Source organism: Stegodyphus dumicola, chromosome 11 (assembly GCF_044657685.1).
Source record: "Stegodyphus dumicola isolate Sdum_Otavi_A_Nest chromosome 11, ASM4465768v1".
In the NCBI taxonomy this organism is placed as follows: Eukaryota; Metazoa; Arthropoda; class Arachnida; order Araneae; family Eresidae; genus Stegodyphus; species Stegodyphus dumicola.
The window spans coordinates 89,689,212-89,833,390 of NC_140778.1; the positions used below are offsets into that span (position 1 = coordinate 89,689,212).

General features: G+C 33.8%; 1 protein-coding gene across 2 annotated transcripts; it reads right to left on the reverse strand.

The window, feature by feature from the left end:
- Positions 1-8,983: 8,983 nt before the first annotated feature.
- Positions 8,984-108,375, reverse strand: LOC118205913 (apoptosis regulator R11-like). 2 transcript variants are annotated; one of them, XR_015044065.1, is made up of 6 exons: positions 108,187-108,375; positions 87,256-87,455; positions 76,871-76,982; positions 69,412-69,636; positions 12,318-12,658; positions 8,984-10,394 (listed from the first exon to the last, which is right to left on the reverse strand). XR_015044065.1 is itself a non-coding variant. In XM_085826982.1 (5 exons), the coding sequence occupies exons 2-5, from the start codon at positions 87,357-87,359 to the stop codon at positions 12,584-12,586; spliced, it is 516 nt and encodes a 171-aa protein (XP_085683108.1). In that variant the 5' UTR covers positions 87,360-87,455; positions 108,187-108,375; the 3' UTR covers positions 12,267-12,583. The 2 variants fall into 2 exon arrangements, 1 of the variants encoding a protein (XP_085683108.1); XM_085826982.1 differs by lacking the exon at positions 8,984-10,394 and having other exon boundaries at positions 12,267-12,658.
- Positions 108,376-144,179: the final 35,804 nt, after the last annotated feature.

The following is a 144,179-nucleotide window of genomic DNA, read 5'->3' on the forward strand; positions in this document are numbered from 1 at the left end:
CATTTGCTCTAAATTCGAGGTTGGGATGGATAATTTCGGGTACTACAAATTTTGAATCTACAAATTTTGAGCCAGTATATGTAAATCATTTGAATACAAACACAGATGAGTTAGTAAATTCTTTCTGGGAGTTAGAAAAGTTTCCAAATGTACAACCTTTAAAAAATGAAGAAAAACTTTGTGAAGAACATTTTAAAAACTCGCATTTTAGAGACACATCAGGTCGTTATTCAGTTGCATTACCATTCAAACATAATAGAGATATTCTAGGTGACTCCCGTGAAGTGGCGTACAGAAGATTTCAATACTTGGAGAAGAGGCTGTTATCTATGAAAGAAATTTACAACCAGTATATTCAGTTTATGAAAGAGTACTTTTCACTAGAACACGTAGAATTAGTGCCAGACACAGATTATGAATTAGAGAATAAGAGTTGTTTTCGATGCGAGCGCTAAAACAACCACAGGTGTTTCTTTAAATGATACACTAATGATAGGCCCAAAAATACAAGATGACTTAATTTGTATTTTACTAAGATTTAGACTTCATAACATTGCAATAACCGCTGATATTAAAATGATGTACAGACAGATAAAGGTTCATGAAAAAGATAGAGATTTTCAGAGAATATTATGGAGAGATAGCCCGTATAAGCAAATACAAGTTTGTCGTTTGAAAACAGTTACATGTGGAACTGCAGCTGCTCCATATCTTGCAACCAAAGTTTTGAGTCAGTTAGCGATTGATGAAGGATTGAACTTTCCAAAGGCAGAGAATATAGTTTTAAGAGATTTTTATGTTGATGATATGTTAACTGGTGTAAAAGATAGTTCGGAAGGTATTGCTTTGATAGACGAATTGCAACAACTGCTAAAAAGTGGTGGCTTTGAGCTTCACAAATGGTCGACAAGTGAACCGTCGTTGTTAAAAACCTCTGGCTTAACAAACAAAGATAGTGACAATATTCATCGTGTAATAGAAGACAAACCATTGAAAGTTCTGGGATTGGAATGGCATCCGGCAATGATGAATTCAAATGTAATGTCGGTGTAATAGAGTATCAAAGTGTTTCGACTAAAAGAATTATTTTGTCATTCTTAGCAAAACTATTCGATCCGTTGGGGTGGATAGCTCCGTTTGTAATTCTCGCTAAAATGATCCTTCAGCAATTGTGGAAATTACAGTTATCATGGGATGATCCTGTAACAGAAGAGATTGATCGAAATTGGAGAAATCTATGTAGAGAAGTTAAACTTTTGAATTCCATAAATATACCTAGGAAAATTCTGCTACCTGATTATTTTCGATGTGAACTTCACGGATTTTGTGATGCGTCTGAAAGAGGTTATGCAGCAGTTATTTATATCAAAACTTGAAATAACTCTGACATTAATGTTAAACTCGTAACAGCTAACACTCGTGTAGCACCATTAAAATCTATTACGATTCCAAGACTGGAATTATGTGCAGCAGTGTTATTGGCACACTTGATTCAGTCTGTAAAAGCTGCATTAGTTATAAATTTTGATTTAGTGCAAGCTTGGAGTGATTCACAAATCGTGTTGTCATGGCTAAGGTCAGATCCTAAAAAATGGCAAGTATTCGTATCCAATAGAGTTTCTGAAATACAATCCATCTTACCACCTGAGAACTGGAGTCATGTTGATGGAAAGGAAAATCCAGCTGATTGTGCTTCACGTGGATTATTTCCTGCAGAACTATTATCTCATCAATTGTGGTGGAATGGTCCTTCTTGGTTAAAGTGCAGTGAGATTGCCTTATCTAAAAATATTCTTATAGATGAAGAGGCATTACCAGATGCACGTAAAACAGTCTCATTTGTAGTTTCTGAACCTGTACAGGAACTTGCTATTATATCAAATATATCTTCATTTCCAAAGTTACAACGCATATTTGCTTGGATATTAAGATTCATATCGAATTCTAAAGTAGCATATCTAGAAAGAAATACGTCTTTTTTATCTAGTAATGAAATTCGAGCTGCAACTTTCTGTATTGTCCGAATAATACAGCGATTTCACTTTTTTAAAGAAATTCAATGTTTGGAGTTGGGAAAGGACTTACCTACAAACAGCAACCTCCTTAGCTTGTGTCCAATTTTAGATGACAACAAAGTGTTACGTGTAGGAGGAAGACTGAAAAATGCGCAACTATCAGAAAATGAAAAACATCCAATCTTATTACCTTCAAAACACAATCTGACAGAAATCATAATTAGACACTTTCATGTCAAGTATCTGCATGCAGCACCGGAACTTCTTCTATCTTTAATTAGACAGCAATTTTGGATCATAGCTGCTAGATCTGCTATCCGAAAAGTAGTAAGATCTTGTATCACGTGTTGCAAACTTAGAGCTAAAACTGCAAGTCAAATAATGGCTGATCTACCGGAATCTAGAGTAACACAATCGCGACCATTTCATCGAACTGGAATATATTTTTCTGGACCGTTCATGATTAAACATCGTGCAGGACGTGGACAAAAATCATTTAAATATTACGTATGCTTATTTGTGTGTTTTGTAATCAAGGCAGTACATCTTGAAGTGGTAGAAGATTTGTCAACAAAGGCATTTTTAAGTGCATTGAAACGATTTATTGCAAGAAGAGGGAAACCATTTGAGATTTATAGTGACTGCGGTACTAACTTTAAAGGTGCAGACGAAGAAATCAGAAAATGTTTTTTGCAATGTAAGCAAAATCAAGAAATTCGCAAATTTTTGTTTTTAGAGGAAATAAAATGGATATTCAACCCGCCATCATCTCCCCATTTTGGTGGACTATGGGAATCGGCAGTAAAGTCAATGAAATTACATCTAAAAAGGACTGTTGGTGATACTGTGCTGACCTATCCGGAATTTCAGACCTTGATAGCGCAGGTTGAGGCTTGTCTCAACTCTAGGCCATTGTGTCCAACGGCTGATCCAAATGATTTAACTGCATTAACACCTGGTCATTTCCTAATAGGAACGTCTTTAACTGCCATACCTGAACCAGACCTAAATTATAGTTCCTTCAATCACATTGACAGATGGCATGTGAGACAGTTTATTTTTCAGCACTTCTGGAAAAGATGGAGTCGAGAATACCTGTCTCAGCTTCAACAAAGACCTAAATGGCAAAAATGTCAAAACAATTTAGAAGTCAATGACTTAGTCCTCATCAAAGAAGACAACCTTCCGCCTCTTAAATGGAGGTTAGGGAGAATAATTGCTGTTCATCCGGGCTCAGATCAAAGAGTCAGAGTTGCTAGTATTAAAACTGGTCATGGTGTCATTAAAAGACCAGTCGTGTAATTGTGTCCTCTTCCTATTCAGACTAAAAAACTATGAACTGCTTCGCATATAATATTTTGTATTATTTTTTCTTATGTTTATCTTTATTACAGACTAAGAAGTTTCAAAATGCTCCAACTGTTGAAATCCCCTGGGATTTCAACGAGGGCCAGGATGTTTATGTGAGTATCGTTTGCTTCATTTTATTGTTGCAAACAGCGTAAATTCCTTTTGTTTTTCTTCTTTTAGTTTTGAACTTTATGTGTGGCAACAAGATAATTGATTGATAGAATTGTGTTTGTGACAGCCATGTAGAATGGCTCGCTTATTTTGTATCAATTATTTTGCATCGCTGACAAGTGTAATTTAATAAAAGTGTAGGAATACAGTCCATTTGTTGATTGATTATAGTTTGTGAAACATATTAAGTTTAATAGAACAGCATGTTTTCGAACTTTGCTCCTGCAAGCTGCAAGGCCGTTGATCGCAACATCCTGACCACCTGCAGATCGCTAGATTGCTGTTTTATTCTCAAGAGAGCAGTTTTCGTGTATTGTACGCATCATGTATAAGGATATTATTTGGGAGTTGGCAAGCCCCGCCCCCCGTCACCTCCGGATTAGAGGTCATCTTGAAGAAAGCGTCATTGCTGTTCCTTCAAATGCCAGGGCGATCTTCGTGACTTTATTCCAGACCTGGTAAGAGTAGGAAAAGACAGCCCCTGCTTTAGACCAGTATAAAAATGAAGTATGGACAAAATGAAATATTGCGCATATTGAAGTATATATAGTGTTATAATTATTTTCGATCACTTATAGGACATCTTTAATATTTGATAAATAAATTATTGAATATATGAAACATGATCAGTTTCAATGAGTGTATGAATTGGAAACTGGATTTTGGGTTTTCATCCGCAGAGAACCCGTTGGCTTTCATTAATTTTGTTTTGTAAGAGATTATAAACGTTCACGTGTATTAGCAGATATCTTTCCGAGTACTATTATTCTCATAACCATGTGTTTTATTCCAAGTTTGTAAAAGTATATTATTAACGATACAAAATTTTCATATATATCATACACAGGTTATTATGGAAGTGGCTTCGCCTTGCGTTGATTTCTCCGTGACGTTTTCGGCTGTAACCAGTAAATATAGAGTGGGATGAAGTCTTCAAATTTTTCTGTTGATGAAGTATAAATTGGAAGAGAAACATGCTAGTTAAAAATTTCAAGATTAATTTCAAGATTCAAGACACATTTCAAGATTAATTTACCGTAGATTTTGAATAAACACATCTGATTTTAAGGTCGATCAGAGATAGATTCTTCTTTCCCATCAACAACAACAACAAAAAAAAAAACTCTTCAAACTCTGCACCAAACAAAGGTTACCCTTTTTGCTTAATTTTAGAAGTATAGAATGCCAGTGTCTACCAAAGAAGAAGCTCAACTGCGGGCTAACATCTATAGCCAACTCCAGGTTTTTTAAAAATTCTGTAATCATGACGGTAAACGTACTTTGGACACCCTTAGAATATTCTGATGGCCTATATCTCTGTTCGAATGCTTTTAATTACCACCTGCGATAGTATGATAATAAATCAGACAATTCTATTTTGTATTTAATTACTCAAGAATTCGTTTCCTTTTTCAATTTCAAATCTAAAAAACTGCGCAACATTTACTGGCAGTTTAGTTCATGTAATAATTAGATATGTTTTTGATTTGATCGTTTTCGATGTCGAGGATGCTTGCAACGTGTGACAAAAATTTTATTAGCATTGCTTATACACTGGTGTGCAAAACTTAAGCAACAGGTGTTCTTTTTGACATAAATCCACGAGATATCATCTGAGAGACATGAAATTCAGAAATAAGAGACAGCATTTTGTATTTAAACGATGACGAAAGCATAATTGAGCAAAAATGAATACAATGCATACAGTATGGAATTAAACAAAAAACAGGCTTTATTGAACTCATAGTATCGTTACACATGATTGTCTGTATAAGAGGAAGAACAACAAGCAGATGTTCCTTAGTATGGGATATGCCCTCCCCTTACAGCAGTGGTTGCTTCTCACCGTCTCCCCACACTCAGTACCGGATTGTCCAACAGATCTTGAGGTGAGAGTGCCCATTCCTCAATCAACATCTGTTTCAGTTGTTGGGTGTTCACCGGAGGATGTAATCGTGCTTCAAGGCGTCTTCCCAAAGCATCCCATACATGTTCTATGAGATTTAAATCAGGGGAGTACGCTGGCCAATCCATTCGAGTGATATCTTCACTTTTCAGTAGCTTCAGAACAGAAGGAGTCCGGTGTGGCCGTGCATTGTCATCCATAAAAACGAAGTCTGGTCCAATTGCACCTCGGAACAGACGCACATAGGGAAGGATCACCTCCTGACAATAGTCATCTCCGGTTACAGAGCTTCTGTCGAAAACGTGGAGCTCTTTCCGCCCGTTCAGCGTAATGCCTCCCCAGACGACATCTCCAGGACACCGTAATGGTCTCTTTCCGTGATGTTACTGAGATTAAACCGTGTCCTTACCTCTTTCCAAATAAGTTGGCGTTGAGAATCGCTTGGGGCTCTAAAACGACTCTCATCCGTAAGGAGGACACGACTCCATTGATGAGATGCCTAGTTTTTGCGCTCCTTGCACCACTCTAAACGGTGGCGCCGATGGCCAACTTTCAAAGGGATGCAGCTTTCAGGACGGCGGGCGAATAAGCCATCTTTGTGAAGGTGTCTGGACACAGTAAACCACGACAATTGTCGCCAGTTGCAGAGCTGTGGAACTTACTGACTGATTTTGGGCTCTTTTCGACTGTAGGACGATACATCGGTTATCTACTGCAGTTGGTGTCCTGGAGCGGCCACCACCAAACTTTCTAATAGCTGTACCTATGGTTTGGAAGACTTTTCAAGCCCGCGAAACGACACTTTTGTTGACTTCGAAATCTTCAGCCACACTGGTCACACTACGCCGCAGTTGGTGTCCTGGAGCAGCCACCACCAACCTTTCTAATAGCTGTACCTATGGTTTGGAAGACTTTCCAAGCCCGCGAAACGACACTATTGTTGACTTCGAAATCTTCAGCCACACTGGTCACACTACGCCCCTCCTCCAGCTTTCCGATCATTCTTCCACTCGTGAAGTCATCCAGGCATGAACCTTATAAGAGATAGTCCAACCCAGAGGGCGGGGCGCGCGTCACCGACATGTCCGCATGAAAGAGTAGGGACGATCTGGTTTACTTTAACACTGAAACCTATGGCGTTTGTACCACATAACTGTTTTTAATTATTAAATGTGACACGTTGTATAGTGATGAGATTATGAAAGTCACAGTTTTTTTCCAAATAGGATGTAATAAATCTCATTAAAGCACTTTTTACTGCATTTCGCGCATTTTTTACACGCGTAATTTTTGTACAAACATCTTTACATTGGTAAAACGGTAAAAACTCTAAGCACAATATTTATGAACTTAATTTTGCGTACAAATAACGTAAAATTAAATAAGATTGATAGTACGTGATGCTTTGAAATAAATAAGGTAAAATTAAAACAAGATTTGATAATTTTTTTTTTTTTAAATTTAATGGCCATTTTCAGGCAGTGATTTTCAAAATTATAATAACATTAGAAAACAATCATTTATTTCATTATATCATCATTAACTTATTATAGTGCAATATTTATTTTAGTAATTTATAAAATTCGGAGCATAAACTTTTCTGAGTGTAATGAAGGAAAAAAAAGATAAAATAAAATCTAGACGCACTGAGATTTTATATTACGCCCAAAAGGAACCTTTTTTTTTAACGTTTTGTGTTACCTATATTTATTGAATATCATGTTCTTCGCTCGTAAACCACATATATTTGAAAGCAGCATACCTTTAGAAATTTCCGCACTGGAGATAAAAATGTTATTTTCTGTACAGTGTTACGATTACTCACTTTGAACTCGTTGAGTTTATTAATCAAAAATTCGTTAAAGTTTTACAAAATATGAAATAGATTAAAAGAAATTCGAAATTCGACCGTAAAGATGCCCATGTTCGGGTGGAGGATTGCATTATTCAAAATTTGATGACTCTAGATTCCGCCGTTTTGTCACAGGGCGAGAAACTGTGACAAACATGAATACATGTTGCATACATGTATTCATGCAGATTTTTCATTATTTAATTTCTTTAAATATAATACAGGGCGATAATATTTGGTAACAACAATTTGCAAGGAGACACAGGCATTTATAGTGAAACAGCGCAAAATGCCGCTTCGAGCTAATACATTAAATTAACAGTAAATAAAAAATATTTTATGCAGAACTAAAAATAAATTTAAAAAAATAATCACTATAAAATACAAGCAAAATTAATTATTACTGTTAAATAAAATTTTAATATTAAGTGTATAAAAATTAAGGAGTTAAAAGTGTTTATCACTATGATGTATTATGAAATATGATTGAAATAAAATTCCTTTATAGAAATTGTGCTATAATACTCATCCATAATTTTAAAAAAGCAGCACAATTTAGAATTTTAAACAAAACTGTCAAAAATTCGTTTTTAAATATTTTAGTATTTTTAACTTATTTACAAAAATAAAAAGCATAAAAATTGCAAGAGAAAAATGCTTGTTTGAAATTTTATATTAGTTCAGATTTAAAATATTATTTTCTAAAGGAAGTAGTAACAAATTTCCTTACAGCATAGGAAATGCTAAAAAAATATGCAGCCCTGAAAGCATGCAATAGCTTTATAATTATCTCGAACGCTAATAATGCTCGATAAATATGCTAAATTTTTAAAAATCAATCTCAGTTTCAAAAATAAAAATATGTAGAAATTCTAATTTGTGAAATGTGGCGCTACAACCAGCTTTTTCTTGACAATTATACACGCTGCAATAGGTAACCACTGTTAAATTTCTGCAAGTCGTCCCTTACTCCTCCGTATGTGATCAAGGTGACAGCTGGAAACGCGTCAGACAAGGGGGAAAACCAACGACTTCTTAACAGCATTCTGTGTTTAGGTTTTTATATATTTAAAATTTTTTAATAACGATGCTTTGAGTTTTATGAATTTTTTCTTTGCCGCAAAGTGAGAAATGAATTAACTGAATGAGAATATATCTCTAATGAAATTCGAGGAAATAAGTTTTAATTAAGTGCAGCAAAAAATGTGTATAAGTTAATAATACATACAAAGAAGTCATGAGGTGTCCACATCAGATATTTTAATAAATGAGTATGTAAGATCTATTTCTTAAAAAACTGGCAAACTTTCAAAGATAGGTTGTCCTGTAAAACTCACAGCCAAATAAATGTCCATTCTAGCATATGTATAAACCAACCCTAACCCAAACAAGATTTTTCCTTAGTTTTAAATTTGTATTTGTCATTTTTGCCGTACATTATTTCCTTTTGTTCCAGCGACGGCAAAACATTGCAGAACAGCAGGGATAAATTATGCAGTCTCAGAGCCAGTATGAACTCAGTAAACTGTTGCATGATTTTGGCCTTAAGTTCTTCAGAAATAAAGAAAACATAAAATTTTGAAACTATTTCATTCAAATGTTTGCATCAAATTTCAAATGTAAGTTTCATTCAAATGTATGTATGTATTCAAATGTATGAAATAAAAGTAAATAATACTGTAACAAAAATTTTAAAAAATCCTTATTTAATTCAAACTTACATGAAAGTTCATTACAGTAGAAACAATGAACAATAATATTAACTGATAGAGGTTACAAATTATCTCCTTTACATTTGCAAGCTTCTAATATTAATCTACGCATAATGGAGGACAAATGTCTCCATGAGAAAATGAAAAGGATTTTAAAGCAAACAATGGCAACGTTGTACAGAAAAAACATTTTTATCTCCAGCATGTGAGAATCTGAATTTATTAAAAATTTATTAAGAATTTATTAAAAAGTGACCCTTATCAAAATATAACACGCATACGTCAATTCTGATGCAAAAATATGGAGAAAAGATGGTATTTTTACTCGATAATTTTATATATGGCATTAATACGTATGTAAAGGTATATAAAATTTATGGTACGAATATACTCGGTTATAAAAATCAAAGGCATGTCATAAAGAAACTCAAAAATGTTTTACATATGTAGATGATTTTAGTGAAATTATATGTGACACTGTCGTATTTTTTGTATGAAATGTTTGAAACAGACGTAATATGAAACATGAAATGCTCAGAAGAGACGAAGCTCTGCCGGAAAATGAAGAAAACAGGGGCAAATCCTTTTAACATTGAATAAATGGCTATCTCGCTATATTGGCGAGTATTGGCAAATTTGCGATGGTTTTGGTGACTAATTTTCCTCAGCAGATTTGGCGAGAAATAGTCAAAGTCGTCAAATTTGGCGACCTTTTCGGCCCTTATATGTCTTCCAGTAATTTCCAGAAGTGGAAGGTACTAGAGATTTCTCGGCGGCCGGGGGAAACCTATATAGACAGGAAAGAGCATCAGCTCTTAGTTTTTCCTTAGTTCTTTAGTTCAGCGCTGAGTTCCGAGTATTGAGAGATCTCCGCAGTAGATTTGCCTTTTTAGATGTGCTTTGCATTCCGTTGTGTTTAACGTTCTCAGCAGTTTGAAGTGTAAGTACTGGTTTTAGTCTGTGATATAGAAAAGAGCTGTATGAGTATTTTTGTGAAAGTGCCAGAACTCTAAAGTGTTTCTTTGGGTAAAAATATATTTTATAAAGTTATCATGGGTTCTGTGTGCATTCAATCTATTACGAACCCGTAAGCATTACGATTAGCATAAAAATGGTAAAGAGATGATTAAAATTTACAGATTTATTCAAGGCACTTCATTAATTAATCAGAAATATGGTTACACATTCGATCACATTGTATCCAGACAGTATCATGGCTACGGAAAGTAAGATAGTGTTACTGGAAAGTAAGTTTTTTAGGCTGAAGATCAAGAATGCAAAACATATTGAATTTATTGCTTTTTCGGCAGGAAACTGCTTCCGCTATCATCATAGGTATGACTTTCTAGGATGTTCCCTGTTGCAAGAAGTCATTTTCTTCCCTTTTCCTAGAATCAAAGGCAAAAAAAGAATGCTACATCAAAATCACATTTAGGGAGTCTCAGGGCGTCATGATTATTCTAGTATGCAACTGTCCATGCTGTAACAATTATTAGCTTCTGCATAATCAGCGCCATTTTGGTCAATGATAAACGCTCGTGTGTGTGTAAATTGAAATGAAAAATATGAATTTTGGTCTACTATTTTCTTTTCCTCTCAAAAAATACAGTAAGATAATATACTTAAATGTGTAGCCATGTTTCTGTTTCACCCTATAGTTCAATATTTCTCAAAGTTTTTGCGTTTAGAATGTGCATGAGATAATATTGAAATTTCGCAGAAATTAGAAGTTCCCAATATGTTTAATACTATAATTGGCAATTCTGTTTCAAACAGATTTACATCGTCCCATTGATTCGTTTAATAGGTTAGTCTTGTTTAATATATTTTCAATTTAATAGGTTAATAATTTTTATGGCACTTTCACATAAAGTCAGATAAAAGAAAAAACAATCCTAATCCTAGTACCTGTAGAAGAAGAAGGAAATTTACTAATGAAAAATTTGTACTATTGAATTTGTACTAGTAAAATTTGTACTTTGTTTTAGTTTTAATTTCATACCTTTAAACCTTCTCTATGTAGTCTAAAATCTTATCACTGATTTCTAGCTGATATGATTACAAGTAGAAGTGGAACAATCTTAATGTTTATTAAATTTCATTCCTAAAAGCTTTTCGAAACTTTAGAATCTCGAATCCTTCATATGAGAATGATAAGAGAAGAGGTTTTAAAAGATTTTGTACAGCTAAATTTCAAATCTGCATGGAAAAAAAAAAAAAAAAAAGTAAAAATAGAATTTCTTAAAATAAATCTATATTTGTTAAGAAGTTAGAAATGAAATTTATTTTGAAGTTAATTTTCTCAATATAATCTCTCTATCTCTCACATTCATACACAAACAAACAAACAGGAGAAGGTGAGTTAAATGATGTAGAGATTATAAAATTTATTTTAAGTATCAAAATAAGCACTAAACAGGGAATGCTAAAACTCTTTTCAGAAAAACACATGTGATATTCAGGGTGGCCACAACGTGATACTGATAATCCAAGCCCAAAGAAATTTCAATAGTTGGTTTCTTTTCTTGAGATATCTAGAACTAGATACAAAAAATATCTACGTTTCCAAAATTTTCAACTAAAACTTTTAACTTAAGACTCTCGAGATTCCAAAGATGGAAAAAAATGCGAACATTTGTGTACTTGTTTTGGATTATTCGCAAGATGCGAGGAATTCGAGGATTCTAATATCTCATCTTTAAGTATGAGCCATACTCTAAATACTCAAAATCCAGAGCCTGTTGCATCCTCCATTTGGAAAGTACATTATTGCATTGTGGAGACATTATCGCATTTCTAAATGGAGTATTTTGTATGTTCAAATATTTAAATTTTGCTTATGGGAACCCCTAGTTTCTTTATTTATAATTTTTTAAAACATTTAAAGGCATAATAAATAATGGTACCAAACTGAAGTCACTTTTTTCAAATGCAAGTTCATAGGAAATAATTCAGTTCTCAGTTATGGTTGCAGAACCTTCAACGACACCTGACAGACCTCAGGAATTCTGAGGAATCGTGGATGGGAAACTGTGATTTTAATTATGCAAATGCTTTAAAATAAGAAAAATAACAATAAAAATGCCTTATTAGCTATTGCAATAATTAAAGCATTTGCGAATTTTGGGGAATGAAAAATTAATATTAAACATATTAAAATTCTCACAAATGCATAACTTTTATTACGTTGTGTATTTGTGAAAATTTTTAAATGAGCTAAAAGAGGACTAAAATGGAGATGATAAAGTAGTACAAAAATATAAAAATAGAAATAAGGATATATTTCTACCTAGTAGGCACATTATACATACTCATACTAAAGTCTTTGATTTTCAATGATGGGCACCACCCGTTATACGTGCTGTCCACTACTAAGGCCGGAAGTGGTGGTCTACTTATTACGGAGGCACTTGATTGGTGGACCACCATTGCCTCCTGTGAAGGGACAAAAAATTTACATCCATGCTTTGTCCGGCATTAAATATTAGGCACAACTGTTTAGTTACCAAAGACTGATGATAGCAAATTTTTGATATGGCACAGATTATTTCTTTCACGACAGACAGGAAAATGGAAACTAAATCAAAAAAAGAAATATTCCGACTAAAGCAGCTAATCCCAACGCTCCAGCTATCATTCCTAATACTTTTCCCTGCAAATGAAAAAATAAATAAATAAATAAATAAGAATCAAAAATGAATATTTTATCAAGTTTAAAAATTTAATACAATAATGCAAATAAACAGAACATTATAAATTTATGAACTTTTAAACTGTATAGTTAAGTAATACTAAGAGAACTGTTAAATTTAGAGTTATAATTTTCCCATGTAATCTTTTATCTATGTTTTTATGTGAAGATTATACATTTAATGATGCAAGCAATGCCTATCTAAGGGGAAATTTAATCAGTAGTTTAACTTTGAATTGAAATTTTTGATAAACACAAACACAGATGCATCTTGATATTCGTCTGATCTCAAGGCAGAGACAATGCAACACTGTGAAAAAATCGGGTCCGTGCCGTGACACTTAGCCGACCGGACACTTAACCGACACCATTTAGCCTACATGACATTTAGCCGACAAGGACACTTAACCGACAGTTCATTTAGCCGACACGGACATTTAGCCGACAGGACATTTAGCTGATACACGGAATTCGGCGTCAGTACATTTAGCTACGGCAAAGTTAACTGTCTAGACATTTAGTCAACGGGACACTAAGCTGACAGTGACGTTTAGCTGACGCATGCCTAATGATTATTTAAATTTATTATTATAAATTACAAAATTTCTCGACTTCTCCATAAGTTCAATATTTAGGTTATTTTTTTAGCTTATCAGTAAAATTCAGTTTTCGATTCTTGAAGATCTGATATGTGCTTTTAATTATTGTGTTAATTTAGCATTGTTTGATGTGTATCGTGCTGTTTGGTGTATATTGGCCAAATTGAAAAAGCGCTGAAATTTCTCATCAGCGAATATGAATCAAATTTCGAAAGGAAAAAGAATTTTTTTAGCTAGGTCTCTTAATTACATTTTAATATGGGATCTTCAAAAATTATCCGTAAAACTTTTTCATTTAATCAACTTTCACATCATTAATAATTTTTCTTGTAATTTTCCAATCTCGCTCTTTTAAAATGCTTTCAAATTTCCAATATCTTTACGTTTCATTACTTGTATTGTTCATCACATCATGTTACATTCCTTCCCTTAAAAAAATCGTTTGGCTCCTCCCACTAATGAAATTTCCTTTCCCTGTCAAGAAAATTCTGAATAATGCAATAAAAATTTTTGTTATTCTTGAATTATACTTTTTTATAGAAACGTATGACAGTGAGGGTTAGTTCAACAAATAAATATATTTTGTTATTAAAACTAATTAAAAAAAGTGAATTTTTAAGACCAGCAAAGGTATAAATTATTTGTGACCTCTATAATTTGCAGTTCATTCATACGTGAAGGTTGTCTGTCTTCGACGCTTCTCGCGTTATCAGTGGCGTAGCAAGCATAACTGGCGCCCGGGGCAAAATATCTTTTTAGTGCCCCCTCCAAAAAAACACTTTCAGTAATATAATGTATAGAATATATTCGTAATAAGAAAATAATGCAAATAATAATAAAATGCTGAATCTGCCATAAAATACTCAAAAATATATTAAGAATAGTCACTACCTAACTACATTATCCTTGAATTTGGAAATACATCTGTGTCGGCGAAAAAATCAGACATACGATGATCTAGAATTAGTTAAAAAGGTGTTATTTATTTTACATATTTATATAAGTGTTTTTAAACAATTAAAAGTTTAATATACATTATAGATAAATAAATAGATATGTAGCAACTTTCCTACTACAACTCAACTCTGCCAGTCTGGTAACCCATAGCAACCAAAAACAAAATAATATTTATTCTATTCAATTGTTATAATTATTTAACGATCAGTCTCAAAAAATTGTACTACCATAATTGGTGACCCGTATTTATTATGAATAGCTATCTTCAATGTTGCACGAATATGGAGTTTATATATCAAAATTCTGAACAGCAGTAAGTTACCCAGTGTGATAGGATTCAAATAAGACATTTCACATGTGATTTGAAGCGTTGTGCCATATTCCAATGAGTCAACATATTTTTGTCATAATTTCAGCGGATATATGTATCGTCTGCTGCATTTGAGCCGCCAGTTTCTCTGATTCAAGAAACTGTGTCACTGTATACATATTGATTATTTTTTAATACATATTATTACTGTGCATATTTGATTGATCTAAAGCGCTTGACAACGATGCTGCTTCACAATTGTCGCGAGTGGCAGTTAAGCCACCACCTTTTTGTCGCCGAGACCCATCGTTATGGTTCATTCAATTGGATGCGCAGTTTAAATTGAGTCACATTACTGCCAACGAAACTCGATTTTATACAGCGATCGCCGTGTTAGCATCAGAGGTACTTCAATCAGCTTGTGAAATAATTTTGAATCCACCGACGACGGACAAATATACATCTTTAAAAAAATTAATTTCTGTTTATGAAGAATCCGAGACAGTTAAAATCCAGCAGCTGTTGCACGATTTACAGTTGGGTGATATAAGGCCTTCTCAATTGCTGTCTAAAATGTCAGACTTAGTCGCCGGTAACCTAATGGATAACATTCTTAAAACATTATGGATGAATAGACTCCCATCTAATATGCAAACCATTTTAGCGGCCAGTAGCTAGCCACTTAAAAATCTTCCCGAAATCGCTGATAAAATTCACAAGCTGGCCATTCCTGCGCAAATACACGCAGTGCAGGCTCCTGGGTCAGGTATTGTGGCGTTACAGGCTCAAATTGATGACTTTTTCAAACAGGTTGCTCAGTTAGTGGCCATTCAAGCTGAAGCTTTTCGCGCAACCACTCCACATCACGTGGTCGAAATACACGTCGTAGCCCACCGAGCAAACGTTATGAAATCCCTCTTCCGGGTATTTGTTTTTACTACCACAAATTCGGAAACAAGGCAAATAAATGCCACCCACCGTGTGTCGTTATAACGACCAGGGAAACGAGAAGGGCCGTTGCTCGAAGTCATATATGACAGCGACCGGAATCTTGCACGCCTTTTCGTCATAGGAGAGAATTTCGTGCTTAAGGTTTCTTCTAGACACCGGGGCTGATGTTTCTGTCATTTCACCACATTTTCAGGAACAAAAGCGCCTTACCAAGTTACAACTTTATGTAGCAAATGGAACACCTATTCAAACTTTTGGTGAACGCCTATCTGTTGATTTAGGATTGCGCTGCAACTTCCAAATAGCCATTCATTATTGGCTACTGTTCTATTATTAGTGCTTACTTTTTACAAAAATTTTCTTTGCTTGTCGATCTTAAGAATCGCCGTTTGATAGATTCCGCAACCAACTTAACTTATCCGGGAGTAATTCGCAATAGTCAATATTTGAGCATTAAACTGATTTCGAGTAACTCCCCATGGCATCAACTTCTCAGAGAATTCCCTACAATCACGCGCACAGTTATGGGTATTTCCGAACCCAAGAACGATGTACTACATTATGTTGAAACTAACGGATCGCCAATTGCCGCTAAACCTAGACGCTTACCTCCGGACAAGCTTAAAGCCTCGAAAGAGGAATTTTAATACATGATGGAACAGGGAATTTGCCGTCCTTCAAAAAGTTCATGGGCCAGTCCGCTCCATCTAAATGGTAAGTGGCGATTATCGCCGGTTAAATGCAGCTACCATTCCTGATCGTTACCCAGTCCCGCACATTCAAAACTGTATGCAAGTTTTAGAGGGAAAAGCTATTTTTACAACCCTTGATCTTGAGCGGGCGTATCACCAAGTGCCTGTTAACCCAGCTGAAACTGGGGTTATTACGCTTTTTGGACTATTTGAGTTTCCGGTCATGACTTTCGGCTTATGCAATGCTGCTCAAACGTTACATCGCTTCATGAATCAGGTGTTAATCGGCCTCGACTTTCGTGTACCTTATTTTGATGACGTCTTAATCGCCTTGTCTTCAGAGCAAGAACACATCACATTTGAGAACAGTTTTTGAAGGTTTTCAAAGGTACGGTGTCAGTCTTAATCCTTACAATTGCGTTTTTGGCCAATCAAGAGTATCCTTTCTTGGGCATGAAATTTCCGCTGATGGCGTTCAACCCGTTCCAGAGTCACCGCTATCCGCGATATGTCCGAACCATCTACAATGAAGGACTTAAGATTATTTCTTGCTATGCTCAATTTTTATCGACGTTTCTTACCTCATGCAGCAACCATACAATCACCTCTGAATTCTTTTTCGGTTGGAAGCAAGAAAAGCGATAAACGCTTTATAACCTGGACCACAGAATCTCGCGAAGCGTTCCAAAAATGCAAAAAGGATTTAATTTCGGCAATAAATCTGCAGTATCCTTCCGCATCTAAACCATTATCACTCTACGTTTATAAGGTATTTCTTCCGCTTTCGTAGCGTGCCTTCGTGGTGTAGTAGTTCTGCACGCTGTGCCGGTACTCCAGAGGTTCGAGATTCGATTCCCGGCGAAGGCGGTTGCTAATTTTTCAATCTCTTTTGCTCCCAAAAGTCCTAATGTCACTACAGTGACGCCCGAACTGAAAGGGGTGTTGGATGAGGATTCTCCACACCTAGGATTTGGCGATTGGGTTCCCTAAAAACACCAGTCGCATTATACACGATATATTATATACATTATAAGCTATTTTTACCACTTCCCTAGCGTGCCTTCGTGGTGTAACGGTAGCACGCTGGGCCGGTATTCCAGAGGTCCGCGTTTTGATTCCCGGCGAAGGAATTGCATATTTTTCATCTCTTCTGCTTCCAAAAAATAACCTAATGTCTCTACACGTTGACGCATCAACAACAGGTATAGGAGCAGTTTTACAACAGAAAGATGAAGAATTATGGAGACTCATATTTTTCTAAAAAACTCTCACCAGCACAAACCAGATATAGCACTCACGATTGCGAATTATGAGCAATTTATGAAGCTATCAAATATTTTCAACATATGCTAGAGGGACGCGTTTTCATGATCTTCACAGATCACAAACCCTTAACCTATGCGTTTCAACAGAATAAAACTTCTCGTCAAATGAGACACCTAGAATTCATAGGGCAATTTTCAACAGCTATCCGTTATATTGAGGGTTTGCAGAATATTGTTGCAGACACCTTGTCTCGTATTGAAGAACTAACCGTTCCTTCGCCAGTAAAGTTTGCTGCCCTTGCGGATGAACAACACCGAGATTCAAAACTGCAAACCCTCTTGAAAAGCAAATCTTCCACCAATCTCAACTTGCAGCCTGAGCAGCTGTCGACTGGAAAATCACTTTATTGTGAAGTTCAGGATTCAAGATTTCAACGTTATGTTCCCTCCGGATTTCGCCATGCCATTTTTAGTCAGTTACATCTTCTGTCACATCCTGGCATCAAGGCTTCGAGGAAACTGATACAGAAACGTTTCGTATGACCTAGCATGCAAAAGGACATAGCCAACTGGACACATTCGTGATTGGAGGGCCAAAGATCTAAAATTGTCAGACACACAACCAGCCAACTTAAAAATTTTAATTTGCCCTCATCTCGCTTCAATCACGTGCACCTCGACTTGGTCGGGCACTTATATTTATTAATAATAATATAATACATGGATACAATTAATTATTATGTATACATTTTTCTTACCTTGGATGAAGCAAATTTATCATTTACTTCATCAAAGTAGACCCTTTCTAATTTTTCTCTTTCCACACTTAAAAATGCTAGATGACTTAGGGGATCTTGTCCCATCGCTGAATGTAAATATGTGAAAATTTATTTTAATTTGCTGAACGAACGTTCATTGTTAGCATTTGATAATGAAGTAGTAAGTAGTATTTGAAGTGCGACTCTTAGGCTTAGAAAAACATTTACTCTATAGATCTGTAGTGGAGTTTTAAGTTCCGTTTCTTTTCTACTGCGGAGTAACGTCATGAATTCATATTCACTGCTCAAAACAGTTAGGGGATTACGGGTTAGGATTATTCAATTATGGCAAAGCACACGAGGGCTATCTACCTAAAGGGAGTGATGTCTTCGTGGAGGACTTTCTAAGGGAAACTGGCTCGTATACACGTTACACATGGGGAAAACCACGAAAACGCCCATGGGATTCGAACCTCGGACCGAACTACCAGTGTTCTGCGTCTGTACCGCTCGGCCGCTGGTGGGCACAATTAGGGGATATTGTGGGTTCGGTATGAAATAACCATATAATCGACAACCTTTTTGAACAAAAGGAAATAGAAGAGCTTATAAAGGAAAATTATAACGTTTACAAGTTGGGAATATGCGAATTCAGTCTGTGACATCGAAATCTATGAGTTTTAGATAAGGAGTAAGGAGCGACCTGCAGTATTCCTTTTGTAGTAGGAGATTAAAAACAATTGACATGCGTTGAATGCTTCGTAGCAGTGAATATATGATGTCTCAGCAAGATGACTTAGTTGAATCGGTAGCCAGGAAGGCCATCAGTCGTTTACAGGAGAGTCAAACGCAATCCATTGTAGCGGAAGCGTTAAAATTTTCCCAAAATGTCATTTCCAGACTATGGAATCGATTTTGGAAAGTGGATATGTTTGAGAAATCGTTTTAAAATAAAAAGCGGAACATATACGTGCATTTCGTTTAAAAAAAATATATCTCTACTTTGGAGAAATAAAGTGGTCAGGAAAAACGTTTTGGTTGATGTACTGCAAAGATTTTATTACACATTTTATCAGACAAATAATTAATTATAATAGTTATTAATTTTAAATATATTTTCCAGAAATCGATCAAAATTAAAACTGAAATTTTCCGGAAAATCTTGTTTGGAGACCATTTGGCGCCCCTGTACGAGCGGCGCTCGGGGCATCATGCACCCCCTTGCCCCCCCCTCGCTACGCCACTGCGCGTTATGTGAGTGAACTCTCCTCGGATATACCTAAGGATACTCGGATCTTACTACAAAAAATCAGGGATGACATCGATCTTGCAAGGGAATGTGTCACTTCATTACAAGGTAAGTGCGCAGTTATGATATCGAATAGATCTGATATTAAGCAAAAAAGCTCTATTAATGCTCTTTCCAATTCTAATCTCAATAAGAGAAAAAAATGATGGTAACCTCCATGATTCTAGTGTAGAGGATGTTTCATTTAAAAAACCTACTAAAACTAGTAAAGGGCTCAAAAGAGTTACCTCTAAAAGTAATATTGTATTGCAAAATAGATTTGCTGAACTAGCTGTCAATGATAATGTAAATTCTAATGTTTTGTGTGATAATAATGAAATTTCTATGCATATTAATAATGCTGATACTAATATGTTACTTGCTAATGCTAATAATAATGATGATAGTACTGTAAATATTAATTGTGATTCTAATGTTGCTCCAGCAGGAGTGCAGCAGCAGCCTAGGGCCCCCCCTATCATGGTCAAACCTAAAGAAGGGGTTAATTACTATGAATTTCTCAAAGATCTTAAAACTCAGTTACCTAATTGTACTTTTTATGGCCGTATTAGCGGTGAATTTCTAAAAGTTGAGCCAGGCACACCAGACGACCACCGCAGTCTTAGTGCTTATTTCATTAGAAAAAAGGTGGAGCACTACGTTGTTAATGCCAAAAACAAAAAGCCCATCAAAGTCTTAATCCGTGGCTTACCAATTGATGCTGACATTAATATTATAAAAAGCTCACTTGAGGACTATGGATATAGTGTATCTAAAGTTGTGCAATTGTCACGTTTTAAGACGAAAGCACCTATGCCACTTTATCAGGCCCAGATTTTGCCATGTGAAAATTTTGAAAAAATCTACGATATCAGATATATGATGTTTTTCCATGTTAAAGTAGAAAAATATGTTTAAAAAATCAAGTCCTTCAATGCCACAATTGCCAGAAATGGCATCACTCCTCTGAAAATTGTTATGTCGCCCCCAGATGTGTCAAATGTGCCGGATTTCATAAAAGTGGTGATTGTGACATTCTGGGACGTTTAGAGACACCCAAGTGTGCTAATTGCCTAGGCCCGCATACAGCGTCTTATAGGGGGTGCCCGAAATTTCCTGCTTATAAGAAAAAACAAAATAGTAATTTTCAAAAAAATTTTACTGTCAGACCTGGACTCAGTTTTGCCCAGGCCTTAAAGCCTACTCAGGCACCTGTACCACCTAGTAGCATAATGTGCCTACGACGAGTAGCATAATGTGCCTACGACTACTGTTTCAGAAGGCAATCTGTCGAATGCTGGTAATTCGTTTACAGTCACCACTGCTGCTGCACCTGCTCATGTTAATCCAATCCCGAGACCTCCTATGCCCAATTTTAATAGACAGTTGAATGATATGCAATCACTCTTCTCAGTTATGAACGAGTTCCAAAGCGAAATTGGTACTAATATACCCACTTTAATTCAAATTTTCAGTAAACACCTGCCATAACTTAGAAGTGCAAATACGTACATGGAGAAGATATACATTTTGTATATAGTAATGAAGGAGGTCAACGGGTTAGGTAAACATGCTAATAATGGATAGTTTGCTTACTATTGTGACATGGAATGCAAATGGCCTAATGCTTAAGTTACATGAATTTCAACTGTTTATAGATCAGTACAGCCCTGATGTCTTACTCCTAGAGGAACACAAGCTTAGTCCTACCTTTTCTTTCAGCATACCTAATTATACTCAGTACAGACTGGACAGAGTGAGGCGTAGTAATCGCAGCCTTGGAGGGGGACTCATCATACTAATTAAGCGCTCCATCGCTCACCACCACACTACATTACCATAGCTTTTAGCACATGAGGCCTTAGCTATCACAATCACTCCACTCACTTCACCACCAATCACTCTTATCTCCTCCTATGTACCAAGCACACACAGATCACGAAGGATAATTTCGCAAGATTTTGATGCCTTATCCAGACTCAATAACAGAATTATCTTTGGAGGAGATTATAATGCACACCACCGCGAGTGGAACTGCAGAAATGACACATTCCTTGGACGTGTAATACTCCAATTTGCCGAAACAGCTGGGTTTACCATTGCAGCTCCACACACCCCAACACGTTACGATCATACTTCAGCTTTAGTACTGGATTTCTTCATGTTGAAGGGCTGTGCCTCTAGACATGTTGAAACTCTGAACGAGCTCTCTTCAGACCACAATCCAGTCCTTATTGACCTGGACGTCTCTGTTCGTAACTCACCGCCCAAGAAGGCCTTTATTACTAATTGGACTGGTTATACCAAAGCCTTAAACAACACCTCATTTTTCATTCCAACACCTCAGATGAGAGATGAGTTAAATGACTTAATTAGCACTTTTACTGATGAGTTGCAAACTGCTCTGCAAAGCAATAGTACCTGCACCACCAACCGACCTAAGAAATGTAACAGGCTGCTAATAAACCTCATCAAAAGAAGAAATGCTGCAAGGAAACAGTGGCAGAGATCACGCTACCCTCCAGACAAGACTCTGCTCAATCAACTAAATCGACAAGTCAGATTCCTAACACAACAGATCGCAGACGAAGACTGGGCTACCTACTTATCCTCTGTTTCTAACGAGGATAATTCAGTTTGGAAGACTACCTCCAAACTGAAAAGATGCCACACCAACATTCCGCCCTTAACTGGCCATGCAGGAATCGCATACACAGAGACTGAGAAAGCTGAGTCGCTTGCCGATCACTATGCTACTCAGTTCTGCACGAACAACATTTCACACCCTTACACAGACAATCTAGTCATGCAAACACTCTCCAATTTCTCAACACAACCCCACACTACCAACATCTCCCCTGTACTGCTTGAGGAGGTCTTTGACTACATCGAGAAGCTGAAAACCAGGAAAACTCCTGGCCTGGACCAAATATCTAATAAAATGATCAAGAACATGGGACTGCACATGCTGCTGAAGCTTACGAAGATCCTTAATCACATGCTCAGGCTGGAGCATTTTCCTACGCTTTGGAAAACGGCAGTCATCACTCCGTTACTCAAACCTGGCAAGCTATCTGAAGATCCTGGGTCGTATAGGCCTATCAGCCTTCTTCCTGCGCTCAGCAAGGTTGCTGAACATGTAATAATGAATAGGCTGCTGACCCATGTTGAAGAACACAACCTGTTGATTGACGAACAGCATGGATTCCGCCGGAAGCACACGACCATCCATCAGTTATTTCGAGTGACGGAACTTATCTCCAAAGGCCTGAATGATAAATCCATTACAGCAGCATTGTTTCTCGATGTAGCCAAGGCCTTTGATCGTGTCTGGCACGGGGGCCTACTCTACAAACTCATCAACCTGGTTATACCAGGGCACATCACTCACATCCTTCACTCTTACCTAAAAGGTCGTCAATTTGTCGTTCGTATTAATAACACAATCTCAACCCCCAGGCCCATCAGGGCTGGGGTCCCCCAGGGGTCCCTTTTCGGTCCCCTATTATTCAACCTTTACACGAACGACATCCCACAAACACCCAATACCACTCTTGCACTCTATGCAGATGATACTGCGATTCTCTCTCAAAGTGCATCTTTTAGCTCAGTCATTACAACATTACAAACTCGCATACATGCACTGGAATCATGGCTTGTCACATGGAAAATCCAAATTAATGTCCAGAAATCTGATGCCATCCTTTTCACCAGACTAAGAAAGGACATCGACAGAAGTATCAAGCTCCATATGTATGGAGAACCAATCCCTTGGACTAAGCAGACCCTTTACCTAGGTGTCATTTTAGACGACCAACTCACTTGGACCCCCCACATTACACATATTCTTTCCAAGTTCCGAGCACGTAAAATTACATTTACCCCCTTAATTGCTCGGAGCTCAGCGTTCTCTCTTGAATGTAAGTTACTGATCTATAAGGCTATTTTGCGTCCTGTGTTTACCTATGCGTGCTCTGTATGGGGATATGCCAGCCCCACTGCCATCAAACGGATACAAACTACGCAAAATGTTGTACTAAGAGAATTGACAAAGAGCCGCTGGTTCATTCGTAATAAAGCTATTCATCAAGAAACTAACATCTTAGAAATCCAAACTTATTTTGCCAAACTGGCGAAAAGATTTTTTGATAACATCAATAAAGTCAATAACCCTACAATTCCCATCTTATATTATGACCCAACGAGTAATATCAACAAAAAGAGACCTCGAGCGGTGCTTCGGCACCTCCTCTAGGCCTTGTGTTACTTCATAGTTATACACACACACACAAAAAAAAAGTGTATATGTTTTCATATTTTTTTTCTAATGCATTGTTTCCCATGTATGTAATTGTATTTAATTGTATTACTTATCCCTGTAAAATGTATGTTCTCAAACTTCTTCGGAAGCAATATCAGGCACTTCTTTTACTCGATATCATTCTGCGCACATTACTTGCACTTCTCTCTCTTCAAGCGTGCTACCCTCAGGGGTAGCAAGGATATCCTCGGTTCTTCAGATGTTCGGAAACTCCCATGCCATTATGCCGGTCTACTAATTACGTCACATACTTCCAAGGACTGTTATGGAACTTTGTTTACATTCCTTTCCACGTGTTAGAAAATCGGACATTGTGCTATTCACGGGGTAACGCTCCTGCGTAGGTACCCGAACTGCAGGACCCCAGCCTTGCCTGAACCGACCCTTCTCTGATTTTAAGCGCGGGATTATCTCGAAGTACGTCCCTTGCCTGGTGCATTTTTGAAGGAGGGGCTGTGTGATCACCGAGGCAAGCGGCAGCACGATCGCTGCGCTCGGTAAAAAAGTGAAAATTTTTTCTTTCCTCTTGGTGATTATCAATTAAATTTCTTTGAAAAATATTTATTTTTCCCCTACAAAACCTATATCATTCCAATGAATTTCGGCTCCGATGTTGACGAGAATAAAACAGCGGACAATGTAAGGATATACTCCAAAAGCCTGGAATTTTAAGATAAGTACTTTTCTTTCATCTAAACTAAATCAAATTTCTATAAATAAGTGCCTTTAAATCAATAAATCTTAATTTTTCATCAGTTTAAAGCATTAAAAAATACTTGAAATTGCCATTGCTTGTGGCTTCCTTTGTGTATCAACTCGAAACAGACGCCAGCGTTATCAGTTCACGTCTGTCAACACTTACAAAGCCCTTAAGGAATCTCGAGAGAGGGAAAATTTGGGGATGAGAGGGATAACTTGGGCATCGCGCTATTTCCCTCTCGGATCTTCTGGATTCTCTTTTCTTTCTAGATCGCTTGAATATAGTTTCGCCTTTAAATAATATTATACCTCACCGATTTTTTCTCATACTGTTCTTTGCTATCTGTTAAATGTCCATATGTAAGGGATGGTTTATTCTTCACCGCCATAAATGAATTTTTAGAACTATGAGCTTATATAAATAACAGTGTGCCTCATTGTGTTATATTAACATTATTTAACTAGTAATAAATTATGATAGTAAAATAATTAATCTTGTAATAAATTATGATAGTTAAATTAATAAATACTGTTTAATTTGTGTTTTTAATACATATACTCAGTAATTTACACACATAAATATATATATATATATATATATAATTTTATTTATTTATTTATTTTTTTGGGTGTATGCGGTTGTGGTCTTGTATTGTATATGGTTCTATGTTGTTAGTCTGCTGCTGCTGCTTTTTGAAAAATGTATGAAAATGTTGAGAATGAAAGTAGCATAAGTTACTTTGGTTAAATTAATATATACTTTTGTTTGATGACCTTTGTTGATATCTCAGTATGCAAGCGTACATGTTACTTTATATTCCATGCTAAATACCTTGATACGAAGCATTTTAACACCGTCAATATTTGTTTTTTCCCCAGTAACACATCTATTCACCATTACCAAACACACTCACTACACAAACACACCTGTGAGACACTATTTATTGTAAATGAAGACAGTTTCTTCTCCTTTTAACTACACTCATGGACACAATCGTATTTTAGGATATTTTCTACTTCTTTTCCTTTTCTTTCTATAGGCTCTTCTTTTTTTTTTTTTTTTTCTTTTTCCCTCTATTATTTTTGGGCCATTTATTTTAAATTTTATTTTGTCCCATCTTTTCTTCCTGGCCTTTTGAACTCGTACAAGATGTACGAATTTCCTTTTTACTCTCCTCAAATATGAAATTGCCCCTCTTTCTATATACCTTTCCTTCGCACCTATGCTTGATTTTTCGCCTATCGGTGCAGAAAGACTTAGCGGGTGCAAAACAAGACATCTGTCTACTTTGTCTGTCTGTCCTGGTGCATTTTCGCTATGCCTAATGAACATCATTCGATCCTTGTGGACCGTTCGATCCTTGTGGATCCTTGTGGATAGATTAAAACGAATTCGAAATTCGGCCGTCCGTTCGGGTGGAGGATTACATTATTCAGAATTTGATGGCTCTAGATACTGTCCTTTTTGTCACAGTGTGAGAAACATACATGTATTCATGAAGATTCTTCATTATTTAATTTCTTTACATATAATAGAGAGCGATAATATTTGGTATCAACAATTTGCAATGAGACACTGACATTTATAGTAAAACAGCGCAAAATGCCGCTTCGAAACTAACAGCCTTTCTAGGCTACCGCCCCCTTGGGCTAATAAATTAAATTAACAGTAAATAAAAAAAAATCTTATGCAGAACTAAAAATAAAATAAAAAAAAAAATAATAATCACTATAAAATACAAGCAAAATTCATTAGTATGGTTAAGTACAATTTTAATATTAGAATTAAATGTATAAAATGTTTAAGGAGTCAAAAGTGTTTATCACTAGATGTACAGTCAAAAGTCGTTAATTCGGAATCCCATAATCCGGAATGATCTATAATCTGGACCTCGAAGCTAAAAACTTTCTGCGCATGCGCCGCGTTGGCACATGGCGTTTTACGCGTGCGCGTAAGACCTTGACTACTGCGCATATGCGTGTGCGCAACTGCAGAATACGTTTTCGCCTGCGCGTTTAATGTATAACGGACGGTGTAAGCTAAAATTATCTAATAATATATTTCAGTTAATGTTAATGATTGCATTGTTCCTTAATCTTCGAATTGGATCCCGCTTATTATTTTTTACAGACTGTAAGAGCAATTTTATAAAAGTAAACTTGAACTTTCGATTATGTCAAATAGAATTTCCGATGCTGGAACTTCCAAAGGATCTACAAAACGAAAGTATGTTTCGATGTCCAACAAACAAAATGTGGAATTGCTGCAAAAAATGGATAAAGACATGACGAATGTGACAGAGAGGTTAGTGAAAACGAAAAAATTTCGACTGACAAGTTAGTCGGTATTCTCGGCACAGCAATTAACGGGACTTGAACAGCGGAATTTTGTAACTGAACAAGAAATTATGTCTTTTTATAGAATTAAAGAGAAAGTATTATCACATAAAACGAAGCAACTTAAACAACTTACATTGAGAGAAATGTTTAATAAAGTAAGCAAATAAATATTAAGCTTTTTTTTTTTTTTTTTTGGTAAATTTTGATACCGTTAGATCATAATTGTTCTTTATTTCATAAATTACGGTTTCATATTTCATTTTTAATTTTAGAATTTCTGCATGCCATCTTACGAGATTTAAACTGATGATCTATAATCCGGAAAAATCGATAATCCGGAATCGCCGAAGTCCCGACGAGTCCGGATTAACGACTTTTGACTGTATAATGAAATATAATTGAAACAAAATTCCTTTATAGTAATTGTGTTATAATACTCATCTATAATTTTAAAAAGGCAGCATAATTTAGAATTTTAAACAAAACCTTCAACAATTCATTTTAAAATATTTTAGTATTTTTTACTTACCAATAAAAAGCATAAAAATTGCTTGTTTGAAATTTTCTATTAGTTCAGATTTAAAATATTATTTTCTAAAAGAAGTAGTTACAAATTTCCTTTCAGCACTGGAAAAGCTAAAATATATCTAGCCCTGAAAGCATGTAATAGCTTTATAATTATTTGGAACGGTAATTATGCTTGATAAATATGTTAAATTTTTAAAAATCAATCTCAATTTCAAAAATAAAAATATGTAGAAATTCTAATTTGCAAAGAAATGAAGTGCTACAACCAGCTTTTTCTTGAACAATTATACACGCTGCATTAGGCAACCACTGTTAAATTTCTGCAAGTCGTCCGTACTCCTCCGCGTGTGATCAAGGTGACAGCTGGGAACGCCTCAGACGAGGGAGAAAATCCATTTGGGTTAGTCTATTTCTTATAAGGAAAAGTGAACGACTTCCTCCGATTTTCTGCCCACTACCGGATGTGAAATGGAGCGAATTGCAAGCATGGACCTTATAAGAAATACACTAACCCAAATGGATTTTCTCCCTCGTCTGAGGCGTTCCCGGCTGTCACCTTGATCACACACGTAGGGTTCTCAGACAAAAGCCCACTGGACGAAAGCGCACGCAACAAAAGCCCACTGCGATAATTGCCCACACGACTATTACCCACACCGATGAAAGCGCACATTGATAAAAGCCCACACAGATAAAAGCCCACATTGATAAAAGCCCATATAGATAAAAACCCACACCGATATATATGCTACGTTAAAATTAATATATTTTCCCTTTTTCTTCAGCTTCACAAAGCAAATTCATGAATAAAGATAAAATTTAAAATAAATTAAATTAAAAACAAGTAATTGAACAATAAATTTAAATAGCGGAACACATTTCATTTTGCGCTCCGGCTGACTTAAAATCCTATATGTATATAGAACAGAGAGTCAATCAAAATACAGTCAAAAGTCGTTAATTCGGACACCCATAATCCAGAATGATCTATAATCCGGACCTCAAAGCTACAAACTTTCTGCGCATCAGTCGCGTTCACGCATGCGCACAGGCGTTTACGAGAGCGCGTGAGACCCTTACGGCTGCGAATATGTTTGTGCGCATGCGCGTTTAATATGTAACGGAGTTATACGCTAAGCTAAAGTTATCTAATTCAGTTAATGTTGCTGATTGCGTTGTTCCTTAATCTTCGAATTGGATCCGGCTTATTATTTTTTGCAGACTGTTAGAGCAATTTTATAAAAGTAAGCTTGAACTTTCGATTATGTCAAATAGAATTTCCAATATATATTTACTACAAAGCGAAAGTATGTTTCGAAATCCGAAATCTGTTTATCAATTTCACGCTGCTCTGCGGTAGAGGGGGGGGGCGCAGAAACGTCATTATTAGATTATGATAGATTAGAAAGATTATGTCAAATAGAATTTCCGATATATATTTACTAATATGTAATTTGTATCTACAAAGCGAAACTATCTTTTGAAATCCGAAATCTGTTTATCAATTTCACGCTGCGGATTGGAAGTTGATCTGTCAGCACTATCCTTATCTTCAGGGCAGATGTTTTTATTTTATTTGGTTTATAATTCCGTACTAAGTGTAGTATTTCATCTCGATATACTCCGTCTTTGATATGATTTAAAGTTCCTCGTCATTATAATTCGCTTCCGATAGTGAAGAAAGTGACCCAGAGGTTATTGAAAACGAAAACATTTCGATTGACTAATTAGTCGGTATTCTCAACACAGCAATTATAGGACTTGAACAGCGGAACTTTGTAACTAAACAAGAAATTATGTCTGTTTAATAGAATTAAAGAGAAAGTATTATCACATGAAACGAAGCAAAATTTAAACAACTTACATTGAAAGAAATGTTTAATAAAGTAAACAAATAAATATTAAGCTTTTTTTTTGGTAAACTTTGATACCCTTTAGATCATAATTGTTCTTTATTTCATGAATTACGGTTTCATATTTTTAATTTTAGAATTTCTGCATGCCATCTTACGAGATTTAAACTGATGATCTATAATCCGGAAAAATCTATAATCCGGAATCGCCGAAGTCCCGACGAGTCCGGATTAACGAGTTTTGACTGTAATAGAATTAAAAACACATACATGTATGTATAACTTTGTGCAATTTCTCTACTTAATTTATTACCTTTAAATGTTATTATTAGTTGTGCTGATACTTTAGCAACTCAATATTTTGTTGATTGAGTTGTTAAAATATCAACGCAACAATTTAAGTATTGTTGTATGGTTATACTGATACTTTAGCAACTCATTCCTCAATACTGAGAAACTAAAGTATCAGCACATCTACACAACAATATTTAAATGTAAGCAGTAAGCATAAATATGCAGAATGAGTAAGCATTGTAAACAATTTTATAGTGCTAACTTAATTTTGATAGTAAACACTGATGTGAACAGATCATGTGTGCAAACACGCCCTGAAAGAACACCATCTACATCACGCCTTTATCTATTGCAATATGTAATGTCCTGAAACATGATGTCTGTACCCATTTCAATAAATAACGCCATAAAACATGCACCTGTACAACTATGTATCGCTATATATATATATATATATATATCATGTAATGTAATGCATTTTACTTGATCTAATTTAACCCCGGCGGTGGCACAACATGCAGTGTTGGCTGGAGTCACAATTTCATCATGACTTGAAGACACCGGAAGGTTGTTGTTTTTCTAGTCAGCGTGTAGAGCTTTTGTCTACTTACTTCAAGTAAATATTATGTGGCTCCCTTCACTTCTATTTAATATAACATCACAAGCAGTGGTCTATATTTTAAGCACAAGGTGGACTCTTGTAAATAGTTAAAAAATAAAGGATAAAAGGTTTCAACCTTTATACTTATTCTGTTGTTACTGAACATCAAGTTGATTAGTGAGTTTGGTTTGGTTTGGTGTATGTGAGCACGGCAAAGCCTCGAGGGCTATCTGCCAGGGGGAGAGGGATGCCATCGTGGAACACTTTCTAAGAGAAACTGACTCATACATATGTTACACATGGGAAAACCCATGAAAATCTCCATACAACCAGCTCATTTGCGGGACTCTTACCTCAGACTGAAGTACCAGTGTTTAGTGATTAACTATTTTTAAGGTAATATGGCTGAGATTATGGTATTTTTAAGGTAATATGGTCGTCAATAGATATAATTCACTGTAATTATCTTCTGATGGATAATGGAATTAATTTAATCTAATGCCAATTAGAAAACGGCTATTTACAATAGGGAGATTTAAAAGCACTATAACTGTAATTAAGAGCACTGTAATTTTTCTTCCACAATCAGCTGTTATGTAAGATCAGCTGCTTTCTGTGTATTTTTCATGTTATCTAACTGATTATCCATACGTCTTGAACAAATATACAGCAAATGCAAGACAAATTATTAAAAATTACAATTTGAAACATTAATCTAATTTTCTATTACTATACATAATACTATTAAGAATTTATACTATAATATGCATACTTAGAATCTAAATACGATAAACATTGAATCTGATGACTAGATAAACGATAAATAAATATTTATGTAGTTACAAAATTTTACTAGATGTTATTTATATGCATAGTTCTTTGTAATCTTTACAATCTCTAATAAAATGCTACATATTTATTACTATAGTTTGAGATGATTGTACTTAAATTTGTAGATATGTTGACTTCTAAGAGTTGTTTCATTCCACCCCCTCCCAAATAAATAAATAAATAAATAAAATGAAAATTAAAAACAGTATTCCAAATTGCTGTAGTTGAAAGATTAAGAGGTTACATTTGGAATTCATTTTCTGACAGGGTGTCAGCTGACAGTTTTAATTTATTCAGAAATCTAAAAGAAAATATGCTTAGAAAATCGCCAAGTTATAATTGTTACATTCAAAAAAGCTTTCAATGAGAAACATGTTTAAACTTTGATAATAAGCTCAGTCTAAAGTAAAGAATAAAATATCTCTTTGCCAAGTTTTCATTAAGCTTAACTGTTTTAATATTCCTGAACTAAAAAGGAACTAAAGGAAAAATTAAAAAGAAATAAAATAAAATTCAAGTGTTTTTAGTTAAAAAGTTAATAGTTTTAATAATGAAACATATTTATATTTAATCTCAGCCATATTACCTTAACAATAGCAGAGAAACTCCACAATGATATTTTTCATTTTCACATACACATACCAAAGTTAAATAAGTAAATAAATAATAAAATGCAATTTCAGATTTATCATCGAAACGTTATAGCTAATCACTTAATCAGAGAGTATAAAGTTTGCTTTCAACCTAGTAGTGATAAAATATACAAACAGACATAAATCTGAGACATTAAAATTCAGATTTGAATACTCCATTTATTATAATTAAAATTATAAATACACGGATTAGTAATAAAAAAACCATAACGCCCTTTTGATTATGTTATGCTTTTAACAGTGTGGGATTTCATCAGCGTAGGCTTGTATCTATGTGGGCTTTTATCTGTGTGGGTTTTTATCAATGTGCGCTTTCATCGCTGTGGGTATTTGTCGCGTGGGCAATTATCGTAGTGGGCTTTTGTAGCGTGCGCTTTCGTCCAGTGGGCTTTTGTCTGGGAACCCTCTGTGCATGATCAAGGTGACAGCCGGGAACGCCTCAGACGAGGGAGAAAATCCATTTGGGTTAGTCTATTTCTTATAAGGTCCATGCTTGCAATTCGCTCCATTTCACATCCGGTCGTGGGCAGAAAATCGGAGGAAGTCGTTCACTTTTCCTTATAAGAAATAGACTAACCCGAATGCATTTTCTCCCTCGTCTGAGGCATTCCCGGCTGTCACCTTGATCACACGCAGAGGAGTACGGACGACTTGCAGAAATTTAACAGTGGTTGCCTAATGCAGCATGTATAATTGTTCAAGAAAAAGTTGGTTGTAGAGCTTCATTTCTTCGCAAATTAGAATTTCTACATATTTTTATTTTTGAAATTGAGATTGATTTTTAAAAATTTAACATATTTATCAAGCATAATTACCGTTCCAAATAATTATAAAGCTATTACATGCTTTCAGGGCTAGATATATTTTAGCTTTTCCAGTGCTGCAAGGAAATTTGTAACTACTTCTTTTAGAAAATAATATTTTAAATCTGAACTAATAGAAAATTTCAAACAAGCAATTTTTATGCTTTTTATTGGTAAGTAAAAAAATACTAAAATATTTAAAAATGAATTTTTGAAAGTTTTGTTTAAAATTCTAAATTATGCTGCCTTTTTAAAATTATAGATGAGTATTATAACACAATTTCAATAAAGGAATTTTGTTTCAATTATATTTCATAATACATCTAGTGATAAACACTTTTGACACCTTAAACATTTTATACATTTAATTCTAATATTAAAATTGTATTTAACCATAATAATGAATTTTGCTTGTATTTTATAGTGATTATTTTTAGTTCTGCATAAGATTTTTTTATTTACTGTTAATTTAATTATTAGCCCAAAGGGGCGGTAGCCTAGAAAGGCTGTTAGTTTCGAAGAGGCATTTTGCGCTGTTTTACTATAAATGTCTGTGTCTCATTGGAAATTGTTGTTACCAAATATTATCGCACTGTATTATATGTAAAGAAATTAAATAATGAAGAATCTGCATGAATACATGTATGTTTCTCACACTGTGACAAAAAGAACAGTATCTAGAGCCATAAAATTTTGAATAATGTAATCCGGCACCCGAACATGGGCATCTGGACGGCCGAATTTCGAATTTGTTTTAATCTATTTCTTATTTTGTAAAATTTTAACAAGTTTTTGATTATCAAACTCAACGAGTTCAGAGCGACCACTGTACAGAAAATAACAATTCTATCTCCAGTGCGGAAATTCTAAAGATATGCTGTTTTCAAATGTATGTGGTTTACGTGTGAAGAACATGACATTCAATAAATATAGATAACACACAAAACGATAAAAAAAAGGTTCCTTTTGAGCGTAATATAAAGTCTGAGTGCTTCTAGATTTTATTTTATCATTTTTTTCCCCCTTCATTACACTCAGAAAATTTTATGCTCCGAATTTTATAAATTACTGAAATAAGTATTCCACTTTAATGTTAATAAGTCAATGATGATATAATCAAATAAATTATTGTTTTGTAATCTTATTATAGTTTCGAAAATCACTGCCTGAAAACGGCCATTAAATTAAAAAAAAATATCAGATCTTGTTTAATTTTACCTTATTTATTTCAAAGCATCACGTACTATCAATTTTATTTAATTTTACATTATTTGTACGCAAAATTAAGTTCAGAAATTTTGTGCTTAAAGTTTTTACCGTTTTACCAAAGTAAAGATGTTTGTACAAGAATTACGAGTGAAAAATTGAGCAAAATGCAGTAAAATGTGCTTTAATAAGATATATTAAAACCTATTTGGAAAAAATTGTGGCTTTCATAATCTCATCACTATACAAAGATTAATTTAATAATATTTTAATTTAATTTATACATTTAATAATTAAAATGAGTTTCGAAGATACAAACGCCATATGTGATACAAACGCCATATGTTTCAGTGTTAAAGTAAACCCGATCGTCCCTACTCTTTCTTGTTGACACAGAGGCGTAGCTAGGGTTTTCAGCGCTCCGGGACAACTGAAGATTTTACGCCCCCTTTCTCTGTGCCAAGAACGGAAAGCATTTCATTCTAAAATTTCGTAACATCAATTTGGCGCCCCCTGAATGATGCGACCGGCGACAGATGTCCCCCTTTGCCCCACCCTAGCTACGCCACTGTGCTGACATGTCGGTGACGCGCGCCCCGCCCACTGGGTTATTCTATCTCATAAAGTCCATGAATGTTTCAGATGTACGGACAGTAGAGTCCTTAGAAAATAGGGCGTGGCTTATGTTTCGATAAACATAAGCCACGCCCTATTTTCTAAGTGTGTCGCCCCAAAATCTAAGTCTGTCGCCCCAAAATCAGAAATTAGGTTACGAATTTCATGAAATTTTATTTCAAAAGCTATTTTACGCTCTGTAAAATGATGCAAACTTAAAAATTTTGAGATTTTTAGTTTATTCTTAAATGGAAATATGCTCAAAATATTTAAGTCCTTAGAAAATAGGGCGTGGCTTATGTTTCGATAAACATAAGCCACGCCCTATTTTCTAAGGACTCTACTGTCCGTACATCTGAAACATTTATGGACTTTATAAGAGATAGAATAACCCAGTACAATTTATTGTACTGTAATTTGTAATTTGTATTGTATTGTAATTTGTATTGTAAATTGTACAATTTATTACATTCCCTGTAATACATTGTATAATTTTACTGATGTCGATCTACTCAACTGTATCGAAATTTATTTATGACTCCACTTACTTGAAATATAGCAAATAATTTGGGACATAACTTTTGACCTAAGTGTAGCAACTAGTTTGGGACGGAGGGAATATAAAATTTTGAGAATGCTATATATATATATACGACATGAATCTCTAATACTTCAAGTACAACCACAAAACACTCAACCAGGTAAACACAAGTTCATGCGCAACCATACTAATATATCAAACTAGTTAAAATGAGAGATGCACTTTAAGCTTTTAAAGCTAGTACTAACAGTATTCAAATGTTTCTGGATAAAAGATAACAAATAGGAGAGCAAAAGTATATAAATTTCGAAAAAAATATAAAGGTTATCAAATTAACATTTCTCATAAAATATATACGTGAATGCATTCTTAAATTTTAACCCATTAACGGTTTGGCCCGGATTTTCTCGTTCTTTTATGCAGGTCTCTTAACGGTTCGTTACGGATTATTGTTAGTTTAAATGTACCCTCGAAAACGGACAGTCCCGTGTTTTTGTATTATCTAAAAAACACGCTAAAAAGGACTAGCCCGTATTTTTGTATGTTTTCCAACCCCCAATGCCTAAGGGGACAAGGGTCCATGCAATTCTGATGACAATGGGTAATGGCTGTCATTAGCGTGGGGAGAAATCTTCTTGATGTTTTGGGATAAAGGCCTTACACTGACTCTAAATAAACAAATTTATTACCAGTTACAAAGTGGATGCATATATAAAGGGATTTAAGAATTTCCGTTTTAGAGCAGTTATTGAATAAAAAATAGAATTTTTTACAAAATGAACGTTTACCTATAAGAGCATTAATGAATTAAAACGAGAAAAATAAAAGTAATAAATGCAAACATAAAAATCTGAAAATGCAAATCTTTCAGATTTTACATTAGGCCAAAAGGGCGTTTTTTTAACGGTTTGTGGGTTACCTTTATTTTTAAATATCATGTTCTTCGCACTTAAACCATAAAACTTCAGTTAAACAGCAATACCGCAAAATAAATTTTAAATGAGCATATCTTTGGAATTTCCGATACACAGTCTCGCTCGTTTAAGATAATTTTTTATATTATTATTTTCATACAGTGTTGCCTTTGCTCGCTTTAAAATCGTTGAGTTTCTTAATTAAAAATTCATTGAAGTTTTACGAAATATGAAACATATAATAAAACAAATTCCAAATCTCGGCTTCGAGATGCCCATATTCAGGTGGAAATGTACATTATTCAAAATTGGATGGGTCTAGGTACCATTGTTTTATCACAATGCGAGAAACATACATATATTTATGCAGATTATTCATTATTTAATTTCAAGGCAGATAGCCTCGAGTGCTTTGCCGTAATCTAATAAACCAAAACCATTATTTAATTTCTTTAAATATAATACAGGGATGTAATATGTGGTAGCACCAGTTTGAAAAGTGAACTGACATAGTTTTCAACGGAAAATTTAAAAAAATGAAGTTAATAGACCTTCTCGGCTAACGCCCTTTGTTTTAAAAATAATGTATCGTGTAATTTAATGGGAATACGAGATTAAATAATTCTCTTTAAGAAATTTATCTACAAATTCATATCACGAATAACAAAAACGTGAGGCTGTCTTGATAAATTTATAAATATTATGCATCTGACAATGCGATTCAATTATTTGATTTCGTAATTTAAGAACCTATGATTCTTCTTATAAAACTGTACAGGAATTTAGCAAAGAAGTTATTAAGTAATCTCTTATTACCATTAATCTATGCGATAAATTATTATTATTATTATTACTATTGGTTCAGTCTTTTACTTCCAAGTATCCTTTTACCTCAAATAATCGAAAAGATATATAAATTTAAAACAAAATTCGCCCCAAAATCAGAAATTAGGTTACGAATTTCATGAAATTTTATTTCAAAAGCTATTTTACGCTCTGTAAAATGATGCAAACTTAAAAATTTTGAGATTTTTAGTTTATTCTTAAATGGAAATATGCGCAAAATATTTCTTCGACATTAAATTTTAAAAACTCTAAATCGAATTATTATCATTCGTAAACGGTGTGTGTACAAAATTTGAATTCAATAGCTTATCGATAAGTAGTTCAAAAATCGACGACGAGCTTTTGATTAAACACTGTGAATGAACTGAATACAATTTTTGGAACAGCTCTATTTTTAAGCACTTTGGAAAGATCGGTAAGTTGTTGATATAGCATAACCGTTATTTTTATAACATTCTTGGCATTATGAAACGTGTAAGTGACATTCATAAGCGATTCCCGACAGTTCTGTTCATTTGTCAAAGTGGCTGCTTTTGAAAATATTGTGAAGCTCACTCGATGTGCTCCACTATCTATGATACTCATTAAAGATATTTAATTATGTTTTATTTCTATACAGAAATACTGGTAAAATTAAGAGGTCAAATATTTAATTATTTGAGTTATATAACTACTTATACTGTCTCAAGAAATTTTGAGTCATTTTGTAAAAATAATCTTTTCTTTAAAATTCCTTTTTCCCCCTTACACCCTATGCTTCATAACTTTATTACTATTCTGATGAATGAAAGGTTTGTAGAGACATTACATTTTTTTTTAACAGCAAGAGACATGAAAAATGAGCAATGCCTTACCCGGGACGCGAACCACGGACTTCTCGAATGCGCGCCGAGCGTACTGAGACCACGAAGGCATGCTAAAAGGGCGGGAGAAAATACCGTATATACTCCCCCTTTTAAAGGGCGACTGGGGATTAGGGGACCGAATCGCCAAATCCTTGCGGCGGAGAATCATGATCCACCACCTTTTTTGGTTTGGGTGCCACTATAGAATCATTAGGTTATTTCGAAGCAGGACATGTGAAATAGGAGCAATGCCTTCTCCGGGACTCGAACCACCAACCTCTCGAATACACGCCGTGCGTGCTGACCATTACACCACGAAGGTATGCTAAGAAGGCGGGAGAAAATATCTTATAGGTTATGAAAACCAAAAGTTGAGTAGGTAGTCACAAATCTAACTAATAAATGCTCTACAAATACAACTTTTAATATTTTAGCAGAATTTTTTGGAAACGTATTTATATAGATTGTTGTAGAAATTGACACAGTTTGATGCCAATTTAGAGGAGGGGTTGTTTATGAGCGTATTAAAAATGCTTTTCCCACTCAAAATATTAACTACTTTAAAATAATAATTCATAATCGCACTGAATCTGATGTTTACAATTATTTCCCCCGAGATTTCTTTAAAAAGAAAGAATTACAATTGTGTTTAATGCAGAAAATTTAATGGAATTGGCATCTGCGCAAGAGGACGGAAACTATCAGGGAGTACTTTCTAAGGAAAACTAGATTTCCTTCACAGTGAACGTAGAAAACCTTCACCGAACAAGCGTGTTCACCAGGATTTGAACTTATGTAGGATTACCAGTACTCAGCGTTTTTAGCGCTTGGCCACTGGAGCCCACAGACCGATTAAAAATCTTGTTTAGAAACCTTTTATCTTGATTTAGTGTGACAGGTGCCGTAGTTTGAAGGTTAGGATTACTTGAATACAGCAAAACACACGAGGACTATCTGCTTTTAAGGAAAGAGATGCCTTCATAGAGGTCTTTTTAACGAGAAAAGTCTCGTATTCATGTTATACATAGGAAAAAACATGGGAAAATACCATTCAGCCATCGTATTCGTTATTCAGGGTGTAAATCTAAGTCGAACTACCAGTATTTACCGGCCACTAATATGGCCGTATTTTAATAGGGGGAATAACTGTTGGATTGTAAGGCATCTAAATTAAGAAATAAAAAAAATTCACTTCTGAGGTAATCTTAAACCCAAATTAAGTTTTTTATTATAATTATGAAAGAGTTCAACTCATTTGTTAATTTTCAGATCGTTAAAATTAGTGTGGCTGTAATGAATGATTATTTAGACCTGTTACAGGAAACAAATACATCAAAAGTTTCCTTTAAAATATCAGGAATTATTGAAAAATCTTCTGTAATTTATAAACGAGAAAACGTATTTAACCAGATTTTACATGTGTGAAAAAATAATGAATTTTGATCTCCCCTAGTAGAGACATTTGTAATTATATTTCTAGTTCCAAATTCAAAGTGAAAAATCTAGGTGGCTGAAGCCAGACAACACTATCGATTCTTCTTGGCTTCTATTTTCAGCGATGAAATAGATCAACTGCATGGAATTTTTATGATTTTTCTCAACATGTAAACTAAATGCTTCTAAGTGTTTCTTAGAAAGCTCGTCGGAAGTAGAATATCTCTATCTTGGTAGATAGATATCGTGTGCTTTAGTAAATTTAGCAAATCTAAACACAGAGCCGACAGTACTATGTTTGAGGCCTTTCTCTAACATAGTTGAATAGTGTATCGAATAGTCGAACAGTGAAATTACTCTACATCGCCCTCTTTTACTTACTTTTATACTTTTATCTCAATATTATATATTGCATCCACAAAAATTTCTCTAAATTAATGTCATTTGGATTCGAAAACCATTTTATGCTTAAATACATTTTTCCAGATGTTTGTCTTTTACTCACTGAGTGTCAATGCTTCTTGAAGATGTCAATTCATGAATGAAAAATTATTTCTTGCTTTTCCGGTTTCCCCTAACCGTTCCCACAAAAGCCGAACATTTGGGCAAAAACAGCCCTCCTATCATGTTAATTCCTTAGTAAAAGAGAAAGCACTGAACGGGGTAAAGTAGTAGAAATCTTGACTTTCCTTTTCACTCAAAATTCAAGCATTCCCAAAATCTACTATAAAAGATATACTCCCTAAGGTATAAAATTTTTGTGTAATGAAATTATAAAATGAAATATATATATATATATGCATTCTAATATATACATATGCTAAAATATGAATGCATATATATATCATTGATTATATATATATATCAATTAAACCATTAGACACACTCACACACATACATATACAGATATAGAATCACATAGTATCAGTAGGTGAAAGAAGAAAATAAATCCTACTGGTGAAAGATTGCTGAAGAAATTCAAAGCATAATGAAAGTTTCTTTTATCTTGGAATCAAAGAACTTTTTTATCGCTTTAGTTTTTGGGAGACTATTAGATTAAAATGTAATAAATAAATAAGTATATGGAAGAAAAATAAATCTTTAAAGGAAAAAAAACGAAAAAAGAACCAAACAATCAAATCATTTTCAGCATTAAAACCAATTTTAAATGCGACAGTATATTTTTCTGCGACACGAAAACTTAAGAAAATAGACAGAAATCTGCATTGTTTCACCTATCAATATACGACAAATGGAAAAATGATACATGAAAAAGTAAATTTGAAAAATTTGCGAAAGCGGAAAAATTTCGAATGCTGCACAAACAGAAAGATACCATGCAGAGACATTGGATTTTTTTCGAAGCTATCTTCTTGCGAAAATTCAGCAGTGCCCTCATTGTGCTTCTAATAAGGAGGTCTTCCAAATTCTAGCTGGAAGGACTTCCATTTATAACAAGATAGTGAGAATGACATAATTCCTTTATTATTTGTTTCATTTAAAGGGCGAGAGAGAAGAAGCACGAGGCACTGTCGGAATAATTCATGTGTTAACGAATTATCGTCTGACATGTTTTCGTTGGGGTGCCATTGAAGAGACATAGCGTTTTAACGAGGAAAAAAAAAAAAAAAAAAAAAAAAAAACACCACAGGCATTCCGACTGATAGTCCGATCTACTATCACTTACACCCCGAGTTCAAATTCTAGCTGGAAGAAGCTCCATTGAGCAATTTCCAGCTCAAAGAAGAATGGGATAATTTCTCATAATCAATACGGATATATAACTGATGCTTCTAAAATTTTATTATCATTAAGACTGGAAAAAATACAAGATTTAATTCATTTTCATACATTTTAAAAGAAGTTAAATTTTTCAGAGAGTTACTATAAAATATTTGTTAGAATGTCAAATTTAAGCATTTCAATTATTTATATAATAAAGGATAAATTTTATATTCATATAATAAAGAAAAATCGTTGATAATATCACTCTTATTTTAGTGGAGATATTTTAAGAAGTAAATAAGTGAAAGCTGGAGGAAGAAAAACTATTTCAAGTTATATGTTTATCTTAAATGTAACGAGAGAAAAACTATGTTAAAAGAAAAGGCACGCATATCGAAATTGTTTCCTGTACTGCTGACAAATTGTTATATGGCATGCATACTATAATGTTCATGAATAATTGATTGCTACTAGATTAATACAGGCATAGCATATTTCTAGGGACTGATTTGCTGCAATTTCCAATTTGATTTTTACATACTTTTATATTTAGGACACTAATTACATCACACTGAAGATTACTCAATGCAATAATTCCATTGCAGTTTTATAGAAAATTATAAAATTTTCAGTTTCAATAAAAAAATATATAATATTTCGATGACTCAGCAGGTAACATAATTTATTATCTTTCAAGTTTTTTTCGAAAACAACTCGGCAGATATAGAATCAGCCGCAGACTGTACTAACTTTAACAAGCGCAGTATCTGAGTGTTTACATTTCTGTTTATAACTGCAATAAGAACAAGTATAAGTTTGAAAAGTTTACCAATGGCTATGTGGATAAAAGAGATGATCATAAGTATTTTGACCTGGTTTTGGTTTCTGGTCAATACGTTGGCTGTAAGGAAGATTTCGTGATTTTTTTCATGTGAACTAGTTTTCTTTATAAATTCCTCTAAGTCTTTCGTTAAGTACATACAAAGTTGCTACATTAAACATTAGTAAGCGTTTACATAGGTAAACATTTTAAAAGCGACTAGCGTAAAGAAAGATTATTTAAATTATGTTTTTAAAATGCAAATTCAGAACACTGAAAACCATGCAGTAAACATTATAAGACTAATTTAATAATCTTTGGTTTGGTTTACTTGAAATCTTTACTTAAAAAAACGTTGAAATTTACAATGTTTACAAAAAACTATTATTCTGCCATATTCATCGATTGCGTTAATCAAAATCTAAAATTATTTAACGTAAAATGTAATTATCCGAAAATTATGTAAAATGAGAATTTTTTCCCACTATATCTGTAGCTTACAATGGCTAGAAAAAAAGATAGCTCTAGATAATGAGTATTTCTACAATGAAAAAACTCTATTGACTAGAAATAGTCTTTGGAGACCTTAGTGTCAGTTAGCCTGCGGAGATCAGGTTCCCTTCCAAGTCGTTTTCTTTTCCCAGGAGGCAGGGGTAGAAAGGATTCTTCACGATTATTATTACTTTTAGCAAAGACGTTTACAATTATCTTTTTAATTTTTGCTAAACAGACGAATTTGAGAAGAAAGGGAAAGTTGTAGATAAATTTTGCTTCATCCAGTGTCAGTTACAAATCGTACAGTTGTTCAATAACATTTGAACTATATCATTAACGTTGCATATTACTAAAATGTACTTGTTCTTTAAAGTCCTTGATCTGTTCTAAAAATAATACAGCAGAAGTTTCAGAAGTGAAGTACAATTTAAAGCTACTTAACATTTGTATGCATATAAAAAAGTAAAACTGTTTAAAATGCATATAGTTTAACGCTTCCTGTTTTATTTGGAATAATATTTCAAAAATAAAACTCGTGTTGGTTACGACCCAAGCAATACTTAACGGGATAAAGAGCCGTACTTTGATAATGCATTCAGTTTTCGTCGTTTTAATAAAATCCATTATGATACTTATGCTGGTAATTATAAACTGCATTTACGGATACAGAAGTATGATTAATATACTAATATCACAGAATATACGCTTTTTATGCTCTGACAAGTTTTGTCAAGATACCAATTTTTAGTTCATATACAAGTCGTAAATTCCCTAGCCAGATTCCTTTTTTATATAAATAGATGCATAGAGGACAAAATGGAACAGTTAATTATATTTTTTATTCTTTTACAAAATTTAATTCTTTTAGATATAATTTTTAACGGTAAACGATATTCTGCTAAGTTATAATACAAAAATTATTACTAATAATAATTTATATCCTAATATTTATATCCTAATTTAATAATATTTATATCCTCATTTATATCACTCAAAACAGAATTGGGAAACTTATTCAAATCATATTTAATCAAAACATTTTACGAAGTTTTGGGAAAAAGGAATTTTGGGGTTTGTTTGATTTTTAACGGTGAATTCAATCATTAAAACATTTTTACCGTGTTTCATCATTCATATAACATTAGCAAAATAATTTACTAAATAATTCTTAGATGTAATAGTATTCTTGTTTATCTTTTGTTATATGACTAAAAATAAATAAAAAAGCGGCTGGTATTCAATATTTATTTTTATTTAATTACAAATACTTGGCTATTGGTACTTAAGACATAGTCTTTCCATATTATCACTTTTCTATTCGGCCTTGAAATTATGTTAACGACCTAATAGAATTCGGAAAATCCTATGATTGCATAAAACTGCGGGAGGTGCTAATAATGACAAATTTTAAATGAAAATAGAAATTTATTTAAATAAATTTATTTAAATTCTATTTGTGCGTGTCTGCTTTATGCATTTAATCTATCAAATGCAGAAAAGTGAGAAAAATCCATCCAACACAGAGAAATAATTCTTCTAGTCTGTGCTAAGATTGTATCAAATTCATTTAAACTTCCGTTTAAATTCGAAATGCGATCTCTCAAATCAACGAAGGAATACATTTTTGGCTTTAAATTCCACATTAGTAGCAACTGTATAATAGCTAAACGTACCCAAAATATTTGTAGAAAACCGCCAAAATTTTAGAAATTGCTATAAAATCCCGAAAAATATTAGGAAGATTATTGCTTACCATTTCCATGCTGAAAAGATCAAGCGTTTACGAGGATGAGCTCGACTGTTAACGAACAACTTGTGGAAAAAATTCAACGCTAAAATATAAATATGTATGCCAAATTTTCCAAAAATTCCTGATAAATATTGTACTCTCATCGTAAATATATATGGACTTATAATGTGATGAACACAGTCGGTAAAAGAATGGATTAAAATTTAATTTCCAAAAATAAATTGGCCTACTAAAACTAAATAAAATAGATTAGTAAATAGTAAAAAATTGTGTAACAAAATAAATAATGATCTTTCTTAAAATACTGCCCAATAAAACATGTCGAATAATTGAAAATTTACAAGCTTGGAAGCTAAAATTCTAAAAAGATTTCGGAAAATTCAGCCGTCACATGTTAAAAGAAACAAGTCTACAGGCTACTAGTACAAAGAAAGAGGAGGGAGACGAAACGAAACGCAAGCCATTCAATACCGGGGAGGCAATTTTATGGCTTATCCATCACACTAAGGGGAAGAAAACATACTGCCTTAGGCTGGGCCATCTTAGAGAGATTTCAGAAAACGAAAGCGATTTTTTTGGAGGGGTTTGTTGTCTGACAACGCGGCCGTTTTCAAAGCATTTCGTTCCGAGAGGCGGGCTCGTTGATGGGTTAATTGCATTAAATTCATATATATACTACAGTCAAAAGTCAATAATCCGGACTCATCGGGGCTTCGGCGATTTCGGATTATAGATTTTTCCGGATTATAGATCATCAGTTTAAATCTCGTAAGATGGCATGCAGAAATTCTAAAATTAAAAATATGAAACCGTAATTTATGAAATAAAGAACAATTATGATCTAAAGGGTATCAAAATTTGCAAAAAGAAAAAGCTTAATATTTATTTGTTTACTTTATTAAACATTTCTTTCAATGTAAGTTGTTTAAGTTTTGCTTCGTTTCATGTGATAATACTTTCTCTTTAATTCTATTGAACAGACATAATTTCTTGTTCAGTTACAAAGTTCCGCTGTTCAAGTCCTATAATTGCTGTGTCGAGAACACCGACTAATTTGTCAATCGAAATTTTTTCGTTTTCAATAACCTCTGTCACTTTTCTTCGCTATCGGAAGTGAATTATAATGAGGAGGAATTTGTTTTAAATCATATCAAAGAGGGAGCATATCGACCATATCGAGCATAATACTACATTTGGTAAGGAATTATAAGCCAAATAAAATAAAAACATCTGCGCTGAAGATAAGGATAGTGCTGACAGATCAACTTCCAATTCATTACGCGCCCGCCGCGGCGTTCCCTTCGCCGAGCAGCGTGAAATTGATAAACAGATTTCGGATTTCAAAACATACTTTCGCTTTAGATCCTTTACATATTAACAAATATATATCAGAAATTCTATTTGATATAATCGAAAGTTTAAACTTACTTTTATAAAATTGCTCTTACAGTCTGCAAAAAATAATAAGCCGGATCCAATTCGAAAATTAAGGAACAACGCAATCATCAACATTAATTGAAATAGATAATTAGATAATTTTGGCTTTTACGTCCATTATACATAAAACGCGCACGCGAAAACGTATTCTGCACCTGCGCAGTCGTAAAAGGTCTTACGAGCATGCGTAAACGCCTATGCGCATGTGTCAACGCGGCGCATGCGCAGAAAGTTTTTAGTTTTGAGGTCCGGATTATAGATCATTCCGAATTATGGGTGTCCGAATTAACGACTTTTGACTGTATATATGATAAGTTAAAATATCATTTACACAGAAAACAGAGATATCTCCAATATGATAAAAAAGCATTTTATGATAATTTTATTTCATGAAGACGAAAAAATGACATGAAGCTGAACACACGTACACACACATATCAAGAAGCTCTTTTATGTACAAAAGCTGAGGGGGGCAAACATATCAAAAGAATTTTAAAGCTTTAAAATTTTGCGTGATGATGACTTTTGTTTATAAGATTTTGTATTATATATTTGTATTAAATTTATATTACATATAACAGTTATATATTGCGAATAATTATTTAAATACAATCGGATACTTTTTAACAAAATACACTTTTTGCTAGTTATGAGCTACGTTACAAAAGTTGAATGTATAATGGTTTCCGAGCAGCGGAATTTCGTCCTTGATTCTAAAGGCCCAACAGCGGCCGAGCAGTAAAGACGTTGAACACTGGTAGTTAATTTAATTATTAGCCCAAAGGGGCGGTAGCCTAGAAAGGCTGTTAGTTTCGAAGCGGCATTTTGCGCTGTTTTACTATAAATGTTCGTGTCTGATCGCAAATTGTTGTTACCAAATATTATCGCCCTGTATTATATGTAAAGAAATTAAATAATGAAGAATCTGCATGAATACATGTATGTTTCTCACAGTGTGACAAAAAGAACAGTATCTAGAGCCATAAAATTTTGAATAATGTAGCCACCGAACATGGGCATCTGGACGGCCGAATTTCGAATTTGTTTTAATCTATTTCTTATTTTGTAAAATTTTAACGAGTTTTTGATTATCAAACTCAACGAGTTCAGAGCGACCACTGTACAGAAAATAACAATTTTAACTCCAGTGCGGAAATTCTAAAGATATGCTGTTTTCAAATGTATGTGGTTTACGTGTGAAGAACATGATATTCATTAAATATAGATAACACACAAAACGTTAAAAAAAAGGTTCCTTTTGGGCGTAATATAAAATCTGAGTGCTTCTAGATTTTATTTTATCGTTTTTTTCCCCCTTCATTACACTCAGAAAATTTTATGCTCCGAATTTTATAAATTACGGAAATAAGTATTCCACTTTAATCTTAATAAGTTAATGATGATATAATCAAATTAATGATTGTTTTGTAATGTTATTATACGAGTAGTTTGGAAAATCACTGCCTGAAAATGTTCATTAAATTAAAAAAAAAATATCAGATCTTGTTTAATTTTACTTTATTTATTTCAAAGCATCACGTACTATCAATCTTATTTAATTTTACATTATTTGTACGCAAAATTAAGTTCAGAAATTTTGTGCTTAATACTAATATTCATGTGTAGCATGTGGTAATATATAAATCGTACAATATGTGGGAATTGCTAACAACTTGTCCGAACAGACTTGCAGGTCTTACTGTCAGTTGGCACACATGTTATTATCAGTGGAGACCTTAACGTTAGACACCGCACGTGGAACTACTACAATTCAAATGACATAAGACGTGTAGTATTATACTTGGCCAAATTGCGAACCTACACATAGCAGCTCCTAAAACCCCAACACGGTATACTGCCCGTTCTACAGGAATCTTAGACTTCTTCCAGCTCAGAAATACCAGCGTTCCGCGAATGTTTTTGTGCTTGATGAACTCTCTTCCTACCATAATCCGGTCAGAATGATTCTGAACGTCAACAGTTATACCCCACTAGACACAAGAGACTTTCGCACTGACTGGCGTGCTTTTGCCAAAACTCTAAACAACATGCACTATACAATCTCCACAGTACACTCGAGGGATGACATTGATAGTTTGATCCAGTCATTTACAGCTGATGTTAGGGATGCCTACACTGCAGCACGTAAGCCTGTGCCGAAGGGGCACATCAATAGAAGCAACGAGCTAAAACTTCTCATCAAGCAACGTAATGCTGCTTGATGCCAGTTCCAAAAGGTCCCGCAACCGCGAGGAGAAACAAAGATTCAACAGACTCTTCGGAGAGGTCAGATCTCTACTCAATGCACAAGCACAACACAGCTGGACCAGGTACCTTCAAAACCTTTCCACAGATGATAACTCGCTGTGGAATAGATATGCTATAATTTTCACAAAAATTAAAAATCAGAGTTGTAATACAGTAGAAGTCCATTAATCCGGCATCCAACAGTCCGGAATGCCTGATAGTCCGGCATCGCTCCGGAAAATTGTAAAAATTTTGGTTTTCTCCAAAAGTGTGTCTTTAAAGCAAATAAAACCGCTCGAGAGCTATTCGGAAGTTTTCGGGGTAGTTCGAGATCATCCGGAAGCGCTCGGTATTATTCGGAAACAATTAGCAGCCGGCTAGTCTCAGCTGTCACAACAAATTCAGGTGCAGTGCAGCTCCGTTAATCAATCACGAAGCGTCTTCGCCATATTTTTGTGCGTTGTTTTTTTGTGTCCTTTCACATCGCAGTAAACGTAACTTTTGAAACTGTTTATAAAAAAAGTGATTTTCGTTCTAACTGTACAGTGACCATGTTTTCAAAACCTAAGCCTTCGAGTTCAAAAGGAGAGAAACGAAAACACGTAACACTGACTCTCAATCAGAAACTAGAAATCATCAAACGGCTAGAAAAAGGCGAGAATAGAAATGTTTTAATGAATGAGTTTAATATTGGCTCATCAACTATTTATGACATTAAAAAACAAAAAGATGAACTAATGAAGTTTGCTTCTCAATCGGTAACAACTGAAAAATTGGCTTCTAGACAAACATTAAAAAAACCAAAACTGGAACAACTAGATAGTGTATTGTTCAAATGGTTTAGTGCAGTACGTTCTGAAGGAAAGCCGGTAACAGGGCCAATGATTGTTGGACAGGCAAAGAAATTCGGCCAAGATTTAGGAATTGCTAAAAGTGAATGTAATTATTCTGATGGTTGGCTCAGAAACTTTAAGTTTCGGCATGGAATTCGAAGACTTGATGTAACTGGAGAAACCCTTTCAGCAAACCAAAACTCTGCAGAAAAATACAAAGACGAGTTTGAGAAAATTATATGAAATGTAAAATAAACTTTGTTGTATGTATTTGCATACTGTATTTTTAGTATTAATCATTAACCTAATTGTTCTTATAATCACCGCCCGATAAACCGGAATTTTTGGTAGTCCGGCACCGAGCCGGTCCCGAACGTGCCGGATTATCGGACTTCTACTGTACTTAAGAATGGAACTAAGAACTTTACCCATAAGTTAGAAAATGGCCTGAAATTTGAAGTTTTGGAGAATCTGAGGAACGTTTTAACTTACAAATCGATGAGAACGGTATGATGGCTATGCTGTAAGGACCATTTCTATTAGCGAAATATCTTTTATGATTATAAGAGGAATTCTTTAAAAGCTTTATTAATAATTATGGCAGAAACATTTCCAAACCTGTTTCAAATAACTGAATTCCTAAGAAAGCAAATATTCTGAAGAATAATTTACAGCTCGGAAAAGGAAATGCAGCTGCCATATTTGTATCTCACCATTGTTAAACAGCAATATTTTCTCTCTTTAATAGTAAATCTTCTAAAATATTTTCTATTGATCCATTATCCATTTTAGCATGAGTACAAAATTTTAAACAATTTTTAAATTAGAAAGCATAATAAAAATATGAGCATCTGATGTAATTTCTATTCCTTACTTGGAACGTACTTTTATGGCAATCAGATTATATAAAAATTTTATTTTCCTGCTTCTGTACGTAACTCATGCATACATTCTATAAAATGCAATACTAAGAATCGAAGTTATAGTGTTTTGAGAGAGATTACGCCATGACAGTTTTTTAGGGGAGTGGGGGGAGATAAATATTACATTGCTTTCTTTTTTCAAATGAATGTCTTTAATGTCAAAGCTACCATTTTAAAAAATTGAATAATATAAAACTAAAAAGGTCTATTATTAAAAAATCTAGCTAACAAAATACAGTTTAAACAGGAATGTTCATGGGCTGATCCTTCAACAGCTGCACTACTTATAGGCGTGGACTTTATAAAAAATAGACTAACCCAAATGGATTTTCTCCCTCGTCTGAGCCGTTCCCGGCTGCCACCTTGATCACATCCGGAGGAGTAGGGACGACTTGCAGAAATTTAACAGTGGTTGCCTAATGCAGCGTGTTTATTGTTCTAGAAAAAGCTGGTTGTAGCGGTTCATTTCTTCGCAAATTAGAATTTCTACATATTTTTATTTTTGAAATTGAGATTGATTCTCAAAAATTTAGCATATTTATCAAGCATAATTAACGTTCCAAATAATTATAAAGCTATTACATGCTTTCAGGGCTGGATATTTATTTAGCTTTTCCAGTGCTGTAAGGAAATTTGTAACTACTTGTTTTAGAAAATAATATTTTAAATCTGAACTAATAGAAAATTTCAAACAAGCAATTTTTATGCTTTTTATTGGTAAGTAAAAAATAGAAAAATATTTAAAAACGAATTTTTGAAAGTTTTGTTTAAAATTCTACATTATGCTGCCTTTTTAAAATTATAGATGAATATTATAACACAATTTCTATAAAGGAATTTTGTTTCAATTATATTTCATAATACATCTAGTGATAAACACTTTTGACTCTTTAAACATTTTTATACATTTAATTCTAATATTAAAATTGTACTTAACCATAATAATGAATTTTGCTTGTATTTTATAGTGATTATTTTTAGTTCTGCATAAGATTTTTTTATTTACTGTTAATTTAATTATTAGCCCAAAGGGGCGGTAGCCTAGAAAGGCTGTTAGTTTCGAAGAGGCATTTTGCGCTGTTTTACTATAAATGTCCGTGTCTCATTGGAAATTGTTGTTACCAAATATTATCGCACTGTATTATATGTAAAGAAATTAAATAATGAAGAATCTGTATGAGTACATGTATGTTTCTCACACTGTGACCAAAAGAACAGTGTCTAGAGCCATCAAATTTTGAATAATGTAATCCTCCACCCGAACATGGGCATCTGGACGGCCGAATTTCGAATTTGTTTTAATCTAATTCATATTTAGTAAAACTTTAATGAATTTTTGATTAACAAAATCAATGAGTTCAGAGCAAGCGCTGTACGGAAAATAAAAGTTTTATCTCAAGTGCGGAAATTATGAAGATATGCTGTTTTCAAATATATGTGGTTTACTGGCGAAGAACATGATCTTGAATAAATATAGGTAGCACACAAAACGTTAAAAAAGGTTCTTTTTGGGCGTAATTTAAAATCTGAGTGCTTCGAAATTTTATTTTGTTTTTTTCCTTCATTACATTCAAAAAATTTTATGCTCCGAATTTTATAAATCACTAAAATAAATAATCCATTTTAATTTTACTAATTTAATGATGATATAATCAAATAGATAATCGTTTTGTAATGTTATTATAGTTTGGAAAATCACTGCCTGTAAATGTTCATAAAAAAAAATATCAGATCTTGTTTAATTTTACCTTATTTATTCCAAAGCATCACGTACTATCAATCTTATTTAATTTTACTTTATTTTTACGCAAAATTAAGTTCATAAATTTTTTGCTTAGAGTTTTTACTGTTTTACCACAGTAAAGATGTTTGTACAAGAATTACGCGTGAAAAAAAATGCATAAAATGCAGTAAAAAGTGTTTAATGAGATATATCAAATCCTAGGCTAAATCGCAGAATAGGCTGCATCAGTCGATGCTGTGTTTACTTCTCTTATGCTTGGACACACCTTTTTATGACGTAATATTGGTTACGCCTCTACTTCAAAACAAGTTGTAAGTATGCTATAGCTTCCTATTTAAAGAAAACTTAAATTATATTTTAACTGAGTTGAAATGGTAGGTTTATAATGTTCTGTGCAAGATGTTTTAAATTATAAATCTTCTTTTGTGTGTTGTGTGGTATTGTTAGCATTTAACGCAACGAATTATATCTCACAAATGTATTTTTAAGATACCAAACGATTGAAAACGATCATTAGCAAACGATTGAAAATATTGAATGCATGAATTAAAAATTATAACCGTAACTTCTGAAAATACAGAAAAGAATTCTTTTGCTTAAAGAATGTTTTGATTATTCATGAGTGTGTCTAATTCGGTGCTTACTGCAGAATGGATGAGTTTCTGAATCGGGATTTCTTTTATCAGTTGGAGCGAAGAGATAAAAAATATGTTATTGAGTGGTGTATGGAGAAAGGTTTGATTGCAATATCGTATAAGTGCCCGATTTGTGGAACAAATATGAAACTAGTAGAGCGAAAAATCCGTATAGACGGTTTTGAGTGGATGTGCAGAGTTACTGGAGGCGAATGTAGGCATCGAATTTCAAAGTCAGTTCGAAAGAACACCTGGTTTGCGAAGAGTAAATTGAGCATGTGTGATGTTTTGCGAGTTACCTATATGTGGTTGGGGTAAGTGCGGGAATGATTTTATACGAACGGAATTACGTATTGCTTAAAATACGGTGACAGATTGGAAAAGTTTTTGTAGAGAAGTATGCATGGAGTTATGTTTGAAGGAGAATGTTAAGTTGGGTGGGGAAGGTGTCATTGTCGAAATCGACGAAAGCAAGTTTGGCAAGCAAAAGTATCATAGAGGGAAAAGAGTCAAAGGAAAATGGGTTTTTGGTTTGGTTGAGAGAGGAACAGATAAATGCATCTTTAGAGTTGTTGAAAACAGAGGTGCCGAAACATTGCTAGAAATCATTAAAGAGAATGTTCTACCAGGATCGATTATTATATCTGATTGTTGGAAAGCGTACGACTGTCTCGAGTTCGAAGGGTATGCTCACTTGAAAGTCAATCATAACTTGAGTTTTAAAGATCCAGAAACAGGTGCGCATACCAATAGTATTGAAGGAACTTGGGCGGCAATCAAAAGAAGTTTCCGTGGCTCTAGTAAGGTAAAAGGACAGTTTGATTCCTATCTTGCGGAATATATTTGGAGAAGGAAACACAAGAAATCCGACGCCAGCCAACTGATGCGTATATTTCTCAGTGAGATCACAGCCATATATTCTGCAAAAGGAGAGGACTGAAGTTAAGTTTCATTTATTATTATTGACTTAAGTAAAATATTGGGTGCTTTTCTAATATGGCAGTTTGGATGTTTGGTAGTTGCTTTATTCTGGCAGCTTTATTTTTGTTTTGCATCATTTTTCTGGACACATTTTTTGCAAAATTCTCTGATTTCTTTAAGTGAAAGCAAATTTCTGAGTATAGGAGCAATGGAGAATTTATTTAATGTCTGATTTTTTTAAGTAAAATACATCGATGTTCACAGGGGCAAAGCCAATGTGGTGTGCAATGCCGAGGTTGTGCGCGATGCCGAGTTTGTGCAATTCTGGGATGTTTTTTTTTAAGTGAAAACAGATCGATGTGCACATGGGCAAAGCCAAAGTGGTGCGCAATGCCGAGTTTGTGCAATTCTGGGATGTTTTTTTAAGTGAAAATAGATCGATGTGCACATGGGCAAAGCCAATGTGGTGCGCTATGCCGAGTTTGAGCAATTCTGGGATGTTTTTTTAAGTGAAAATAGATCGATGTGCACATGGGCAAAGCCAATGTGGTGCGCTATGCCGAGTTTGAGCAATTCTCTGATTTTTCTTTAAGTGAAAATAGATAAATGAACACATGGACACCGAGTTTGTGGAATTCTTTGATGTTTTTCGAGCAAATACTGATCATTGTGTAAAAGGGAAAACGAGGTTGTGCGTGATGTCGAGGAGTAATGTAACTTTATTTATGTGCAATGTTTAACGTATCGTTTGTGTATTTTAAATTTGTATTGTTGTTTTAATTGTGAATTCTATTTAAGACATAATTTTTCATTTAAATTGTATTTTTAATTTTTTGTTTTTTGATATGTTTATAACGCTTTCCGACTTACGATATATATGGATAGTCCGACGATCGACTCAACAGTAGCAAAACTGTAGACTTTAACCCTTGAAGTAACGTTTACCTCATATTAAGTAACGTTTACCTCATATTTTAATATGTAGTATTTGGTATCGTAATTGCACTTGATAATATGAGTTCATTGATAATATTTGTGTGTGTGCGTATGTGAAGCATTGCTTCAAGTTTGTAGTATTTATTTTATTATATTATTTTCTTTCATTCTGAGAAATTAGATTTTTTTATTTATTAATGCGTAGAATTCTAGCATGCCTACACAGAATATGGCGGAATTTTAGAAACTTATATGAAAGCAGTGTAATGATGTTCATATGCAATAAAAAATATTCTTCTTTTTTTATTAATGTAAAGTTTAAAATTTTTAGAAATAATGAAAATTGTCTAATTATTGGTATGTAAGGAATTATGTCGTTACGTATCAAGAAGGTAATTTGTAAAAATGATAAAATTGAAATGTTCCACAATATGAATTTAAATTTAAAAAAATAGTTTATTTGTATAAATAAAAAAAAATTGATAAAAAAAAATAATAATTTAATAAAAATCTTTGAAAATATTGAAGCTCTACAACTATTAGAGACTGCGACGTTGTTTATCGTTTTAATAATTGGTAGAACTCGCTCATGGGAATTTTAAATATAAACGATTTATTATATTTATTATCAGTAACGCCTAAACTTAAATGTTATAAATGTAAATTAAAAGTAAAGAATTTGATATTAATTTACAATAATAAACTATTTATTATTGTTATTTTTAAGAGAAAATAGAAAGTACAGGTAGTGTATATGCGAGACTACATTGTGACGTCATAAGCTTAGTCCCACCCATTTAATGACGTCACGCAGCTCCTCCTACTGAACTTTGTTGATGCAGCCTATTCTGCGCTTTTACCCAAATCCTATTTGGAAAAAAACTGTGGCTTTCATAATCTCATTATTACACATATATACAACAATTACAATCTATACAACGTGTCACAGTGCTACTTTGGTAGACGGTTCCACGGATTTTGGCGATTTTCCTTTGGCGAGTAATACAACTTATGGTAAATCCATTGCTGGATAAGTTATTTATGGTAACCGATACTTTGTTGTCATTTTATTTAAAAAATAATGCGTTTTATTGTGCATAAATTCCGTGTTTAAAATATTATTTATGGCTTTTAAATATTAAAAATCAATTTAATTTTGCCTTTTTATTTGAAATAAAAATTTTATTGTTTATCATATTTTATGAAATTTTATGTTGTGGATGATGTAATCAATGACGTCACCTTACTTTAAAAGTAATTCGTTTTAATATGTATAAATTTAATCTAATTTTTTAAACCATTATTTATGGCTCTTAAATATTAAAATACAATTTAATTTTGCATTTTTTAAAAAATGATTTTATTATGTATGAATTTTTAAATAATTTTAATTCTAGCCGTGATGTAACAAGCTCTCTGATTGGTTATAGAATATTTGTGTATTAACGAGCTGTAATCAGCTCCCTGATTGGTTACTGACAATTTGTGCATTTCCGCGCCGTTTTAAAATTTAATTCATATCTTCGAATTCCTTCAAAGATGTTATCTAAATTATGATTCTGATTTTTTTGTGGTACTTATCAATAAACAACAGGTTAAATACTCAAAAAAATATAAGTACATATTTTTCTTTTATTTTATAAATGTATACTTCAAATTTTGTTAAAAAAATTAATACACTATTTTCAGAAATTGCTGAGATAATTATTGTCCATATGTTTTAATGTTAATTATATTCTATATAACGTATTTTAAAGTATTTGAATTTAATAACATTCTAATTCTTTTAAATGTTGGTATGATGATTTTTAATTCGATATTAAATTTCAGTAATATTTTAATCTAATTAAAGGTTGGCTCAATGTTTTTATAGCGGTGTTTTTATTCTCTTCTTTGCTATATGAAAGTAATAATAACCTTACTTTAGTATTTTATACTCATAGTAAATGTATTTATTTACACTTGCCTGCCATCTTAAAAAATGACATTTTCAACAAAAAATTAATCCATTACTTTTAACGATATTTATTTATTTATTTTTTAAGTTTCGAATACTTTACTATGCGTAAAAACAGCGTTTTTCAAGATGGCTGACGTTTGTAAAAATCGAGCCAACAATTCGGCCAACGTAAATCGCCAAAAATCAGTGCAACCGTCTACCCGTGTCACATTTAATAATTAAAAAGAGTTATGTTATACAAACGCCATACGTTTCAGTGTAAAAGTAAACCAGATCGTCCCTACTCTTTCCTAGGCACATGTCAGTGACGCCCGCCCCGCCCACCGGGTCAGTCTATCTCATATAAGGTCCATGGCCACCAACCCTTGAGATAAAAATTCTGTAATATTATCTTGACCATGCCTCTCGCTTAAAATTTTTAGGTTGATGTTTATAGCCCTAAACTAATGCATATAATGTTTAATTTAGAAGTAAGATATTCTTTAAGGTTTTGTTTTATTCATAACTGAAGCTGCAGAAAGAGGCGGCCATTTACCAAGTAGGGCGGAGCAAAGCATCAGATCCTGAAAAGCCGCTGTAATGTAGTGCTATCTGTCGATGCTAGATTTAACTAGATTAGCCATGTAAATAGATAAAAATTATGTACTATGTTTTGAAAGTCGCGATGTGTAATTTTCAATGTAATATGTTATATTAATGTTTTTCTTATAAAATATAACTTTTCTCAATATCTGTTAAAAATGTATAAATTTTCATTTCATTTTTCATTAGTTTTATTTTATTTTTTCTCTTTCATTCCTTCTTTTTCTCGTTTTTTGGGTTAGCTACATGGTACTGCGGCCACCTAACAGAAGTAGGTTTGGTTTATGTAATTACGCTAACGCTAGAAGGCTATCTGCCTAAGGGGAGAGATGCCTTCGTGGAGGACGTTCTAAGGAAAACTGGCTCGTATACATGTTACATATGGGGAACACTAAGGAATCACCCAAACTACGGACAGTCCGTTCGCGGGATTCGAAATTCGGACTGAATTACCAGTGCTCTGCGACTTTACTGCTCAGATGCTACTGAGAACATCAGAAATAGAGTGCCCGTTTTACTTAATATAGAACCAGTCTCTTCCGTTGAAAATTGCTTTTTTAGGCTAAACCTTTATAAATGCGTTGCTTGAAAATATCCCAAACCTGACTATCGAAGCAAGTATTATTTTTGAATTATGCTTTTAAAGGAAATATTGGCGGTTTAGTGTTAGATTAGCATCTCTATTTTATTTTGCTATTATAAAAATACTAAAGAGAACTTTAAAGGTTATGATGACCGAAAGGAGATGTTTAAAAATCATTGTTACCTCATTGTCAACCGGCAGTTATTTACCATTCTGAAGATAAAAATAAGCAACTCTATTAAAATGTCGGAACTATTCTCCGTCTTTTTCTCGTTACGTTGCCAAAAAATGATACTTCGAAACGCATATACCATGAAACTCATTTGTGTGATCTTAGCATTAAAGTTGTGGAATAGCGTGGTAGACAAGGCCCGATACAATGCTAACGGTGTCAAGGCTTTAACCACATGCAATCAGGATGCAACTATGACCTAAAATGCGTACGATGTGGAAAAAAATACATGCCCCGATAAGGGCAATATTGAAAAATCCTTATGCTGTGCCAATTGCGGGCTCAATCATACATCCAGTTATAAAGGATGTATTAAATACCCTAAGCCAAATGTTGAAGAAATCAAGACTTACTCTAATAGAGTAATCGAAGCCAAATCTTACTCAAAAGGTCTTTCTGCTGGTATTTACACCGATACGATTAGTGAAGCAAAGAAAGTTTTACTTGATCTTGCTGAACTTGTCACGGTTATAAAAAGTGCTGCCTTTTCCAGCTTACTCAACATGTTAAAGACCTAAACAAAAACAATCAAGAAAAGAAAAGCACTAGTAATGATAATGGGTCCAAATAGCATCGTTCGGGCGCCAATTTTGATTATGACGTGGAATGCACGCGGAGTGCTAAATAAACTTCAAGAACTAAAAAATTTCTTAATTAATTACGATATTCACATCGCACTCATAACCGAAATGTTTGCAAGTCCATGTAATAAGATTAAAATTGCGAACTATAACTGTTTCAGAGGTGATCGCATGAGTCACAGAGGTGGAGGTGTTGCCATGTATGTGAAGAACAACCTGCAATCCTGCCTTATCAATACAGAATCAAATAACGGACATGAGTCTATTACCGTCTCTGTGAATCTACCACTCTATGGCATTGTTTATGTTGTAGCTCTTTACAAACCTCCACAAATATTTTGGACAAGCAATTTCTCAAAAAACTTCTTCCCGAGGACAAGAAAGTTATCCTAGCAGGTAATTTAAACTCTAAAAATGTTGAATGGGGACTGTCTAATAATAAGTCTAATAAAAATGGAGAAAAACTACATTACTAATAATCCCACCATCTATTTCTACGCTCCCACCTCCTATACGTATCTTCCTAGCAACCCACGCAGAGGAGATATAATTGACATATTTCTGACCACGACCTCCTATGTATCTTGAGACTAAAATGGATTTAACTTCAGATCATATTCCTGTAATCGCCACCTTAGACACTAACAAAAATAGTAATAAGAAACTAAGAAAAGTACGAACTGGACTATGTTCAAAGAAATCATTACTAAAGATCCACCTATTATCACTTGCCTCAAAACGGAGAACGACATTGATAATGCAATTGACAATTTTACTGAATGCATCCAACAGGCCTTTAACACTGCCACTAAAAATATCCCATGGGATTATGACTCAGAGAAACTGCCCAAACGTATTCGGGACAAAATTAAAGAACGAAATAACTTACGTAAGAGATTTAATGTTTCATGGGATCCAAGAATTAAAAAGAAACTAAACAGACTTAATAAAGAAATTAAAAATGACATCAGTATTTACAGGACGGAAAGATGGAATGAAAAGATCAGCAGTTTCAATGAACCCAATCAAGATTTTTGGAATTTTGCTCAAAATCTTAAGACACAAACTACTTGTAATAAACCTCTCATAGCATATTATGGCATTACATCTTGAACAGCAATTTACACCCAATCTAGACTCTTGTGATCATAATTTCGTCACTGACAACAACAATTTTGTTCATGATTGGCTTAATAGCATTAATACTAAAAATATTACCGATTACACCTCTCCTAAAGAGATTTCTGAAATTATTAGAAGACTAAAAAATAGGAAAGCTCCTGGCTTTGATCAGATTACCAATATTGCAATCAAAAACCTTCCATCAAATGTTATCTCAAAACTCACTAGTATTCTTAATGTCTGCCTTGCCAATAATTATTTTCCTAAAAAATTGAAGACTGCTAAAATTATCTTGCTGCCCGAACCGGGCAAGGATATTACTAAACCGGACGGGTTTAGATTACCCATCAGTTTACTATTTGAGAGGGTTATTTTAAAGAGAATTGAATCTTACTTTTACAAGATCCCCCCCTGAGCAATTTGGTTTCCAGAAAAAGTTAAGCACCATCAAGCAGCTTGTTAGATTAGCCGAATTTGTCGGTGCCGGTTTGCACAACAATCAGACAGTTGCCTTATTCATGCTAGACGTGGCAAAAGCTTTCGACCGCGTCTGGCATGAGGGGCTTATCCAAAAGCTCATCACTTTGGATTTTAGTTGAGACATCATTCTCCTCTTCACCTCTTTTATTACAAACAGAAGATTCATGATGATAATCCTGATTGCAAGATGCTCAAAGCTGGAGTGGCTCAAGGCTCTGTACTTGAACCTATTTTGTATATTTTTTATGTCACAGACTTCCCTAAGATAAATTATGATGTTAATTCCTTCCTCGGATGCTACGCCAACGATACGGCCTTCGCCATTAAGTCTTTTAACGCCGATACTGCTATTAAAAATATGCAAAGATTTGTCACTGATATTGAACACTGGTGCAAGCAATGGTGCATCTCCATCAACGCTCAAAAATCACAACTTCTGTTAATTAACAAAAAACACATAATGACTCCCGCTAGAAGAAAACTTAAAATTTTCAATATTATAGTACCTGAACTTAGAAAAGCTACTTACCTCGGTGTAGTCCTGAATAAGCAATTCAAATGGAAAGACCATATTATTAAAGTCAGAAGCAAAGCTCATACAGTAATGAACAATCTTGCACGCCTACTGGGCAGAGTCGTAGCTAAGGTTTTCAACGCCCAGGGACAACTGAAGATTTCGCCCCCTATTGCTTGCCAAGGCTGGAAAACATTTAATTCTAAAATGTCGTAACATCAGTTTGGCGCCCCTTGGATCCTGCGCCCGGGGACAGATGCCCCCCCTCCAGCTACGCCCCTGCTAATGGGTACATACTCTAAATTGGATCTTTCCCGTAAAAGACACCTTTATACGGCCATTATTAGGCCAATTTTTTCCTATGCATCCCCTGCTTGGGCTACAGTTAAAGCCCTTTATAAACTGCAAGTTCTACATAATAAGTTTATGAGACTTATTACAAACGCACATTTTTATGTGTCAAACGACACTCTTCACAGAGATCTTAAACTGGATACTGTTGAAAAATACCTCCATAAAATGAACAAGAACTTTTTTGACAAAGCCATACAATGCAAGTTTTTACGTCATTTCAAAGTTTTTGATTATCTTCCGCTGAGAGAGGACAGTTGCATCAGACCTTATGCGGCTCACCTCACCCGTGACGATAATTTCACTACATAGTTTGCTTTCACAGATTTTCCTGTAAATAGTGTATATAGTGTATATATGCTATTTTATCATTTGCATCTCTTTATGTGTCTTGTATTTGTATTGTATGTAATATGTTACAATATCTGATTTAGATAATAAAACTTTTCTCAGACTTATTCTCATATTTTAACCACCCATCCATCATGAAACAACACTACCAGACACCAACTTGTATTTAGCCTCTCCATGCGCGTGGCTTTCTTCGTTTTCTTTCTTCTTGTGACGCTGGTCACCCCCCTTTTTTTCTCACTTCCGATGCCTTCTCACTCCCCGGCCAGACCATTCAAAGTCTTGTGCCCTACTGGGATACTTAGTCAGAGAGCCGGCAACGCCGCGAGCTCAACAGCGACAGCCCGGCATAAGAGTATATATAAAAAAAAAAAAAAAAATGTCGGAATTGGGCAAACTCATTTTTACCGACTAACTATGGCCATTATGATAAAACTTCAAAAGCGAATACTGAGAGAGCTGAAATATTGGATAATTTTTTTTAAGGAAGTAAAATGATTGTGTATACTATAAATATATAAAGAGAGAGAAGAACTGCAATATACGGTGTTTATCCTGGGTTTCTGTTGCCTGATGAGAGAAGAAATATGATTGTATGTGTAATACTATGATTATGAAAGACAATTGTGAGTACATAATATTATATACAAATTAGTTAGGAAAAGAGAAATCTATGTATATTTTTGCACTGTACTAAAACAAGCACTATCCAATTCCGATAAATCATATTCATAAGGCTTCCTCGCGACCTTAACACGATCCAAATCATTTACTAGGCGCGGTTAGAAAATAAGAATGGAGTTGCATATCAGCAGCGTTTTCGGTATATGAAGAGTGAAAAATGTAGTTTTCCCGAAAATATATTCAGTTCTGAATAAAACAAAACCTTAAAGAGTAATTTAATTCTAAATTAAACATTATGCAGCAGTTTAGTGTTATAAACATTAACCTAAGTAAGTATTTTAAGTGAGAGGCGTGGTCAATAAAATGTTACAGAATCGCGCTTTTAATTTCCTGCAAATTTGAAAGCATTAAGAAGAGCCAGATTGGAAAATGAATATCATTACGTAAACAAGAAAAATTATTAATGATGTGAAAGTTGATTAAATGAAAAAGCTTTACGGATAATTTTTGAAGATCCCATATTAAAATGTAATTAAGTGACCACCATACTAAAAAAATTCTTTTCCTTTCGAAATTTGATTCATATTCCCTGACAAGAAATTTCAGTGCTTTTTCAATTTGGCCAATATACACCAAACAGCACGATACATATCAAACAATGCTAAATTAACACAATAATTAAAAGCACATATGAGATTTTCCAGAATCAAAAACTGAATTTTACTGATAGGTGAAAAAATAACTTAAATATTGAACATATGGAGAAGTTGAGAAATTTTGTAATTGATAGTAAATTTGAATAATTATTGTGTACGTGTCAGCTAAACGTCACTGTCGGCTCAGTGTCCTGTTGACTAAATGACTTGACAGTTAAGTGTCCCGTAGCTAAATGTCCTGTCGGTTAACTGTCCGTGTCGGCTAAATGTCGTGTCGGCTAACTGTCGGTCTTGGCTAAATGACCTGTCAGCTAAGTGTCCGTGTCGGTTAAATGTCCTGTCTGCTAAGTGTCCGTGTCGGCCAAATGTCTTGTCAGCTAACTGGTGTCGGTTAAGTGTCCCGTCGGCTATGTGGTTATCAGCTAAGTATCCGCGACTGGAAAAAATGAGTAGGAAACGACAAAAATTGGCAGTTGGGCAAAGAACGAGTAGGAAACAATGAAAAATGGCAGTTGGGCAAAGAATGAGGTAGAATAAGGATGAGAATTGACAGCTGGGCAAAGAATGAGTATATAAATAAGTGATTGTAATTTCCATGAGATAATGCCATACAGCCATTGAATATACGGAGTAATCAGAGGGAAATTAAAGTAAGACCACTTCTTCCGGCATTATACGAAGCAACAATTCGATTACAGATGCAATCAGCATACCTATATCATCTTGAAGATGACCGTATGTTTCACCATCTTCTACAGTTTTGACTGAGACTGGGAAAGTACAGCATAACGACTGCCAATCATATCTCACAAATGCCTGATCGGTGTCATATCTGGAGACCTCGGTGGCCACCAAAGCATCTAAGTACCTTGCATGATTCGTCTGTTGATAGCTGTTGTATGCGGTCGAGCGTTGCCTTGCTGGAAAACTGCATTTTACAACCGATGAAAAAAGGGTAGTTTAATTTTTCTATGACAGTCAGTGTATATGAAAAACCTCGTGCCTTCGTCAACGTAAATGCATGTCCGTCTAGCAGTCGGGTAATCCGGAGTTTAAATTCTGAGGAAAGCATCACTGATTTTTTGTGTTTCCTGCTCTTGTAAATACTTACTCTGCAACGTTACTCTTAAGTGATGTTCAGGGAGAGGGTTGGCAGCTTACCGCAGAACTAAATGTTCATATAATATATTTCTTCTCCAAAAGTTCAAATGTTAAAACTATGTCGTTGACTACTATGCCTACTAATACTATTGGGTTGGAACATAAATTGTAAGGATCTTAAGTTTTACTAACGTTTATTTTATTTTAAATCTTTACTATCACTTCTTATTTTCTACTTCCGGCCAGAATTATAAGTGTTAAAGTATTTATGCAAAGTTTGTCTGGCGAATGCCAAGTATTTAAGTTGTGGCTTTTTGCCAAGCAAGAGAGAGGAAGCAGTTAGTCGAAGCAGGCCGCTTACCTTAGAAGTTTACTCAGTTGCTGGTTGCCTTCCAGGCCAGAGGTTTTAATCCTCTTGATAATTTTTAAACGTATTGTAGTGTTCACAGTTCTCTGTACTACATACGGCTTCCTGTTAATATAAGGCCAATCTTCCATGTTTATTACTTCAAAGTTAAATTAGAGTTTAGTTTTATTTTTATACTTTTACGTTTTGACCCCAAGTAGCGGGTCTGTGTATTTCCGAAATACAGAAGTTATTGTAAATAGAGAAAAATAAAGGGTTTTGTATACCCTTCTTGTGTATCCTGTCTACTTCCCACAGTGACTGAACATAGCTTTAGTAAGCTCTCTGTTCCGAGTCAGGTCCTTGCATGTTCCCGAAGAAGGTTAGACGGAACATTGAACCTGATAAAATAATGGTCCTATTTTAATTTAAAAATTTTTATTTTAACAAAACAAAACAATAAATTAGTCAATAAGGTACTTTTCCATTTCGCCGGCGCAAATCTCGCCAAGCAGTCTTTGTTGGCGACAGCATACAGTATACACATAAAAAATGTTAACAAATGTTAGTTTTGAGAAATTTTTATTTTGAAGGCATAAACATTTTAATATCGTTTAAAATTTTATAAAAAGCCAATAAATTTGTAAAAATACATTAATTTAAGAATTTATATGCTTTCACGGTACAACATCCTGATTCGCCGTTTCATCCATGTGATTCCAAGGGAACTCCTCTCACGTAAACTACGTTACAAAAATCTAATTCCCTCAGTAATTGTCTACATTAATTTCAAGTTAAATCTTAATTTGGAATACAAGTTTAAATGCAAGACTTATTTCAATTCGTACGAATAACTTACTCAAGAAAGTATGTAATACCGCAACGCTTTACTTCACTAGTGCATTCTCATTAGAATTGATGAATTTAAACCTTGACTTTGTCTTTTTTATATTTTCGCCTTCGGGTGAGCAGTGTGATTGCATCCTAATTGACTTAATTACCGCGAATGGCCTTAGGGCATAAAATTGAACTAACTGGTAAAAATTCTATGTAATTTATGCCAGTATCGAAAGAATCAATCAATCTGATAAGAAATGGCTGCTACTTGTTTTGAAAATGAAAGGTAAAAGGACACCAGCGAAGATATTCCGTTTGGCATCAGTTGTACCATTATTGGTGACTTTATCGTTTGCTCTGGCAAAACGGAAAAGTACCGCCAATAATATCCGAGTTTCTGGACTTTTCCCCATAGACCCAAGATGTCGAAGTGTAGTCATTTGGCTACAACCCATTCGTTCACCTAATTCTCGAGTGGTTTGAGGCGCGTCTTCGTGCAGAAGTTGATGCAAATGCTCTTCATAAAACTCATTTGGTCGTCTGCAGCGAGCAGCATTTTCGAGCTCGAAATTTCCATTTTTTAATTTGGCAAACCAATATCTTGCAGTTCGTTCAGGCATTGCACCTTCTCCATACACTTCACAAATCTTTCGGGAATCTTCTGCAGCATTGGTGCATCGATTAAACGGAAAAAAAAAAAAAAAAAAAATCCGACTTGACACTCTATTTTAACGATCTGAAAATAACAAAAATTAGCTTAGACAAAAAAAAAAAAAAAAAAAAAAAAAAAAATCAAATGAGCCATCTTGTAGATAGAAAGATTCTCTTTGGAATAACACAAAACATTATGCCAATATGTTTTATTTTTACCCCGTAATTTTAAACACAACATAAACGGCCATTACTTATGTTTCAACCCAATATATTGTTACTATTGTATCATTCGGAACCTTCCCTACAACATATGCAAAAGATTAACACACAACTCATATATACGAGGGCTATCCAGAAAGTAGATTACGTTTTGGAATAAAAAAATAAACAAAGTATAGGAAACAAATTTTATTATATACAGATGAAAGCCACACTCAAATACTACTTTTCTACATAGTCACCATACAAATTAAGGCATTTATCGTAGCGATGTACGAGCTTGGAAATTCCTTCATCGAAAAATTCGGCCGCCTGCGCCTTCAACCACTTCGTTACCTCTTCTTGCAGCTGTGCGTCGTCATCAAAACGCTGCATAGCCAGCCACTTCTTCATTGCTGGGAATAGGTGGAAGTCGCTCGGTGCCAGGTCGGGACTGTACGGCGGATGAGGAAACAACTCCCACTTAAAAGATTCAAGAACTTTACGAGTGACATTTGCCGTGTGGGGCCGGGCGTTGTCGTGAATCAACAAGATCTTAGAGCTCAACATTCCTCTGCGCTTGTTTTGAATTGCTCTTCTGAGTTTTTGGAGAGTTTGGCAATACCTTTGAGAGTTTAAATTAGTGCCTCTTTCCAGGAAGTCCACCAAAATTACACCTTTTCTGTCCCAAAAAACAGTCGCCATCATCTTCCTTGCCGACATTGTTTGCATGCATTTCTTGGGTTTTTGGGGAGAACTTGTGTGCCCCCACTGCATTGATTGCAATTTCGTTTCACAGTTCACATGTTTCACCCATGTTTCGTCACCAGTAACGATGCGATCGAGTAAAGAGTCACCATCCTTATGGTAAGCGTCCAAAAAGTTCAACGCTGCAGCCATTCGCTGATTTTTGTGGTCCTCTGTCAAGATTTTTGGAATCCATCTTGCACAAAACTTGTGGTAACCAAGCTTTTCGCTGATGATTTCGTGCAACAAACTTCGCGAAATTTGTGGAAAACTCAAAGAAAGTTCCGTTATTGTGAAATTTCGATTTTCACGGACTTTAGCATCGACTTTTTCGAGAAGTTCGGCGGTCACTATGCTGGGTCTCCCATTTCGATCTTCGTCGTGAACATTGGTTCGGCCATTTTGAAATCTTATGACCCACTGACGCACTCCACCTTCAGTGATAATGTTGTCCCCATACACTTCACGAAGCTGCCGATAGATTTCTATCGGTTTACAGTTTTTTGAAGTCAGAAACCTTATTACTGAGCGCACCTCGCAGCTCGCGGGATTTTCAATTAACGCAGACATTTCAAACCGTCACAGTATCTGAACGGAGCACAGCACGAACCTCTCACTAGCACGGCTAGATGCAGACTGAGCTGCGCAACGCTCTGACCCCAAGATGGCCGCGCTAGCCCCGCCCCTAGCGGACACAGACGGAAACGTAATCTACTTCCTGGATGGCCCTCGTATTACATGTTGTAGCTGTGCAATAAGATACAGCAGATTTTTAATTAGAAATGCAAAAATTAAAAAAGCAGCTCCGAAAGGATTTCTGAATAACAGCAAAGAAAATGCAATCAGTGTGAATTTTACAATACCAAAGCAAATACACTAAATCCTCATAACATTTATATGACATAACAGTATTCCAATCGCATTTAGATGGGTGATTATATTTCCTTTTTTTACTTCCATTAAAAAGTCATGTGGTAGGTTAGGATAGTTAATTCTGCCAAAACACATTAGAGCCAACTTCTAAGGGTGGGGATGCCTTCGTGGAGGAATTTCTACAGGAAACTGGCTCATATATGCGTTACACATGAGGAAAATCACGAAATGTCTATGCAGCAAAGCCCGTTCACCTGGTTTCGAGCCTAGGTCAAAACTACCAGTGTTCAGACATTTAACAGCATGGGGCTGGTGGGTAAATCCATGCGGTTAGTAATTTTAACCAGTTAACTGTGATTGGCGAGCATACTCGTCATGGAGATGCGACACGATTTTGTGTATTGACGAGTATACCTGTCATGCGTATAATGAAATCGAAAGATAAGAGGGAGGTTTATTTAGTTAAGCACTGCACATAATGACAACGTAATAGAAACAGAGAAAAGAAACATAATAACAAAGAAACTGGAGCTAGTGATTGATTATAATAAAAAAATAAGTGGAGTGGATATGAGCGAAGGAATTATCATAACGTACTCCACAGCAAGAAAGGCCTCAAAAAGTAGTACAGAAAGATATTTCTCCATTTCTTAGACATTATGTGTCTGAATGCATTCATATTATATAAAAAATAATGGAACATTATCGCGTATCAACTTTTTGCTCAAATTTATTGAAGACACTTTTGCAATGTATCCAATTGAAAGAAATAAATTGACACAAACTCGGCCATTTAGACCTAATATAAGCCAATTAGGCAGGAATCTTGTTCCGGATTATATACCCGGAACATACCCCCCCCCCCACCAAAAAAAAAAAAAAAAAAAAAAGAACACGCGAAGGTGTTCGCATTGCTACAAACGTAAGATAAGGAAGGAATCGCTTTACCGGTGTTCGATTTTCAAAGTCCCGTTGTGTATAGTACCCTGTTTCACTGAATATCACTCCACAGCAGGAATTTAAATTCTTACTTTTATATGTATAATATTTAACTTAGTTTATTGCGTTTTTAGTTTAATATTTATGTAATATATGCTTATGTTAACTAAATAAGAAAATATTAGTAATAAAATTTTCAATTTTATAAAGTAAACCCATCTTTGTCATCGAATATCTTACAGTGCAACTTACTCTGTGATTGACAAATATACTGGTCATGGCTCGATTCTAGCGACACCAAACGGTACGCACTCTTAAATGAGAGCTGGTTAAGATTTATTAATTATAAAACTTATTTATGCATTTATAATCACTAGTATATTAATAGTATTTGTATTAATCAATAGATGTATATTTATCAAGTAAGAACTTTGGAAATCGACCATTTAAATTCTGGAACTAAAGTTTAAATATGCAGATATCATTTCGAAAGATTTCAAGGTTACACTTATTAAAACAGTTGTAGGTTAAAAAAAATCAACAAAAAGAAAAACACGACTTAATTTTCATAGGCTCGTGTATAAGTATTAACAACTTTTAAATAAATTATTTTAGCTTTCAAGATTTATTAATTACATATTTAGAATCACAGCAGCAATGTTATGAACCAGGAGACATATACATTCGCATTTAAGAAATTAAAAATTTATATCTGCAATTAAAGTTTAAAAGTACAGATATTTGTTTTTTTCAGAAGACTTTCATGTTTATATTAAATTATGAAATTTCTTACATGTTAATAATAAAAATAAAGAAAAATACGATTTTTGTTACAGCATTGTATTAATTTATTTTTAAGTGTACAAGATAAGCAATTTAAAATTTACTATAATATTTAATTATATACTTATAATCCCAGGAGAAACTATTTTACTAATAACAGATAGCGTATTTATTTGCGTATCACCCCTATTAATTTTACAGCTTGAATACCGGGAGCTGAAGAAATACGTGGAGAATGCTATTTCTACATGTACGATTTAAATGATATACATAGCACATTAAAAAGTACACATAACGACACCGTAAAATTATATATCTTGAAGGCTTAACAATTTAAATAATATTGATTGCTTTTATTTTCACAAAACAATTCCCTGCTTGTGCGTACATTTTACACTGTTACCAATATTTAGCAAGGTAGTTTAGTTATTTTAAGATTTACTAATTATAAAACTGAACTATATATCTTTAATTACAGCGGAAGTTTTAATAATCAATACACGTATATTTATAAAAAAATTGGAAGGTAATAAAAATAATCAAGCTTAATAACCAAGCTAAAAAGACAAAAAAGGCAGGTTAGTAGGACTCCCCTTTTTTGTCATTTTTATTATTACCAATTCGCACTAACGCCATACACAATTCAACAGCAAAATTACAAAATTTTAAAAGCAACATAGTAATATACATTTAGCGACGCAGCGTTAAGTGTCGGCATGCTTTTTTTTTCTCAGTTCATCACATCAGTGTTCAGTTTTCTTACTAAGATGGCTTTTCATTTTTTTTTAGTCCTTTTATTATTAAAGCTTTATGTGTTTACTGTATTTGTTAAATAACCCGTTCTTGGCGCTCACGCAAAATAAAATTCGATCCAAAAGGGAAATCACAAAATATTTAAAAACAACCTAGCTTTAGAATTTCCGACAGACAGCTTTGCGCGTTGGAGAAAAAAAAAATTCTCGCACAGTGTTGCCATAAAATTTATTAAATTTTACAAAATATGAAATATAAAAATTTGGGCTTCCAGGGGCACATGGTCGGGTGGAGGACTACGTTATTCAGAATTTGATGGTTAGTTTTAATAGGTACCCTTTTTTTTTTCACAATGCGAGAAATATGCATACATTCATTTTTTAATTTCCTTAAATATAATACAAGGCGATAATAATTTGTGGCAACTGTTTGAAAACGCAATATGCCGTTTATAGTGATTCAACCCAAAATTCCGTATCGAGACTAATATCTTATTCGGTAATAACATTCCTTTTGGTTAATAACCATTTCGGAAAGCAAAATTTGCTTTTACAACTAACGTTTAAACATACAGAGTTTTTTTAAGGCTTTACGTTCTTCCTAAATTATTAAAATATTCATAGGTTAATAATTAAAATATAATACACAATTTTAGTTTCAATAGCATTTGCATAACATTAAGTTGTTAAGGAATTTTAGAATACTATTCTTTTCGGAATTACCTTTATTATTTAATCCCATTTTAAACTGCTCATTAAAATTAAACTTTATACCCAGCTGAGAGGCACAAACACAAGAAAATAATGTATTAAGTATTACAAAGCAACAGTTGCTCACCCAGCCACCATTATTTGCAACCCAGGGGCAGATAGTGTCAAAAATAAAATCTGTTGTCCATACATAAATCTTTCTGCCTAAGTTGACCACAGCGTTCCAACATCTTTTCATCAGTTCCTTGCAGAAGACATAAAATACTGTTAGAGAACATCCATTAATTCCATTCCTGAAAATCTGAGATCCAATTTCTCTCAGTGACCCACCAGTCAAATCTCTTAAATTGATCTGTAAATATAAATAGTTACTAGTTTAGATGCTTATTACTAATAAAGAAGACGTGCATGTTTATTAGTAACACAGGGAAAGTATATCTTCTCACGAGCAGACGGGAGACCGTAACAGCTTCATTAACCTGAAACCATAGTGCTTTGGTTAAGATAAATCGGTTGATTAATTAAGATAAAACATCAAAGAACTGCTTTCCACTGGTGATATATTTTCTTAGAGGACAACCTCTAAGGAAAGTTGGGTCACATTACCGTTACGTATGGCAAAAATTACGAGGGCAATTCGGAAACTAACATCTGTTTCGCTGTAAATAAAAAAAAAAAAAAAAAAAAAAAAAAAAGCCACATGCTCAAAAAAAAAAAAAAAAGGGGGGGGGGGACAGTTCTATATCTCCCGTTCTACTGGGTCGATTGACAAAATTCAAATTGCGTTCTTCATGTCTCGAAAGCGCGACTTAGGATATATATTAGATTTATATATAGCACTATTCTAACATAGGTATTTTGACACAAAATCGGACTTTTTCTGAAATAACATGCCAATTTTTTACATATTTCGATTCTACAACTCAAATTACGCCTAAATATGAAATTTTGTAATATTTAGAGCGAAATTTATGGAGAAATTCACAAATTTATGTTGGCACTTTTCTTTCAGTTTGCGCCAAGAATAGTTCACTTGGCGAACTTCTTAATATATGGCAACCTAGTTTCCTTTCCCGTGAGAGGAAAAAATGTCACCATCATTCCTTTTTTCCACATAATATTCTTTATATTATATTTTTAATTATAACTTATTATTTTAAGTAATTTTTTCTTTTTCGAATTTCATTTTAATTGTTCAAGTTGCATGGTTTTTTTTCGAATAACTGTTTTAAAAATTTCTATTTACCTATTCGAACTGCGTAAATAAAGGTGCAGCGTTTATTTTTTTTTCCTTCAAATAGTTTTCTTTATATATATTTTTTGTCATAGTTATTATTTTAGGTAATTTTTAAATTTTTATACTTTTATTTTAATTGTTTGTGTTGCATTGTCTTTTCAGATAATTGTTTTAAAATTTTCTATTTATTCCTTCGAACTAAGCATTTTAAATATATTTATTAATATAAATTTTCCAGAATTTGATTTTATTTATTTGCATTGCCTTTCTTTCGGAAGAATCCTTTGTAACCCAGACTACGATGCGTTTGAAAACTGCATACTATATTAAAAGAGAAAATACAGTAAAGCACAGTTTTACACGCCTTTCAATGTTCCGTTCAGAAAAAATATATATAAATAAGAGAGATGTATAACCGAAATTTTAACTTAGGATGACTTGCATACACTGCTTTAAACAGTTTTATCATTGTGCCCATTGCTTTACACAATTTTATCTTACATTTGGTTTCTTAAAATGTTATTCATATTCTAGTCAGATATTTTATTTTTGAAATCGCAAGAATCAAATATCATAAGATTAAAAGGTTTTAAATTAAAAAAAAAAAAAAAAAAAAAAAAAAAAAAAAAAAAAAAAAAAATACTAAATTTTACGCAAATTTATCTTTTTTTTTTTTTTTTTTTTCTCTTTTTCTTTAGGCATTCTGCAGTTATATTAAAAAGTATCCAACTTTTCAAAATATCTTGATATTTTTGACAATCATTTTAAATAAAGTTATCGCCTTCCATTTCATAAAGGCCCACAAATGGCCGAGCGGTAAAGTCGCTGAACACCGGTAGTTCACTCCGAAGTTCGAGTTCTAGTCCCGGTAAATGGGCTGGTTGCATGGGCGTTTTCGTGGTTTTCCCCATGTGTAACGTGTATACGAGCCAGTTTCCCTTAGAAAGTCCTCCACGAAGGCATCCCTCCCTTTAGACAGATAGCCCTTGTGTGCTTTGCCATAATTAAATAATCCAATCCAATCCTTAATTAAATATAATTGATTTGTAACTTCTACTAGAGCTGACGGTAAGAATTGAAGTGCAAATAAATAATATCGTGTGCAATCTTGATTAATATAAAATTAAAAATATTTGCATAGAAAAATATTTGCATTCAGACAGAAAGTTTATTGAAATATTTGCAATTACTTTATAAGAAGGATTTATTAATAACCGTAATAATTACTTATTATTTTACTGATGATTAGGATTCAGTTTTTGACAATTACATTCTAAATTAGAATTTTAAGGATATAATAAAAATACGCTACGCACAAAAATTTATTTTAGGATAAAAAAATTAGTTGATTTTTTTATGTTTTAAAACTTCTTAAATTCATTTAATAAACATCATATCCTCGTTGTTAATTGAATCCAGAATGTTGGGTGTCGTTTATATAAGTATTCTTACTTGTCCACAGAACCTGCTGACTTATCCAGCCATTAAGTAGCTGCAGATCATTTCTACACAATCATTAAACTTCTGTTAATTCAGTCTCTAGAGGGTTGTATGTTTATATCATAATTCGACTTTTATAAAAATTATTATTCTAAATCTTATGTTTCTATAAAAATATACTGTGCTTTAAAAATATGGATGATAGTGTCAGCCGCTCTTTCAGCCACTTCAAAAGCAACAGTTTGTTTAGAAATAAATTATGCAGTTAATGTCATAAAATTCAAATAAACATCAAACGAAAATTCTCAGTTTTAGACAATTCGATTTAAACAAAGTAAAGTAGCAGACGATAAAACGCCGATGGTAAAAATTTACTCTTATTTTTTTAAAAAAAGGAAGATAGAGAGAAATTTAAAAAAAATAGTTAAAAATTTGAATAATATCCTCTATAATTAAAAAAATATTTTTTCATATAGTATTAATAAATACTTATTACGCATCATTGAGGTAAAACATTTCATATAATTAATTCTCCGTAAAATTTTACTTGAAATTTAAGGTTAAAAATAGCTGTGGCATTTCACTGTAACAAAAATCCATAGACCACATTTGGCGTTATTATCGCTCAAAAAAAAAAAAAAAAAAAAAAAAAAAAAAAAAAAAAAATGCCAAATTTCAAAACGCAAAAATATGTAAATTCGTGTATATCTTAAAAAATTTTGAATAAAAAAGGTCTAATTTTTTGCAGATATGCTTAAAAATACGCCTACTTTAAGATGATGGTAAAAATTTTATAGGTTATAATTAAATTTTTTTTCGAAAAATTTATAAAAATTAGTTAAAAATAGAAATTTAAAAAATAAAACAGAAAAAATGGATAAATTTTATTTGGAATGAACCTAAATTTCAAAATGTGAAAGGAAAAATAATAAAAGTTTAATAAAAAAAGAGACATTAATAAATATTTACCAAATTCAATTAACATTGAGGAGTTAAAATTTTGAGAGCTAATATTTTAAAAACTACTTGTACGATTTTTACAAAACTTGGTATTCTGGCATAATTTGAGTCGTAGAATCGAAATATGGAAAAATTTTAATATGTTATTTCAGAAAAGTCCGGTTTTGTGTCAAAATACCTATGTTAGAATAGTGCTATATATAAATCTAATATATATCCTAAGTCGCGCTTTCGAGACATGAAAAACGCAGTTTGAATTTTGTCAATCGGCTCAGTAGAACGGGAGAACTGTCCCTTTTTTTTTTTTTTTTTTGAGCAGTGTACATTCAAGCACTTGTCATAGCATTTTACCAACTTACCAATCACTTCTGCACTTACCACTGCCGAGAAGCAACTTACCAATCACTTCTGCATTACCAATCACTACTCCATAGCACTTCTACATACCAGCCGACCGCGACCCTTGTCACAGCGATTTGAAGTTCCTCATAGTCAGCGAAGTGTTGTGCCTCAATTCGCTTCTTCATTTCAGGGAAAATGTGGTAATGAAGAACAGCCAAGTTCGGGCTGTAGGGAAGATGTGGAAGCACGTCTCATTTGAATTGCGCAAAAGTTCTTGTATTCATGGAGCACTGTGAGGGCGAGCGTTATCATGCAACACAACCCCAACTGTCAGCAAGTCGCAACTTCTGTTCTAGATGGCTTTTTTCAGTTTTCTCAAAGTGTTACAGTACACTTCAGGATGGATTATCGTACGACGTTCCATGCATTCGACAAGCATGATTCCAAAACACGGTGACCATAACCTGACAAGGTTCGACGGGCTTTCCTCAGCCGGGTTGGAGAACCGGTACAACCTCACGTTGACTCCCGTTTTCTCTCAGCATTCATATGCGCTACCCGTATCTCGTTGACAGTCACTATTCTATTGAAAAACTCCTCCCCTTCCGTGTGCTACTGGGAAAGTAAGGCATCGCCCATTCGATTGGTTTCTTGGATCTCCATGAGAATTTTCGGTACCCATCGGGCACAGAACTCCCGGAAGCCTAATTTTTCGGTGAATGCCTCGTACAAAACAGTCTAACAAATGGTCGGAAATTGTTGTGGAAGTAGTTCCGGGACTATGAATCGACGGATCTGACGGATTTTGTGGTCAATTTGTTTGACGATGTCATAACTCAGTACAGACAGCCTCCCACTGCTTGATTCAGCATCAAAGAATCTTCTTCCTTTGAAAAATCTCACCCAACGCCCTATTCCTTCACTCATAATATTTAGACCGTATACAACCATAGTTCACGATGAATGTCTGCCGCTGACAGTTTTTTTCCCAATATCGTATTACTCCTGATACTCATATTAAAGATTTACTCCTCGCATTTGGCCGTATTTTCAATAGCAGCGCATATATGACATTATAACCTGCACATGCGCTGCAGCACACATTTTGTGACATTACAACCTGCGCACATTTTGTGACGTTACAACCTGCACACGTGCGGCACTAAGGTAGCTTACTGAATCACAGATTGCTTGATATAACAATGGTTGCACTCCACCCACTATTATTTGCACCACGCGTCTACGGAAGTTTGTGTCTGAACTGCCCCCGTAGAAGAATCTAAAGCAGTCTGCCTATTCATATACCAGCAAGGGAATTTGAAATGAAGAATCAGTGCGTCGGACACTAAACAAATGATCACTTATGCAAGACTGTTTTCAATTGCGTATAAATACTTCCAGCAAATATTTATAGACGTTTTAATTGAAATGTAAAATATTATCTGTACTTAGTCGCTTTCGAAGAAGAAACAACCGTTGCTGAAGGGAGTGGGGCTGATGGCGTGACTTTTTACTAACTTTTTTAACACCAAACAGAACTCTCCTTCTTCTTCCTTTTTTTTTTTTTTTTTTTTTTCAATAGCAGTAAGTTATTTTTAACTCAGAGATTTTATTGAAGATATACTGCAAAATCAGGGGTGAAATTCTCATACATGGTCCACTTTTCCCTGTACCTGTACCTGACGGGAACACTGTATCGTCGTGTTTGTTGAAGATGTCGCAATATATATAATTTCTTTCTTCGGTTCAAGGTCTTAATAAAACTTTAATGAAAGTTTGTGAAAATTATGAACTGATCTGTAACAGCAAATACACACACTCCAGGAGATTTAAAAAAATACTTTTTACTCCCTTAACTTAACAATCCTAGATTAATATTGTAGTTGTAATTAGATTAGTCAGTAAAAATAACAGTAAGATTATATTTGGATTTGAAATAAAGCAATTAAAAAGTAAATTTAACAAAACAAATGTTAGTATTTTATCTTAGAATAATGTGAACTTTCTAGGAAAAACAACAAAAAATAGAACACGCAAGTTTTATCATTGCACAAACTAGTTCTAATATGAAAATTCATTAATTATAGAACCTTAGGAAAGTTACGGAAGTTACTTTTTATTAATACTATATAGTTACGTATTGTCTTAAATTAATAACATTTGAAAGACACATACACTAAAGAGCCAAAACAATATAACCACGTAAAAACTCAATAATGGGTTGCGCGACCTCTGGCCTGCAAAACAGCTACAACTTGCCTTGGCATGGATACTACAAGTTCTTGGTGGATGACTGGAGACATGTTCTACCAAATGTTCAAGCAGTGGTCACGCAAAGTAGAGGTATTCCAAAATAAAGCTTTTTGACCTCTGATCTGTCGCTCCATTACATCCTAAATATGTTCTATCAGGATGCTACGAGTTAGGTGCTCCAGAGCATTTATCAAAATTCATTCTTATGCTCCCCGAACCACTCCAACACAATTCGAGCCTTGTGACATGGGGCATTGTCCTGGTGGAAGATTCCATTTCCATTTGGAAAGACCGTGTAAGGGTGCAACTGATCCGCAGTTATATTCAGATAGCCCGCAGCTTTCATGGTCTCTTTTACCGCAACTAACGTCCAAGAGCCTCCCATGAGAACATCCTCCAAAGCCTGATACCGCTACCAGTTGCATACGGATGACCTGCTGTATGGGGGCAACTGCTTGCCTAAAAGACATCGTGTCCTGACAACGACCATCGACGTGATGAATGAGAAATCGTGATTCATCCGAGCAAGACAAGGCCTTCCACTTGTGAATGGTCCAGTCTCGATGTTCCTGGGCCCACTGTAGGTGTAGTTGACAAGATGCTTTGTAAACAGAGGCACACGAGGAGAAGTCTGTTGCGCAGTCCCATATACAACAGTGTTCGGTGAACTGTATTCTGAAACACTTGAACTTGGCCCTGCAACTATATTTGGCTGTCAGTTGAGTCATTGTCTGACGCCGAATTTCGCTCTACCACGCAAGAGAATCTCCACAGTCCTTTCTCTTTGATGACGTGTGGAAGTTCAACACCTAGGCGTCTACTGCTGGTTTCACTGTCATTTATCCACTTTGCATAAACAAGGGCAGATCAGTAACAACCCACCAGATGTGCAATTTAGGAGAAACTGGTTCCGAGTCTTCGGGTCATTACAATCCGACCTGTATCAAATTCGCTTAGATCGTCAGCCTTTCCCATCACTCGCAAAAATACGTACAAGAATGATTCCTTACATTCTCCAGCAGCAGTTAAATACAGTTCTCACTTAATCACGTGCCCTCCTCATCATCCACAAGAGTTCATTTAAAAATATGGTGTTAGGCATAAAGTTTTCGCTCGACAGTATATATCTCACACAAACTTTTCTCAATTGAAACAATTATGAAATTAAGAAAATTAAGGAGTTTTAGCTCAAAAGAATAATGCACTGCATGAAAATTCCAAACTTTCATCACTTTCTCAAAATGTCTTAATGAACATTAACAGTTTGGCTCCTTTTGTGGCTAAATTGAAAAACATGTTTCATTCTGTTCGTTATATAAATATATATATGTATTTAAAATGAAAAATACCTCACCTCATTAACAATTTCCCTTGCTCTTCTTCCTTGTGGACTGTTTTCAAACTCTTCTACTAGTGTTTGGAGCTGTTCTCCTACTCTTGAGAAGTCTGTGGTTCCACGAGGTTGACTTAAAAAAAAAAAAAAAAAAAAAAAAAAAAAAAAGATGTTTAAACCTTTTATGTAAGGATTTGTTTTCTCTTTTTCTTTACTTTTACTATAAAATAAATAATAGATGTGGGCACCATATGATTTCCTTCAACTGTGCATCAAATTATAAACATTTATGCTGCATTTCATTTAAACTTTAGAAAGTAATAAAAATTAATTATTCTCGAATTTAATTAGAGACATATTTAGAATTCAATCAGTTCAGGTCTGTCTCCGCGGCAAGGCAAAAATGCATAAAAACTCAATCTTAATTAAAAACTGTAAACAGAAAAATCTAAAATACCAAACGCAGTTATAAAAACCAATTTTACAATTAAAATTAGAGTTTCTAGGCAAAAACAAGCAATTCCGCCTACGGGCAAGAAGACAAAATTTTTGGTGACAAAGCAAAAGACACTAAAGTTACTGCACCAACTGAATTAATTCACTAATTTACGAAGAGTTTCATGTGTAAACAAATGCAGCCTCGTTAGGGTTAGCATCATTTAAACTTTTAAATTAATGATTCCTACAACTATTACATGCAGATTAACAAAAGGCATATAAAACCTTAAGTGGAACACAAGAACAACATAATTCAATCATTTTCAAGAGTTTTCCTTATTTATCTCAATCAATGACAGTGTCATCGAATCTACTAAATTATAGAACGTAAAGAACAATGAAACAGAAAAAAAAAAAAAAAAAAAATATGAGTTTGAACTCTGTCAAACTTGGTTATAATCTCCTTTCATTTTTTTAACTTAATATGTTTAATTCCCAGAAATGAAATCTGATGCAGCTATGTTGTCGAAATTGGTGGAATATTCTTAAAATTAAACAATTTTAGTGTTTGCACTTTAGAGTTTGAATAGCTGTGATTCAAAACTGGGATCTGGTTTGGAAAAATATCATAATTTGAATAACGTAAGCATTTAATAGTTTTTACTTCCTTGTACAAAGTAAAGGAAGTATTGTAATCGCGAAAATTTTCCTAGTCCTGTGAAAGACAGGGGTTGTGATGTATGCGTATTAATACGCGTCTCTGTTTCATTGGTCAGGAGACGTAAAAAGGGTAGTGACAGTAGAAGCTCTGTTCATGAAGAGCAAGTAGAATAGTCAACTAGAAGTAAATAGTCAAATTTTGATTTCGACGTCACTTAAAGTACCGTCTGTGTAATATTTAAAGAATATTTGGAAAAAATTACAGATTTTGAAAAATCTATTTCAATTGTAAACGAGGAAACACAGTCTTCTACTGAAAGCGATGGAAATGAAGACCATTTAGAGACTTTTTTAAAAAGTAAAGAATTGGCAATTAAAACACATATATCCCCTATTTCTACCGAGATTGACCCTGAGCTCATTTTTAATAATTCAGAAAATGGACGAAGACTCGATATAAAACATAATATTTGAGATTTCTTAAGAGAATAAAATTATCTATTCGCATTTGTATAAGATTGCAATGGTGATTTTGGCAGCTTCAGCTACACAAGTTGGCTTTGAAAGGGCGTTTTCAGGCTTGAACTATATTCTCCGAGACAACTGAAGTATTCTCAGTGAAACCACATTCGAAAATATATTTATAATTAGGGGTAATTTTCATGTGTTAAATAAATAAATAAATATATTTTTTACGTAGTTATTGCAAGGCCAAGTGCACGATGTGAGCGGGGAGTGTCAAGCGACGGGGGTACACATAATCGACATAACCATGAACCTAGTTGTTAAATGCGACTTTAATAATGGATATCAATGCCTATGCTCGCCGTTCTATGCTCACCGCTCATATACGGGTTAATTGTATCAATTTCACAGAGTGAAAATGAAGATTTCATAAGCAACATTATTAAGCATATGGAAACAATCAGGAAAGCAAAAAGTACAAGAGAAAAACTAGAGGTTGCTGAGGAAGAAAATTAGAATGGAAATATTCGAAATGCAGAAAATATGGACTTATTTTATTTTATTTTGCTTAACTTAGCAAAAATTCTCTTTACCAGCAGCTCTCGGGGTCAGTATTTGGGAGGGTGAACTCCCACGTCACTGGCCTCGACGAATCACTGTAAGTCTACTAGAGAGGGGAAGCTTAAACTTCTGATGATGTAAAACAGCTTGACCTTGAAGCTTTCGCCACCAGACCATGCTTTGTCTACAGACGCGGTGCACATGCACCTTTGACTTATTTAAAATTCTTGAGCAGCCGTTAGCCTACCTGAATTATTGGTAAAAAACTCATTTGTAGTTGAGACCAGTAGTGAAGCTGACAATTCAAGATTCAGTAAAATCTTCATACATCCCTGACAGGTCAATGCTAGTCTTCTGTCATCGCATTTTCACCTGCCAGTGAGATTTCAGAGACAATGTGTCTCATTGTTTTCTTATTTTAACTGTATTTTATCTTAAGGTATTTAAGGTGAATTTATTTAAGGTGAAAAATTGGTACAGTCAAAAGTCGTTAATCCGGACCTCAAAGCATCAAACTTTCTGCGCATGCGTCAACGCTATCGTCGATAGCGTCTAATACCTTTACGCATGCGCATATGCGTGTACGCATGCACATAATACGTTTACGCATGCGCGTTTAATGTTTAACGGCCGGTATAAGCTAAGCTAAAATTCTCTAATTATCTATTTCAGTTAATGTTGCAGATTGCGTTGTTCCTTAATCTTCGAATTGGATTCGGCTTATTATTTTTTGCAGACTGTTAGAGCAATTTTATAAAAGTAAGTTGGAACTTTTGATTATGTCAAATAGAATTTCCGATGCTGGATCTACAAAGGGAAAGCATGTTTCCATGTCCATCAAACAAAAAGTGGAAGAGCTGCAAAAAATGGATAAAGGCTCCTTTGTTTCTCTAACCATTCCGAAATCTGTTTATCAATTTCACGCTGCTCTGCGCGGTGGGGGGGGGAAGGACGTAGCAGCGCACAATGAACTGGAAGTTGATCTGTCAGTACTATCCTTATCTTCAGGGCAAATGTTTTCATTTTATTCGGCTTATAATTCCTTGCTAAATGTAGTATTTCATCTCGATGTACTTCGTCTTTGATATGATTTAAATCAAATTCCTCGTCATTATAAATATAACGAATACAAATCAAATAGTTTTCTGGTTGTAATTTTCTAATTTCGACTATGGTTAATGTACACTTTACTTATGCCGCGTTGAAAAAAAAGTTTTATAAAGTAAACAAATAAATATCAAGTTTTTTTTTCCTAAATTTTGATACCCTTTAGATCATAATTGCTCTTTATTTCATAAATTATGGTTTCATATTTTTAATTTTATAATTTCTGCATGCCATCTTACCAGATTTAAACTGATGATCTATAATCCGGAAAAATCGATAATCTGGAATCGCCGAAGTCCCGACGAGTCCGGATTAAAGACTTTTGATTGTAATATGTTCTTTATCTTCGTTTCTTTCTTACTTTCCTTGTTCTATCGTTCTCTCTCTCTCTCTTTTTTTTAAATGAAGGATATTAAGCATCTCTTGAAGATCAAAACTGCTACGTATGATGTCCAGCAAGGAGTAAAGCTCATTGAATAAAATACGTTTTACTTAAACACCAGCCAATACAGCGCAGTCATTACTTTCACCGCTTTAGACACATCCCTCTCTCCAGTTTCTCCCCACACTTCTCTGAAATAGTGTATCATCCTTCGCACACTTTGTCAAGGTCATTGTGATGTTACACTCCAAAGCTTTGTGAATAATTTTACGGGTAGCAGCACAAAGCAAATGATAGTATTTTGGAAGGGCATATATATATACGCCCGGGGCAGACCTTTATGGTGGACCAATTTGATGAGCCCTTATGTGTGAGGCTCCTTGTGGGATTCTCTCATAAGCTCTGGTAAGAGCGGAATTAATTCCCGTTGTAAACCAGAATATGCAACCAAAGCATCAAAGCATCAATAAAATCTTCTAAATTTTGATACAATTATATTTTTTGCTTATGATAGAATTAAATTTTGAATACAAATAAGAATATACATAAAATAAAATTATTCATTCGGAGCTGAACCGAAAACCGTTATTTTTTGCGGAATTTAAACTGGAACTGAACCGGTATATTTTTTTTTAGCTGAATCGGAACAAAAAAATTACGTTTTGAAGCCCTGGTTGTAAGGCTCATTTAAATTTTATAACCAGTTATTTTAAGCTAAATCAGTTATTTTAAGCTTCCTATGAAGCTTCGGTATATTTCCCCGCCAGAATGCAAAGTTCCAGTAGGCGCGAAATTAAAATGAGATATAAAGAAGCAAGCACTTAACAGAAGGTTTCGGGGTGTGAAATCAGAGCGTGTTCTATCTGCTTGAAGGTCACGTTGCTAACTTTGATCCTCTCGCGATTAGAATTCTGCAACATTGAGTTATTCTTGCCATTAGACTTGTTTGGAATTCAGTCAAAGCCAACTTGTGCGCTTGTTAAACTGGGAAGCCGTTAGGCTGGACTTAAATTTCATTAACTTTAGTTTATCCATTATATTTGATTTAAAGCCAAAAATTTTGGCTTCTGTAAGCATGAGTTTATGCAATCTGTTAAACTTAATTTGGATTAACAAAAGGGGCCTTTACACACTTTACTTGTCTATATTCTTGTCAAGACATACCGATAATTCGCACATCGTCGTTTAGAGTTTTAGAGCTAGTTTATGTTAACAAAGAACACCAAAGTTATAAAGTTATAGAACATTTTGGAAGTTAAAGTAGCTACGCATGAAGCCGAATAACGAGTAAAATTCATTCAGTTTTTCTATTAAAGTAAAAGATCACTATTGCGTCAAATCGTTTAAGACCTCTTTCCGGAAAATCACAGGCAGATCCAGTTCTTTCAAACCGAGCAATTAGATTACAAGTAATATCCTTACATTAAAATATTGCCGATAGTTTATCTGAGTCTGAATGATTTGACTTCCCACCAGAGTATAAAAAAATTCAATGAGCTTTACTCGTTGCTGGGCATCATACGTAGCAGTTTTGATCTTCAAGAGATGCTTAATATGCTTCATTTAAAAAAAAGAGAGAGAGGGAGAACGATAGAACAAGGAAAGTAAGAAAGAAACGAAGATAAAGAACATATTACAGTCAAAGGTCTTTAATACGGACTCGTCGGGACTTCGGCGATTCCGGATTATAGATCATCAGTTTAAATTTGGTAAGATGGCATGCAGAAATTATAAAATTAAAAATATGAAACCGTAATTTATGAAATAAAGAGCAATTATGATCTAAAGGGTATCAAAATTTAGAAAAAAAAAACCTCAATATTTATTTGTTTACTTTATTAAACATTTTTTTCAACGCGCGCATGCGTAAAGTGAACATTAAGCACAGTCGAAATTAGAAAATTGCAACCAGAAAACTATTTGATTTGTATTCGTGATATTTATAATGACGAGGAATTTGATTTAAATCATATTAAAGACGGAGTACATCGAGATGAAATACTACATTTAGCAATTAATTATAAGCCGAATAAAATAAAAACATCTGCCCTGAAGATAAGGATAGTGCTGACAGATCAACTTCCAGTTCATTGCGCGCTGCGACGTTTCCCCCCCCCGCGCAGATAAGCGTGAAATTGATAAACGGATTTCGGAATGGTTAGAGAAACAAAGGAGCCTTTATCTATTTTTTGCAGCACTTCCACTTTTTGTTTGATGGACATGACTTTCCCTTTGTAGATCCAGCATCGGAAATTCTATTTGACATAATCGAAAGTTCCAACTTACTTTTATAAAATTGCTCTAACAGTCTGCAAAAAATAATAAGCCGAATCCAATTCGAAGATTAAGGAACAACGCAGTCTGCAACATTAACTGAAATAGATAATTAGAGAATTTTAGCTTAGCTTATACCGTCCGTTATACATTAAACGCGCATGCGTAAACGTATTATGCGCATGTGTACACGCTTATGCGCATGCGTAAAGGTATTACGCGCAATGCGATAGCGTTGATGCATGCGCGGAAAGTTTGTAGCTTTGAGGTCCGGATTATGGGTGTCCGGATTAACGACTTTTGACTGTACCAATTTTTCAGACATTTCTGTCGTTTAGTGGGCATTTTGAAATGTCTTGTCTTTCCTTTCTGTTTCGTCCCATCTTATCTTACAAAAACTATCCCACAAAAGCGATAAACGTTCTAAAAATATTCCAAAATGCTTAGATTTCTACTTTCCTCTACGAGATAAACGTTGATACTTTACCCTTTAGAATGTGGAACAAAAGTAGTTCCACTTATTAAAAACGAAATTTCTGTACGTACATTCGCCGCACTGTGGAAAGGCTGTGGCACATACAGCCACCAAATTTTGAACATACCTAGTCCTGCAACAGAGAACATGTGCACGTGGAGCCCAAATTTGGAGTTTGATTTTTACGTATTTTGTGCAAACCTATTAAATTTTTGATTAACAAATTCAAGAGATTTTAAAGCAATGCTCTGCCACTGCCCAAAATAAAATAGTCTCATCTCTTACGCACCAGTATGCTGCCATCCCGCAAAACGGAAAATATTTAATTTAAATTTATAATTTAATTTGCCTGCTACTGATTAAAAAAGCTAAACAATTTAAAATTAATAAACTCATTCTTTTTATTTATATACAAATGCATTTAATTCATGAAAATCTAATAGTTTTTATGAACATTTAATGCATAAAAGATTTTCTAACACCATATCGTACATAACAGGGACAAAATCCTTTCTTTTTTAATCTGTATTGGTAAATATCAATTTTTTAATAGCAAATTGTTTTTGAGGGAGGTATGTTAGAAACAGTAAAAGCGTTGTTATATTATAAAAACAGATTCCAAATGAATCTTTCTAGAAATATGTAGTCTGTATTTATAAAGTTTTGATAGAAATATGCATTATCATGACAATTTAGCTATCTGAGATCCCTGCTTCTGCCAGGTATGAGTAACTCCAAATGTACAGAGAAGTTTTGCAGCTTGTAAGCTGTTTATAAGAAAAATAACTAATGAACTGGAGCAATTATGATACAAGTTCTACAAATAATACTGAAGACAGCAGACTTCGCACTTTGAGACGTGGAATCCAAAACAGAAAATCATGAGATAAGTCTTTTACACCTCATTTTCAATGTATCAGAAATTATCGAAAACATAATCAGAGGAAGTTGCTGATGTCTAGAATTGCAATCAACATGAATTCCTTCGACTAGAATGCCATTCTCTGATCATTGTAAAGATTGTAATATTTCAAAGTTTGATTGAAAGTAATGCAAATTTTAGTTCTCAAAAGTTTTCTTATTTGAGTACACCATTAACTCTCTTCGGCACGCTACCTTTTAAAGCCGGAGTTTTGATAAAAAAAGGTAGGCAACCTAATTAGGCCTAGAGGAGTGCACAAGTAAAATTTTGTGAAGATAGCACTTATCGGTTTAATTCTGTGGGTGTGCCCAAAGTGAGCACACTGATTGAATAGAGCTTCGAAAAGAGTGCTGAAACAAGCATTGTTGTCAATCTTATCTCTATCGACGATAAGATGAGGAGAAACAAAGAATACAGACTCTCAGTTGTCCTAGATTATCGGTGAGCCCGATATGGGCATACCTAGGGTTCGCCGTTAGATTTTAGGCAAGATTTCAAGGTAAAAATTTAAAACTAATATAAAATAAGGAGATTAAGTATACAGCCAAAAAATAACATAGAAATTTGTTTTCAAACAATTCCTTTTATAGCCTAAAAAAAATCTGGAAGATTTCTTTGAAAAATGAGGGTCTTAAAAACTAAACATGGCTAAAATATATGGACTGGTTTGTGTTGAGCTGCCATCTACTATAAATAAGGAAGATACAGAGTAACCTATGATAACCTATAAATCCTTTTTCATTCAATTTTTCTGTGCGTACAGAAGGAAATTTTTAGGTGTGCCTCAAAAGGTTAAATTAGAAAGCAGGCTGAAGTTGCAGAAGAAATTTATAACTCACGGACATAAACATTAAAGGAAGGATACCAAACAAAGGTTCTTTAGTAGTAATTCATACTCAAAATATTACGAATTATTCAAAATTAAGGTAAAAGTCGGAATAATAATTATATGATGTGGTAGACAGCTTGAAAAAAACATAAGCACACTTAAGCTACTGAGTTGGTCATTTTATTGTCGAAACTTAGATCGTAAATTATGCAAACGAGTTGTTTGATAATTCAGTTGAAGTTCTGAAGTCGGACAACTCCATTTTCTTCTTTGGAAAAAGAAGTCTTAGAAAGCATATCTAAAAATAAATCGTGAATCAATAAAAGCTTTTTTCTTGAATTGAGTTCCCCGCTATCTGTCTGCTCTACGTAATTACTTCAAAAGCTTTCTAAGAGAGAAAAAGAATCTTGTAGAAGAATAAATGTCACATACACAAAAATTGTATTCAATTTCGTTAAGGAGTATAAGTTTCACAGTAATTGCTTGCAACACTACTGAAAGATGAAATCTCAGAGTTTACCGAATTACTTGATCAACTATTTATACCTTTTCCAGGCTGCACGAAGGCTTTAATAATGAAGCATCAAAGAACAAAGATTCTCAAATAAAAACATTTTATTTCTAGCATATAATTCTACCAGGCAAGTCAAGAGAATCTCACATTCTAATTATTAATTTTTTAAAGAATGAAAATATTGTTGCCATTCACAAATTGTATTAATAACATACTGTTACGTGCGTCCGGGATCATAATGGATTGAATGCACACAGAACCGATGTGATGAACAGAACGATGATAGCTTGATAATTTTTTTTTTCCCAAAAGGAAGACATTACAGTCCTGGACTTTTCCAAAAAGTACTCGTTCAGCTCTTCTCAGCATGACAGAGCACAAGCAGTAGTCACCACTTCAAACTCCGAACGTTAAACACAACGTACTGCAAAACGCGTCTATAAAGCTAAGCTCGCACAGAGATCTCTCAATACTCCGAACTCAACTCTGAACTAAAACTCAGAACTGATATGCTCTGTCCGGTCTAATATATGTCTCATCTCCGCGTCTGATGCTCTCTCCCGTTTACCAAGAAACTTCTAGAACCTTCGATTTCTCGAAATTGCTGGAGGTAATATACAGTTGCAGTTACATAGGGACGGACACAGTTACAGTTACACCATCGGGCCAATTACAGTTACACAAAGACCGGGCCAAAATGTGTCGCCAGAACCATTGTCAGCTTGGCGATATCTCGCCAATTTAGCGAGGCTAAATGTACCTGCCCCTGTAACCCTATTTTTTTTTTCAGGCGAAGCTTCGTACTCGGGGTTTTCATGTTACATTATACAAGAGATACTATTTTACATAAAATTTCACTAAAATTGTTCACATATATGCACATTCGTGTGCATATATGTGAACAATTTTAGTGAAATATAAATATGGTTTGCGTTTGTGCTTATATTAAAATTAATAAATAGATATTTAACACGTAGACTGTAACACAGGCGATAAATTCTCCCATGCCGCCCAAACGGGATAAATATTAGTTAATTTGACTGCCATACTGAAAGGCACGCGTTCGAATCCCGGAGGAGGCATGGATGCTTATAAATGTGTAGTGTCTGTACAGCACGAGCCACTCTCCTCTTGAGAAGTTGGTGGCAGGGAAGGAGGGGGGGAATCCCATGGAACCGTCCCCTCGGAGTGCTCTCTATCAAAACTGGGGGGCGGCACTGAGCAAATTAGTACTGTCACCTGTGTAGGCTCATGCCAACGACGGGCGCAATCTTACTTTCCTTTGCCATCAACTCAAATTGTATGCAAGCCGAGTGCGCAATCTGAAAACAGCTGACAAGCCAAACATTTTTTTCAAACAAAGTGAATTTTTTTATTAACAAAACAACAAATATTTTAAATAAATGTAAAATTTCATTCCAAAATCTTGACCAAAATTAGCTGATGTTCTTTTACATGCGTTTATTTTATTTAGTGATGGGTGGATTTTCGGATGATGCAAGATTGAGATCTAACTGGGATTAAACAGGTTAATGGCGCTTACTCGAAGGGAAGAATTTAAATGAATGCTAGTTATAATTTTATCCTGCATTTTAAATCTTTATTTTTAAAAGATGCACTCTCTCTTCACTCATATATCCACATTAATGTCCTCTATAGTCATGCAGAATTTGGATAAAATCGGTGAGATCAACAAAATCGTGAGCAAGCTTTGGTAGTCTCATTCAAATTTTAATACGCAATAAATTTTAAATTATATTCAAAATTTAATTAACTTACTCCAATCTACGTTCTACATCATCCCGTCCAACAACTGTTCTGAACAGATCTTCTCCTTCGTATCTGATTATGTCTAGTGAATTATTTACTTCTCTGGTAGCCATATTTGTTCAATGAGTTGTTAGGATCTGAAGAAACGACGAGAAGGCGGGAACTACGCGTAAACAGATTGGATGTCTTCCACAAAGAAACGTCTGTGACTGAAAAGCAAAATTCAAAATATAATTGCTAATCTTGAAAAACGATTCAAAACATACAAGAAATCATAAGACACAACCTGTTTTTCGTCAATAAAACATATTTAGGGGTTGGAAAAAAAATATGGAAGCACCGAAATAAAGACATATTCTTTTGACTAATACAGGGTTCGTACACATTTCCTTACATGAAAATTAAGGACTTTTAACGACTTTTAAGGACCATCAAAGAAAAAATTAAGGACCTATCATCAAACAAAAAAATGAATAGAACAAAGCAATTATCCATACAACCGTAATTGTAATTTCACTTTAAGAAACTAACAGAAGTGTGTATTATGCTCTATTATTAAATTCAATTTAATACTTACCATAAAACAATTTTGAAAATTAAACTAACTCCCTTCAAGTTATGAAGTAGATAACATTAAATGAGGAACATAATTTCTTTAAAAACATGTATAAGTGTATTTTACGCTAATAACTGACACTATTTTAGAGATTTACATGATTATTATTTAACTTATTTGATATTTATTTAAACACAGTCAACTACTATTATAATCACAATGTAAGAATATTTTGCAGATTAAAATAACTGATTTGTAAACATACAATTTATTTCCTTGGTTTTTTTTGAAAGATACTAGAATAATAAACTGTACAATAAAAGATACAAAACATTTGTGCTTTTTTTTTAAATCTGAAATCTTTTCAGATATTTTAACATCTAATTTATTTATATCTATTTCCTTTTCTTTTACTATTCTTCTAAGTTCATTTGCTTTGATAAACAAATCAATGTTCCTGCTGGTCTGAGCTTCATCTGCTAAAGCATCTACTTCTTCATTAATATCTTTAATGTCCCTTTGAAGAAATTTTTTCTTCTGCTTTATATAATCAATTTCTTCCTCAATAATATTTCTTTTCCTCTTTGAATTTTCAGATTTAGTTAAAGATTTTTGTTCTTCTAAATACTGAACGTTCTTCTAAATACTGAACTTCTAAATAACGAACTCCACTTTTTGCAGAAGCTGCTGCTGATCTCATTTCTTTATTAATTTCGATATTAAGAACACCTCCAGAAAATTTTATGTAATCAAATACTGTGCGTTGAAAAATGTATGATGAGTCACTTAAATTTTCAATTTCAATTGCTTTATTTACAGAGAAGCCCCTTTCCACAGAGGCCTGTTCATGTGACAAGATAAGAATACTTGTCACAGTGAAAATATACATTTTTTACTACACACACATATATATATATATATATGTATATGTATATAATTTATTTCCTAAACAATATTGATTAATTGATTATATTATCTCCTAAGTTTAATTAAAGTAGAATTATTTTAAAAGAGTGAATCCATGCTGGTAAGTTATATTTTGAAAGATGTATATATATATATATATATATATTGTAAGGATCTTAAGTTTTACTAACGTTTATTTTATTTTAAATCTTTACTATCACTTCTTATTTTCTACTTCCGGCCCGAATTAAAAGCTTTAAATTATTTATGCAAATTTGTCTTGCGAACGCCAAGTACTTAAGTTGTGGCTTTTTGCCAAGCAAGAGAGAGGAAGGAGTTAGTAGAAGCAGGCCGCTTGCCTTAGCAGTTTCACTCGGTTGCTGGTTGCCTTCAAGGCCAGAGGTTTAATCCTCTTGATAATTTTAAACGTATCGTAGTGTTAACAGTTCTCTGTACTACATACGGCCTTTCTGTTAATATACGGCCAATCTTCGAGTAGACACTTGTTTATTAATCCAAAGTTAGTTTAGTTAGAATTTAGTTAATATTTTTATATTCTTACGTTCAGACCACAAGTGGTTGGTCTCTGTATTCCGAAGTCCGGAATTCATTGTAAAGAGAGAAAAATAAAGGGTTTCGTATACCCGTCCTGTGTATCTTGTCTACTTCCCACATTTATTGAACATAGCTTTAGTCAGCTCCCTGTTCCGAGTCAGGTCATTTAAATGTTCCCCAAGCAAGTAAGGAGGAACACTAAACCTGATAATATATACAGTATAAAGTCCGAGATCCGGACATCCAATATCTGGAATGATCTAAAATCCGGACCTCAAAGCCACCACCAAACAATTTTTTAGGGCTTTTTTGAAGGGAAGGGGTATGCTTTACGCACGCGCATTAGATTTTTTTCCTCATCATAAAAAAAACATGTCGGAAATCCCGATTCTTAATCTCAGTTTGGCGCTAAATAAAATATCTCATTATTGAAGAAATAATTATTTTAGCATAAATTTGTGTGATTAGTAACTTGACTCCATAGCTGCGTATCTGCTTGGCATAATCTCGAACCGAAACATTTGTTAATTTTACACCAACTAATATTTTATATCCTTGATGCCGAAATCGCGAATCATTATTTATTGTATTTTGCTTTTATCACCGCATGTTTTCAATGGCAACTTGAGTGATGAATCATGCAGCGACGCCAAATAACAGAGTATTATCCGATTACAGATTTAAGTTTAATGCGCTAAAATGTTGACAAGGGCAGATTTAGCAGAAATTTCTTTCCTTATGCTAAAAATAGATTTTGTTAATGATACTCACAGAACAAACGATTATATTTAGTGCTATTTGAATTAAGAATAACTGATTTGTTATTCACATAAAGCCAGAAGTAGCGCCAGAGCTCGCATGGCCGCACCAGGCGGCAGAATTTAGCGACGTTAAACAGAAGTTTTTCATTGCGATGACAATGCCCAATCATCAATCAATTAACGGACGGCGAAATCTGTAGTATGGTTCTAAATCCAGAAAATACAGCTACCGATAGTGAAGAAAGTAACAGAGAGGTTACTGAACGAGAAAAAATTTTGATTAACAAGTTATTCGGAATTCTCGACACAGCAATTACAGGACTTGAACAATGGAACTTAATAACTGAACAAGAAATTATATGTCTAGAGTATTAGTCTAAAGTATTAGCAGAGAAAACAAATCAAACAACTCACATTGAAAGAAATGTTTAATAAAGTAAACATATAAATATTAAGCTCTTTCCTTTTGTAAATTTTAATATCCTTTAAATCATAAATGCTTCATTATTTCATAAATCACGATTTCATATCTTCAATTTTATAATTTCTACGTGCCATCTTAGTAGATTTAAAATGATCTAATATCCGGAAAAATCTCAAATCTGGGATCGCCGAAGTCCCGACGAGTCCAGACCTCGGACTTTGTACTGTATAAATATATATATATAATGCGGAATGTATATTTTCAGTTAAACTTCTACCCAATAACTTTAGTAATGCATGAAAGTTAATTTTGCGTCTAGTTAATTCAGGAAAATTAGTTTCAATTAGTTGTTTTCAGCTTTAAAAATATTAAAAAATTTTTAATTAGTTAGTTATTTTCAACTAATAATTGTATCGCCATTAGCAAAAATTATGCATTACTAACAACAACATAGGTTTAAACCAAATATTTAATTGTCTATTGAAGCTTCAAAACGTATTTCCGAACTTCACATTTTCTCGGCTAGCGTTACCGAATTTGCTCTTGGCGACCTAAAATCGAAATGGAGCCAACAGATTTCCCGCGAAATCGATAACAGACCCCTCTACAGAAATAAACTCATAATCCCGATATCCCATACATTTTACTATATGTGCAAAAGAGAATAAACTCCGTAGAAGGTAATAAAAAATTAATTTATGGCTTAATTGAAACAATCACAGAAATTAAGCTAAGCAAAACCGTGTAAAAACAAATTGAAATGATAAAACGAAACTTAATTTTCATGTGAATTTTCAGCGCTGACTCTCCCATTCTAGAAATTTCAATTTGTTTCAGACAAAGACCACATTTAAGGATTGCCATCCATCAATATCCAGTCTTTGTAGTCAGCTCGATGAAGCCACAGTTTATTGAAAATGCACTTTCCAGGCATCTCGTTCCTATTGGCGTCGGAAGGGTTGTGGGCTTCCAGGTTGGGATTGCTCTAATTTTGGCAAATATTTTCAGAATCCCCCCCTTTTTTTTCTCGAGCACCTTCATCATCACTTTCGCCTCTTAAAGAAATTCTGGCTTAACGCTTTCGTCACAGTCTGCCTAAATTTATGGATAACACCTGTTTCGAAAGATTGGGTGAATAGCCAATCAGACACATATACTTTCGTTCGGGCAGCTAATTGTTTTTTTTTTTTTTTTTCGTTTGCAACGCAAATCCGCCAACAGATCGGTTAAGAGCCGTGTAATTTTAATTCCATATTCATGAGAAATCGTAATTCACACTTAGAATGGCAATCATTAGAAATGATAAGAAATGTCAAATGAGAAAAATTAAGGACCGTTTATTCATTTTGGTCAAAATTAAGGACTTTTAAGGACCAAAAATCATTTTTGAAAAAATTAAGGACTTTTAAGGACCGTACGAACCCTGTAATATAGTGTAGGAAAATCATTGGTATTCAAAACATCTTGCAGTCTTCTCGAAATGGACAGACGGGGCTCTTGTATGCTTTGCAAGGAAACCATGTATCATTCTACCTGTAAAACGTTGGCAAGTTCTGATAATGATGATGGCAGTGGATAGCGTTCATGCACATTTTTCTCCAAAATAGCTCACAAAGGCCCAATAATATTAATATCTGGTGACTGTGGTGGCCATGGTAGATATGAAAGCTCATGCTCATGCTCAGAAAGCCACTTCTAGACGATGTGAGCTGAGTGAACAGGAGCTCTGTCGTCTTGGGGTATGGCAGAACCACTGGGGAACAAAATTTGTACCATGGGATGGACGAGATCAGCCAAAATGGTCACATAATCCTTGGCAATCAGGTGACCTTGCAATAATGACTCTCATGGAATACCACCGTATGGTTGCCCAAACCATAACCAAACCCCAGCTATGTTTCACTCTAGGCAGCAAACAGTCTCAATCATACGCTTGGGACGGTGTTCGGCAGACGTAAACTCTCCCAGAAGTCAGAAACCGTGTGAAACAAGATTCATCTGAGCAAATGATAGTGTTCCATTGCTCTACTGGCCCGGTTTTATGACTTTGGCACCACTTTCTTCTCTTAGAGTCATTTTAACCACTGATGAGGGGCTTTTGAATAGCAGCTCGCGCGAAAATACCCTGCTTGTAAAATCCTCAGTGATGCTTTCTTCAGCCACTTTTTGAACAAAAGGAGAGAAAAAAAAAAAAAAAAAAAAAAAAGAAGAAAAAGAAGAAGAAAGAAAGAAAGAAAAAAGGGTCAGCAAAATTCGTCATACAGGTTCCAAGAAATAGTGTCATAAAAGGAAAGCGAGAAAAATTGCAGAATCAAAATACAGTAAGAAGTTTTTGAACAGATAAGGAAAATAAGTGGACATTCATACACATAAATATGTACTGAAAACTACAATACAGTAATTAAAATGCACTTATACGATTTGACGGTGTTAGAAACTTTACTGTCTAGCAAGTAATAAACCCCCACATTATTCCAACACATAATGTCGCTTGGTCAGCATAAATCATTTAACGATTTTTAAAAAAAAGTTATTGTCGATTTCAAATTTAGCTTAGCTTTAATCGCAGCTTATATTTTTATACAAATACAGAAAAAGTATTAAAACTTATAGTTTAATAGTTCTTTTTGTATGACCTTTAGTAAATTATTCTTCTCAATATGAATGTAACTTGTAAGATTTACGTAAATAACTTGTCAGTGTTTTATTTTTCTACCGGATATATGCTACTCCTTTTTGATGGACTAATCTTCCAGCATAGCAAACGTTGCAAGAAACAGAAAAGAATCAATAAAAACCCTTAGTTTCCCCAAGCTGATGACTCTACAGATCGTCATTTATATGAAGCAATGATTATTTGAGAAAAAAAGTGATATCCAGATATGACCATAGTCAAGTATACCCGGGGAGTAAGAGGGAAGATTAAAATGAATTTAAATATTGCAGAGAAATAGAAATTCTACGACACTTCTATTTTATGTGTCGTTCGTACCCTAGCAATAAACGATGCAAAAAAGGTCAAACAAGATGCAAGAATCTTTTTTCCTTTCACTGAGAAATTTTATAAATTCTTTTGGAATTCATACCCATTTTAATACTGCAGTAACTATAACATTCACCCTGGGATAGTAAAACGGAATTAGGCACTCACGATATGACCGAGGAGAAATTTATAAAGCATGTTAAGAAATTATGAAGTAAGATAATTTTTTAGAATGCAACACGAAAAACAGCATTTTTGTATTAAAATGCAAAACTTGACATGCATATTTTATCTGACAATTTAACACCAGCTTCATTCAAAAGGGAAGAATTTTACATGCATATTTTATCTGATAATTTGACACCAACTGCTTTTCATAGTGAATATCCCCAGCAAACATTTATAAAGTATAAATATTGTATGACTTTTATAATTCACTGAAATGTTAAAAATGTTTGAAAATTGATTGATGAAACTAACTGAAATACTGATGTTTGAAAATAATAAAGAGGACAAATGAAGAATCAAAATTTAAGTTTACAACTTCAATTCAACGAAAAAATAAGACATGACAATTTCAATACAAATATAATGACAAATCACATCACAACAAACCCCGTCAATGAATCCAGAATAAATGTATTTTATAAACTTTTGGGTATCGTATGCCCTTAAACTGAAACATTTTAATCAAAAAAATTTGAGTGATAATCTACAATTTTGTCAGGAAGTAAAAATGTGACAGTGACAATCTGCAATTTTGTCAGGAAGTAAAAATGAAATCTGCTGAAAGGTAAAGTGAAAAATCTATTGAAAACTAAAAAATCATACATAGTGCTAAAGTCTACCACGAGATATAATAGCTTAAAGAAAAATGCAAACAAAAATGAATGTTTAAACCATTCAGCATTGCTAGCTTATTTAACAGTTTTAGCATTTTCTAACTTAGAATTTAGTTTAGAATATTTTTAATTTTACCATTGATGCTGCAACCGTAAAATAATTATTTTCAGAGCAAATTTAATATTAAAAATAAATCATACATAAGAAAATGTCACAAAAATACATATAAATCTACACATGGTTAGCAAGAGAAAATTATGCAATTGTATAATTAGTACTTTTCGGTATAATTTTATTGTTTGATGCTCTCTTCTAAAATCTTTTACAGTTGACAAAGAAAGTGAAAATTCAAAATTCATCCAAGACGCCATTTCTGAATTCGCAGGCGGGCACCGAAATCCATAGCACCGGCCCCGAAAATATTCTATATTGCGATTACCTCCACAGAAAACTAAAATCATGCGGAACAAGGGACAGACTTTTTACAGTATCTTCGGCGCATTTAAGCACAAGTTTCCGTTTCAGAATATTGACCTTGACCACTAGAATCCAAAATAGCCTTGATTAGTGTGTGCAGTACGGAGGAGACTATGGTATGGAGAAAGGAAGCGGGAAACGGGAAGCTGTCACAAGGCGGAAGGCGAGAGGATGTGTCTGCGGTTTTGGCGCAATTTGCTACTTTTTTCTTATCATGTTAATAAAAACACCACAACCTAAGTCACATTTTATTACTCTTCACACTGTGCTAGCCAGTAATGGTATGGCAAGTTCTGGTGATGCTACCTCCTGATATAACTCTCGAAATTTACGTTTAGTATATTAAATTCATACATGTAATTACAATTTTAATGTGCAGATAACTCAGAGAAGCAGCAGCTAGTAATTCTCTCTACAAAAAAAAAAAAAAAAAAAAAAAAATATATATATATATATATATATATATATATATATATATTTCAGGGTCAAAGGAGATTAAGAATATTTCAAGAACTTCTCAGTAGTTTTACATCCTTATTATTATTATTACTGTTTATTAAAAAAAACTTTGTTTTAAGCATAATATTATTATTTCAGATACTTTATAAATTTATAATTCGAACGGATTCATTAAATAATGGCAAAGTACAACAGGGCTCTCTGCCTATGGAAAATGTCATAAACGTCTTCGTGGATGACTTTCTGAAGAAAACTGACTCATTTATTTTCGTTAAGTAAAAGCAAGATAAACCCTATGAAATAAGCCCATTTCGTCGGATTTGAAACTGGATAAAATTGTTGGTGTTCAGCAATTATATCCAGTAGACCTCTGGTGAATCTTTTCTTCAGTGAAAGGACTCGCTTTAGAGAGTATGAGCATTAGTTGTGATCAGTTCCACGTAAATGTCTATTTCTGTTCTCAGAAATACAGTCAGTTTTCAGAGATGATCTTCATGGCAAGTTTCGCTGTATTCTATTATGGAAATCTATACTGTAATGCCACAGTCTCTAATATGCGCAGTTCAGATATTAATGTAACAGATTCATACGACATTATTGATCTGATCATGGAAGTCACACTCAGGGCCTATCAGCGCCGAGCGGTAAAGTCGTTGAACACTGGTAGTTCGATCCGGGGTTCGAATCCCGGCGAAACCGGCTGGCTGCTGGCGAGTTTTCATAGTTTTCCCCACGTGTAATGTGTCTACGAGCAAGATTCCTTCAGAAAGTCCTTCAAGAGAGCATCCCTCTCCTTAGGCGAGATAGCTCTTGAGTGCTTTGCCATAATTAAACAAACCAACCTAAGCTAAACCATGGAAGACTCGCCCGATTTCGGTAAAAAATTTTAGTTTTATACTGATTATCTTTAGGGTATTTCACAGCTTTCTAAATAACATATTACATTTCATTAAATAGTTTGTTATCTGAAAACTGCCTGCCGTCAAAATATTTTCTTTCGGAAGTTAGGATTTTTTTCTCTGGGTATTATTATATATTATTTTTAAAACGTAATCCATTAAAAAAATCTATGGATAATTTAATTGCACTATCCATTTTCCAAGTGCAAATTGCATTTGAAATAAGAATTTAGAGATTGTTTCCTAAACCACGCCTTTTGCGGATTTTGCGAGTTCTTTGAAAGGGTAGAGTACGAACTGCGCCAAATTTGATCGAAGATCCCCGTCCCCCCTTATCTAATCCACGACGTTTCCTGCCCCCTATTTCTTTCCCAAGAAAATTGGGTGCTACAAAAGGTCGTTTATCGCCATTAATGGGACATTCTATTGAGACTGCAAGCCTTTATTTTCGTTTATCAATATTGTAAACATTGTGCATGCAAAACAAATATTAATTTAAAGTCTGGCGTGTGCTAAAGTAAAAATAAATTTCTTTTACATTCATTTTAAAGTTTTATGATACTTAAAGGAATGATGAGCCAGATCTTTTTTATTCTCTATAAGAATTTAAAACTTTCCAAGTTGTAGATTTTAATCGCTGATTGATAGATTAATGGCATACACAAAACTCATGCATAATCAACCTATCAAATATCGGATTTGTAGCTCATCTTAAATAAGTTTCTTGTCCAGATAAATATTAACAAATCTTAAATAGCAGAATAGTTTTAACTTTCAAGTTTACCATTTTAGGTAAACAGTTCTAATTTAATTAAAAATAATTCTCTTTATTAAATCTAAAAATTGGACTTCTTTAGTCGTTTTAAATCCATACTAATATTATTGCAATATATTTTATAGAAGTTAATTTAAGGTTATTTAACGTAGATATTTTAATACTAGAAACGTTTAAATATTTATTCTGTTTTCCACCTGATGTACTTTGGCATACATTTAATTTCTAAAACACATTTAATTAATAAATTAATAATTATGAGCATCAGCAGAATATTCATAATTAACAAAAAAAAAAAAAAAAAAAAAAAAAAAAAAAAAAATCAAACTCCCTTATATTCCTATCCTGAGATTTTCCGTTCCCTTTTAATCCATTCCTTTTTCACATATTGTTGCACTGTACTCAAGTTTTCATGTATGTAGAATTTATATACTTTGTATTGTATTTATGCCAATTTATATTTAAATGATAATTTTTACAAATTCTTGCATCACAACTCTAGTTAACAGAAGATAACACCTTGGCAAACCTTAATCTTCAGCATGTAGCTTATTTTCTAACCTAGTTTCAGGCTGAATTATTTGTAAAATTAATTACTTGAAATTATTTGTTAACAAAGATGGTCGCTAAATCACGCTAATAATATTTCTAACTGTTGTAATTTATAATGCAAAGAGTTCATGTGATTTATAATGTAATTCATTTATAATTTTTTCAGTATTGAAATTAATAGCAGATACTGATAATGTTATACATTTAGATTACAATGATTTAGATTGCCATTGCCTTCTTCACTCATGCTTTTATGCTACATTCCTAATATTTCATGATGGCATACAGGTAAGTTTAACTCATTCATTAAACATGTAAATCTCTAATTCAGCCCACTTTTGTTCTTACGTGTGCTGTATCTTCTATTTTCTTTAATATATTGTTCAGCCTAATTTCAAAAAGTCTTATGATCAAGCGGAAAAGTCACTAAACATTGGTAGTTCGACCCGAGTTTCTAGTCCCAGTGATCTCCCAGTTCTTTCTTTTTCGTACTTATTTACTGTGTAAAAATGTAGCGTAAAAATTTCAGTTCATGAAGTAAGAATACTTTTTTAATTTATTCTCTAAAAATATTGCAAAAATTTTCACCTTTACCTTAGCATATCTTTTTACAAATCCCTGTAATAAGAAAAAATAAGGAAAGAAATTAACTCGGTTTCGGCCATTGATACCTCGGTGCAAATTATATGTAACATTTTTCCAAAAGCATAGAGTTTATATGGATATCAATAAATTAAGGATTATTTCTCCATCTAACTTTCTTAACATGTTTATTCCAGAATTTTCTTTTCACACTGTAGCACTTAACTTTATGAGTTTTCTATAATCATTCAATTTCTCTAGCCATGGCAACTTTGCATACCTTCTGACAAGTAGTTACATTTTTAACCACTGTATTTTAATTCCTGTTGACTATCAGTACATTATTCACTTGTTTCACAAGTGCAACTTTTATTTTATACGCAAATCTACGTAAAATAGCATTAAAGTTTCAGTTACGAGGAGCTCCTGATCGACTGCTTGTTTTAGATTGAATGAAATTAAGCTTAATGTTACTGTTAATTAGCTTGTTATTAATTTAATTACACATTTCTAATTAATTATATGTTCATATATTTCCAAGTATATTACTCAAACTTTGCATCCCAATTTTTAATTTTTGGTCAAAAAAATGAGTTTTTATTTATTGAGAGGCATGATTGATTATATTAATCTGCAGTATTGTTTATCTAATTCCTTTCTTCTGGATAAATTTTAGAAAAAAGTTCTTAGCATAATAATTCAAATTTATTTATAATTTATACGTCAGTGTTCCAAATGCATAGTAATGTTGTTATAATAGATTTCATGCTAAGCTTTTTTTTTAATTTAACTAAATTTAATTTCTGCAAACATTTACATGATTACTTTAATTAACAAAAAATATTTTTAGCACACATTAACACACTTTGATATGGAATAATTTTTTGCACGCTAGTGAACTCTATTAAATTCTCCAGTCTAGTTCAGACATCTTGACTATTATTGATGTAATTTATTAAAAATATAATTTGTATGCTTTATAATTATTTAATTTATGATATTATTATAATAAATAAAAGATGTTTGTAATGCTAATATGTATGTTGTTTACCAATACCTTTTATTTTCTTTGTTAGCTCTCGCATTTATTATTGTTATTCAAGTAATTAGCCTGCTTCTTAGATATTTTTTACTTGTTCATGTGATATTTAATTCTATTTATTTATTTTTATTTTCCTCTTGGCTACAGTTGGCTTCAAAAAGTTAAATTGTAACCCTGTAGGCAGCAGGGGGAAGAAATTTTGATTGGCGCAGTTGGACTATAGCTCGACCCGGGGGGGATTTTCATTAGCGCAGTTGGAGTACACCCCTTTGAAAGGTACACTCTGTTCAAAAAAAAAAAAAAAAAAGTGTAGTTCTGTGCCTCCTGCTCTACTTGGCGGATTGACGAAATTTAGCTTGTGTTTTTCATGTCTTGTAAGCGCGATTTGCGACAAAATATTAGATTTATATATAGCATGGTTCTAACACTGGTATTTTGACATAAAAAGGAACTTTTTCTGAAATTTCCATTCTACGTTTAAATTTATGCCATACTGTGTATTTGTAAAAATCATATAAGTAGTTTTTAAAAAATTAGCTCTCAAAATTTTAGCACCTCGATGTTAATGGAATTTGGTGTATATCTATTTTAATATATCTTTTTTTTATTAAACTTACTTGATTCCTTCTTTCACAGTTCGAAATTTAGCTTCAATCCGAATAAAATTCGCAAATGTTATCTGATTTCTTTTAGAAATTTATATATTTTAGAAACATTTTCAAAAAACATTTTTGGATTATAAGTAATATCATTTTTCAGCATTACCTTAAAGCAGATGTATTTCTAAGCATACCTGCGAAATATTAGATGTTTTCCGTTGGAAATTCCCTAAAGTATACGTGAATTTACATAGTGGCATGATTTGAAATTTGGCATCTTTGTTTTAAGTAGTAATAATGCCAAACGTGGTTTACGGATCTAAAAATATCAACTGTGATTAAAAAATGTATTATTAAGAAAATTATTTGAAAGAATGAAAGAAGCACCTTTTTTCCCGTCATGCACAATGAAACGGAAAGCAAAAAAGGTTACCCATAAATTAAGAATTTCGTTGAGTGAATTACACCGGTGTAAGAAATTAAGAGAATTTTCATATTTGATCTACGATCTCCAGAACTATTGGACAGATGTTAATAAAATTTGGTGTGAACATATGGATGATATAATACAAACAAGACAAACATTTAACAGTTATAATAGACACACACGTTCTTATGTAACACTCATGGGAGTCTGAAGGCCCGAAACAGCGGTTGCAGAAGACACAAAAGAAATGGGTTAATAGGGGATGTGGTCCCTTCTTATAGGCATACAGGCCTCGCAACGTGATGTCATACTGGAAATAAGGCAGTTTATCAGTGCCTGTGGCAACCGTGGCACTCATTTAGCAATGCTGTTTTCAGTTCCTGGATGGTTCTCAGAAGCGAGTTGCAGTTGCCCTCCCCAAAGCGTCCCAGACATGTTCTTTAGGGTTGAGGTCTGGAGACATGGCTGGCCAATCCATCCGGCGAATATTCTCACTCTCGAGAAATTCGTCGACCAGAATAGTTCTATGTGGCCTCGCGTGGTCGTCCTGTAAGATAAACTCGGGGCCTACTGCACCCCGGAAAAGGCAAACATAGGGCTCCAAGACCTCAACCCTATACCTCACACCAGTCACAGAGCCTCTGTCAAAGACGCGAAGAGGTGTGCGGCCATTCAACATGATGCCTGCCCAGACCATTACACCGCCACCGCCATAATTGTTGATTTTGCGGACATTGGAGGGGTAGTGGGTCCCTGACTCTGTCCATATGAAAGTACGGCGAGAATCTGTGTTTAGGCTAAAACGGGAATCGTCGGTGAACAGAACCCCCGGTCGCCCATTACTCCGTACTCCAATCACTATGCTGCCTGCACCATGCTAATCGGACTCTTATGTCTGTAGACGTCAGCGGGACGCAAAAGCCGGTCTTCTGGCAAACAATCCTCTCTCATTCAGTCTTTTGGAAACAGTCACCCTTGTTACACGGGTTTCTGTGGCTGCATTCAGGTTGCGAGAGAGCTGAGAAGCTATAGTCTTGCTGTTACGCCTGACTAAAATGGACAAATAGCGATCCTCTCTGGCCGTCGTGGCTCTTGGACGACCTTAGCCAGACTTTCTCTCGATGATCCAGTACCCTGGAACTATTTCCATTGATTACAGACGACGCTGGACATTTAATTAATCTCTCTGCATATCTGAACTTGCGATTGGCCTCCTCTAGCCTCGCCACCACATTCCGTCATCTAAACGTTGGTGGTTACTAATTTTTACTAGTCTGATGTGAATTTAACCGATTGCTCCAAGATAGCATCAAGAAATTCGCCGAGGTGTGCTAGCGATCGCAATTGGTCTCACCCTCCATGCGCTTATGAAGGCGGTTTTTCTGCTGGCTCGGCCTACCCACATGTGTAAACTTACGTATTTGCTGTACAAGATTTGCATTTTTATCTAGAAGCAGTGGGTTTTCCTTCAGTTCAGTTCTTTTCCTGCAATTCGATAAAATATTCAAATTCTCTTAATTTATTTCACCAGTGTATTTCTGTACGTTTTCAGTTTGCGACAAAATAAATTGAATTTTTCTGCAAGTTTCTTACCACATTTTGTAGAGACATTAGGTATTTTACTCTACAAAATGTGGTAAGAAACTTAAGATGTGGCAAGATAAAAAATTAGTAACGCCTTCGCTGGAAATCGAACCACGGACCTCTGAAATACGCGCTCAGCGTGCAAGACCACCACACCACGAAAGCATGCCAAGAAGGCGGGAAAAATACCTTATATACTTCCCTTTTTAAAGGGCGACTGGGGTTTTAGGGGATCCAATCGCCAAATCCTGGATGTGGAGAATCATCAACAACAACCCTTTTAGTTCGGGCACCACTATAGCGACATTAGGATTTTTTTTTTTTTTTTTTTTTTGGAAGCAGGCAAGATGAAAAATGAGCAAAGTCTTCGCCGGGAATCGAACCACGGACCTCTGGAATGGGAGAAATACCTTATAATTTTACAGAATTTAATATTTAGGCATATTTTGAGTCGTAGAATCGAAATAAGGAAAACAATCTGTGTGTGACTTCAGGAAAAGTCAGATTTTGTGTCAAAATACTATGTTAGAGTATTACTATACATAAATCTCATACGCTTCGAGACATGAAAACCGCAAATTTCGTCAGTCGGCCCAGTAGAACAGGAGATACAGAACTGTCCCTTTAAGGGGGTGTTACAGAGTGTACAATATTCAAAAGCATGATTATCTGATTACTGAATGTTTTGAAAATGGTTGCTGAACTGGAATAATAAATCTGACGTAGTCGAATGTGTTGCGATCAATAAACATCTTCACGAATGTATGGACTGGCATTAACAAAATTCATATCAAATATATTTACAAAATCCGAGAATATTTAGAGAAAATGAGACGTGTCCCAAATTGGGATATTGCATGTTTGACTGTTCTGCTTAATCCGAGACATTTTATCACTTTAGTTTAAAGAAAAGAAAAGTTTGGGAAGCAGTTTTTTCCAATCTCGCAAAAACTGCACCACGTTTAATAGAGCTTTTCTTATAATAAAGAACTATCATTAATCTGAAAAAGCGAATGAGTTTTTAAAAATCAAACTAAATTTGAGATTATCAAACCAATTCGTAAAGAAATCGAAACACCATTGAATCTCTTATTTGCTATTACATGCCACATAAGAAAACCAAAAGCTAGCAAATAAAATAAATAAAACGCCCAATGAATTAGGCACTACATTTGACGTATGAGGCAAAGGGTAAAATTTATCAGTTAAGAGAACATATACTCCTTTACATATTCTAATTTAAATTCAGTAAATACCATGCTGTTGATAAAATTTAAATAACATAAAAATGTGTCACTGTTGACATTGAAACGGCATTTGTACGAATTCTTATCTCACTAGAAGATAAGGATTTTAAACAATTTATCTTTGTTGATAGTAATGTTCCAAACGAAATGTTTGACATTTAAAATCTAAATTGTAACACTTGGAGAAAAATGCTGATTTTTTCCTCTAGCTGTCACACTAAAATGCCGCATAAAAGTGTATAAAATGTTACATCTTTGAATCAACAAGGGATTAAATTAGAATTTATACTTAAATGATTTAATTAACAGCTAAAATGATTTGATTAACATCTAAAATATGGCTGAGAAGGCAATTGAGTTATTAATGAATTAAGTGAATTTCAATGAATCTTCGTTAGCAGAATAATTCCAAGGAATTATCCAATGGTATGAAAACAAAGTTCGGAAAAATTATCACAAGTAAATTTGAGCCTTATATTGGTCTTAGGAATTGTTGGAACATGTAGGCTTTTTAGGAATTGTTGGGAATGCAATTAATGATAATTTCCTGTTCAATTTACCTTGACTAAGAAGCTTTTCAAAACAGAAGTGCTTCACATTGTTAAGCAAATTATTTTGCTCCAATCGGATTTCCTGATTGTTTCACATTTAGAATTAAAGTTTTACCTCAGGAAACACGAGAAAAAAAAGTTTTATCAGGAATGAACACTAAGTATTTTAAGTAAAAACAGCATAAATGGCTCTTAAAACTTTTCCCATGGAAACAATATGTGTTCTATTACAGCCATCATAAACAGCAAAGGTTGCTTTGATGTCATCCAATCAAAATTAAATAATGTTCAAAACGCAATATTTTCACATCTTTAAGAAAGTGCTCCTCGGACATTGGGACGCGAATAGTTTTCAAGGGATATTTTAGCAACTCCTCAAGAAATATTTATTTATATATTAACTCTTATTTGCATTGGTTTATTTATTTTAATATTTCGTATGGTATTTATTTAAATTAACCAGTTATTTTATGTTACGTATGTTTCCGGTCATTTCTCCCTTTCCGTTTTCCTGTCAGAATGCTAATTTTAGTCGCACCTATTTAAATGAGGTGCTGGTACGTAAAGGGAGGTTTTAGACTGTTTAGAAACAGCGTGTTCCGCCTGCTATAGGCCGTGTTACTAGTTGAAATTTTAGAATAGCATTCTGTTTTCGGCGCTGCTTTACTCTTCCCAACAGTGCTTCTAACACCCGTGTAGGCTTGAGTGAACATGCGCGCTAATTATTCCCTTGTAGGCTTTGCTTATTTTACGATTTAGATTTAGTTTAACTTCAAATTCTATCTGAGTATCGCCATAATTGCTGGCTGGTTTTGTAAGCAACAGGAGTGTCTTCTGTTCAGCTATATCAATTCGTAATAAAATTGTCTTTCATACCCTTCTCACGTTCCTGTAAGCATACTAGACATAACGATAATTCGCTTACATTTATTAAAGATGCTTGAATTAGAGCAGCGGTTCTCAACCGTTTCACTAACGCGTACCATCTAAACAAAAACTGAAAAACTTTAGTACCACCACCTGCATTTTACAAAGATTGTTTTTCAATTTCTTAACAGAAATATAAAAAAAAAATATAAACTGCTATTTCTATTAAATACGCGCACATAAAATACATTAGGTTAAAAATTGGTTAATGAGTTTTTAAATAATACAACGGGATAATCACCTATAAGAAAAATATTAATATTTTCTGTCATGTCTTCTGAATCATCTTACATATATTGTAGTTTGTGGTACCAGCATAAATAGGAGTTTATTTAAAGGAAATATTTTATATAGACCGAAATGCACATAACATTAGTAGCAAATATGTATGTTTATGATCTTCGATATACATGTGAACTTAAATTACAAGATTAAGGGAAAGCAAGCAAAGAGTTTATGCCAGTGCAAAGGGATGTTTTCGCAAAGGATTTGTTACGGGACGCTTGTCCAACCTATTGCTTTAGCTGGTAAAAAAGGATTCTGATCAGCAATCAGTATGCTTAATTGCTGTGTGTATTAGACATTTTACTAAATCCATTTATTATGAATTACCGCCCAGACAGTAAAGCGGTTCGTGACTCTGGTTGCCGTACCGAAGAGCCTGGGTTCGAATCCCGGATAAGGCATGAATGTAATTTGTTCGTTCTCTTCATAGGTGGCAACGGTGGCCCACGTATTAGTTCCCTCCTTAATAACATGACCGGCCTTAGTAGTGATCAATGTCTATAAACGGCTACTTCCTGCCATTGGAAAAAAAAAATTACGAATTGGCCTTTTATTCAACATAACACACATTTTCCATAAATAGTTAAAATGCATTATTCAGTTACAAGTGAAAGTACTTGCATGAACTATTTTCCATCATTGTTTCACGCAAGAACAAATAAAAGTACAATTTTCTTATGCACCTGTGATTGTCATATTATTTGGATTACGGTAAAGACTGCAAAGATGCTTCTGTGGAGGACTTTCTAAGGGAAACTGGCTCATGTTCACATTACCCGTTAATAAAAGCAGGAAAAGATCTTTATTTAATTGAATGCAACGAAACGTTTAAGAAGAATGATGTACTCATAGAGAACTTTCTAAAGTTATATTGTAATTCGAACAATCATTGTATTACGCAATTATTATTATTATTATTATTATTATTATTATTAATTTGCCCAATGGCAGATTGGGAACAGTTACAGTGCAACACAGTCCATTAGTCTATACAAGGCCAGAAATTGCAGTCACTTTATTATGGAGGCATCTAATATGTGGGCCACCATCGCCTCCTATGAAAGAACGAACAGTTAAAGCCATGCCTTCTCCGGGATTCGAACCCAGGCCCTTCGGTATCGCAGTCAGGCTTCCCTAACCACTATACCATCTGGGCGGCACAATTACAATTATAACTGCATTAGATGTAGTTTTAACTACAAAGTAACTACAATGAATTACCAGCTTTTCTCAGTCAATAACAGATAGCTTAAACTTTAAAGATAAATGGAAGGTCTTATAATTTGTCGAATGGCAATATTCTAAGAAAGTGTAGTCTCCAGGTGGTCGAAGTTTAATTACAGTCTTACATTTCGCATACTCGCAGCACTTGCCCAAAGGCTGTTCCAAGATTATTTCTGTTCACCTCATCCATTAATTTTGGAGACTAGAGTCATGTCTAGAGACATTTTTTTCTGAGGACAGTATTTTATATAATAGAAAAAAAAATAATAATAATAATGCGTCTCCCTCAAGGTGCAGGAAACAACGAGTACTGATAAATTTAATTGAAATTACAATTACAATTGTAGTTAATACAAATACAATGTTACTTTAACGGTTAGAATTACATTATAGTTCCTAATGGCAAAAATATCAAATGAGTGTTATAGATTAGTATACTTATCACAATATTAAACTTTTAATACCGTTTTATTTTATTTAGCTTATCACAATATTGAGCTTTTTAACACCGTCGGTACTGAAAAAATGTTTTACTACTGTCATGAAATGTATATTCGATAATAGTTTCTCATTGATGTTTTTCTTATATATTTTTCTGCATAATTCATAAATGTTTGCAATGGAAATAATTCTGAGGCTTTTATAATACTTCTAAATTTTCATGAAATAAAGTTCCATTAAGGTTTACTTGAAGGAGACTCTCAATGCAAGCATTCGAAAAGAAGTTATGCTACATTTACATATTATGAAATGGTTGAATGTACAGTATTTACTTGTAACAGCGGTGCTCAATATATCGCGTTTTCTGAAAGAATGCATATATTGCCTAAAATCGAATTTAAATCACTATAATCAGAATAATTGGCTAAAGTATTAAATTGTAATTTTTACAGCATCAATCGAATTAGTGGATTTTATTGAAGATAAAAATGTGTTGATATTGACAAGCTATATTAGTTTTTGTACTATAATGAATGCTAGCTAGTAGCTATATGAATATAATGAATGTACTATAATGAATGCTACCTAGTAGCTACTCTAGCTAATAGCTAGAGTAAAACTCAAGATATGGTAACATTAAATAAATAAATAAATAAAATTAAAAAAAAAAAAAAAAAAAGAAGAAGAAGCAGAAAACGAAAGCGAAAAGGAACTGAATACATTCTGAAAGAGGAGGCTTACTATGGTGAAACGTTAGAAACGTGTAGACAAAGTGTTAATACTTATATGTGAGAAAATACTAAGGACAAATTAAAATACATCATAGCTACGTTTGGTGCTTTCTATATTATTTGTATCAATATTAATATAAGTACCGAAAAATACTTAAAAAATAGGTATTTTCGAAAATTTAAAGGAACAAAATTGCAGTCTGAAAATTTATAGCAGCGGAACGTTTGAAGTAATTTGATGCCTTCTGAAGGTCGCCATGAACATAACAATTTATAACTGTCAGCTTTTACAACTTGGAATCAGATAAACTCTATTGTTTGGTAAACCGGACTGTCTAGTAATGTTTTCGGTACTGTCTAGTAAAGTTTTCGGTACTGTCTAGTTTCCGGGAATGGCGATGTATGCAAGCTTTTTCCTCTTTCTGCCCTAAGAATAAACAGCTCATAGGGGAATTCTGAAAAATATATAACCCTTTCATATATATACTCATACCCTGATATTCACAATAGCGTTTCTTTATTTAGATATCTTTGAGCATGCAAATTCAGTAAAAATCAGAAAACAAGTACCATACTTATAACAAAGCAGGTTATCTCAGTAAATGAAGGGAATTAAGTACCGGCGATGGCACGATTTTCCCATGGCTTGAAGACTAAGTAATTTATTCCTTTCAGAAAATTTTCTCGGAAAGCAAATCATCACTTACGGATAGAAGAATGTTTTAAGAACTGCGGGATAAATTTATAATGGGAATAAAAGAATGAAAGAAATCGGAAACTCTTTTCTAGTAATTATTTTACTCCTCGAAAGTTGGTTTCAGTATCACCTTTTTAAGGAAATGACACATGAAATGGATTTCAGAAACTGAATCTCGAAATCATCAATAACTATCCAATATTCTGCATCTGTAAATATTTATTTAAGACGCAAAGACAGCTTTTCTCTTTCTAATACACATTTGACATTTCTACTCTTTTCGCCGAAAAATTGTAATTCTCCTTCTTTAGCAAAATATTTGAGTAGATTTCTTTGAGCCATAACTAAATACAAAAACGAAAGTTTGCTGACTTTTCTATAACAATGCGAAATAAGAGTAAACTGATACTTACAGCACTGACAATATCGCTCCGTCAGACGTTGAGTTTAAAGGCTCGTTTCCACTACTGCGTACGAACGCGTTGCGTCAATTGAAGACACGCCTACGGCATCCGTACAAGCGTTTCCACTGCTGCGTATGCGTAAAATATTTTCATTTTCCGCCGCTAGGTGTCACTGTAATATTTTGGCGCAAGCAGTTCGCAAGTTACGACGACTGAATTTTTCCCGCTTAAGCGAGTATTGTTTGTTTTGGATTTGATATGGAATTTTAGATAAGTAAGGTTATAATGCATATTATGAACATCACGAATTCCATAGAAGCTGAACTAAATTTAAAAAAAAATTGTGTTTCTAGAAGCCTTAAATATTATGAAATAATATATATATTATTAAAACTAAAATGTACTGTTAGTGAAAAAGTAAACAAATAAATAACATAAAATAAAAAAGTTAAAGGGATTAAAAAATAGTTGGTACTTTAAAAGTACAGAGCAACTGTAAGGAAAGGTTCACAATATTTAAGCAAAATTTGCTATGCTTGTATACCGCTGACTTCAGGGTCATAGCTGGATAATTTATTAGAAATCTCGTTTGTTTTAAAATGCACTATGGGCAGTTATATTTTATACATAATCCATAAAATATTATTTTTAATTTAAACATTTTTAATTCATATCTCTTTTTATACAAGAAGTTATAAAAATAAGATTTTTTTCTTTATATATACACACATTAGGTAAAGAAAATGGAAATATTTAATTAATTAATTCCTGCACTTCTGCAGGAGAGGACTGAATTTAAAAGCAATTATTATAGTAATTTTTTGTTAAAAAATGTTTAGGGCATTAATACTGTCTCATGTTAATTGGAATGAAAGTTTAGAGTCGTAAACATCCCAAAGTCTGAGCACATGTATATACATTCACATAAAAGTGAAACGAAAATATATATATATATATCTGCAGGGTTTCAAAATAAATTAAATTTAAATAATTCTCTTGCGCCATTGCTGCAAGGAATGAAATTTGAATTTAACAAACATTTTCTATTCGTAAAAATTAAAAGTTAATTAAATTTAAATGAAATTTAATGCAAACAAATAAAGGATTAATTATTGCTGCGAACTAATATACAATATGATTTAAATTCTGAGAGCATATGTAAATCAAGTGCAAGTATCAAAATCCATGAATAAATATATAATTCCAAAAATTTATTTATCCTATTATTCAGTTATGCATTTTTATAAGTTTTTTAGGATTAAATCTATCCTATTATTCATTTATGCATTTTTATAATTTTTTTAGGATTAATAAGCTATCCTATTATTCACTTACGCATTTTTATAATTTTTTTAGGATTAATAATCTATCCTATTATTCACTTATGCATTTTTATAATTTTTTTAGGATTAATAATCTATCCCATTATTCACTTATGCATTTTTATAAATTTTTTAAGGATTAATAAATTTTTGGAATTATATATTTATTCATGGATTTTGATACTTGCACAGCAATAATTAATCACTTCTTTGTTTGCATTAAATTTCATTTAAATTTAATTAACTTTAAATTTGCTTTTTACGAATAGAGAATGTTTGTTAAATTCAAATATACTCGTATATGTACAGGATATGCTTTAAATTAGTATTATATAATTTTCAAACTTTTTTGCGGGAAAAATTTAAATAAATAAGAGCATAAATAAAACAATATATTTAATGCATATAATAATAGAAATAAATTATAAAACACGAATATAGATCAAATTGGAATAAAAAGGTAAGAAAGTTGCAGACATGGTGCAAAAAGCGTATGGGATTCGAACTCACGACTCCAAAAAGTGGACATCGTTACCATCAGCTTTACCACTAAGCTAGGATTACACGTAAGTCGTATGCATATTTTGGGTTATATACATCATCAAGTAAATCAATTCTTAAAACTTAAGTTTTTTGGTCCTATTTCACTTTGCTATTGTCTGAAAAATTCACCAGAGTTTGTTCTTCAGCTTTTAGTACATTTTTTGGAAAAATCATTATCTTTTAAAGTGGCGTTCCGATTGAAGTTAAACGGGCTGCTAAAAATATATTTCATGTGCTTACAAATATATGTTATCCAAAAAGATATATTTATAAAGGGAAATACAAATTTAACATACTCTTCAATGAACTGGAGTATTTAAAAGGCTATCAAATTTAATTTATAATTAACGTTTTTAGTTTTTACCTGTTTCAAAAGAAAAAAATAGCAAATCTTTTAATCATATCTAATTTGCTATAGCAGTTTGATATAGTCAGACATTCATTTTCATTAAAGCTAAATGAGTATGCAGAACTAAAAAATGATTATCAGAACAAATTTTGCTATTTCATGGACTTGGAATGATAATTTTTGCCGCTGATTTTCTTGAATGAACAAGTACTGTAGTTGCAGTTATCTTGTTTTTCTTATCATTTTAAACTAAATTCAGCTGATTGCTATCATTTTCAGCACGCAGATTTCTCGCTATAATGTTAATTCAGAAATAAGTATTTTTTAGCAAAACATTCTTTCCCTATTAGCGAGCGTTCATCGCTACTTCTGCCGCCATTAATTTTTAGTCACTGCACCTGATTGCTCCTTTTTCACCACGTGACCCCAACGCAACCGCAGACATACGGATAGAAGTTGAACATTGTTGAACTCCATCCGTATGTCATCCGTCACCGCACACCGACCGGATTGCAGATGTCAATCAAAGTGAATTCACTCGCTGATTGGAGAAACGCATACGCACCGCAACGCATACGCAGTAGTGGAAACGGGCCTTTACTCATGAACGCACATTACACTCTTGTTCAGTTGACGCCTGTACTCTAAAACGGGAACTTCCCAGTCTGACGATTGGTCACCTGTTTCTGTGACGTCACACAGCTTCGGAGAAACCACATTTTAAATTGGCTGGCGGCCAGAGATAAAGTTGCCACATGAATGGGAGAAAATTCCATACAAATGTGTAGGTTGTTAAGAAGCAGAGATAATTTTCGAAGACTTAAAATTCAGCCTGAGCTTGCCTCCGGTGTTTCTCGGTATATCAGCAAAATCATAATTCCAGCCAGATCCCCAAATACGACGAGTTCTGATGTTGTGTTTTAATTTTTTTAATTTATTTATAATTAATTTAAATACTATTCATTTTACTTAATTAATTTTTACTAATTTTATGGATTTAATTAATTATTAATTTGATAATTATTTTATTTCATAATTATATTAATTAATTATTAATTTTGCTATTAATTTAATTATTATTTATTTATTATTAAATTTATTCATTAATTTCACTTTTATTTTATTCTTTCTTTGTCATGAATTATTTTAATTCATTTATATTTTTATTATTTATTTAATTATTAATTTTGCTATTAATTTAATTATTATTTATTTATTATTAAATTTATCCATTAATTTCACTTTTATTTTATTCCTTCTTTGTCATGAATTATTTTAATTCATTTATATTTTTATTATTTATTTAATTTTGCTTACCTTTGCTGATGGTCTAGCATCAAACTTCAGCTCTTCTGATTTTAGAAATTAAGCCCTGCACAGGGAGTACACTAGGCTTTCAAATATAGCAATTAATACACATTGATGTAATAATTAGTACTTCTATGACTATGATTCTGCCGAGTTTAAACTCTGCCGAAACCCGCTCAGGCACTTTTCACATTTGGAATGAAAATGAAAGAACCTCATATATGAAGGGCTCTGTTAATTATTTCTACAACTGAATCACGATAAATAAAACATCTTCTTTAGGAGTAAATGAAATAAGTATTAATATTTAATATTGAATGTATGCCTCAGTTTCACTCAGAACAAAGAACAAAATACGCTGGAAAACTTGAGCGGCGGAAAAGAAAACACTGAATTCGAAGTGCTATCCTACCAGAAACAATGACTTTTAGAACTGTGTACATCTGGTCAAGAAAGGATGCTAACAGATCTGAAATGAAAATAATTACACAATTTTTATCTGACAGCGAAGAATATTGTTCAAAATGCTTACCTTTCTTTTAACCTCTATGGTCTTCTTACTATTAATTTATTTCTTCCTTTTATTTGTTTCATTATTATTTCATTCAATTTTTCTATAATTTATTTTTAGTTGCTTGTAGTTACTCATTTTGAATTGTTTTATTACTTCATTTATTTCTTTTGATTTTTAAGTTTATTATCTGCTTATTTGTCATGAATTTAAATAATTTAGCAAAATGTTTTTATTTTTTATTTTTATTTAATTTTAATTATTCTTTATTTATTATTATTAGTCCAAAGGGATTTGAATCCCGAAGGACTATTAGTTTCGTTTTGGCATTTTGCGTCGGACTCATAAATGTCGGTTCACTTTTCAAACTGTTGCCACAAAATGTTAGAGTCCTGCATTATATTTGAAGAAATTAAATAATGAAAAATCTGCATAAATGTATGTATATTTCTCGTACTGTGATAAAACAACGGTACATAGAGTCATCGAATTTTGAATAACGTAATCCTCCAACGAATATGAGCATGTGGAAGACCAAATTTGAAATTTGAAATTTGTTTTATGATCGATTTCCTATTTTTTAAAACTTTGACGAATTTTTGATTAACAAACTCAAGGATTTCAAAGCGAGCAATGGCAACGTTGTGCAGAAAAAACATTTTTATCTCCAGCGCGTGAGTCTCTGTATCGGAAATTCTAAAGATATGCTCGTTTTAAAACTATTTTGTGATATTGCTGTTGCACTGGATCTTATGGTTTAAGTGCGAGGAACATGATATTTAATAAAGAAAGGTAACACACAAAATGTTAAAAAACGTCCCTTTGGACGTAATTTAAAATATGAAACATTTCAGATTTTTTTTTTTTTTTTTTTTTTTTTTAATTATTGTGTTTATTCATTTTTGTTTAGTGGTCCTGACGGCTTTTCATGTGGCTCTAACGCTTCTAATTTTATAAATTAAACCTTAGATTTTGCTAACATTTCATTCAAACGAAAAGATTTGTTCATTTTACAGAGCCGCAATCAGATCTGCTAGCATTCTAAGATCCCAAAGAAATATCATAAATTACTACTCTTTATTGAGTAAGTGGATTTCGAATTACGAAAATCAACGCTTTTTATGTATTAGTTGGCCACAATCAAGGCGGATCCGCAAGTCCCATGTTATTGGAAAGCTGAATTTCAAATACCAGACAAAAAAGGGTACAAGCCATTTATGTTATTGGAAAGCTGAATTTCAAATACCAGACAAAAAAGGGTACAAGCCATTTAGGTATTCGAAAAATCTGGATAACTGGCTATTTTTTGTCTGTAATTAAAAATGTATTGTAAAACAAATGACAGAATCTTAGCTCCCTTTTTAATTACATAAATTAAAATATACAAAGAATATAAATAAAAAAATTAAGTATTCCTATTTTGGAAGAAAAATACAAAATGACAAAAAATAAACAATAATAAATTTAATTTTTGTTTGATTAAAGACCTCTTCATTTTTATTTTAACAAAAGTAAAATTATTTTCTACTCACATAATTATGTTTTTATTGTTACTGTTATAAAATTAAAGAGGTCACCATGATATTGATGCAAATGATAAACAATAACTTAATTAATATAAAAAATTCAACTTTTGCACTTGAATGTTATATTAAATTTATGATTTATTGAAGAAAGACAGGAAAAATGGCTTTCTGTTTTATTCACTACATGTATATAATCGTTTTAGAAAAGGTCCACCAGCGGCGGAACGGTAAAGTTTCTGAACATTGGAAGCTCAGTCCGTTGAAAGGGCCGGTGAACCCCGGACTGAGTGGGAGTTAGCCTGCTGGATACATGTGAGTTTTCTGCTGTCTCCCCATGTGTAACTCGGATACGAGCCAGTTTCCTTTAGAAATTTCTCTACGAAGGCATCCCTACTCTGTCGCAGGTAACGCGCGAGTGCTTTGCTATAATTAAATAACCCAAATCTTTTTAGTAAAGAAGGTATTTTTTATGGCTAACAAGATTTATATATGAACAAAGAAAAGTAAATTTAAGTATTAAAAACATTCTATTACATTCTACTCTTTTAATCAGTCACTAAGATAATCCGATAAACAAAATGAATCCATCAAAGCATAAATATCCAATGTGAACAACACAAGACTTTCTCTTATGGCCACACATGTATACAGAATTTTTGCTGCATTTCATTTAAATTTATTTCTTCGAATTTCATTAGAGGTGTATCATTAAAGTTCATCATTAAAGTTTACTTTTAGTCCCGCTCGGCAAAAAGACACTGAAGTTGGGGCACAAACTGTCTTAGTTCACTGTTTTACTAAGAATTTCAAGTACACACAAATGGCGGTCTCGTTTGGATTAGCATCCCTTAAACTTTAAAATGGTTGATAATTCCGCAACTATTGCATGCAGATTAGCTAAAGGCATAAACTCTTTAATCGGAACATAAGAACAACATAATTCAATCACTTTTAAAGCAAAAAAATGCAGAGTTTACCAACGTATAAGAATAAAAAAAGCTGACTTGACCCTTGACGGGAAACCGAAATGAATATATATATATATTTGTAGTAATAAAATTCCATAGTCCAAAATACACTTAAAATTCTAGCTGTATGTTCTTTTCATTTTTAATGGCGACGGTCTCTTATTTGAAAGTACGTGGAATTAAATCCACAGCCCCGTAGTCAAGTTGTTTTTCCCGCCTTTTCTACACGTACAGTTATAGTATGTTCTGGAGATATTTAAAGCGAACTGGAATGGCTGACGTCATTTCTTGGAAGCTCCGCCTTTCCAGAGGCTATAAAAGGACTCGCAAAGGAATATCGGGGTCTTTTCTTTAATGTAACGATGCAGTAAACTTTATACAAAAGTTATTAGTAATTATTTTTTATTTATTCCGTAGATAAGATTTTTGTAATTGTTATTTCTCTTGAATAATAATAAATGGATCCTGTTTTTTTAAACTTATCGTCTGATACTTTGAGCTACAAGTACATCTATGATTCTTCACCAATCTATTTATTCCGGACAAAAGCTGGTACATCACATATATATACACGGTTGGTGCGGCCGATTGCAACCAAACAGAGAGGTGCACACCTGCATGCTATAGCAGTTTCATATGCAAAATTTCAATGTTCTACGGCTACTCGCTTTTGAGTTATGCGAGAAAATACGTAGCTACAGACATCACGAAAAAATCTCTTTTGAATCTATTTCAAATTCATTTTACAATTCGTTTTGGAAAAAAGAGTTCTTTATTCTGTCTGTACATAAGATGACAAGCAAAAGCATTGTTCAAATGCATTCAAGAGCGGTCAAAATGGATATTTTCTTAAGTATGATACCTGAAATTATTGGAGATTACCGTACTTCTTTTACATCGTACAAGGAAATAAAAATAAGTATCCCTCCCCCTAAAAAAATATAAAATAAAATCTATCAAAAAATGATCATTTTAACGTCCTATTTAGAATAAAATTCTAAATATAAAAATAACATTTTAAGTAGATGGTATTATTATGTTGTGAATAAAGCTATACAGAAATTTTTGTACTGTGCATGTCTGGTAATAATTTAAGGAAAACTTTTGTCTATGTATATCAAGATCCTTGCGCCATGTTAGTTTGACCTGGATTCAAATCTCGACGAACGGCCCAGATTCATGGGCATTATCAAAACTTTTGTGCAAAATTTTGTTTAATAAGAGACAGTTTTCGATTAGAAAGTCTCAAGTTAAGTAGATAGCGTTTTGCGTTGTGGTTTCAGATCATTTAGATTTATTTTAAACATTATATTTTTTATTTTGCAAGACTGTTACTGTCCGCCAAACTATTAAATAAATAATTAATAAATCATTGAATATCTTTTACTGTTACTTTTACTTAAACCACCATATTCGTTCAGGGTTTACTATGTCAGATACATCCCTATAGTGTATTTACTCATAGCACATGCTTGTTATACTGGAAAAGAAGTAAACTGCTGAGTAAAATAAATCTGTATCATAACATAACAACTTTTATATTCAAAAAAAGAAGCAAGTTACAAAGTTGCATGCGTTTGCACGCGAACACGAGTGTAACTACACTACTCACTGAGATGTGGTAGAGTTGCAGTTACATACATGCAATTTCCTTAAAGTTACATTTTTATGTATATAAAATTGTGCAATTAAATAAAAGAATTCTGAAATGTTTCAGATTTTAAGTTACGTCTAAAGGGGCGTTTTTTTTAACATTTTGTGGATTACATTTTTTTATGAAATATCACGTTCTTCGCACTTAAACCATAAAATTCAGTTCAAGAGCAAATGTCGCAAAATAGTTTTAAATTGAGTATATCTTTAGAATTCCGATACACAGTCTCGCGCACTGGAAATTAAATTTTTTTTTTTTTTTTTTTTTTTTTTCTGTGCAACGTTGCCATTGCTCGCTTTGAAGTCCTTGAGTTTGTTAATCAAATATCCGCTAAAGTTTTACAAAATATGAAATCGATAATAAAACAAATTCCAAATTTCAAATTTGGGCTTCCAGGTGCACATATTCGCAGGAGGATTACGTCATTCAAAATTCGATGGCTCTCGGTACCGTTGTTTCATCACAATGCGAGAAACATATATACATTTATGCAGATTCTTCATTATTTAATTTCTTCAAATATAATGCAGAACTCTAACATTTGGTGGCAACAGTTTGAAAAGTGCATCGGACATTCAGAGTAATTCGGGCAAAATCGCAAAAGGAAAACAATAGTCCTTCAGGAATAAAGCCCCGTTGGATTAAAAAGGTTGAATTTAGGTTAAAATAACAGGCCGAACAAACATTAATTTAGAAGTAAAAAAAAAAAAAAAAAAAAAAAAAAAAATCAGCGTTTTAAATTTGCAAATTTTCACTGGACTGGTTTCGATGGTTTTACCAAACTAATGGTTTTAATGATGGTTCGGTAAAACAAAGTCCTGTGAAAAATTGCAAATATAACGCTGATTTTTGTTGTTTGACTTCTAAATTAATAAACAGGTCCAGTTATGGTGAAGCAGCCACTGTATCGCCTCTCCCCAGAAGTTGCAGCTAGGCTTTTCAACTGAAAATTTCGCGCCGTTTCCTAATTGTTAAGAATGGAAAACATTTAATTCTAAAATTTAAAAACAGCCATTTGGTTCAACCTGGATGCCGCGCCCGGGTACAGATGTCTTTCCTTGTCTCCCTCTAGCTATGCCGTTGATCGCCCTCACCCCAAATACTGTAGGTACTGACACAGCATACGTAGCGAAGATTTGACCAGAACAAGTACACTCCTGGCCACTATAAATGTAACATTCTGAAAGAAGCATGCAAATAATATAAAATTTACAACGTGCATTAGCGGAGGTGAGATATGCAAATGATTAGAATTACAGCGCAGACGCAAATTATGCGCGCCTGTGACGCCACTTCAAAGCGCTATTTAAGGCTGGAGTTTTCGACGATTTCAAGTTCGGCAATTGTGTTTTTCTCGTGGTTTTTTTTTTAAAAAAAAAAAGATCAATTTTGCATCTTAGTAAACAGCGATCATCCTTTGATCAAGTATCCGAGTTGGACAGAGGAAGGATAGTGGCCTACCAAGAGTGTGGATTATATTTCAGGTAAATCGGTAGTCGTGTTGCACGAAACCAAACTACTGTTATGCGGATATGTGGCCGTTGGATGCAGGAGGATACGACGGACCGACGTATTGGATCACATCCACCTCAGTGCACTACTTCACGTGATGACAGGAACATTGTGCGCATGGCAGTGACGGATCGCTCAGTTACATTACGAACCATAGCACAGCCCATTCAGTCTGTACCGCATCACCAGTGTCTTCACGTACCATTCGACGCCGTTTACAGCAGAGTGGTCTGTCCGCAAGACGTCCATTGCTTCGTCTACCCTTGACTCAGAACCGCAGATGTCTCCGCTGCCAATGGTGCGATGAAAGAAGGATCTGGATGGCAGAATGGAATGAAATTGTCTTTACTGACGAGTCACGCGTCTGTTTGCAACACCACGATGGTCGAATTCGAGTCTGGAGATACCGTGGAGAGAGGATGCTGAACAGCTGCGTTATGCACCTCCACACTGGTCCTGAACCGGGTATTATGGTATGGGGCGGTATTGAACATCACTCTCGCACTCCTCTAATACGCATTAACGGTACTTTTAACAGCCAGCGCTACATCTCCGAGGGGTTGGAGCCATTTGTCCTTACTTACTTTCAGGGCTTGCCCACAGTCATATTTCAACAGGATAATGGGCGACCACACGTGGCACACATTGTCCAAGGGTTCTTTGTCAATCGCCAGATTGAATTGCGTCTCTGGCCGGCTCGCTCTCCGGATCTTTCGCCGATAGAAAACATGAGGCCCATGGTTGCTGAACGATTGATCCAGATTACATCCCAAGCTGCCACACCAGATCAACTTTGGCAACCCATGGAAACTGCTTGGTCTGCTGTACCCCAAGAACACATCCAAAGTCTCTTTGAATCAATGCCGTGGCGTGCGGCAGCGGTGATCTCCAACAATGGGCGGCTAATCTGTCTACTGATTCTGGAAGGAACCACGCTTCACAGAAGTCTATAAATTTAATCATTTGATACTTGGTCAACATATTATCTATTAAATAAATTTAGTTATGATATCTCTTGTCTTTCTTGGTGTTGCAATTTGGGTGGCCAGCAGTGTACTTTTCTCCGGAAGTATAGATAGTACTTCGCTTGATGATTCTGATGAGGCACTGGTTGTTGAACTATCACTAGAAATAACTGGTACTGTTGGCTGAACTGTCGACAAGAATAACTGGTGTCGTTGGCTCTAGGAATAACTAGAGTCGTTGGTTCTAGACATAACTAAAGTCGTTAGTGAACTGTCACTAGGATTAACCAGACTTGTTGGTGATACACCGTGTGGAAGCTTAACTTCAAACAATCAATTCCAATAACGAATTCTATTCCATTTATCAGAATAGTAATGTGTTTACCAGTTCGTTTGACAATGTGATTGGGATCATTATACGAGAGTATAAATGCCCTTTTTGCTGCTTTCCGCAGTAAATCAGTAAAAGCACAAAAATATAAGATTCTATAAGGCGAGGGGGGATGCTCAAACCAGAAAAGTTTAATATGTACAAAAAAAAGTAGGAGTTGGAGATAATTTCCGCATAGTGTTGCACAGATTCTGGAGAAATACTGCAAAATTCGTGTGCAGTAGGAAGAGGGCTGTAAGAATTTTCCTCGTAAGGACAAAGTTACTCCGTAGAGTATCTTAGAGCAAGTACTACCAAGATCCTTTATAAAAGCTGAGAGGAAGCCCAGAAGCACAATCGGTAAAGTTTCTGTCCAGCATGTATTATGATGACACTTCAAGGTTTGCTTAATGGTATGGTGAAATAGTTCAACAGCCGAAGCTTAAATTGCGCCAGAGACGACACTAGTCCGACTCTGGCACTTCACCATTTTCTTACCTAAATCATAATTCTAGCCGGAGCGCCCCGGAGCTCTAAATGAAAGGCTCCGGCACTTCTTTTATGTAAATGAACCACAGTATGCGCAAACAAATTGTATTTTAAGGTACTTTTCGTTTCGTGGCGCAAATCTCGCCAAGCAGACTTTGTTGGCGACAGTATACAGTACGCACATAAAAAATGTTAACAAATGTTAGTTCTAAGAATTTTTTACTGTGAAGGAATAGACATTTTAATATTGTTTAAAATTTTGTAAAAAGCCAATAAATAAAGACAATAAATTTGTAAACAAACATTAATCTAAGAATTTACTATGCTTTCATGGTTCAACATCCTGATTCGCCGGTTCGTATCACGTGACCCTCAAGTGATCTCATCTCACGTCAAGTACGCTACAAAAATCTAATTCTCTCCGTAATTATCTACATTAATTTCAAGTTAAATCTTAAATTGGAATACAAGTTTAAATGCGAGAATTATTTCATTTTGTACGAAAAGCTTACTCATAAATTATATAAAACTGCAGTGCTTTGCTTCGCTAGTGCATTCTCATTAGAATTGATGAATTTAACGCTTGATTTTGCCTTTTCTATATTTTCGCCTTCGCGTGAGTGGTGCGATTGCATCCTAATTGACTTAATTACCGCGAATGGTCTTATAGCATAAAATTTAACTATTTTGTAAACATTCTATGTAATTGTATGCCAGTATTGAAAGAAACGATCAATCTGATAAGAAAAAGCTGCGACATGTTTTGAAAATGAAGCTTAAAAGGTTACCAGCGAAGATATTCCGTTTACCATTATTGTACCATTATTGGCGACTTTATTGTTTGCCCCGGCAAAACGGAAAAGCACCAATTTTAATCGTTTCTAACTTAAAAATCGTTTCTAACTTGTGAATGCACAATGCACTCTACATGTCTTTCTCTCTGACAAGAGAATGTCTACAATGGACAGTACAATATAATGTCTTTCTCTCGGATATAAATCTTGGACAGAGATTCAGACTATTAAGAAAAGAGAAAAACCTACATATATGTTAAAGCTTGTTTTGGGAAGTAAAATGAATATATGATAGAGGGTAAATTTTTCCTTCCTGAAAGTACTATAAATGATTACCCTGGTCGTACACGTCTCATGTTAGTGACTTCCTACTACAGAGTTCTTGCAGACTTTTTTAACCATGTAACCAAACAAGGAGGAGAATAATTGGCACTTGTACAGAGGAACCAAGCGTTTATTCTCATGCTGTGGTCGAATCAGCTTCAGTGAAAATTTCAAGCTAAAATCATACCGTCAGGGCATCGCGATTAGAAAGTGTTGATTTCTTATCTCTTTATTTTCAAAACAACACTTCGTTAAAATTTCCTTTCATAATCACGATAGTATCTGCACGATGTTTTAATGTTTATGAAGAACTGTTTGGTAGGAAAAATGTGTATTCCTAGTAGTTAAAAGCCAAACTTGTCTTACTTCAAGACATTCACATTATCCAGAGGGCAACAATTTTCTATTTTCTAAGTTGGGCTAGCCAGGCGTAGAAACTATTATGAAACTACTACAATGATCTGGTGCAAATGATACTAGGATAAGACATGTCCTTTATTATAGTTCGATCGCTTCATCCGCCACCATGAGCGCAAACACGCAAGCGCCATTCGGACCGAATTATTTTCAAAATAGGGCGGAAGCATGGAGGTAAGAAAGGAAGGAGTGGCCAACCGGCACTAGAAGTGAAGCACTGCTTCGAAGCTTCGGTCACCAGGTGGGGTGTTCTTTGTTTGCATTCAGAAGCTCGCTTGATAGTATTCTGATAGTATTTCGAAACACGTCAGTTCGATACATATCGAAAAAGGGACACTTTCGCATGAAAGAAACATTCATAGTGTGATGGATAATAGCAATTTGTATAGTTTAGTGACATTTACGCAAAAATCATATCTTGGTTACTTTTCGATAACTAACAACAGCGATTTTGATTAGGAATTTGTTTTATAAAATTCTAAGCTGTTGAACTACAAAAATATAAATTTTAACAAAAATTTTATGCTTAAAGAATGAAAAATACCTTATGGTACATTTAAAATTGTATACGTCGTTCGATACCCTTGATAGAGTATTCGCTACTTTTATTTTATGTTCCAAACGTCAAAATGTTTTAAATAAAATAAATTTTTTCGCATCCATATATTATTATAACATGTACCTTTTAAAATTTTTTAGAGGAGAGGCTTTACTGCTGCTCATTTTAAACTGATCATTTTAATTTTATATATCTGAAAAGTAATCCCTTTGGGTTTACACGTTTTCCTTATTTGGGTTAATTAAAAATAAAATATAGTGGATGCACAGAAATTAAAGATTTGCACATGCCGGAAATGGAAAATATGAAATATGTAAGGGTATTAATGCATGTGTTTGCAAAAAGGAATATGTTTGGAATATGTATTGTTGAAATTAATGGTAAAAAAAAATGGTAAGTATAATTAAAAGAATTATTCCCCTTACATTTTATAATAACTCAGTTACAAGTTTTAAATAATACTTTAAAAAAATCCTTATTTTATTCCCTCTCAGAAATGTTCAGAGAAAGTTAAGTACTATTTAAAGTATTTCGCCAATTTCTAATAATTCTCTAATTTAAAATGAACCGAATAGAGCATTAATTATAAACTGACTTATATTTTTCGATTTAAAAGATGCCTCAGAAGCCAAAAAATCATGTCATATTTAAGAAAGTATTTTAGGAAGAAGCTCTATAAATAGAAAAGAAATAATGCATAATTTTAATATTAATAATACAATAAACTTTGATCTTAATTTTTGTACCTTAACCGAATCAAATCGAATTACCTTAAATTTTTTTTTCTAATGTAATTAACGAAAACTTGTGAAAATATTTCATTCAAATTAAACCATTCTGAGAAAACTGTACTGCGAAAACTATAGCATTTAATTCCGTTCTGAATGAAATGCTGTTTAAAAATATGTTGTTTTCATATACTTAGGACTCTGAAGTGTTGTAGAAAAAGAAAATATATACATTTATATGCATATTTACGACGTAATTACAAAATATTTACATCCGGTCGCGTCAAAACCCATTGAACTTAATGGTAAATGACCCAATATTTTGGTCACCACGTAGGGATCGCCAGTGCTTCAGAGCAGGGTACGGGAGAAACCTGTTTAGTGCTACTCCATCTTACTTCCTACCTCCATGGGCGGAAGGATGGGGACTTTTTTCCCCCTCCAGCATAGCTCTTTTCGGAGAAGAGAAGACCTTTCACTTCGCAGCAAGTAATACCGCCCCATTTGGACGAGTCTATGTGTTTTGGCAGAATGCCAACCAGGGTTACGCTTGAGACGGTCGAACTATAGTTAATATCCAATGGGTCGGAGCAGCATCCCCACTACTACCGTTTTTACGGCTTTCAGTACTGTTCACATTTTTTTTTTTTTTTTTTTTTTTTTCAAATTTTGGAAATTGAAATTACATGGTACATGTTTTATTTCTTTTCATAAGATCTATTGCTTTTCTCTATCATTACCCTATTAGATTTTTAGAGATATAAAAGGTATGGGAACACATAAAGCATTTATGTATACAAGTTGATGATTATTTAAATAATTAATTACTTCTTCGTTTCACGCAATATTGGCTTATGAAAGATTTCGCAAGACATAGGAAGACTCTACAATAATGGAAGGGAAGTATGGTATTTCAGGGAGTATTATATCAAGAAGGGCTGTAAGCAAGGAATAATGTAGCTGATGTGATTTAATCTGCCTATCCTATCTCGAAATATTCTTCTACAGCCTAACGGAAATAATAAAGAAATAATAGATAATTTTTGATTCGTTGGTGTTTCTGATAACGCAAAATAACTTACTCTTAAAACGTTATTTTACTTTACATTCCGATTTCTATCAAGATAAAAACCTTTAACAAGGAAGTTCTTTTCGTTAGTTATAGTTTGGTGTTTTTTCGTTAGGTATAGTTTGGTGGCATTATCTTTCCAATCGCCAATATGATAATCTTTTGGCACGTAGTTTACGTGATACAAATTCTGAGTGCTATAGCAGAAAGTGCATCATTATTAGGAAAAATTATGAATTTCAGGATCTCCGTTCAGCATATGCAAATAAATCTTTTAGGTCCTACTACGAATCAGACATCTGACGGCAAAGGTATGGAAATTTAAAGTAATTTATAATGCTCTGTATTGATGCAAAACTGATTGTTTAAAAAAAAATACTTTTGACGGGTGAAGAAAAAGGATCTAATTATGGTTTTATAAGCAATCAATAAATGAATAGTTGCTTAGTTACCTTTTTTATATTTAATAATTATTTTTTTGAAACATTTAACTTCGAATGTAAAAAAAGAAAATTAACATAAAGAAAAATAATTTTTTGTACAAAATAATGTGCGTTGAAAGACTGTAGCTATTTGATAAAATCCTCTCTATAAACCAGATATTTTCCCCTTAAATAAAAATCTATATTTTAAAATTTAATTTTAAATTAAATTTTCAATAACAAACTGCAGCCGTTTCAAAAATCCTCTGAATTAAATCAAATTTTTAATATTATTTAAGAGTTAATAATATTTAATTTTATTATACTATTTACAAAATGATGTATTATTATTAATAATATTATCATTATATTTAATATTATTAATTATTACATATTAATATATATAAATTCTTATTTTAATGTTTAGCAAAATGGTGTATTATTAGCTCTGACACTAAATTAAAAAGATAAAGCTGCTGTTATAAATTTTATTCAAATAAATAAAATCTGAAGGGTTTCAGATTTTAACGGTCGCCGAAAAGGGGTTTATAAGGTTTTTTAAACTCTCACTCAGTCTGTTGTTACGCACACTCCTACTAACTGTTTTTTTTAATCTTTATTTTTAAGTATAACTTTCTTCGCACTTACTTCATATGCAGTTCAACAGTTAAATTACAAAAATCTCAAAAGCAGCATAATATAAATACGTTTATAATTCTGATGCATCGTTAAGTGTTAGGCATACATTCTTCTGTTTCTTTTTCTTCCTCCCTCCCAGGTCTTATCCTAGTTCATCGTATCAATGTCCAGTTTTCTTACTAAGACGGATTTGTAAAACTTTTTTTTTTTTTTTTTTTTGTTCTCTTTTTATTGTTAACATTTGAGTGTTTGCTTTATTTATTAAATATCACGTTCTCTGCGCTTACGCCACATAAAATTCGATTCAACAACAAAACAATAAAACAGCATATCTTAATAATTTCCGATAGACAGTCTCGCGCGCTGGAGATAAAAATGTTTTATTCCGTATAGTCTTCAAATGCTCGTTTTGAAATCGTTAAGTTTTTAATTAAATATTCGTTACAGTTTAATAAAATAGGAATTAGATAATAAAACAAATTCGAAGTTCAAAATTCAGGCTTCCAGGTGCGCATGATCGAGTGGAGAGCTACGTTAATCAAATTTTAATGGCTCTAGGTACCTTTTTTTTTAACAGTACGAGAAACGTACATACATTCATGCAGATTCTTCACTATTTAATTTCTTTAAATATAATACAGAGTGATAATATTTGGTGACAACAATTTGAAAAGTAATACAACGCATTTAAGTGTTTGTACTCAAAATGCCGTTTCGAGACTAATCTAAAAATTTGTAAGCAAAGTCAAACGAGAGTTATGAATCAATGGTTACAGCCGAAAACATCGCAGCAAAAACATCGTGAACGAAAACGTCGAGGAGAAAATAACGCAAGGGAAAACGTCGTGGTACAAAACAGCATGAAAAAAAACATCAAACAAACAAAGTGAAAACATCGCAGTTCTAAAACATCGTGGTACAAAACATCGTCTTCGAAAATATCGCGGTAAAAATAAAGTATCTACAAATCATCGCATGACGATATCATCGCAGATATGATTTTTTCAGGTTTTAATAATTGTAAATGGATATTCCCATAATGATCTGTGAGCGGAAGATGGAAAGAAGGATAATTTTTCCTTTCATATTTTTTATTAACTAATAAATTTTTGCTAACAAAATAATAAGGAAACTTAAGCATAGAAAATTAATGCAACTTATAGCATTTAATAGAATTTTAAACCGACATAGATAACTAACAAAGGCCATTAATAAATCATTTTTATAAAGTTTTTACTAGTAATTTTTCATGAAAAGTGTAATATATAAGTTGCATTTAATTTTCTGTGCTTAAGTTTCCTTCTTATGTTTTCAGCAAAAATTTATTAGTTAATAAAAATGTGAAAGTAAAAATTATCCTTCTTTACATCTTGCGCTCAAAAATCATTATGGGAATAAACATTTACAATTATTAAAATTTGAAAAAAAGCATGTCTGCGATGATTTGTAGATACTTTATTTTTTACAGCGATATTTTCGACGGCGATGCTTTTAAACTGCGAAGTTTTTGAACCGCTTTATTTTCGACGACAATGTTTTGTACCACGATGTTTTAGAACTGCGGTGTTTTCTCTTTGCAATGTTTTCTCCCACGATGTTTTGTAGCACGACGTTTTCGCCTTGCGTTATTTTCTCCGCGACGTTTTCGTCCGCGATGTTTTTGCCGCGATGTTATCGGCGGACACCGAATCAATTATTTAGAGAAGAAACTCTAGTTCATAGAACCACTTATAGAATTTATTTTCGATTTAAATAAATCAGTCCCATTAAAAGATTAAGCGTCGAATTAGTCTAGGGTTGTTTACTCAGTATTCTGTACGGCTGTCTACTCTACACATTTCCAAATAAGGGAATACAATTCAGTTGCAAGTTTTTAATAAGTTGTCAAATTAATTTTTTTATTTAAATATTAGTTAAAAATAATTTATTTTTTTAAGAATATAAAAAAAAAATGTACTAAAAATATAATGAACTACATACAGTATGTATCGTTATCCTCTATCCTTTCGTGAATGTTGTAGAAAATAATATGAAAGGATCTTTACTTTTTATTTTATTTTATTCACATGCAGATCTCTGCAGCCCCAATCCTTGCAAAAATGGTGGAAAATGTCTAGCTGTTTATAACATAGCAAAATGCGATTGTATTGGACGTTTTATTGGTAGTAATTGCAGCATAGGTAAGTAAAACTAAAGCCTTAATAATATCCCCTGTAGTACAGCATTTATATTCTCATGTTATATAGCTATTTTTGAACATTTTTTTATCTATTGCTTCCTTGATTTTGTATGATTTTAGTATAACTCTGTCTTTCTAAATGAGAAAAACTTTAAAAAATGTCTGTCGTAGTATATCAGTTTAAGTACAGATTATTTCGATAGATCTTTTCTTCCTTGCTTAGTTGCATGAAACATTTTTAAAACATTTATGTTCGAAAAATATTTGAAATATTTATAAGATTTATTAATACTAAAATGCTTAAAAATGTTTATGCTTAATTTTTTTTAATATTTTCATTTGAAGACAAAGTATTAAAAGTTAAATCAAACGTGCTTATTTTAATGTAAATTGTCGGTAAAAATATATTTACGGGTGCCCCTTGGCGATTTTTGGCGGTACATGCGACACCTAGTTTGTGCAATTCTTTGACTTGTTATTTTGGCCGTTACAGAAATCTAAAATCCTGCGTAGTGCCGGTATCGTCCGACGTTCGATCATAAGCATTTCCTTCCTACAAACAGGACACTTAAACCTTCATTTACACACCAGTCAATTAATGCTTTTCCCCTTCCGTTTCAAATCGTACAGAAACTTCAAATTAATCTTACCACATTGATCCATTTTACCGTGTAAACCACAAAATAACAACGTACTTCTTATCCAAAATCCGACACATACTTTCCAAATCTTTTCCCATCATTCAAATTGACCGCAATTACGTCATAATAGGGTTTCCATAACATTCAACTACTCAGGTTACCATAAATGAAAGAACAACTTGACGATAAATGAAACAGCAACTTAGCTATAACCAAGGGGCACCCTATCTTTATATAGAGGTGAACAGGTGAATGCAGGGCCGGACACCCGGACGGTGTTTTATGACAAATCGGGTATCATCCGGTACTATTGAGCACAACCTCCTGGCTTCCAATAAAAATCGAATTGGGAGTTTATTGACAGTAACACTATAGATACATGCCCATACAGTGCTGCCACAAAACGTAGATTTAGGTGCTTGAAACAAGTGCATAAGTATACTTTTGGGTGAAGAGAGAGTGGTGGTTTTATGTTTCACAGCGTACATTACAATTAGCCAGACATATACATATATTTAATACATACCTTTACTTATACATACGAAATTCCGTGGTTTTTATGTGCTAAGCCAACTAGTCAGTGGAAAACGGAGCTTATGTCATCTTTCTCGAATCTTAAAACCTTTGGCGGCTCACCAGCCCCCGAGCGGTAAAACTGCTGAATACTGGTAGTTCGGTCTGAGGTTGGAATCCCACAAACGGGCTGCGTGCATGGGTGTTTTCAAAATTTCTCTATGTGTTTATGTATACGAGCCTAGTTTCCTTAAAATGTCCTTCACGAAACCACCCCTCCCATTAAGCAGATAGCCTTCGAGACTTTGACGTAAACCCATAAACTAAACCAAATCTAACTTGAAACCTTTGTTCAGGTTTTGGAAAGTATGATTCGTATTTCCTTCTCGAAGTTTATTTCGCAAAATTTATGGTAACTGTCACATTCTTGCACTAGGTGGCGGGCATCTCTTCCTTTACTTTTGCTGTAATTAAGTTCCGAGAAGCAGTCGAGATTGGAACCGCTTTGAGGAGCGTAAAGGCTCAGAGTTAAAAATGTACTGTCTTAAAATAATTATAACTTACCTTGTAAATAGTGTATATTAGCGTTTTCTTTGAATAAATAATTAAAAGACAAGATGGCCTGCTAATTGTAATAGAAACTCTTACTGGAAAACGTGATTATTAGAAGCCTGGCGTCGAGAACACTGAAGATGCAGCAGGTAAGGAATTTTACATTCATTTTATTGTAAATAGAAGAACCTGATGCAACATTTTTATGGCGCCCGAACAGGGACGCCAGGTTTTTTGAAAAGTTCTAATAAAGTGAATTCAAAAGCTGAATATTAAAATTGAAGATTTTAATACTTGTTCTTGAAGTATTCAGCAAAAGAATAATTTTGTTTTCTAAGTAAGAGTTAAATATTTGTTTTTCATGAGACGTATATTTTTTGTGTAAGTGTTTGAATCTAAGAAAGATAATGGCTGAAGTAGAAAAATTAAAAAAGAAAAGAAGTATCTTAAGAACTGCCGTTACAAAACTATTTAAGAAAATCGAAAGTGAATTAAATAAATCTGAAGGTAGTATTAATGAGCTCGAAGAATTGTTAGAACAGCTTAATGCTAAAAGCGAAACGCTATCTAATGCCGATGTGGAAGTTGAACCAATTCTGAGTGTAGATGAATTCGAAAATGAATTCGAAATTACAGAACAATATCGCGAGAAGATAACGTTATGGAAATTCAGGCTTAAGAAACGGATTAAGGAACTTAATCATGACTTAAATGCACCGAACACACAGCAAAATATAAAAGATACACCTAATGTTAAATTACCAAAACTTTCGATTCCCGTATTTTATGGGAACAGTAGTCAATGGCTTACTTTTTGGAATAGTTTTGAGTCCTCAATACATAATAACGAATCATTGAACAAAGTAGACAAATTTAATTACCTGAAAGCATATTTAGGAGGAACAGCTGCTAGCTGCGTTCAAGGACTTCCGTTATCGCCAAAGCATTATGAATCAGCAATTCAAATCTTACACGACCGTTTTGGAAGGAGAGACATTCTTATTAATGCGCACATGAATAATTTGCTGAATATTGAATCATTAAAAAATGCAAATGACATAAAAACATTTCGTAACTTGTATGATAAAGTACAAACACAGATTAGATGTCTCGAAGCGTTAGATGTTGTATCGGAATCTTACAGCGCTTTGCTGTGTCCGATGATTTTGAAGTTATTGCCTTCAGAATTAACGCTTGAATTTCATAGAACACAAAATGTTGGCACAGATTATAACATAAAAGATTTAATGTCATTTTTACACGCAGAACTTTCATCCCGCGAACGCACAAGGTCAACGGTTTCGCAACAGCAAAAAGTATCCGATCGGCGACAGTCTTCTTTCCCCCCTGCAACGAAAAGCGCATGTGGTCTCTCAAATAGACATAATAAACCAAAGATTCCGACCGCTACAGATTTGTTTACAAAATCCGAATGCAGAGAGGAAAATATGAACTGCGTCTTCTGTAATCAATTTCACAAGACTTATGACTGTAGTTTCGTTTCCGGCTTATCATTACAAGAAAAAAGGGACATTTTAAAAAGAAAATGTGCTTGCTATAAATGCCTAAAATTACACCATTTGGCTCAAAACTGCAGAACAAAAATAACTTGTTCTATTTGTAAAAAACAACATGCAACTATTATGTGTAATAAACAAAATCCTTCTGTCGAGGTTTCGGAAATTAAAAAAGACGAACAGATAGAAAATAAAGTACTTTCAAATCAAGCAGGATGTTCAGAAGTATATTTGCAAACTTTAATTGTTCGCATATATGGAAGAGGGAATAACCAATTTGTTCGAGCGATAATTGACACCGGAAGTCAAAACTCATACATAAGCAGGTATGCAGCAGAAAGGTTACAATTAAGAAGCTTAGGTGAACAAAGTGTAACCCACGGACTTTTCGGTGGCATAGAAGTTTCGGAAAAACATAAACGTTATAGAATAAAATTGGGTAGCGTAGATAAACGGTATAATTGCGAAATCAATGTATTGGATGAAAGAAAAATATGTTCTTCGGTCCCTAAAATCAAAAATATACACTGGATTGGGGAACTTAGAAGAAGAGGAATTTACGTCAGTGATGTTTTTGAAAATGGAAATTGCAGATTATTCCAGGAGAACCCCCAAGAGATTCATTTGTTGTTAGGGGCAGATGTTGCTGCAAATTTATTTACAGGTAAAATCGAAGTTCTTCCTTGGGGAAGATTAGTTGCTGTAAGTACAAGACTTGGGTGGACAGTCATGGGGAAAGCGAACACTGACAATTATGAAATAGAAAATTCCTTTTCCACGCTTTCGTTATCTTTACATATTTCTGATGCCACGTTGTCAGAACTGTGGAGGCTTGATGTTATCGGAATAACAGATCCAGTTACAAAAAAGGCTAGAGAGGAAAGGGATTTGCAAGCAAAATTGCAATTCGAAAATTCTGTATCTCTAAACGAAGAAGGGCGTTATGAAGTCGCACTTCCGTGGGCGGAGAATCATGTACCACTCTCCACCCACAAGGATTTAGCGTTGAAACGTCTACAATCTACCACCCAGAAACTTTTATCTCAAAATTTATTTTCTTCATACAATGCAGTTTTTAATGACTGGTGTAACTTAGGAGTGATTGAAGAAGTTAAAGATAATATTGCGGTTGACTATGGACATTATTTACCGCATAGACCGGTGATCAAAGAAAATAGCTCAACACCAATTCGACCGGTGTTTGATGCGTCTGCGAGGAAACAATCGTCTCCTTCTCTAAATCAGTGTTTGGAGTGTGGACCAAATTTGATAGAACTAATTCCATCTCTTTTGTTGAGATTTCGGGAAGGCAAGTTTGCTGCTATAGCAGACATTGAAAAGGCTTTCTTACAGATCAGTGTAAGGCCTCAAGATAGAGACTGGCTTCGGTTTTTCTGGTGGAATGATGTGGAAGAAAGGAAAACGAAAATATTTCGTCATACTAGGGTAGTATTTGGGGTTAAGAGTAGTCCTTTCCTTTTGGCAGCTGTTATAGAATTCCATCTACAAAAGTACATGAAAAATTCTTCATATGATACGGAGATAATAGCTAAACTCTTGCGTAGCTTCTACGTAGATAACGTTGTTGCCAGTTTTGACAAAGAATCCGAGATGATTCAGTTCATCGAAAAATCTCGAGAAATAATGAATGAAGGAAAGTTTAATCTTCGAGGTTGGTTACATAATGGAGATAACCTGAAACAGGAAACTATTTCACCCGTATTGGGTCTGTTATGGAACTGTCAGAAAGATAATTTAACTTTGAATCTGAATTGGCTAGAAGATTTTGAAATGGGTATAATAACGAAGAGAACAATTCCCGCTGTAACACACAAAATATTTGATCCTATTGGTATTGTGAGTCCTGTTCTCTTGTATCCTAAAATATTGTTGCAGAACCTATGGAAAACAGGAATTTCTTGGGATACTGAAGTTGACGAGAGTACAAAACAAAATTTTGTGAATTGGTATAAAAGCCTTTTTCTCTTAAAAGAAATATCCCTCCTACGTTGGATACATTCCAGCAAGGACAATAGGAAGTTCTGCAGCATTCACACATTCTGTGATGCCAGTAGTAATGCGTATGCTGCTGCAGTTTTCTTGAGAACTGTGACGAATTCTGGAGTTGAAGTTCATCTGTTGGCATCGAAGTCTAGAGTAGCTCCCGTAAAATCTATTACGATCCCTCGTCTGGAATTGATAGCTGCCACGATAGGTGCCAGACTATGCTCTTCTGTTTTAAATGGTTTGCAATGGCAAAATATGGAAACGCATTTTTGGACGGATTCTACAACAGTTTTGACATGGATTCAAAGGGAAGAGATTGTCTGGGCTGTCTTTGTGGAAAACAGAGTCAGGGAGATTAGGAAACTGACGGATCCAAAAACGTGGAAACATATTGCTGGAACAAAAAATCCAGCTGACCTCCCATCAAGAGGTTGCACCGCTAAACAACTTTTAGTAGTTAGATGGTGGGAGGGCCCCGACTGGCTGAAGAAAAATCAGGAAGAATGGCCTAGACAAAGGGAAATACCGGATATGGAAATAGTAAATTCAGAAAAAAGGAAATCAGTCATTTCTGCACTAAATACGCAAAGGGTAGAAAATATTTTTGAGAAATATTCATCTTACCATAAAATGTTAAGAATAACTGCTTGGATATGCAGATTTATCAACAACTGCAGAAGACCAGATTCTAAACAATCAGGAGAACTCACGGTCCCTGAAATAGAAACTGTAGAAAAGAAAATATGCAAGATAATACAAATAGAAGCATTTGGCAAAGAACTTAAAGTTAGCAACCTTTGTACCTTTCTTGACTCAGATGGCCTTATTCGGTTAAAGACCAAGATTACTAGAAGAGAGGAAGAAGAAAATTTTCTCTGTCCAATTGTATTGCCCTCAAATCATGACTTAGTTCATAGGTTAATTTTAGATTACCATTTGCAACTATCCCACGCTGGTGTGCAATTCGTACTAGCCAATACTCGACAGAAATTCTGGGTCCTGAGAGGAAGAAAAACAGTACGTAAAGTTCTTATGAAGTGTGTTCGCTGTAGAAGATATAGCGCAAAGAATATAGAGACTGTTCCAGCACCTCTTCCTGAAGATCGAGTTAGAGATGCTCTGGTGTTTGAAGTGACCGGAGTCGATGTAGCCGGTCCTCTTTATTTACGAAAAGGAAAAAAGGCATGGATCTTGCTCTTTACTTGCGCGGTCTATAGCGCGATACATCTTGAACTGATAGAAAGTTTATCAACAAATGCGTTCATCTTGGGATTAAGGAGATTTATTGCCAGAAGAGGTCGTCCAAGTATTATTTACAGCGACAATGGCACTAATTTCGTTGGAACTGAAAATCTTTTAAGATCGATAGATTGGAAAGAAATAGAATGTAATTCAACTAGTATGAGAATACAGTGGAAGTTTAATCCCCCAACTGCTTCATGGTGGGGCGGTTGGTGGGAGAGGTTGGTACAAACAGTAAAGAAGATGTTGAGAAATGTTCTCGGCAAGTCCTGTGTCTCTTATGAGGAAATGTTGACTATACTTTGTGATATCGAATCAGTAATCAACTCAAGACCCCTTACGTACCTTTCAGAAGATCCAAATGATCTTACGGCACTAACTCCTTCAATGTTTCTACAAGATGTGCACGACGTCGGAGTGCCTGATTTAGACTACCTGGATACCATTAATCTGACAAAAAGATACAAGTTCTTGCAGAACTTAAGAGAACATTTCCGCAAAAGATTTCGTGATGAATATTTAGCTATCCTAGTGCAAAAACCATCTAAACGATCTACTCGGACTATCAACAAAAATGACTTGGTGTTTGTCGGCAGCGACAACAAGAAGAGAATAGATTGGCCAATAGGTCGTGTTGTAGAACTATATCCTGGGAAAGACAACGAAGTACGTGTTGTCAAAGTGAAAACTGCAACGTGTGAACTCCTAAGACCTGTGAAACGTATTTATCCTCTCGAACTTGATAGACCTAACTTGTTTAGTGACTTCACCATGAACATAAAAAACTCTGCGGATAAGTGTTACAGTGAACTATCAAACTAGATATGGACGTAAAACTGTAAAACCTCTTACATATTTTTAAATTGCTATACTAATTTTTGTTTCTTTTCAGTATTTTAGAAATTGAATTGTCCTAACAGTTGTCAATTGGAACATGTTATCTGGATATGGTATGAATGTAATGCAGAAAATGTTTAGATGTGTAATCCTTCTTTGTAAGTATAAATTTTAGAGCATTAGTTATTTTTCATATTTGTGAAAGTTGTACTTGAATTTTTGTTTGATTATTGATAAATTTTGTTTTGATTTTCCCATCTTATCGAGGTAAAATCAAAAGGTGGGAGGATGTCACATTCTTGCCACTAGGTGGCGGGCATCTCTTCCTTTACTTTTGCTGTAATTAAGTTCCGAGAAGCAGTCGAGATTGGAACCGCTTTGAGGAGCGTAAAGGCTCAGAGTTAAAAATGTACTGTCTTAAAATAATTATCACTTACCTTGTAAATAGTGTATATTAGCGTTTTCTTTGAATAAATAATTAAAAGACAAGATGGCCTGCTAATTGTAATAGAAACTCTTACTGGAAAACGTGATTATTAGAAGCCTGGCGTCGAGAACACTGAAGATGCAGCAGGTAAGGAATTTTACATTAATTTTATTGTAAATAGAAGAACCTGATGCAACAGTAACAGTCATTCCTGGAAAACTTTCTTCCCATATGTATGATGATGCAAAGAAAATGAAAGAACCATCGTGGAGATGTAAAATTTAGAAGTTCTATTTCTGAATATTTTTAATATTTCATTAGATTCCACCTTGATATACTTTGCACAGTTAACAGTTTCCACACTAAGAACTGCTGTGGATGCTCCTAATAATCTAATAGATGCTGCCTTGATTTTGTATAGTACCTCAGATTTCAGCTTGGCTTAATTTGGATCTTTTTCAGATCAGTTGTGACATCTGACAAAGACTAGTATTTAATGAAGTTGTGGAATCTGACAACTTCATTGAATTCCAATCTAATACAGAAGTTCTCCTTCTGGATACATTTATTTCACAAGCGCCTAGAAATGCTGTGAGCACATCCAATTTATATTTGAAGAAGGAATCTAAAAAAGTTGCTTTTTCTTGCAAGTATGAAAGAGAACTTGCCACACCGATGCATACATGTTCCCATGTCTTCTCCGGAATTCGAACCCGAATCCAGCGATGCCGCAACCAGGAGCACTAACCACCAATGGATTCGTTTTCTATTGCTAATGAAACCACAGTCAAAATTATATCAATACGTTTTTCACAAAATCGCCAATTTGGTTTGTTTTGGCTTTGATGATTACTGCAAAGCACGAGAGGGCTATCTGCCTAAGGGAAAGGGTGCCTTAGTGGACAACTTCCTAACAAAAATTGGTCTGTATCCACGTTACACATGGATAACCCCACAACAGCCCATACAGCCTTCCTGTTCCCTAAAATTTGAACGCTGATCGAAATACCATTCAACAGTTTTATGGCTCGGGCCTCGCCAAATTAGAAAAAAACTGGCAGAAGTGGTATACCTGAAAGAAAATACTTGAATCTTCTTTTCACTTTTCAATGACGGTCCATGAACTATTATTGAACTTTTATGCTTTTGTTTTTGTTTTCCAGATCTCTGTGATTTTCTCATGTGCAATCATGGAACATGCGTTCAGAATGAACAAGGAAAATTTTACTGCAAGTATGGAACCATTTTTCCTTTGTATATATACATATATGTAACAGTAAAGTTAAATTAAATTTAAATAATTCTCGTGCGCCATTGCAGCAAGGAATGAAATTTGAATTTAACAAATATTCTCTGTTCATATAAAGCTAATTTAAAGTTAATTTAAATTTTAAATTATGAAAGATTAATTATTGCTGCGAACTATTTTAGAATATCATTTAAATTCCGAGCGCATATGTAAATTAACTGCAAGTATCTAAAACCATGAAAAATATATAATATTCCAAAAAATTAATCCCAAAAATTTTTTTAAAGAATTTTTAAGACTAAATTAATTTGCATAAGTGAATAACTGTTGAGCAATCAGGAGATAGATTTTATAAAGGCGAAGTTAAACCTAACTCTTCAATTACTGAATTCGTTTTTCGCATCCATATAAGCATGTGTATAGTAATATTCAAAACCAAAAGTAGTGAATTACTTAAAAAAGAAATTTAAACTGAAGGAATTTTGAGAAATTGAGTAAGTAAATTGACTAGGAATCAAAAGATTAATTAAATGTAAATTGCCAATGTAATTAAGAGAAGAAAATCAAAGTTTTTTAGAAAAACCAAAGTAATTTAGAAAGTCTTGCCTATTGGAAACTTCCCCGACACGAATTATGCATGTAAACCAAAAATAAACTATATACAATCTAATAAAATACAAAAACACTACAAAAATAATACTAAAAGCCAAGTAAATTTTATTTGTATGCAATTAAAATTTCATAATTTAAAATTTTCAATTTAATTTGATATATATAATTTGATAATAATAAATGTTTGTCTTGCAAAATTTTGAGCTCTTGTCCAGCTCTTAAACATATAAAGCAGACTTTCTTATTCTTTAAAATATCTTGTTTCTGCTGGAAATTCAGAGTTTGAGCCTTAAAACAATCTATTCTCTCGTGTGCCTTTTCACAAAATACACAAGCTATGTTTTGTTTTCTCTTTTCAAAAACTCCTTCAAACTAAAAATAAATCTGCAGCTTTCGGTTGATTAAGAGCTCTAGTCATCTTTTCTATCTCCCCTTTTTCATAATTATTTGTAAACCCAGATTTCGCTATGAGAACTCGCTCCTCTCCTTCTACTTCTGTTTTCATAAACAAGCTTTTTAGCTTTGTTTTAACTGTATGGATTCTCCGCTGACTCATCCAGTGTACTAACTATCGGATTTCGCAACCACACCCTAAAAATGTCTTCCGGTATGCAAGATTCAATGAGAGGGAAAGCATGGCAGAATATTTATCCGATGTCAAACCAAAGAATTCCAGAGCTCTCAAATAGGTTTCCAGTTTATCGTACAGTCTAACAGTGTCTAATTTTCGGTTATTGCCTGTAGCATTTTTTACGACTAACTTTAATAGTTCTCGTACATAGAACTCAATAAGTAATTCATCTCTACCAAAACGAGATTTTAGGCATTCTACCACTTTATTACAATTTTCACCTGTTGCCGGATAACTGTTAACAATATCTCGAGCTATCGTGTCTTCCGACATACATTGTATTAAATACTGAAATTTATCCTCCTTTTCTATATTTTCATTTTCATGAATTCTTTGGAACTGACTCCGAAAGGCAAGCCTGTCCTTAATTTCACAGGTAAATTTAATGAGTTCAATCTTCGGTAATTTCAATTTCCTTTTAACCTGTATGGGAGAAGAACAAACTAACTGGTTACACTGATCCTTTAAAATTCTGTTTATACAAATGTCGGTTGATCTTTACAATATGGTAACTGGTAGTTTGGCGACATTTTGGAGGCGATAAAGGTTACTACCTGGGACTTTGGTAATAATGTGAGCAGTACTCAGTTCCGATTACGCATTATTTTGTGTGAGGGAAATGAGAGATCATGGGATATGTCATGTGATATTAATGGACGAATTACGGTTCTTTAATCGGAAAAAGGGGGGGAAATCGGGAAAAAATCTGGAAATTTTGTATTTGGTTTATTCTGTGTTGTGTGAAAAAGTGTTCGTGAATTTTTGGATCCCATGGCCGTGTAACTAAAGAAAAGTTTATCGGACACGTAATCAAGATTCTGAAGAAGATTAGGTAAGTTAGTATTTTTAATTATTTGAGGATATTATTTTTATGCATTGTTCTAAATGTAAGGTGGAAGTAAAGGAATTTGGTATTATTGGGAAAATTGTTATTAGCAATGATTTAGTTTAGAGTAATTAGGATTGTAAGGTAATTTTTATTAATTTAATGTATGTGCTCATTTTAAGTAGTGTTTTTGAATTTAATTATATTTTAATTAAATGATAGTTATTTTGTGAATTTTATGTTTGTAGGAATTTGGTACACGTTTCAGTTGAAGTAAACGTGCATGGAAATAATTTAAATATCTGACACTAAGTATTTGTATGGTGACGTTTATAATATAATAGATGATTTAGAGGTAAAAGTTTTTGGATATTTTATTTATTTTATATGTGGAAATGTTCATATTTGGAAAGGGTAAATACTTTTTCGCGATCAGGTAATTTCATATATGTTCTTTTTACCGGGTTTAAAGATTGAGAAAATTGTCATGTATTTTCGTGAAATTTTTCTAATTTATGAGAAAAAAGCAGTGTACATGGATATAGTGAAGAGTGTGCGCAATGCCATTTTTGTGCAATTCTGGGATGTTTTTTTAAGTAAAAATAAGTCGACGTGTACATGGTTTAGTGATATTTTAATTAAATGATAGTTATTTTGTGAATTTTATGTTTGTAGGAATTTGGTATACGTTTAAGTTGAAGTAAACGTGCATGGAAATAATTTAAATATCTGATACTAAGTATTTGTAATGCTTGCGGTATGAATTCGTTGGTGACGTGTATAATGTAATAGATGATTTAGAGGTAAAAGTTTTTGGATATTTTATTTATTTCATATGTGGAAATGTTCATATTTGGAAAGGGTAAATACTTTTTCGCGATCAGGTAATTTCATATATGTTCTTTTTACCGGGTTTAAAGATTGAGAAAATTGTCATGTATTTTCGTGAAATTTTTCTAATTTATGAGAAAAAAGCAGTGTACATGGATATAGTGAAGAGTGTGCGCAATGCCATTTTTGTGCAATTCTGGGATGCTTTTTTAAGTAAAAGTAAGTCGGCGTGTACATGGTTTATGTGTATGTGTTATTTTGAAAAACGCGTAAGGAGTATGGTATTGTGCACTTTTTCCCAATTTTGCAGTGAATATTTGTCATGATTAAGCAGTTTTGTTAGATAAAATTTCTAGCATAAGTGTAATTCGGCTAGTAGATTGTTGGAAGAAGTGTTCAGTAGATAAAAAGAAATGAAACATGTCTTTACTTCGTGAAGACAAAATGGCGGCGGGGGAAAAAAAAAATAGAGGGTTGCTGTAGGAGAGTTGGTCGCCAAATTTTCGCCAAAAAAACGCCAAGTTACCATAATGTAAAGATCAACCCAAATGTCTACTTTTACTGTAATACTATCCATCTTCTCATTGTATTCTTCAATAATCAAACACTCGCGCTTATATATTTCTGTATCAGCATCTACAACTAATAAATCACATATTTCAGAATCGAAACTAGAAAGCTGAGCATATATCCTTCTTAAACTAACAAAATTTGATCGAATTTCTACCTCATTAGGTTTTTCCTGATTTAATGAATCACTCAAGGTATTAAAAGTTTTTGTAGAATTACCTCGAGCAGGCGAACGTTTCTTTACTAATAATTCCCTGCTTAAAAGTTTAACGGTATTTACCTTCAAAATCCAGTGAGATCACTTCCCGGTTGTGACCACTAATGTTGCGTTGAATCTACTTGAATATTATTTCATTCAGTCGTTCTCGCCTTTAAATTAAATCTGACTCCAATCTATAACACTTGAAAAGAAATATTTTAAATAAACAATTGCATTTTCTTGCTTAAAAAAGCCAAACTTTATTTGCTTACATACTTAAGGAAATCAAAACATTATTCTAATCTTTCTCACTGTTGCCAAACTACAGAAAACAAAATCTGTCTAAAAAGGAACACAACGGCTGTTGAATATCTTTAACATATATAAATCATGGAGCTCACAACAGATACAGTTGCATATGCTAATCAACACTCTGATTATAGATTAAATGGATCATGCAAGTGAGGTATAGTGAAGAAATTATGAAATAAAGCATATTTTAAAACAGTTACTGGAGGAAACGGCGTTCGCCAAAGTCCTCACCTCCTTTCTTCTTGCTCAAAAGCAAGATTGCTACAGTTTGCTACAGAAAACAGTTACATTAAGCGAATGCGTAATTAGTTTAAGGACTTTATTTCAATGCGTAGGCCAGTGATTCTCAACCTGTGGGGCGCGACCCCCTAGGGGGCGCGAGCATATCCAAGAGAAAATGTTATTTAAAAAAATTGATTAAGTGACTGAAAGGAAAGAACACACACACACATACAAAACAAAATACATTTCGACATATTTAATAATTAACTTATTAAATTAAAACAACTTACTAAATTAAAAACAAATTTAATAATTATTAGTGACTTCCTTGGGCCTGTCTTGCAGAGCAAAGTTTTTCGAAGGAGGGTTTAATATTAGAAATAGACAATCTCAGTTCTTTTTCTATATTTAGCTGAGATCTATATTTTGTCTTCAAAGAAGCCACCGCAGAAAATCCAGTTTCACAAAGGTAAGATGTTGAAAATGGTAGTAGAATGCGAAATGCCCTTGTTTTTTGTGCAGAATACTCATCATCCACTCCTACTCAAAATTCAAAGAGTGATTTATTACTAAATTGTCTTTTGGTTTCGCCGCTTGCCGTGAAGTCTATGAAGGTTTCTTCCTCTTCAATTAAGAGTCCTTCGGGAGTATTTTGAAATGGATCCCTCACCCACTTATAACTTGATATCAGTTTGTCGTCAGCAAGAAAGTACTTTTTAAAATTCTTTGCTAACATTGCTAAATGATTTTCAATGGGTACAAAAACAACTTTTACATGTTGTTCTTCAGCCTTGTAAGTTTTAATACAATCATTCAAATTTGCAAACATTGTTAAGTTTTCTTACTTTAAATTTCTGCTCCACAATTCCAATTTCCTACAAAAAGCGTTAACTTTATCACTCGTATCCAATATATGTGTATTTGCTCCTTGCAGTTGAAGATTCAAGTTATTTAATTTCTCGAATATGTCGACCATGTAGCTCAATTTCATCACAAATAAACTATCGCGAAAATTCTCAGCTTCCGGTCTGTTTTCCTCTTCTAGGGAAACGGCGATTTCTTCTCTTAATTCATAAACACGTTGCAAAAATTTCCCTCTTGATAACCATCTTGCCTCGCAATAAAATAGTAACGTTGAATGTACTGCACCCATGTCTTTACAAAGTGCGGAAAAGATTCTTGATTTCATAGGTCTCATTTTTATATAATTTACTACGGTTACAAACGTAGTTAACACAATATTCAAACCAGGACTCGTTTCTTTGGAAGCCAAAGCTTCTCTGTGGATCATGCAATGTGTCCAGACGCACTGTGGCGATTTTTGTTTCACAAGTGCTTGAATACTTTGGAATCTTCCGGACATAGAACGAGCACCATCGGTGCATATTCCGACGCATTTTTCCATTCTATGCTTGCCTCGTTTATAAAATCATTTAAGATAGCAAAGAATGCGAGCGCTGTTGCTTTGAGTTCTATTGGGTTTGCAGAAAAGTAATTCTTCTACTACTGACAAGGCCTACCAGCGGCCGAGCGGTAAAGTCGCTGAACACTGGTAGTTCGGTCCGAGGTTCGAATCCCGCGAACGGGCTGGCTGCATGGGAGTTTTCGTGGTTTTCCCCATGTGTAACGTGTATACGAGCCAGTTTCCCTTAGAAAGTCCTCCACGAAAGGCATCCCTCTCCTTAGGCAGATAGCCCTCGTGTGCTTTGCCATAATTAAATACACCAAACACCAAATCTACTACTGACAAATCATCACAAAATCTAACATAGGCAATGAAATGAGCATCTTTATTACTATCTGTTGCCTCATCGAGTTGTATTGAAAACAATTTGTCACATAACTTCGACAAAAGCTGACACTCTACATCTTGAGCTATATCAGCAATTCGACGGGCAACAGTATCATTTGAAAGAGGTATAGACTGCAATTGTTTTGCAAAATTATCTCCAAACATAATTTCTACAATCTCAATTACGGCTGGCAAAATAAGCTCTTCACCAATGGTGTGAGGCTTTTTAATCTGGCTATTTTATATGAAACTTTTTAAGAGGCAATTAAAGCTTTTTCATTCACAGACAAAGTTTTTTTAAACAATGATTTTTGCTTTTCATCTGATTTTAATTTTAATTCGAAGAATTCTCTAGGTTTGTTTAAGTACTCACTATGAAGCGTTTCCAAATGTCGTTTAAGTTTATTAGGTTTCATGCTGTCTGCCGCCAACATTTTTGAGCAAATGATACACAGGGGCCTTTCTTCTTCATTTACTTCAGTACTAGTGAACCCAAAATTTAAGTATTCTTCAGAATATTTTCTTGATTTTATTTTCGGAACCACGCTCGTCTGTGTACTTGTTGATGCTTGTCTATCGTCTAATGCTCGCTTACGCCCGCTTAAAAATTTATCCATGATTCTGCATAAGTCTGCTGCCGTGAATATTTAATACGGTGAATTGCAATTACACGAAAATATATATAACATATACATCCAGAATAGATTCAATAGCGATAGAAGGATCGACTCAAATGAGATTGTCTGGAATTGAAATTGGCGTCATAGAACTTTCTCCTTCTCCGTATGAGAAAACATTTGTTCACATCTGCGCACGCTCCTAACTTAACTTTTAAACTGACCAGATAAATTCCAGACAAATCGAAACTTCTCGCGAAACCGTGAGAATTCCCGACATGGCGCGACGCAAGAGCAATAAAAAGGCATAGGATTCTTGTTTTTTCAATGCTGAGGATCGGTGTTGCAAAATGTCAATAAATTTCCGTATTCTTGGTAATTTGTAAAGTTTAAAATTAAGGTTGTAGTGTAGGTTTAGCGCCAAAATACTCAAAATATATTATTATTGTATACATTTTATTGTATGCGGTGGGGAGAGGGGGGCGCGATGAAAATTATGATTGAAAATTGGGCCGTGAATACTAAAAGGTTGAGAAACACTGGCGTAGGCTATACAATAATTTAAAACATGAAGGAAGCGATTTCAATACAACAAGTGGGATTATTTTCATCAATTAGAACGTTATAAGTGGATTTGAGAACCATTGCATGAAATTGATTGCTCCACAATTTCTTAAAATCAGCTTTTGTTCGTACACACAGTCATAGGTTTTTCTTAAGACTAAAATTAATTTTTCGGGATATTTTCTGCATTATATATAGAGCGGGATATTTTGTATTATATACAGAGGCTGTGTGCACATTTTTAGACGATTAAATTTGAGAACTACTGCATGAAACTGATTGTTCCAGAATTTCTTAAAATCAGCTTTAATTGTACACACAGTCATAGGTTTTCTTAAGGCTGAAATTAATTTTGAACAGCTTTCCAAAGTCTAAGGTGGGTTGTAGGTCAACATTTAGACAATTCGCTTTTTAAAAGTCAAAAATTCGTGGATGATACATCAGGAGATTTAGTAGGGACAATGAAAGATATCGCCTTGGCATCCGGTTTCTTTTCCATTTTTTCAGGAAATTAAATATATTCTTCTTCATTTTTTCCAGGAAATGAACTATGAATTTTCCCATTTTTTCCAGGAATTTAACTATGAAATTTGAAGTGCGGCTGCTTGCTTTGTCTTGATGCAGTGCTACTAATTGATGGCATTGTGGGTGTATTGTGTATTGAGAATACGGCAAAGCACACTAGGGCTATCTGCCTAAGGGGAGGGATGCCTTCGTGGAGGACTTTCTAAGGGAAACTGGCTCGTATACACGTTACACATGGGGAAAACCACGAAAACGCCCATGCAGCCAGCCCGTTCGCGGGATTCGAACCTCGGAACGAACTACCAGCGTTCAGCGATTTTACCGCTCGGCCGCTGGTGGGCCGATGGCATTGTGGGTAAAGAGAAAATATTTCATATTTGAAAATTGGGTATAAAATATCTTACTGATAATATGCGGAGTTGACCTTAACAGTTTTCCTTACTCTCTCTCTCTTTAATTCTTATTTGTCCGCATATCAAAAATCAGCAGCAATGGCGAATCCCTTAGAGAAAAACTTTCTTTAGATTCTTTGAACCATTCTAAGATTTTTTTTCCTCTTTTTGATGGTAACAAATGGATCCCTTTTCATTCCTGTCATTTAAATATACCCAAGATTCCTCTATTGTGACAATATTTTTCTATTTTTGTCCGAATAATTGTTTCTCACA

Coding starts and splice junctions, on each gene's coding strand:
- LOC118205913 (XM_085826982.1), bottom strand. CDS start 87,359: ATGGCTACCAGAGAAGTAAATAATTCACTAGACATAATCAGATACGAA. Junction 76,983..87,255: donor GATGTAGAACGTAGATTGGA/GTAAGTTAATTA, acceptor TTTTTTTTTAAG/TCAACCTCGTGGAACCACAG. Junction 69,637..76,870: donor CAAGGGAAATTGTTAATGAG/GTGAGGTATTTT, acceptor TTATATTTACAG/ATCAATTTAAGAGATTTGAC.